At 35.5% G+C, this 140,045-nt stretch overlaps 10 protein-coding genes and 2 pseudogenes across 17 annotated transcripts; 6 read left to right on the forward strand and 6 right to left on the reverse strand.

Moving 5' to 3' along the window:
- Positions 1-3,581: 3,581 nt before the first annotated feature.
- LOC145600220 (uncharacterized) lies at positions 3,582-19,219 on the forward strand. The gene is made up of 10 exons (XM_081656123.1): positions 3,582-3,987; positions 4,112-4,191; positions 10,225-10,412; positions 11,018-11,933; positions 12,029-12,156; positions 12,563-12,622; positions 12,699-12,749; positions 13,562-13,632; positions 15,182-15,336; positions 15,444-19,219. The coding sequence occupies exons 1-10, from the start codon at positions 3,707-3,709 to the stop codon at positions 19,025-19,027; spliced, it is 5,514 nt and encodes a 1,837-aa protein (XP_081512249.1). The 5' UTR covers positions 3,582-3,706; the 3' UTR covers positions 19,028-19,219.
- Positions 19,220-19,540: 321 nt separating this feature from the next.
- On the forward strand, positions 19,541-25,421 carry LOC145601187 (transmembrane and coiled-coil domain-containing protein STS1-like). The gene is given in 16 exon segments (XM_081657140.1): positions 19,541-19,824; positions 19,900-19,981; positions 20,476-20,613; positions 20,615-20,980; positions 21,296-21,464; positions 21,576-21,728; positions 21,869-21,966; positions 22,091-22,182; positions 22,806-22,876; positions 22,985-23,120; positions 23,765-23,824; positions 23,926-24,008; positions 24,199-24,275; positions 24,438-24,508; positions 24,933-24,990; positions 25,074-25,421. Coding segments are annotated over 16 exon segments (2,022 nt in total). The 5' UTR covers positions 19,541-19,579; the 3' UTR covers positions 25,197-25,421.
- A 1,091-nt stretch (positions 25,422-26,512) lies between these two features.
- On the forward strand, positions 26,513-31,913 carry LOC145601563 (uncharacterized). Of its 3 annotated transcripts, none has more exons than XM_081657602.1 (6): positions 26,513-26,681; positions 26,815-27,076; positions 27,940-28,118; positions 28,405-28,489; positions 31,453-31,522; positions 31,598-31,913. In XM_081657602.1, exons 2-6 carry the CDS (start codon positions 26,845-26,847, stop codon positions 31,707-31,709), a joined length of 678 nt encoding a protein of 225 aa, XP_081513728.1. In that variant the 5' UTR covers positions 26,513-26,681; positions 26,815-26,844; the 3' UTR covers positions 31,710-31,913. The 3 variants fall into 3 exon arrangements, with proteins under 3 accessions (XP_081513728.1, XP_081513726.1, XP_081513727.1); XM_081657600.1 differs by having other exon boundaries at positions 26,514-26,681; positions 26,811-27,076; XM_081657601.1 differs by lacking the exon at positions 26,513-26,681 and having other exon boundaries at positions 26,714-27,076.
- Positions 31,914-38,448: 6,535 nt separating this feature from the next.
- On the forward strand, positions 38,449-43,807 carry LOC145601751 (protein FMP32, mitochondrial-like). The gene is made up of 7 exons (XM_081657819.1): positions 38,449-38,838; positions 38,915-39,046; positions 39,168-39,227; positions 42,117-42,193; positions 43,014-43,070; positions 43,165-43,231; positions 43,328-43,807. Exons 1-7 carry the CDS (start codon positions 38,644-38,646, stop codon positions 43,445-43,447), a joined length of 708 nt encoding a protein of 235 aa, XP_081513945.1. The 5' UTR covers positions 38,449-38,643; the 3' UTR covers positions 43,448-43,807.
- A 5,397-nt stretch (positions 43,808-49,204) lies between these two features.
- Positions 49,205-52,247, reverse strand: LOC145601388 (cytochrome P450 84A1-like). Its single transcript, XM_081657400.1, has 2 exons — positions 51,063-52,247; positions 49,205-50,103 (listed from the first exon to the last, which is right to left on the reverse strand). Exons 1-2 carry the CDS (start codon positions 52,008-52,010, stop codon positions 49,480-49,482), a joined length of 1,572 nt encoding a protein of 523 aa, XP_081513526.1. The 5' UTR covers positions 52,011-52,247; the 3' UTR covers positions 49,205-49,479.
- Positions 52,248-69,756: 17,509 nt separating this feature from the next.
- Positions 69,757-96,619, forward strand: LOC145600898 (aldehyde dehydrogenase family 3 member F1-like). Of its 5 annotated transcripts, XM_081656759.1 has the most exons (15): positions 69,832-69,934; positions 70,037-70,081; positions 75,080-75,207; positions 80,545-80,630; positions 84,629-84,680; positions 84,762-85,003; positions 94,310-94,378; positions 94,485-94,581; positions 94,693-94,899; positions 95,012-95,136; positions 95,252-95,356; positions 95,441-95,613; positions 95,741-95,831; positions 95,944-96,093; positions 96,234-96,619. In XM_081656759.1, the coding sequence occupies exons 3-15, from the start codon at positions 75,093-75,095 to the stop codon at positions 96,483-96,485; spliced, it is 1,764 nt and encodes a 587-aa protein (XP_081512885.1). In that variant the 5' UTR covers positions 69,832-69,934; positions 70,037-70,081; positions 75,080-75,092; the 3' UTR covers positions 96,486-96,619. The 5 variants fall into 5 exon arrangements, with proteins under 5 accessions (XP_081512886.1, XP_081512885.1, XP_081512889.1 ...); XM_081656760.1 differs by lacking the exon at positions 75,080-75,207 and having other exon boundaries at positions 69,757-69,934; positions 84,776-85,003; XM_081656763.1 differs by lacking the exon at positions 75,080-75,207 and having other exon boundaries at positions 69,845-69,934.
- LOC145601141 (uncharacterized) lies at positions 77,397-78,052 on the reverse strand (annotated as a pseudogene).
- Positions 77,952-79,761, reverse strand: LOC145600899 (uncharacterized; annotated as a pseudogene).
- Positions 81,247-83,447, reverse strand: LOC145602139 (MADS-box protein CMB2-like). Its single transcript, XM_081658305.1, has 7 exons — positions 83,199-83,447; positions 83,007-83,073; positions 82,842-82,903; positions 82,610-82,709; positions 82,015-82,056; positions 81,823-81,867; positions 81,247-81,714 (listed from the first exon to the last, which is right to left on the reverse strand). Exons 1-7 carry the CDS (start codon positions 83,390-83,392, stop codon positions 81,532-81,534), a joined length of 693 nt encoding a protein of 230 aa, XP_081514431.1. The 5' UTR covers positions 83,393-83,447; the 3' UTR covers positions 81,247-81,531.
- Positions 96,620-96,766: 147 nt separating the features above from the next.
- On the reverse strand, positions 96,767-102,974 carry LOC145600897 (ABC transporter C family member 8-like). Of its 2 annotated transcripts, none has more exons than XM_081656757.1 (12): positions 102,749-102,974; positions 100,330-102,290; positions 99,922-100,242; positions 99,723-99,809; positions 99,017-99,622; positions 98,772-98,936; positions 98,394-98,688; positions 98,068-98,282; positions 97,644-97,949; positions 97,481-97,544; positions 97,132-97,371; positions 96,767-96,958 (listed from the first exon to the last, which is right to left on the reverse strand). In XM_081656757.1, exons 1-12 carry the CDS (start codon positions 102,762-102,764, stop codon positions 96,816-96,818), a joined length of 4,419 nt encoding a protein of 1,472 aa, XP_081512883.1. In that variant the 5' UTR covers positions 102,765-102,974; the 3' UTR covers positions 96,767-96,815. The 2 variants fall into 2 exon arrangements, with proteins under 2 accessions (XP_081512883.1, XP_081512882.1); XM_081656756.1 differs by having other exon boundaries at positions 102,621-102,974.
- A 6,077-nt stretch (positions 102,975-109,051) lies between these two features.
- Positions 109,052-110,698, forward strand: LOC145602751 (glutaredoxin-C3-like). Its single transcript, XM_081658913.1, has 4 exons — positions 109,052-109,303; positions 109,965-110,038; positions 110,134-110,232; positions 110,326-110,698. Exons 1-4 carry the CDS (start codon positions 109,113-109,115, stop codon positions 110,379-110,381), a joined length of 420 nt encoding a protein of 139 aa, XP_081515039.1. The 5' UTR covers positions 109,052-109,112; the 3' UTR covers positions 110,382-110,698.
- Positions 110,699-111,268: 570 nt separating this feature from the next.
- LOC145601754 (putative methyltransferase PMT24) lies at positions 111,269-115,927 on the reverse strand. The gene is made up of 8 exons (XM_081657823.1): positions 114,503-115,927; positions 114,143-114,292; positions 113,091-113,361; positions 112,733-112,851; positions 112,474-112,646; positions 112,114-112,386; positions 111,826-112,020; positions 111,269-111,741 (listed from the first exon to the last, which is right to left on the reverse strand). Exons 1-8 carry the CDS (start codon positions 115,925-115,927, stop codon positions 111,534-111,536), a joined length of 2,814 nt encoding a protein of 937 aa, XP_081513949.1. The 3' UTR covers positions 111,269-111,533.
- Between the last annotated feature and the right edge of the window lie 24,118 nt (positions 115,928-140,045).

Here is a 140,045-nt window from a genome sequence, read left to right on the forward strand (position 1 = left end):
GAATTTTCAACTTAATTTCATTTTTAAAAGTATATTTAATGTTTATATCTAAGGCTATACATATTATTACCCTATCATTTGTTCTTTCGTACCCTTTTTTTTTTTTTAAGGGAATCTTCATTTGTACAGTTGTACTCCATACCTTTTATAGTTTAATGTTGCTTTAAAATCATGTGAGGTCATAACAATCATTATATTTTCAAATACGATCATTCTAACTCCATGTTAAAAATCTTCCTACTTAATGCAACATATTCCCACAACAGTACGTATGAGAGATACCTTATTGTGCAAGATAATTTACGCTTGTGATTTTGATGAGAATGAAACTTTACATGCTTATATTTATTACAATTAACTTCTCTTGACATTCCAAAAAGTGGATACATTATTCAAACAAACAAACAAAAAGGTTGAGAGACGATATATAAGTTGTTATTCAATTTGTCATAATTACTTGTTTTTCAAGATAATATTTACGATTTACCATTACTTTGAGTCAAAAGCTCTTCATATCAAACATTTGAATTACTAATTTAATAATAAAGTGGATTTATTTTATTTTGTCAAAGAAAAGGGTAATGTTTTATAATAATGTATTGAAAATAAATACTAATACTACATCAACGGCGTTACTTTTAAAGGAATGGTGCCACGTGACACTCTTTAATGTATACAACACCACAGGGCCGGCTATTAGGCTGTGCAAACAGCCCAATAGCACAGGGCCTAACAATTTTTGGGGCCCCAAAAGTATGACAAACAAGCATAGTATAATTATGAATCAACGCCTACAAAATCATGTTATTTTACTTGGCATAGTTAGTATAAGCTCGTTAGGAGATTGCTATGGACCACGGATCGATTCTCGCTGCCTATTGATTTTTTTTTTTTTTCTTTTTCTTCTAAGTATTACTGCGTATGAGTTTCATCAAAATTTTTAGGCTGTTTTTTCTTTTTTCTTTTTTTTTTTTTTCCAAAATTTGAATAGTTACCTCTACATAATTTAATGTAAAAGTGTCTTATATAATATTCGTATGAATTAGAGTACTTCAAATATTATTTGTGACTTAAGAAAATAGCATAGGGCCCCCAAAATGTTTAGGACGGCCCTGCAACACCATGTCACAATGTCATGTCACTATTCAAAGTACACGTGACACGTACGTAAGCTTGCAACTTCATTTAACAAAATAAATAAATTATAATTTGATATAGATTCGAACTCGCAACCTCTAACAAATAAAGATTATACACTTAACATCTCAACCACTATTATTAGTGTTTTAAATTTCACATGACATGATTAACATTGTGTATTCCTGTCAAATTAGAGGATATTTAATTTATTTATTCTTCACAAGATTAGAAAATAAATACATATGATGTTTATTTTGAGTACTCATAACAATGTTACTATTTTTATGAGTATTAATGAAAGAAAGTTGAGTTTCCGCTGCAAAGTATTGGTTTATTTTAGTAAGTTTGAGTAGTCTTGCGTAATCACGCAGCGGTAATACACCCAAGTCTATCTCTACGGTATAATTATACGTATTATACTGGTATTTCCGTAGAGGAAGATTTGGGGGTGTTACACAAACAGTCGAACATAATTATCAAATTAAAGAAGTAAAGTACAAATTAGTAATCTTAGGCATCGCCCGGGACACCCACTAGTTGTACATTAATCAAATCACAGTAATAACTTGTATAGTACTACTTCATTAATTCTTTCCCTCGTGATGTGAAGGTTTGTTGATGATTATTTTTTTTTATATCTTTAAATAAAAATTAACTCATAGTATAATGAATAAAGGGCTAATAAGTATTGGAATTCAAAGAGACAATAGTATTAAAGATGTATGGTTTTTTTTTTTTTGGATAAGTTATTTAGAAAACATAATGAAACTTGAATTGTATTGTTTGGGTTTTTTTTAATGACATATATGTAAATAAATTGCTTAGGGCTTGTTTGGCATCATTTTTGGTTTTCAGTTTCCTATTTTTTTGAAAACTAAAAACCAAAAACAGGAAACAAGAAAAAGGTGTTTCCACTTTTCTGTTGTCAGTTTTCGAAATTATCATGATTTTAATAAGTCTAAATAATTTTTGATTCATTATGTGACATATATAATATACTTTTAAAAAACAAAAAACCAAAAAACAGAAAACCACAACGATGCCAAACGAACCCTTAAATGTTTGTGTTTTGACAATTAAGATGTATTTTTTGTACTTTTTCTACGGCTAACAATTAGTTCATCTATTTTGATGTCGTGAAAATAAGAAAAGAAGTAGTTTATTGGAGCCAATAAGAAGAGAGAAAGCTTGGAAGCAGCTTCAATGAAGTCTCACAATTAGAAGCTCACGAGCAGATTTAATGGAGAAAGCAATGGAGGAGGGAAAGCTCGTTTATCTTTTGGGGTTAACCATACCCTTTATTTCTTATTCTTTTTTTTTGTGGGGCTTTCGTTTGTCGTAAACAATGGTGATTGGTGAAGCCTCCATTGAAGCAACTTGAAGAAGGAGAAGAAGATCAGTGAGAATCAAAAGAAGAAGCAGGAGGAGAAGATGACGATGGTCGAACAAGTTTACGGTCATCTAATGAGAGTACACCGTGAATTACAAAGATAACGTTCAGTATATAGGGAAATTACAAATTTACCCTTTAACAAAGGAAAACTTTTGTATACACCCGGTTTACACTAATATTATTGTACATCAAGCAGTACAAGGGTAACTTTTACCTAATTTTAGGGTAACTTTTTGCCTTTTTTGGGTAACTTTAAACATAATACAATTTTTATATAAATATACAACAAGAAAAGTTTTATAATGGTAATTTAATTACATTCATCACTAATAATTGATTTTTAGTCATTTAAAACGTTATTCCTTACTAATAAAGCGTAGATAATTTTTATTTGTATTGGGTTACTTTTATGCATATTAGGTAACTTCTATTCATTTCAAGGGTAACTCTGGATCACTTTAGCCTATCTTTACAATGGATGTACAATAATTATTGTACACCCGATTTTTTAAAAATTTGTGTTTAACAAACACCTAAATTTTCTCATGGAGAGCAACGAGACACCATCGTTTGAGATGAATGGTTAGAAAAAGTTGCCCTAAAAAAAATGGTTAGAAAAAGTTATTTCCTTTTTTTTTAAAAAAAGGGAAAAAAAAAGCAAGGTAAGAAAAAGAGGATGAGAAAGGACATCATTTGGAAGACGGAAAGAAAAAGGAAAGGGAGGTGCATAAGCAATTAAGCATAATACGGAATATTAGTATGCAGGAGTAATTCCACTAAAAAAAGTCCACGTACGCCAATTTGCATATGCAACAAAGCAAAAATGAAACACTGATCACGTGCCTTTAAAATCTCTGAAACCTCAAGCAGAACCCAAGCCAAAGCCCCAAACCATGGTCCATGCCTGTAGAGTTTGATTAAGTTTAATTGAAGATTAAATAAAAAAAAAAAAAAGGAAATTAAAGTTGAGTGATCCATCCTTTGGTCTGAAGTTCCTACCTTGAAAACGACCAAAAACAACGCGCACCATTGTGATTGACCTGATTGTGAATGCGAATGCGAATGTGATTGTGTTTGTGTGTTTCTCTCTCCCATGTGCCGACCACCTCTTGTTCCTTCCCATGGCGCCTAATCTAGGGTTTTTGGTCTGAGTTCGATCTCACTTATTTTTCTATGGCGGAGACTAGAATTACAGTCCAAGCTTTACCAAGCGTTGACAAAGTTGTTGATCGGAACCCGGACATCCTCCCACTTCCCGATTCTGCTCATCCTCCACCTCCACCTCCACCTCCAATGGCTGATGTTTCTGCTCGAAAGAAGCGCGGTCGACCTCCCAAGAACATCGGACTTGCTTCTCCACCGCCGATGCCGATTGCCAAAAAGACTAAGAAGGAAGATGAAGACGTCTGCTTCATCTGTTTTGATGGCGGCAACCTCGTGCTTTGTGACCACCGGTCTGCTAACTTGCTTTCTCACTCTTTTAGGGTTTTTTTTTTTTTTTTTTTTTTTTTTTTTTTTTTTTTTTTTTTTTTTTTTTTATATTTATAAATCTCTACTTACATTTTACTTCTTTCCCAGGGACTGCCCCAAGGCTTATCATCCTGCTTGTGTTAAACGAGACGAGTCCTTCTTTCGCCGAAGCATACGATGGAACTGTGGTATGTCTTTGCTTTCCAATTTCAGGATTCAGGATTTATGATTTTTCATTTTTGGATCACTTGACAAACTTGTTATGTTCATCACTTAGCACAATTACTATTTAATGTTTCTAAATGTTTACTTCAACAGTTACTTGTCTTCGAATGGTTTCCAATTATATGTTTATCCGGTAATTTTGTTATGAAACCAGTTTCCAATTAACGCGCAGTGCTTCAGAGATTCATTTCTCTGACATTTAATTTGTTTCCAGAGAACTATTTTGCCTCCATGTGGGTGGAGTTCCATTACATTTTTTCTTTTTTGAGCAATTGATGCAAAATGGGCTACTTAGTATATCGACTATCGAGTGATGTTTTATTTCATCCAGGCTAATTCTTAGAATTGTTTTCAGTAAAAAATAGTGCAGTCATATTCTACTCTCTGCAATTTGTTTATTTCAAAAGTTAGAATTTTGCTCAAGTTAAATCAACTTATAGCATCAATTTGTTTACCTCATCTCTTCTTCTCCTCCCCGTGCTCCCACATCCCAGTATCCATAATTCACTTGTCATTCACTCGCCCAATCCCACACATTGTGTTCATGATGTGGGTTCTCTGAAAAGTCTTTTGCAACCGTCTGGCAACTCCAGTTTTAATTTTTTTTTTTCTCTCTCTCTCTCTCAATTTTGACCACGGACTATTGGGGGATTTGTAAATCGCAGTCACATATCACTGGCTGTTACTATGAAGTTTCTAGCCATCTTAAATCTAAATATTTGTATGTGACTATTATATATGGATTTCTTGGTACTAGCCTCACTAGATTGGTTAAGATTTGAGCTTCCATTAAATGTGTACCTATGGATATAATTCCCCACCCCTTAAATACCCTGATTACATATTCAATTTGCTCTATCCTGAAACTGTATAGAGTGTGAAATTTGTTTTTTCACAAGGACTGTTTGAGTTGTTTCTGAATACATGGTAACAAATCTACCTCACTTACCAAGTTTTTACTGGCTTGGATATAACTCAAGAAGACCTTCTCCCTTGCCCTTGTAATTTGCAGTGTCTTCTGTGCTCATCCCTCAAACTAAATCCTTTTCAATATCTTATGGCAAACCGATTTAATAACTAGTCATAGGCTATATTTACTGTTTGTAGTTAATTTTTACAGAGTGATTTCTGTAAAAGTTTGTATGTTCCGTAGATATTTTAAACAATAAGCATTGCTGAGAAGATGATGGATGGAAAAATGCCTGCAAAATTTGATGGAAGAGTTTGACATGCAGAAGTAGTATCGCTGGTTAGGTGCATAGAATTTGAAATACCAAGCAAGATCAAATGACGTTGGAAGGATACCAGACAATGCTTTCCATGTAGAGAATCAGCAGAAGAACAAATGACGTCATTCCCTTGAACTAATGCATGTTTGTATATCTACATTGCAACATAGAAAGTATAGATGTTGTTAAGAATGGAGGACTTGTCTCTGAAAGCACTAGAGCTTTGTCTCATTTCACTTGACTGGTGAAGCTCTGCCTTCAGAAAGCTGTTAGTCTGTTTCCACAAGGCATGGGCACCACCAGATTGCAAAAAAATTTGACTTCCTCATTTGTTGCATCTGTCTTTTATCCATCCCATTCCTCCAGGCCAGAATTTTAGTTCTTATTTTTTTTTTAATCTTCTGGAAAGTACTCTCTTAAACATCGAAACATGTTGTGTGAACAAGGAAAACCCAAAATTTGTAAGCTTGATATGATTGAGAGAGACCCAAAAGATGTAACGAGATATAATTGAGAGAGAGAATACTCGAGTACTAGGAACAAAGAGTTGATCAATTGATTTTTTATGATTTTGATCAAAATTGAACAGTGTCTTATTTTGTATAAACTCTTTTTGAGATCTTCCCCACTGTTAAGATGTGCTTGGAAGGATCTCTAATTCTTCAAGTAGTCTCAAAAAGAAAAGATGGCTTGTCATTCACTTCTGCCAAATTATAGACTTGGCCACTTGGGATGCAGAAGAGTAATTTGTAATCTGCACCAGCCTTTTCAGACCATGTATTCATCTCCTTTTCATCACCTTCAAATTGGGTTAATGATGTGTAGCAGGCCTGTCAATCTACAAAAGTTTTTGTCCTTTCTAGATCTAGAGAAATTGAAGGTCCTAGTACTTACATAGTTACATTTTCCTCATCAGAAGTCTCCTTAGAGTGTCATTACTCATGATGTTCTGGTTGTGAGCCCTTTACTTTATTTGCACATCCAGGACATGTTATACAGAAATCTTCTTCTGCTTGAATTTTTGAATATTTAGAAGGGTAAGGTCTATTACTTCTAGTCCTCCTTAGACCTAATTTTAATGGGACTTGTATTGGGTTGTTGACGTTCTCATTAGCGTTCGGTCCAAAATATCCCAAAAAAGTAGAAGAAGCATTATATCTAGATAATTAGAGAATCTAATAGTATAAGGGAATATATCTTACAGGTTTATAGTATGATTAGCTAGTTTCATAATTTACTCTTCAATTCTCCATCAATTAAGGTGCTAAAATTTGTCTGTCATTGCTTAAAAGCACATGAGAGATGCTTAGCTGGGTGAATAACTAGTACGATGTAAGTGATCAACCGATCCAGGTTCTTTATATTGCTCTAAAGGTAGGGGTTAAAAAGTTACCTCCTTGATTTTTTCTTGTTTTGATTTTGCTCTGTTTACTGCCACTACTTTCTTGGCCCCTTTAATGAAACTCTGGATGTGTTTTAAGATAATTCTGAACATTTTTGCATCTTCAAATTCTTTCTTGGCTGAGTTGGCTTCTTTGAATTTTTAGGCATATGTTCACACTTTCTAAATTGTGATAATGTAGATAAAAAAAAACTGGTAAGCAAGGATCATATTGCGAATTATTAATTAAAGCACCCATATTTTTCTGTAAAAGCTAAATGTGTCATCAGTGGAAGTGCTGGCCAATTACCATGTGTATGACACCTTCGGTGTCTCCGTATATGGAATCAACACAAGACCAAGCAAAGATATATCGCGAGCATGCAATTAGAGGAGGATAATTAAGAGTTGTAAAAGTATCATAATATTGGCATAATGTGTTTTTAGCACACAGCAGATTTGTGATATTAGTCAAATCAATCAATATATGTAGGTTAAATGTCACTCTTCTGCCAAAGAATGAATATTCACTGAACCTAATAGTGGATGAAACATTGTAGTATATATCGTTATCTATGTGGATACTTAATGGATTTGGTGCATTAAGTTGTCAATGCTAGGACAAATTATAAATAAGATAACTGAGTTTCTCACTGTTTAGACTTTGTATGCATGGCTTTGTAGGCGTTTTATGGTTGGATACAAGCATAGATCATGTTTCAAGATTTAGGCAATTCAAAAATTACACTGGGCCTATATTGTGTGAAATACTTTGTTGTACGCTATTAAATAAAAACCATGCATTAAAAAATTGATCTTTAAAGTAAAGTGCTACAAGAATTTTCTTCTCTTTATTGTTTGTAGCCTGCTTGAGCTGTAAAAGGTAGAGGATGACTGCCTGGGGCAGTTTGAGGTGCAAGGAGTGTGCTCTTTGAAGTCTGAATCACTGGCTATACCTCTTGTTACTTCATTTAAAATCCCATGATCTCTAATTCTCTAAAACATCAATTAAAATAATCAATTCTATAATCAGCAATTGGGACCTCAATATGTAAAGCATTACCGCCATGCTACGAACAAGAAACCTATTTAACTAATAAGGACTTAGGTTGCCGCCTAAACCTTTTTACTCAACTTAAACTTAGCAATTGCTCTAGTATTTGCTAAACAATCATATTACACTAATCTGACTTACACTCTGCTGGAAATTGACATATGGTGATTTTTAAAATTGCCTAATACTATGAGTTGTATAATGTCTTGTGGCAATTTTTTGATTTATTTTTAATTTTTTTGGGGTGTGTGTGTGTGTGTGTGTGTGCGCGGGGGGGGGGGGGGGAAGTTGGTTGGTGAGTAGCCCATGGGGAAAATGATGGCGGGCAAATTCAAAGGTTAGCTAGGTGATGCCAAGGAGAGAGAGAGAGAGAGAGAGAGAAGGGAATGGCATAAGGGCAAAAGTTATGGTATTGTGTTTATAAAGGTAGATAGAAATTTGTTAATGAATAGTTGAAGACTACATTCATTTTGAAGCAAAAAACCATGGGCTTATAAATGACTTATGGTCTCAAATAATTTTGTTTTGGAGGACGACTTGGGGTATTAAATTAAGAACATTACTAAACTTAATATCATAAATCTATGATACATAATTTAGAATATGTTTTTGGATAACTGGAAATCAAGTTCGAAGTTAATTTTTTTTCTTAGCTCCTCAATATATAATCCAAAGATTCCTTTATCCATATTTTGATCTCTATATTGATCACTATTAACGCATTAGGACCTAATTTCTTATATTATACTTCCTCCATTCTAGATATGTAGCAACCGGGGGTGTGTAAACCAAAAAAAAATAAAAATAAAAAAATCAAGAAAATTACCTTAGAAACTTAGGAAATGATGCAATATTTGCGAATCTTCTTTAAAAGGTAATTGTTGCAATAGTGCAATATTTGAAGTAAGAAGTTTTTTTTTAGTAAAAATCATCTACATCTAGTAAAATAAAAAAAATCAATTTCTGTATTAAAAAATTGCAACAATTAATCAGTAATTTTGATCACTAAAACAAGCTATAACCAGTAAACTGCTGTAATCAGTGAAAATAAATTGAGTTTAACGACAAACAAATAAAAAGAACATGACCTAATGAGGGATTTTACACATATTCTCAATCACACTATTTGTCAAATTACTCCTTTGGATTTCTTATGTATGTAAAAAATTTTGAAGGTGCAAAACATATTATTTTCTCTTCTTGATGTCAATTTTAGTCATGTAATGTTTTGTACTAGGTCTTGTATCGCCAAGCCCCCTTGTTGGTTGATCTCTGTGCTCCTATATGCTCATAAATTCATCTTATTAATGATCAAACAATTGGATCCTCACCCTTGTTGGAATCGCATCAAGTAATATAGTATTTTATATATTACTATAAATTCATCTTATCAATGATTAAACAATTGGATCCTCACCCTTGTTGGAATCATATCAAGTAATAAAGTAGAAAAAGAGGAAAAACATTAATACTGATTGGGTAGAATTTTATTTATTTATTTTTTTATTATTTTTTTTTTTTTTAAAGATGTAATCCTAATTGATGTTAGTTTGTATTCCTTTCCTGACATATTGCTGACTTCACTGGACTGAGGAACTTTTAAGTCTTTAAGTCATGCTTTTGAGTGTTTTTTCTTGATTATGAGGTAATCAATATTCATGATGCTTTGTCATAACTAATTTATGCATAAGTTATTAAATATTTTTTATCAAATTATTATAGGTGATTCTCTTAGAAATTGATCCCTCTAATAGCCTCTTAACCGTTGGGGAATAAGGTTGCATACTTCTTTAGAGTCCAGACCTTGTTCTATTTAATACTAAGAGAGTGAGAGGTGTTGAAGAAATTCAACAAAAGGAAAAAAAAAGTGGAAGGTATTAATATTTATGTGCCTTTGTTTATATGTGTGTTTCCGTTAAATAGTGTTACATATGATTGGCTGTACGTATAATAAGAGGAATGTGCGACATGCTTCCCCCATGCAAAATCATTGCTCTTGCTTATACCTGGACTCTAGAACTCATATTGCCCGGGGGTAAAGCATGCCACTCGAAGATTGCAAATTGCATTGCATTATTAATGTGGCACAACTGTAAACCGATATTGATATTATATGAATCTGGTGTGACATACGTAACAATGATAAGGTTATCATTTTCCCAAATAAGTTCCTGTCCTTGACGTGTGGATAGTAGTTGCTTCCATTGTGTCATAGAAGCCTCATCAACGCTTCCTTATGCTGATTTAGGATTGCATTTACTTGTTTTGATATTATGAGATGGCCAATTTCCACATTCTAATGCCTGGCTATCCTGTTCTCCATGCATTTCAGGTTGGCATTTATGTAACTTCTGTCAAAGAAATGCTCTCTTTATGTGCTACACGTGCCCTTATTCCTTATGCAAGGGATGCGTCAAGCAGGCAGATATTTTGTGTGTCAGAAGGAATAAAGGATTTTGTAGAACATGCATGACAACTATTATGTTAATTGAAAAGATTCCCCAAGAATCCAAGGAGCAGGTATGGCTGATATATCTCTGGTATTGTGTTTCGTTTCAGTGCTTTCTCTATTGCAAATTGTTTAAGCATCTGTGATCAGTTTTGTTAAACAATCCAGTTCAATGGGAAGCTCTTTTTATCCACTTTCTGTCTGTCTGGCACTCTAATATGTTCAATAGGTCTTATTATAGTCAGCAGAGGTCATTAGTGCTATTTTTGAACTTAGAGATTGGAAAGATTTGATGAATTTGGAGGAAGCCATTAAAAATGAAGTATTTCTTTATTATTAATTTATTGGAGGGCTGGATTTATTGAAGTTGATATGCCTACATTGCACAACAGTATGGCACTTAAAGTTATATATTGAATTGCTCAGTAGTGTACAGCAAACAGGCTGTGCTTATGCATGGTTTTAATTCCTTGTAATGAAAGATGGAAAGGGATTACTCTGAGACTTGTGTAACCTAGAAGGTCTCCGCAGAAAATTTAGAGATTTTTATTTAATGAATTTATTGTGGGATGACCTATTTTTCTCCACTCTGTTATTTCTTATACAGCAGATTACTTTATTTATTAGTTTCCTTATTCTGTGCAACCTTGTAGTCATATGTGTGGTTGCCTTGCAGGTTCAGGTTCAAGTCGATTTTGATGACACTACTAGTTGGGAATACCTTTTTAAGGTGTACTGGATATATTTGAAAGAAAAGGAAGCTCTAACCTTAGATGAGCTGACTCAAGCTACTAATCCCTGGAAAGTATCTGGACTTGAAAACAATAACTTTCAGCAGAAAAGAGTTGACGCATGTCTCAATAATGTTTCTGAGCTAAGCAGCAGCAATGTTCAACAGGAAACAAATGCTTTAAAAAGAAGAAAGACAAGAAAACAGCCGCAGTTGTTGAATCTTAATTCACAGAGTATTGACAAACCAGATGGAAACAAGGAATCAGGTTTGCATGCAGTAGCTGATTGGGCATCTAAAGAACTTTTGGAATTTGTTGCGCATATGAAAAATGGTGAAACAACAGTTCTGTCTCAGTTTGATGTTCAGGCTCTTCTACTGGATTATATTAGGAAAAATAATCTCCGTGATCCTCGCCGAAAATGTCAAATTATTTGTGATAGAAGGTTAGAGAATTTATTCGGTAAGGAACGAGTTGGTCATTTTGAAATGCTCAAGTTGCTTGAATATCATTTCAAAGAAGAATCTCGTACCAATGGTGTGATTAGGGGTGCAGCTGTTGACCCTCTTGCTTCGCAGCTGGAGAATGAGGGTGTTAGTGGAGACATCCAGACTCCAAGTAGAGAAACTAGGCGGCAAAGCCGTAAAAAGGCTGAAGAAAAAGGCCGACAAATCAAACTTGATAGTTATGCTGCAATTGATGTTCACAACATCAATTTAATTTACCTGAAGCGGAATTTGTTGGAAAACCTAATGGTAGATGCTGAAAATTTTCATGACAAGGTTGTTGGTTCAGTTGTTCGAATTAAAATATCCAGTAATGATCAAAAGCAAGATATGCATCGGTTGGTCAGAATCATAGGTATGCAGTTGTTGATACTAACTTTTCTTAGTTTGCAATATCCACTGTTTGTTTTTTGCAAATTCGACATGTTAAAACATTGTTTTTTTGGACAGGTACAGACAAAGCAACTGAGCCCTATAAAACTGGTGATAAGACAGAGAGTTTTATGCTTAAAATATTAAATCTAAACAAGATAGAAGATGTTGCAATTAGTGCAATTTCAGACCAAGAGTTCTCTGAGGTATTTAAACTCGTCTTTGTTCCTTATGCATCTCGCTGTGTTTCTTGGTTACAGTTTTTAAGTTTTTGTTTTGCTTCATTTTTATCTTCTATGTTTGTATTTTTTCGTCAAAAGCTCTCATGTTTTCACTTTTTAAAAATCAATAGTCATTCCTTAGTCGCAACTGATGCATCATACTTATACTTTATCCATAAATCCTTAGTGAGCTTAAATGTAGTTGTAATTGTCTGAACAGCATTTCTGATTCAGTCTAACACATTTTCCAAAACTCTACCATGTTGCTTTTGTGCACTTGTGTTGTTTAAGGAACTTACTAGTTACAAGTCTGAAATCTTAAGCTAAATGTTAATTACTGTTGAAAATTTGATTGTTTATTTACTGACTTGGTGTTCAATTGAAATCCTAGGATGAGTGTAGACGTTTACGTCAAAGTATCAAGTTGGGACTTGTTGAGAGGATGACGGTGGTAAGTGTCAAAATGATGAATCTTCTTGTCTGATTTTGGCATTGTTGAATTTTTGAGATGAGTTTTCTGTTTCCAGGGAGAAATCCAGGAAAAAGCGGTTTCATTACAACCAATGAGGGTTAATGATGTAAGTACTTTACCTTTCCCAATCAAGAAAGATGACTGATGAGATTCTACTTATTTATAACTTGTGTACTGTTTATTTATTTATTTTTTTCATTTTGTTGAAAAAAAAAAATTATATACTGTTATTTGCAAGGCTGTGAAATAACGGAAAGGCTTTAAATGTTTTATTTAGGGGTGAATATTATTTGGATTGACTCCAAAGTCTAATCCTATCCAAACCAAATTACTTATTCGACTTGGATTGGACTATTATTTATTTATTCGATAAGGCAGATTTTCAGACTGGATCAGATCAAGGGTATTCGGATCCAAAAAATCGAACACACCAAAATTATGAGGATGTTTTTCCTCATTAAGAGTTGTATTTTGTTGCTATATATAGACTCCTAAGTTGTTTATGTGGATTTTTCAAACTTATTAATGCATTTAGGCTGTATGGGTTAAGACTTCTCTTAAATATTACTGTATTATCAGCATTTAAGGTCCATTGACATTTGACAATTAGATATTTAGTGATTTTTACTGATTAGGATTCTTGGATTAAATCCAAAGTTTGTATTCTTAATTGGATTGGTTCGGATCAGACTTGGCTGGAATGCAATTGGATTGGACATGAATTACAAAAACTAAATTAATTCAGATTGGGTTGGATTTGAGTCAATTCCAGACCAAAGTCTTAATCTTCACCCATAGTTTCAGTTGTTTTAATTCATTTTGTTTAGGTTGTTATTGCAATAACCCAAAGTTATTCATGCTCTGTATGTGGACATTAATTTTATTTGCTGCTAACATGGTGTTACTTGTTTGTTGTAGTGGCTTGAAACAGAGATAAGGAAGTTGAATCATCTTAGGGATCGAGCTAGTGAGATGGGGCACCGCAAGGAATATCCTTTTGTTTCTGTGAAATTTTATGTTGATGTTTTTCTAGTTTTCTGTGTGATTCGCTGCATGGGGTGGGTGTTGTTTCTGTGGCTGTGGTTTACAGATGGAAAATAAAAGATTTTTGGTGCAGATATTGTGTGCTTGTACAGGGCCGTCCCAATGACTATAGACGCCCTGTGCAATTAAAAATTCATTGGACCTTCCCTTCAATTTACCATATAAAATTAAATGCAATCTTCTGTAGTCTCAACAGCTAAGTAGCTAACAAATTGTTGATGTCATTCTACTTCTTTGCTCTTTAAAGTTCCTTATCTGTTAGATTTAAATTTATTTTACTACGTCTGTCATGACTTTTTAATAACAAATTAATTAATGTATGATAAGGTGCTTGTGGTAACTATATAGAGAGTACTAGGCCTTGTTTGGCAATTGGCTGTTGGCTGTTAGCTGTCGGCTGGTTTGATTGGCTGGTTTGACTGGCTGTTTGTATTGGCTTTTTTGTTGGCTGTTTGACTTTTTATTAGTCTGTAAACATGTTTGGTAAAATTAGCTGTTGAATGTTATTAGTAACTTAGAAAGCCAAAAGCCAAAAGCCAAAAGCTACTCCAAGTAGCATTTTCATTTTGGCTTAAAAGCCAGCTTTTCAGCTAGGTGAACAAGCCATTTACCAAACACGAATTTTGGATGTTTGACCAAATGAAAAAGCCAAAAGCCAATAAATTAGCCAATGAAAAGCCAATTACCAAACAAGGCCCTAATCTAGAGGTTTTAGAGTGTTGCTCTAAATTATTGAGGTTGAGAAAAACGGATGAAGTTATGGAGAAAAACTGATGGAGTCTTTGAGAAAATGTAAAGCTTATACGAGAGTAAAAAATGTAGGCATTAACTACTCATGTAATTGTATAATTAAGTTTTATCATCAAAAAGAAGGGACAAAATTAAGCATTGTTTAAGTATCTTGGAAATACAATCATCAGTTGGTAAAAGTTTGAAAATGTAGTTTAATAAAGGGAATTTCAGTTATTGGGTATTAAAAAGGGGGATAAAATTAATCAAAAACAATAATTCATAAGGTTTGAACCACGTACTGGTGGCAATGGACAATATGTGCCTGACCACTGAGCAAGACTTTAACATGTGTTCTATAAGTGCAACAAAATGCTATTATAAGCAATTTGAGGCCCTAGTAGTGTTTCGGCCCTGTGCAGTTGCTCACCTGCACCGGTTAAGGGCCGGCTCTGTGCTTGTACTACCTACCACTTATCTCTGGTTTCTTTGGTTGATTTTGTTGTCAGGCTTTACTAGTAGGCTGCTATGCAGTGACACTTCATTAATTGCCTCCATTATTTCTTGCAGGAATTTGTATTTGGTCGTTTTGATCTTTTTTTGCAAAAAATTTTATTTTATTAATACATTGAGCTGATAAATGTTAATTATCAGGGTGTTATTATGCTTATAATATCATCCGTGTATTACTGAGTTATCTGCATAGTTATGCATGATGATTCTAGGGAACTTTCTTGAACTTGTATTTTTCTTGACCATATGAACGCTTAGGGAATGTGTGGAGAAAATAGAGCTGCTGAAGGCACCTGAAGAACGTCTACGTAGGATTCATGAAATTCCAGATGTGCATGCTGATCCTAAAATGGATCCTAGTTATGGTTCCGATGATGATTCTGGCGAGTCAGACGTTAAGAAGCAAGGTATGCTTCATATTTGTGCTAATGTATGTTAAATTATATCTTTAATAATATGGTTTTCAATTTTTCATATCTGACAGTTCATTTTTGATGATGTTAAATGTGAATAGATGGGTCAGTGACACCAAAATACTCCAATTCCAATGCAATAGGTGTGAAGTTGATTTCTCCTGTAAGAGCAGGGGATATGTTGAAAGATGACAGGACCAAGGCAATAAAAATCTCTGTTAATAATGGAGAACGGAAGAGGAAAAACCCTGCTAAATTTCATGTTGGGAAAGCTGAAAGTGTCACAAGACCCCATGAGTCCTCCCACAATTCTGAAAGAATTGATTCTGCATCAAGGGTCCTGGAAGAATTCAACCATCGAGCAGATTTGGGTGTTGTTTCTGGTGATCGTGGAGTATCTATTTCTCAAGCAGCTTCTGATTCAGCAATAACAGCTCTTTCCTCTCGGATGCTCCTTGTATCAGATATGACTGAACTAGAGAAGGTTTGGCATTATCGAGACCCTTCAGGCAAAGTTCAAGGACCATTCTGCATGTTGCAGCTGCGCAAGTGGGATTCAAATGGTTTTTTCCCTACTGATCTAAGAGTTTGGAAGATTAATGAAACTCTAGATCAGTCCATACTTTTGACTGATGCGTTAAGAAAGCAGCAATCTAATGAGCCTGAGTGTCATGTCGAGCAGCTTTCATGCTCACAGTCATATTGTGAAGTTGAATCCGTTGACAGAAAAGTTAATCCTGCTGAGGAGTTTAGCAGTAATTCTGATGTTCCTTTTGTGGGCCACAATCCGAATGAAGAAGTCAGCAATAAGAACTCAACTGACATAAATGCTACTTCAGAGGCTTATGAGCTCCCAATGAGTGGTTCCTGTAGTTCATTAGTGTCTGAAAATCAAGGTGGCATAGATCAATCTTCTGGGCTTGATATGAAAGCACGACTAATAAAGAGTTTATTTGACACTGAAGAACCCAGTTCAATTGCTACCCCCACCGGGTCTTCTGAAACAATGCAAGTTACCCTTACTGTTGAATCCTCTCATCCATCCACTTCCACATCGAAGTCTGTTAACCCAGACTTGGAAAATCAGGCAGTGAAAAGCCAACCTTCCAGCCCAAATGCTGGCCAACCAGATTCTGAAGTTGGCTGGGGCTTGACTTCTAATGGAGCTGAGACTTCGAAATTTCTAACTTCCACACCAAAACCCAATCCTGAGGACTTGAAAGGCCTTGATTTGGAGAATCATGTCGCATCAAATGTGTCTAAAGACTTTGATGCTTGTGGAACTGGATCTAGTGCAACCAAGTTTTCTCATCTGCCAAATCTTATGCCAAAGACAGAAAATAAGGATGTCAATGATCATGATACAGAAAATAAAAGGTTGGCTGCTTCTGCTGGCTTTGAGAAAGACTCAGGTGCAGGCAGTACAGTTTCTGGTGGAATTGATATCTCTATGCTGCCAAGTGCTGCTCCAAAAGTGGAGAATGAGGGTCTAAAGCTTCATACTGAAGAAGTTGGGCAATCCGTTTCGTCAAATGTCCCTGGACGAGATTGGAGTAACATTTCTGGTGAAACTGGCATCTCTATTCGGTCAAGCAATAATTTAAACACGGAGGGCACAAATACACATGTTCTTGAAGATAAACATGACAATTCTTCTAATGTTCCCAATCTAGATTCGGGGACCAGTTGGAATACAATTTCTGACGGAATCGTATTTTCTGATCTACCTAGTGCTGCCCCAAAGCTGGAGAGCAACAGCTTGGAGACTCCTGCTGTAGAAAATAACGTTTGTGTTGGTCCAAATGTTCCTGAGCAAGATTCAGGAACTAGCTGGACTTCGATGTCCCTAGGAATTAGATTTCCTGATCTTCCTACTACCTCACTGAAGCTGGATGAGGCTTCGGGAGGTCAAGCAGTGGGAAATAAAGATTCAGCGATTTCGGTCCCTGGACAAAATTCATGTATTAGTTGGAGCACTTCTAGCCTAGTAGGTGAGGAAGTACATCTCCCTGATGTTGCTAGTGAATGGGGTGCGTATTCCACAGTGCATGCCAAACCTGTTGAAGAATTTAACTGTGGCCTAGTTTCTGGCTCGTCAGTCAAGCTGGTTGAAGTTGGCGATGACCATGGCACCCCATCTTCTCATAGTTGCCAGCTGACTAATCCACATTGTGATACATCAAGCTGGCAGCCCATTGAGCTTAGCACTTTAGGTGATGAATCTGTTTCTGATTTGTTGTCAGAAGTTGAGGCAATGGAGTCTCTAAGAGGCATGTCATCCCCAACTTCTAGGATGAACTGTGGAGACGACTCAATTGACTCTCCGGGAGATGATTGTTTTAGTCCTCTTGGAGGGCTGAGCCCAAATCTTGATCCTGGAAAAAATGATGCTTTGAGTTCCATGGCTGATATGCAATTCCATCTCCAGCCTAATATCACTGATCACCCACATGGTCCTTTTTCTGTTATACGCAATCTTCCGAGAACCTCTTGTATTCTTTCTACCGGAAGCCTTCAAGTAGAAGACATCAAGCCGGCTACCGCTTTGATCCCTCACCAGGATTTCGTTTCTAAAACTTTATTGTCTGCAGTGCTGCCGCCACCACCACCAGCATCCTTACCACCACTACTGCCACCACCGCCTCCACCATCACTCTCCTTGTCACTTCCACCACCGCCACCATCTTTGCCACCATCGTCCTTATCATCGCCACCAGCAACCTTACCATCACCACCAGCATCCCTACCTTCACCACCAGCATCCCTACCGTCACCACCAGCATCCTTACCGTCGCCACCAGCATCCCTTCCATCGCCACCAGCATCCATACCATCGCCACCAACATCCCTACCATCGCCACCATCATCCTTACCATTACCACCCGCATCTATACCATTACCACCATCATCCTTACCATCACCACCAACCTTGCCGCCAGCATCCTTACCATCGCCGCCAACCTTGCCGCCAGCATCCTTACCATCGCCGCCAACCTTGCCGCCAGCATCCTTACCATCACCACCACCACCACCACCTCCTCCCCCTCCACCACCACCACCACCACCAGCAGAAGAAGAAAAACCACCTTCACCACCTTCCACCTTGAGCCTCAATCGCCCATCAAGCCCCCGTGAGGAGGGAGAGGTAGACCCTGCTTCTCTTTCACTAAACCATCCAGAAGTGCGTCTGCACCGTCAACCTTCTCCACAGACCCCAAGCATTAAAGTAGCAGCTGTAGACACTTGGAAACAGGGATCTGAACATACTAGTACTGGTTGGGAACCACCTGGGCATCCAAGTGGTAAGCTTTCAGGTACAGGTTCCATTTTAGGAAATCCTAACATGCATTGGAATGCTTCTGGTCCTGGCATGGCTGCTGTAAGTGTGAACAGTCATTGGAGTACTTCAGTGGTAAGCCAGGGAGGCAGAGGTTCTAGTCTTCAGACATCCCCAAGATATAATCATAGCATGGGGAGACATTCTGGTACCAAGGACAGGAGCCATCATCACCATGGCGTAGATTCAGGTTTTAGTAAGAGTAGGCAGACTTCATGGAGCAGACAGTCTTCTTTTGGTGGAGGAGGCTCTTCAAGGCCACCTCCTCCTAGAGGGCAGCGTGTTTGTAAATTTTATGAGAGTGGGTATTGCAAGAAGGGTGCATCCTGTAAGTATTTGCACCCTTAGTTTGATAATGCCCTCTTCGATTTGTATCAATTAAAATCTCTGTAGATTGTAATTGTTGTATAACGATATTTGTTTCATAAATTAAAGATCTTTAGAGGCGGAGGAAATTCAAAAATTTAGCAATTCCCATGATTGCCATATTATGTTGTATACATAAACTTGTAAAGGAACTTATTTCTTAGCTGGAGCAACTGAGGCTATGTTTAGTCTTTAGAACCGATTAGATCTCAGGTCTTGTCTTAGTACTTTGAGCGACTAAGCTAGTTTACTTATATGTTTTAATGAGGGAATCAACTAAGCTAGTTGACATCCATATATCTAATCAGATTCTATTTCAAAGAAGTCAAAAATAAAAGTTTTTGAATAGAAGTTAATATACAATATAATATAAATAAATATAGGATTATTAAATAGCAGTAATAAGAGTAATAATCTAAAAATGACCAATGTTGTTGAGGTGGGGAGATCTAAAAGAAATCCTAAGAATTAAGTATATAAGACGACAACGAAATGCAAAAAAATTAGTCGAAAAAAAAAAAAAAACGATCAAGAATGGCGTCTGCGCTTCTATCTCCGACGCAGAGGTACGCGGCAGGAACGTTATTCGGGTTAGCAATTCATGAGGCGCAGATTCATCAGTCTCGGCCTCTTCGTGTTGGGTTATCTCACAAAGACGATGAAAATGGTGATCAGCGTATTAGCAACGGAAGCAGCACCAGCAGTAGTGCTGATTCCGTCTCCGAAGATCCTCATCTTTGGGTTCATCCCGATTCCTCTCTCCTTCGCCCAATTCTCCAGTTAATTTCTTTCTCTCTCTTTCTCTTTTTATTTATTTTGTTATTACATTTGTTAATTTGTTTTGCTTCCTCAAGGTTTCTGGAGATTGATTCTGGAGTATGGTCTGGGATTGAAGAGACTGCTGGCGCTTCACATTCTGCTCATCATGTTGGACCGGTCATTCTCTTTCTCTCTTTCTTCTTTTTTATATTATTGTTCATATTCATATATGGATTACTTAATATTCTGTTTTTATTCATGGAATCTTCTACATTGGAATTCAATGCATGCTTATTACATTACTTAATAACATGTTATTCATTGTTTGTGATTCTTTGTAAGCCTAATTTAGGGTTTCTACAAATTATTTTTCATGAATGCTTCCGACTCTAATTCAATCCACACATCTAATACTATTTCGCCTATCACTTAGCTACTTACTAGTCCTATTTATAACTACCTTCATTAAGGTTTTTAGGTAGTATAATTTGAGGAGGCCCCAACCCATTTTTAATAACAACTTGATATTCATATTTTATAATATATTTTTGTATTATAGTTATCTGTGTTTCTTAGTTTTGATTGAAGATTACAGCTTCATTAATTATTAATACATGCCTTTTACTTTATAATCTCATATAGTTCTTGTTACTACTTATGACTCATGGCAGTATCTGAGATTGCTTTCAGAAGAAAGCGAGGAAAGTTCCTCCGAGAAAAAGGATCAAGAGCTTGCTTTGGCAAAAGGTGTTGATTGTATGAAGGCTAGCATGGAAGCTTCTACCGATTTTGAAAATAAGAGAGAGAAAGTAGAAACAACGTGAGTATGCACAGGAACGCCGAGAAAAGTGCTCTGTCCCTGAGGTGCCTGAGACACCATCAACCTCTGATGAGATTGAAGTGATCCAGTCTATACAGGAAAGAACTGTTGCAACTATTCCTGAAGAAATTCCCACTCAAGGATCTGAATATAAATTTAATGAGGAGCCCGTGGAGGAGGAGAGAATACTTGGCTATGAGAGGAAAATAACAGTTCTCTATGAACTTCTTTCAGCAAGCCTCGCTACCATGTCAGAAGATAGCAAAAAATCTAAGCAAAGAAAGGGCTATGACGCTCGACATCGTGTCGCATTACGATTACTTGCAACTTGGCTTGATGTCAAATGGGCAAAAGTGGTAGGTTTAATCTAGATGCATTAGACAACCTTTATTCGAAACAAATTTTACTCTATTAGTCTATTTCTTGATTGTGAATGATTTATATGATATCAGCCTCTTCATAATTAGCAGAGCTTACTAGTCTCTTTGTTTTCATCATTTTATCCTTCCCTCCCGCAATATAATATATAGGCTGCTATCTTTCTTAACATGGATAAACAGTTAGATAATGCAGGATGAGGTCTTGTTCTTTAACTTACATATCCTAATCTCCATATGTTCTTGGTTCTCATAATATATAATTTATTAATATTCATCTATTTTAATTCGCAGGAGGCAATGGAGACTATGATTGCTTGCTCTGTTATGGCTTTAGTAAAGGAGGAAGAATTAAAAAGAGGAGAAACTGGTTCAGAAAAGAGTACATGGGCCAAATGGAAGCGTGGGGGCATCATTGGAGCTGCTGCTGTTACTGGGGGAGCCTTACTGGCCATTACAGGAGGTATGCATTGTTTTTCAATGACACAAAGCTTAATATTTTCCTTAATTTCGTTTATATGTGGTAATGTTTTCTTTTAATAATGTGTGTGTGTGATTATACTGTATTTAACAGGGCTAGCTGCCCCTGCAATTGCTGCTGGATTTAGTGCTCTGGCCCCTACTCTGGGGACCATTATCCCTGTGATTGGAGCGGGTGGTTTTGCAGCTGCCGCTAGTGTTGCCGGTTCTGTTGCTGGCTCTGTTGCCATTGCTGCCTCATTTGGAGGTAAAGTTCATTCAGCTTAATTTTGATTTCTGTTCACTATAACTACCTTTTCTCGAGATGATGCTACTTCTCATGCAATTTCTGATGTCAACCCCAGATAGTTATCTTTATATAACTTGCTTATGCTGAAATCTTTGCAGCGGCTGGGGCTGGCCTCAGTGGTACCAAGATGGCTAGGAGGATTGGGAATATTGATGAGTTTGAGTTCAAAACTGTAGGAGAAAACCATGGGCAAGGAGTGAGTATTTTGGTTTTGATTTATTGATCCTGTTTTATCTTCTTGTACTTTTGTACCCACTTTCCTTTCATATATTGATATCCTTACACACGATTTTTAATTCTTGTAATAATCTTATTTTCAGCGATTAGCAGTTGGGATTATGGTGTCAGGATTTGTCTTCGATGAGGAAGACTTTATAATGCCTTGGGAAGGACTAACTAATAACCTAGAAAGGTACTTTGCAGCTGGTGTTTGTGGCATGACCAACTTTTGTCATTGGATGCATATTTTGTTATGCTAAACTGAGAAAGCAACAAACTTTTCCATTTTGATGTAATGATTGTAATTGAACCAATAGTGTTGGCAACAGTTAATAGGCCAAACTACATTGCAGTTTTCTTGCCGTAATCATCGAACAGTGCTGTTTTCTAGCTCTATCGAACAGTGCTGTTTTCTAGCTCTACAATTATCTGTTATTTGCTTCATCCATCTAACATGAGCTCCAAAGTTATGTACTTCCCTCGTTCTTGAGCAAAGTTAACATTGCTTTAGGGCAAGACATTAAGGTGGGAAAGAAAATGAGAGAAAAGTGGTTGGATGGGTGTTGTTCTGAACTGTAGAGAAATTTTGACATAATGAAAATTTACCAAAATTAGAATGTTAACTTAGCTTTTAGAGCTGGGACATACCAAAAGTGGTACAAAGTATATACTGCTTCTCATTTTCAGTGGTAGACTACTTAGACCCTACTTGACTTTCTGCGACTTTTTATTTTACATTTTTTTTATAATGTATATGTAAGAATTCTAAATACTAGTTTTATTCTCCCTCTATATTATGACACTGAAAATGTCTAGGTATGTGCTGGTGTGGGAGTCAAAGCATCTAATTGCTGTCAGTACTGCAATACAAGATTGGCTCACATCAAGTAATGTTTCTATTGAACTCCAAAGACCTTGCTTATAGTGCTTCACTGCTTCCAGTGTATAAAGGACATTGGTTTGAATATATGACATGACGTTGTTAATTTGCATAGGTATTGCTTTGGGGTTGATGAAGCAAGGGGCCATGTTGACAGTACTAAGCACACTTCTTACTGCGTTAGCTTGGCCAGCCACCTTACTTGCACTTACCGATTTTATAGACAGCAAGTGGACAATTGCTGTGGACAGGTATTCTTTTGACTGCAAAATTTGAAAGTGTTGACTGCAAAATTAGAAGTGTTATGTATATGAAAGAAGGATGGCCTGTTTCCATCTAGTGCCACTATGGCAAATATGTATACTGCATTCTCAATATCTTTTGGTAGGGCCTCTAATCCTATAATTGCAGCAACTGCCTAACAGCTCTTGTTTATTAGTCCAATAATTCAGTTTATGGGGGCTAAATCTTTTAAGTTCTCATGGTTTTTTGTTTTTGGATTGGGAATCTAACCGCTATTCTCCTGATTGGCCATTGCTACAGATTATGTTTTTTTTTTAAAAAAAATAAAAATTACTCATTTTCTTTGTACCTGGCTCTTACGTCTCAAGTCTGATTTTATTACAACTTTACAATCGAAATGAATACTCAGGCCCAAGCTTTGACCCTCTTCTTGAGCACTATTAAACACCTATCTTGATTTAGTAATATGAATTGCTTTCTTTCTAACAGGGTTACTGGTGGTGGAAAACCTGATCTCTCTTCTTATCTTTCTTTTTAAATGACTTCATCTTCTTATTTATAGATTAAGGAATATGATCTATTCATTTCTTATAGCTTTACAACCAGTAAAAGATTTATTGCCATAGCCTCCTAAGTTTTTATGACATTTTAGATCTGACAAAGCTGGAAAGCTACTTGCTGAAGTTCTATTGCAAGGATTGCAAGGGAACAGGTATTTCATATAACAAATCCATGGATAAGAATTCCTTAATGGTTATAGTTTTTGGGCAATTACTTTCTGCATTACTTATTTGGTTGCTAAATCTTCTTCAGGCCTGTGACACTTGTAGGTTACTCATTAGGAGCCAGGGTAATTTTCAGGTGCCTTCAACATTTGTCTAAACCTGAACATCAAGGTGAGTCCCCTGCTCCCCCAATCCACCCCTTATAACGACCCAAAAAATAAATAAAAAAAGAAGAGATTTCATAAGTGAAGAATGGTTTTGCCAAAATGCTAAAGTTTGAGATGCACTTTCCAGTTGATGGATGCTTATATGATTATTCTGAGATTGCATCCCTTTTTTCTTTTTCTTTTTTTTTTGGCAGCTAATCTTGTTGAAAGAGTTGTTCTTCTTGGAGCACCCATTCCAATCAAAGATGAAAACTGGGAAGCTGTTCGAAAGGTAATCCAAAAGTTATCAATCATTGTACTTTTGCATTGTTTATCCGAAATTTCTATGCATTGGTAACAGTTACAGAGTATTTCACTTACCTCTGAATACAGGTGATTCTCCTTGACTTTTCTGTCATGGTACTTCTTTGATTTTTAAAAAATCATTATGCAGGTTGTTGCTGGAAGATTTATCAATGTTTATTCCCAGAATGACTGGATGCTTGGTGTTGCCTTCCGTGCCAGGTATGTAAATATGTATTGCAATGGAATGCTTTAAGAGCTCAAGCATTGGATGATGACTGAATTCCTGATAGCAAGAACATTTTCCAAAAGTATATAGATATCTTAAAGTGGTTGCCACACCACATATATCCTCTAATTTTGATTTTTTGCTTACTGCATAATTTACTTGTGGTTATCTGGTTTATTGGTATAATACATTTATGAATACTGGTTAGAGCCTTGAAAGTATAACATCATTTCCCTTTGCAACTATGGCTGGTGTACGTTGCATTCATTCATGACAGGACTTTTCTAGTCTTTTTGAATATCATTTAGCAAATACATGTTGAGGTTGGAGTTGTGTGATTTACATCCAAACATAAATTTCATGAATGGACAACTTTGTTTATACTTATGTTGAAGCTGATAATCTTCCATGGATCAGCCTTCTCTCAAAGGGTTTAGCTGGAATCCAAGCAGTTGATATTCCGGGTATTGAGAATGTATGTTATCCGCTTTTTGGTTTGTTCCACTTGAAGGGAGTTGTTGCCTTATAATTTTGACTTTAAAAATCCTGATCTTTTAGGTGGATGCGACTGATACCATTGAAGGCCATTCATCCTATTTGTGGGCGACACAAGAGATTTTGGACCAACTTGAGCTAGATACATATTTTCCAGTTTTCAGAAGCTCGGCTACTAAAACTTAGAGCATCATACTTCAAGCTAATGCTTAATATTAACTTTCTTGCCCTTGGTCTATTTTTGTAGAGAATTTCAATTAGCAGCACCAGACTGTTTCCTATTGAACACTGATGGTCAAGTTTGGCTTCCTCTAGTGGTGTATATAGTATCATAGATGCAAAGAAGAATGTTGTTGTAACAAATGAACATCCAATACAATTAAAATAAAGGAAGACTCTTGTTATAAAAGATATCTTGGGTCCCACTTGTTTCACAATCATAGATTATTGATAATTGAATATTAACACTAATTTGCTATCAATACAATTAGTTAAGATTCTACTTAGACACATCTTTAAATTAAAATTTTGTTTTTACTGTGAATAATGTTTAATGACTTTATACATAAAAATAAAAAATATTTGTTTAAAAATTCAAACGGGCTTCATTTAGTTATTACTAGTTTAGTGTCCGTGCGATGCACGGTAGTTTAATCTTTTCCCTTAATCAAGTGAAATATAATATTCCCGTCAAAAAAAGTGAAATATAATATAAAAAATAAGACAACTCATGAGGAAGAAACAAATACAATGTATATGGAATAATAAAATAATAAGGCAAAAATTATTAAACTACAATTAAGAAAAAAAAAATTATTGTTGATTAAATTAGTTGTGTGAAAAATTTTAAAAGTACTATACATTATATTACATTAATGATGCGTATTATTCCCAATAAGACTAAACAATATAGTGATTACATGACTGAAGATTTAATTATAATTTATAAATGTCATTTTATAAACATCAAATATTAATCAAACAACAAATTAAAATCTACAGTAACTATTAGCACAACATAAATATATAAATTACAAATAATATGTCACCACTATATCTGATAAAATAATTTCAATGGAAATAAATAATACTCGATCATTAAAGGTAATAATAATCCATGATTAGGCAACACTAACCTATATTATTAGTTATCATAATTAAGTTGCATATGACATCCTCTTGTGTATGTCCTTTTAATTGGATAAATAGTTATCATCTACAAATAATTTTTAAGTCAATAAACAAACAATGATCAAATTTCAATTATTGGATAGCTTCAAACACAGTTTTATTTAATACTCTGATCCGTTCTAGAAGATGTCCACGCGGTAATGATAATATCTTGGCTCACTTTTTCTATGATTAATAAAGGGTTGAAATAATACAGGTAAAAGTGTAATGAATATATTTTAGGTAAAAGTGTAATGAAGAATTGAGAATACGAAATAAAAAGGAATACGTTATATATAAATACTGTATACTGTATGGAATTGTAAAATGAGAATGATGTGATAAAATTAATAGAAATTAGTGTGAACTAATGAGGTGAAGAGATAGAATCTTAGAAATTATAAAAAGTCCCTCTGAATGAATGTTGATGCTCTTTTAAGTAGGGGTTGCGAAGAAGGCGTTTCAATTAAAAACCGAGCGGAGAAGTAAAAAAATTGAGTTGTAAGTTTTTTTATTTTTTATTTTTTATTTTTTATTTTTTATTTTTTTAACAAGAAATTGTAAGTTGTGTATATGTATTATGTATATGATGAGCTGCTGATCGGAAATCTGGTTCCCCGGTTTCGTAAGAAAGCGGTGCATAAAACAGAATCTGAGACGAGACATGTCCAGCGGAAATGAAGAAGATAAACAGAGAGAAGCATCAATGGAGGTGAAGAGACGAGATTATGATTATGATGATGATGAAGAAGAAAGGGTTAGGGAGATTCCTTCTAAACTCCCACAAACAGGTCGTCAGGGCAAATCTTGCAAAGGCACTCTCTATTTTTCTTCCCACCTCAAATCTAAAGGCCGTAACCCTCGTTGCGTCGGCTTCACTCGCTCCCTTCAACAAGGTTGTATGTCCCTCTTTTTATTATTTTAATTTAATTAGGGTTTCTTTTGCCATTTTTATGGGTTTTTTTTTTTTAATCGGCTTTCTTGTTCAACTAATTGTATTCAAGCTTCTCGATTCTAATTGGGTTGTTTGGTGTCCTCAAATTACTTTGAAGTTTCTAACTTTATGCCTGAGAATTGTTTGATTTAAGAGGAAACTGGATAATCCCTTTATGTACTACAGTGTTTGATTTTTAAATTTGTGGTTTTTGCTTTGAAATTTTGCTTTAAGCTCTCTCATTTCATCGAAGAATTGATTCGAATAGGAGTTTCTTGATAGCCATTTGTTTGATGATAAGAAGCGGGCTATAAGAATGAATCTTAATTTCTAAATGTTAGCAAATTACTAAGCCAATGTCCATGGTAATTCTAGCTCACCCCTTAGGATCTCTTTTTTCTTTATAGATCTTCATTGCCATCCATTACAACTTGTGGGGTGTTGTAAAGTGGTATTGTAAATTTATGTAAACACGAGCTTGGAGATGGTATTGCATTACTCTGGACATTCGGAAGATACTCTTTCCTTGCAGAATTACACTTACATTCCATCCCATTATTACCGATTTTTACCACCTACCAAATGGGCCATTAGAGTTTTCTATACATTGTGTGCCTTGACAGTATCCCTGGATCTTATAGTCGGTGCTTGAGCTGAGTAATGGCAAATTTGTATTTGTGGTATCATTGGTGTATTGATTATTCAATAACAGTGGAATTTGGCTGCTCTAGCACTCTCTCTCTCTCTCTTTTTTCTTTCTAAATCTGAAATGCTTTTAAAGGAAATTAATTTGATTTTTCTGTGACTATTGCTTGTGTTGATCAGTGCCTAGCTATATTGTAAGCGAATCTGAAGTTGAAGCCTCTAAAGAAGGGCGCAGTCTAACAGAGTTCAAGTATGCTTGTGTTGGTTACTCCATTTATTTAAATAATAAAAATGAAGAAGCAACTCTGAATGGCGAACAAAAGCCTCGAGCAGAGCTTCCTGTTTGTGTTGGTGTTGAGGTGCGGTTCTTTCCTGCAATCTGTTTCTTGTGGATTGTCCACTTCTTATTAGTAAATGGGAACTGTCTGGATTGTATCCAATGACAATATTTTCTACAGTAATGTATAGGCATCATCATGATTTAGTGCATACAAGTATATGACAATTGTGCACAAAAAAAGTATATGACAATTGTCATGTCAAAACTGGAATCCCAAATAGGCTTTGTGGCTGTACTTTAATTTTGGTTTTCTTTCGAGACATTTGTTAATATTAACTTACTTGTGATGTTTATTGTTATGGCAGCTTTTGGTGGACAAAAGGCCGGTTGATCATAATGCCTCTGCTCCGGCCCCGGCCTCTGCCCCTGTCCATGCTCAAAATAAGGAAGGTAAGATGATTACATAACACATTGCCACTGCCTCACTTTCTTATTATTGGAGTATTCAATTATTCTGGCTGACAGGCCAGCTTTTCAGTTTTTCTGGTATGTTTATTTCCAGTTTTTCTTTGAGTGGATATGTTGGCTTGAGATAAATTTACTTAATATGAAGAATGGTAAATGAGAGCTGTGTTGGAAGTTCCCCTTCTGTTGCTTGGTATCAAACAGTTTTGGATATAGTATTGTATCATTCTAAAGACAAGTTAGACAGTGGTTAGGTAGTGGCTCTGTGTTGGATTAAAAGTCATTGGGTGTTAAGTTTGTACATCTGTTTACCGAGGTAAGCCCCATAATTATATATATACATACTCCCAATATTCCTGAAAGTTCGACTCACATTGCATTTGCACGTTCTCCAATGAACATCTATCTTCGGCTATGTATAAGTAAAAATTATAAAAAGTTGATATTTGGAAAATTTATAATGAGGAGAATCTAATAAGATCCCATAAGCTAATTTATTTATATTGTATAAGTAATAGAATGTGGTCAAAGTTATTCTATTTTGACCCCATAAATGAGTCGAACTTTCAGAAACGGAGGTAGTTTATATATTTGGTGGTTGTAATGAAATGTACTGTAATCAATTGTCATTTTTTTGCCACCATCTTTACTTTTGGGGTCTTATTAGATGTCTACTTTCAAATATCTAGTTTTCATAATATATACATGTGCGCATTTAAAGATATTTTGCAGTAAAATAATTTAAATAGAATCTTCTCTTCACCTTATATAATGTTCTTTTTTAATTGAGTGGCATGAATTTTTCTGGTTTGGTCTGATTTGAGTGAATGTTGACCATGTTTGTTAGAGTCATTTCAATGTGTAAAAATCACTTTGGTCTTGTTAGATAGTAGGGTCTTGTTAGATTCATTTCAATGTGAAAATTTCAGATATCTATTTTTTCAATAAGGTGAAGAGAGCATAGCTTTGGTCCATGCACTTGATCCAATTGTAATCCATTTCCTGTGTAATTTTTTTCCTTTTTTTTTCGTGGTTGTTCACTACTGTGTTGGAACTAATTACCTGCAATAAGTTTTTTTTTTTTTTTTTTTTTTTTGGATTTGCATGTTGATTGCTTAGATGACCTTAGCTATATACGGTGTGGTTTGATAGCATCAAAATACCCTGAAATTATGCAGCATAAGTGCAATGGGGTTTCAGCTCTCTGTTTACATTGTTTATTGTTCAGGCCTTATTATATAATTTAACTCAGGTGCTTTAGTGTCCACCGTTTATTCAAGCTTCTCTTATCATACTTCCTTCGTTTTTGTGACTCGCAACATTTTCTGTTTAGGGAAATGTCTTATTACTTGCAATATTACTATATACATGGTAATATTAAATTGAAAAAAATATCATTGTTTCCCTTATGTTATATGTCAAATTAGTCATGGAACCATGCAGTTCTGTTTTGGTGTTGGTATTTTCAATTTCCAAGGGTTGTTGATTGGCAGATAGGATAATGAGCTCTTTCATACACACATTAGCGGAACACTCTTTTGATGGACATAGGCTTCTATTTTTTCTAAGAACTTTTAGGGAGGGAAGGAAGTTAAGAAATGTATGGATTATGGAAGCTGGAGAAAGGGAGAGGGAACTTCAGCTGCCGCTTTGTAGAACTAATTGCTTTTGCCCTCAATTAATTGAAACTGGTAGTCTGCTTGATATATAGTTGAATCTCTGTCTATCATCTTCCATTCCAATTTTTTTTTTATTTTTTATTTTTTATTTTAATAGGTATCTGTTTCATTCAGTACTGAGGAACAACCTCAAATTTCTGAGTTTGATCCCAAGATTCGCATTTTGATCCTGATTAGCCCTCATGTAATTTGAGAACTCATCCTTTGCTGATGCTGTAGTGACGAATTCCAGAGTGCGCATCTTGGGTCCTTGGGAAACCTATTTATGATAATTATAACTTATGGAGATTTATGAGATTGTTGCATGTCACTGTAAATGCTTCCATCATTGGCTCTTCCTTGCTGCTCTTCAACTTTTCTTTATGCACCTCACTAGCTTAGTTGCTTCCGTTGAGTTTGTGCTCCTTGGCCTCCTCATGTATTTAGGGCTGAGTTCCTTTGAGTGATTATGATGTTGATTTAGACACCAAGGCTGTGTATGGTTTTTGTTCATTCTAGAGGTTGATTTCTATTTTGAAGATGTTTAGTGTTCAATTCACAAGAGTAGTCAGTTGTGAATGGGATAGGACTATGATATGGCAACGGCTTTTTTGCAGCTGCCAAGCTTGGTGTAAATTTTAACCATGCTTCTTTATATCTAAGGGTAAATTTTATACTAAGGGTATGATCATGCTTGTTAAGCTAAGACAACGGGCTTTTCCTTCCCACACTTTTTTTTTTTCAATCAAAACAATGGTGAAGTTAGGGTTGCTGTGTTGGGTGGGAGAAGGGTTGAGAGGATCAAAAAGCTGTCTGATAGAGAGAGAAAGCAGACTTGTTTTCTGCATCGCCTGCATGTGCTGGTGAATTTTTCCTTTCAATGTGGAAATTTGTGGCTGTGTTGTTTGACAGCCATTGGGTTCTGTTATATGATAATCAGATGATCAATTGTTTACTACTTCGTATCAAGTATCAACTATAATCCAAAGGTGATTGGTGAATTGGTGGTGTCTTGTTACGTGAATTGGTTTGTAGTTTATTAGGCTTATATTTTGTTGCCAATTACAGCGTCATCATCTTCTGTTGCAAATAAATAAAATTGCATAGATCGTATGAGATGAATTTTGGTAAATTGATTGTTGAATGTTGCAAATAGCTTTTGAGATGAATATTGCATATATTGTATGAATAATGTTTGCTATGTGAATTGGATTGCAAAATGATGCGCAATATCATATACAAATCATGCATGATCTTGGAATAACTTGTCTATTGTTCCTTATCTCACAGATGATCGTGGCCTTCCTCAGCACCGACCACCTAAAACACCTCATCTCATGGGGGAAGAGTTCCTAGTGAGGCAAGTTGCAATTCCGCGGACATATAGTTTGCCAATTTGATATTAGCTCTAACACTATAAAACTGTTGATGGCAGATTTTCAAGAAATGCAGGCCTTGTCGCATCTGGGGTAGCTAGAAACATGCGGAAAGTGGGGAACTACGTGAAAGAAAGTGTTGATGATATACTTTATAGACGTCCAAAGTGACATGGCATTTGTAATTTACAGGAATGAAGAAACAAGTTGTATTAACAATTGTTATATGTTAGTTTTGTGTCCTTTCTTCAAAATTTAATTTTTCAAGTTAGGAGAGTGTATATGGCTTTGTTCCTAGGCTCTTCTCAGCCCTGTATCATAATGATTTAACATTGTACCGTACTAAGTTATCCAATGTATAAATTCTGCAAACCAGACTCAAATTGTAATGAGCTCCCTAATAACTTGAGCTAATATTGCATGTCTTGGCCTTCCAAATTTTGGTTTTCTTCTGTATTACTACCTCCGTTACATATTATTTGCAACGACTAGACATTTTTCTTCTCTACTTTATGTCAAATCGTTGCAAATAATATGTAATGGAGGTAGTATCAATTTTTCGCTGGTTCTTTCAAAAAAAATTTTGGCTGGTCACAGTTGGTAGGCCCTTTATCTAAGATATCTTGTAATCTTAACTAGAGTTGTCAATTCGGGTATTCAAGTCGGGTTTGGGTCGGGTCAAATTAGGTCTCGGGTTAAATTAGGATCAAGTTATGTCGGGTCAATCTAGCTTCAGATCAGGTTCAGGTTTAAGTTGGGTCAATTTCAGTTCAAGTTACAACGAGTTGTTCACCTTTACAGATAAGGTCGAGTTCAATTCGAGTTAAAATCAGATCGGGTTCAATTTTAGGTTTAGGTTCTGTTGAGTCGGGTTTGGATGGGTTAGCAAAATGGTACATTCGGGTTCGGATTAGTGTTGAGTCGGGTTTGGTTCAAGTTCAATTCTAATAAATATCGATGTGGCCAAGTTGAAGTATATAATTACGCCTTCCATAATTTGATCAAGCATCATCAAGATTTTATTAAACCTATATACGAGTAATAGAGAACAAAAGTTATATAAGCTGAACAAAAGATTTTATTACATCGGATTGATGGTTTACAGAATTATACCAGTATATAAGCTGAATAAAAGGTATGTAAAATAGTATTAAACCTTCCAGGATTCGGTTTCATGTTTTAATTGGGTCAGGTACTAGTTCAGGTTCGGATTGTTTTCGGGTTGAATTAAATCGGTTGACGGTTACTATCAGGTCGGGGGCAGGTTCGGATTCAGGTCGTAAAGTATTGGATCAAATGGGTTTTCAGTTAAGATCAAGTCAGGATACAGGTCACTAGTTTCACCCCATTGTTCGAGTACAGGCTGGGATAAGATCTTCGTCCGTTAAGGTCGGGTTCTTGGGTCGGGTCAGTTTTTGATAGCTCTAGCTATAATCCACACTTTTTGAGGAAATTTTGAGGTTCGGGGCCTGGTGGCAAAAAGTGTTGAGACCATAAGGGATATATCTCAGAGTCGTATAACGCCGTTTGAAACCATATATGATCATTATATGTTGTCATAAACGTACGTGGTAGGCTTGAGTTTACGAAATCAATGCAAGTTGTGAACGGGTAAAATGACCATTTAAGAACATATTGTATGGTCCACCGACCCAATTGGACACCCGGAGGGTATTAGGGACCATGGTAAACAACTCAAAAAAATTTATTTCCGGGTGAAAAAAGGTCAAAAAATTACAAAATTAGAGGCCACAATCCAAGCTTTTTGAGGAAATTTTGAGGTTTAGGGGTCTGGTAGCGAAAAACCTTGAGACCCTAAGGGATACATCTCGGGGTCATATAATGCCGTTTGAAACCATATATGATCATTTTATGTTGTCATAAACGTCCGTGGTAGACTTGAGTTTACGAAACCGATGCAAGTTGCAAACGGGTAAAATGACAATTTCAGGACATATTGGATGGTTCCACCGACCCAATTGGACTCCCGGAAGGTATTAGGGACCATAGTAAACATCTCGGCAATTTTTATTACTAGGCGAAAAAGGTCAAAAAATTACAAAACCGAAGGCTATAATCCACGCTTTTTGAGGAAATTTTGAGGTTTCAGGGCCCCGTGGCGAAACGTGTTGAGACCCTAAGGGATATATCTCGGTGTCATATAATGCCGTTTGAAACCATATATGATCATTATATGTTATCATAAACGTCCGTGGTAGGATTGAGTTTACGAAATCACGGCAAATTGTGAACGGGTAAAATAACCATTTAAGGGCATATTGGACTGTTCCACCGACCCAATTTGACTCCCGGAAGATACAAGGGACCATGGTAAACATCTCGGCAATTTTTATTACCGGGTGAAATAAGGTAAAAAAATACAAAATTGAAGGCTATAACACACGCTTTTTGAGGAATTTTGAGGTTTCGGGCCCGGTGGTGAAAGACCTTAAACCTTATGGGATACATCTCGGGGTCATATAATGCCGTTTGAAACCATATATGATCATTTTATGTTGTCATAAACGTCTGTGGTAGGCTTGAGTCTATGAAATCACTGCAGGTTATGAACGGGTAAAATGACCGTTTAAGAGCATATTGGACGATTCCACCGACTCAATTTGACTCCCGGAGGATATTAGGGACCATGGTAACATCTCGGAAATTTTTATTTCTGAGCGAAAAAAAGTAAAAAAATTAATAATTTGAAGGCTAAAATCCATGCTTTTTTAGGAATTTTGAGGTTTCGGTGGCTGGTAGCGAAAAGCCTAGAAACCCTAAGGGATACATCTCGGGGTCATATAATGCCGTTTGAAATCATATATGATCATTATATGTTGCCATAAACATCCGTGGTAGGCTTGAGTTTACGAAATAACTACAAATTGTGAACGGGTAAAATGACCGTTTAAGGGCATATTGGATGGTTCCACCAACCCAATTTGACTCCTAAAGAATATTAGGGCTCATGGTAAACATCTCGGCAATTTTTATTTACGGGGGAAATAATGTCAAAAAATACAAAATTGAAGGCTATAATCCACGTTTTTTGAGGAATTTTGAGGTTTTAGGGCCCGATGGTGAAAAGCCTTAAAACCCTTAGGGATACATCTCGGGGTCATATAATGTCGTTTGAAACCATATATGATCATTATATGTTGTCATAAACGTTCATGGTAGGTTTGAGTTTACGAAATCACAAGCAAGTTGTGAACGGGTAAAATGACCGTTTAAGGGCATGTTGGACGGTTCCACCGACCCAATTTGACCCTCGGAGGATATTAGGGACCATGGTAAACATCTCGGCAATTTTTATTTCCGGGCGAAAAAGGTCAAAAAATACAAAGTTGAAGGCTATAATCCACGCTTTTTAAGGAATTTTGAGGTTTCGGAGCCCGATGGCGAAAAGCCTTGAAACCTTATGGGATATATCCCGAGGTCATATAATGTCGTTTAAACCATATATGATCATTTTTTGTTGTCATAAACGTCTGTGGTAGGCTTGAGTTGACGAAATCACTTCAAGTTGTGAACGGGTTAAATAACCGTTTAAGGGAAAATTGGACGGTTCCACCGACGCAATTTGACACCCAGAGGATATTAGGGACCATGGTAAACATCTCGTCAATTTTTTATTTCTGAGCGGAAAAAAAGTCAAAAAATTACAAAATTGAAGGCTATAATCCACGATTTTTGATGAATTTTGAGGTTTCGGGAGCTTGTGGCGTAAAACCTTGAAACCCTAACGGGTATATCTCGGGGTTATATAATGTCTTTTGAAATCATAAATGATCATTATATGTTGTCATAAACGTAACGTCCGTGGTAGGCTTGAGTTTACGAAATCCCTACTAGTTGTGAACAGGTAAAATGACTGTTTAAGGGCATATTGGACGGTTCAACCGACCCAATTGGACTTTCGGAGGCCATTAGGGACCATGGTAAACATCTTGGTAATTTTTATTTTCGGGCGAAAAAAGGTAAAAAAAAATACATAATTGAAGGCTATAATCCACGTTTTTTTAGGAAATTTTGAAGTTTTGGGGCTTGTGGCGAAAAGCCTTGAAACCCTAGGGGATATATTTCGGGGTTGTATAATGACGTTTGAAACCATATATGATTATTATATGTTGTCTTAAACGTCCGTGGTAGGCTTGAGTTTACAACATCAGTGCAAGTTGCGAACGCGTCAAATGACAGTTTAAGGGTCCACCGACCCAATTGGACTCTTGGAGGTTATTAGGTACCATGGTTAACATATCAGCAATTTTTTTTCTGTGCGAAAAAGGTCGGAAAATTACAATATTGAAGGTTATAATCCATGCTTTTTTAGGAAATTTTAAGGTTTTGGGGTCCTGTGGCGAAAAGTATTGAGACCCTAGGGAATACATCTCAATGTCATGTAATGACGTTTGAAACCATATATGATCATTATATGTTGTCATAAACATATGTAATACGCTTGAGTTTACAAAATCACTGTAAGTTGTGAATAGGTAAAATGACCGTTTAAGAGCATATTGAACGGTTCCACAGACTCCATTTGATTCCCGGAGGATATTTGGGACCATGGTAAACGTCTCGACAATTTTATTTCCGAGCGAAAAAAGGTCAAAAAATTACAAAATTGAAGGCTATAATATATGCTTTTTGAGGAAATTTTGAGGTTTCGGGTCACAGTGGTGAAAAGCCTTGAAACCCTAAGGGATACCTCTCGGGGTCATATAATGCCGTTTGAAACCAAATATGATCATTATATGTTGTCAGAAACGTCTGTGGTAGGCTTGAGTTTACGAAATCACTACAAGTTGTGAACGGGTAAATGACTGTTTAAGGGCATATTGGACGGTTCCACCGACTCAATTTGACTCCCGGAGGATATTAGGGACCATGGTAAATATCTCGGCAATTTTTATTTGCGAGCGAAAAAAGGTCAAAAAATTACAAAATTGAAGGCTATAATCCACGCTTTTTAAGGACATTTTGAGCTTTTGGGGCCCGGTGGCGAAAAGTGGCAAAATTGAAGGCTATAATCCACCCCATTGTTCGAGTACAGGCTGGGTTCAGATCATTATCGGTTAAGGTCGGGTCTTCGGGTCGGGTAAGTTTTTGACAGCTTTAGGGTCTCAATACTTTTCTCCACTGGGCCCCGAAACTTCAAAAATTCCTCAAAAACTGTGGATTATATAGCCTTCAAATTTTTTTAATTTTTTACCTTTTTTCGCCTGGAAATAAAAATTGCCGAGATGTTTAGCATGGTCCCTAATACCCTCTGAGACTTTAATAGGGTGGGTGGAACCTTTCAATTTGCTTTTAAATGGTCATTTTACTGGTTTTCGTACATGTCTCTTGTATTGGCTATAAGCTCTCACGGGGCCTTTATGTTGCCGGATAATGGTCATATATGGGTCCACACAATATTATATGATCCCGAAATTCAACCTGTAGTTTTCCGTGAAATTCCAACACCAGCTCCCGACACCTCTCAAATAGCTCCAGTTTCGTGTATTATAGTAGAGTTGTCGATTTGGGTATTCAAGTCGAATTTGGGTTGGGTCAAATCGTGTCTCAGGTTAGATTAGGATCTGGTTATGTCGGGTCAATCTAGCCTCATATTAGGTTCAAGTCCGGGTCGAGTCAATTTTAGTTGAGTTAATTCTGGGTCGTTCACCTTTTCGGATATATGTCGGGTTCAATTCGAGCCAAATTTAGATCAGATTCAATTTCAGGTTCGGGTTGTATGTGAGTCAGGTTTGAGTGGGTTAATAGATGATACATTCGGGTTCGAGTTAGTGTTGAGTTGGGTTTTGGTTCAAGTTCAATTCCAATAAATATCGATGTGCTCAAGTTAAACCTATATAATTACGCCTTCATAATTTGATCAGCTTTATCTAGATTTTATTAAACCTATATATGAGTAATAGAGAACAAAAGGTATACAAGCTGTATCGGATTGTGGGTTTACAGATTTGTAGCAGTATATAAGTTGAACAAAAGACATATAAATTTTATTAAACCTTCCATGACTCGGGTACAGGTTCTAATTAGGTCAAGTACTAGTTTGGGTACAGATTGATGTTGGGTCGGATAAATCGGTTGACGGTTACTCTCAGGTTGGGAGTAGGTTTGGGTTCAGGTCAAAAGTATTGGATTAAATCGGTTGTCGGTTAACATATGGTTTCACATGAGTTATAATAAGGGTATATTGGTAAATGTATAAGGCAAAAGTTTCATAAAAGAGAAATGGTGCAAAAAATATGACATGAACGAAAATTTTCTAATAACCCATTGCCCGGGTACTGGTTGGGTTCAGATCATTGCCGGTTCAGGTCGAGTTCTCGGGTTTAGTCAGTTTTTGACAGCTCTAACCTTAACATATATGTAGGCCAAAATCACACAATATTGTTTGTTGGGTTAAATTTGTTAAATGAAAGATTTAACAAGCTTTGCATTTTTTGATAGCACCATAGCATATTCTTAAAAGCATTTAGATGGATAGGGTAACTATTAATCAAATTATTGTTATTTTTTTTTTAAGAAAATAACTTCCAAATAACTCCAATAACCCTCAATAATTAACTTTAAAAAGAATTTTTTTTTTTTTAAAAAAAAAAATCTATAACTTTCACTTATGTAACTTCCACTTATACAGTTATACTAATATGTTTCCTACACATACATACTAGTATAACCCACATTCTAGTGTAATACGGAGTAGAATATGAAAGTGTGTACTTCATATTAAATGAAATGTAAAATGCTACTTGTACTATATTCGAGTATAAACAAAAAAAAAAAAAAAAATAATACCAGTAATAAAATATGAAAACTGATTAGTGAAGCATAATTAGGAATATCCAGGTGTGCCAACAAAGACGAAGCGTTTCATTAGCAACTTGCACGTTGGAAATGAAGTGTATTTGTTTGCAGTTTTTTCTTATCCAAAAAATATTTAAGAAGAATGAGTAAGAAGTGAAATTAGCGTCGTCAAGTCCCAAAATCTCCAAATTTCAACACCATTATAATAATTTCAGATCTTATTTTTCCATCTTTTTCTTAGAGAGACAAATTAGGGTTTCATTGATTTGATTATATTCGAATTTGAATGGCAGCTGCTACGATTTGCAGGCGAGTTCATCAATTTGGTAGCAATTCATTTACGAAATTTAGGGATTTGAACGGTGGAGCTTATGATCGATTATATTCGTCGCATGGAAGTAGGTATATCGACGCTAAGTATATTTCTCAGCTGGTGACTTCTAATGGTAGACGCTTGTTTCTGGTGGATACTTTAGCACTTGTGAGTTCTCTATTTCTATCTCTAATTCTGTATCTTTTTCTCTCTCTTTTGGAGTTAATCGATTTAATTTGATCAGGTTAGGAAATTAGAAGCTCAAGGTATTCCATCCAAGCAAGCTGAGGTCATTACAGCTGCAATTACCGAGGTTTTGAATGATAGTCTGGAAAATGTGGCTCAATCTTTTATGTCCAAGCCTGAGATGCAACGAGTATGTCTTTGTTTCATATGTTTATGTGTTTAGCCTTATTATACTCGATGCATTGCAACTGTAACTATCAAACTCATATACTTTACTCACATCTAATAGATATTGTGTGTTTTCTTTCTAGTTTGAGATGATGCAAGAGGCTAACTTAGCTAAGTTCAAATCTGAAGTACAGAGCTCACAGGTACATGCTCTTTTTTATTACAATTTCGGCTGAAGCTCTTATTTAACAACACTTTGTTCCTTAAGCTGAATTGCATGCTGTAACATGTTTCCAGATTATAGAAATTCTATTAGGAAATCTATGTTCAAATTAAGATGTATTTGGGAATATAGAGCTGATAATAAACACTTAACATTGCCAGTAACAATGACAACTTCAGTGGCTTTCAAGTCTCTCAACTCTTTTTACTTTGACTGAAGAATATACTCAATTTTAATATAGCATCTGATACTCCTGTTATCTGATTCTCTTTAATGATTGATCGTTCCATGAATTAATATTCATTTGTATTAGTTAGAGGACAATTGGTAACAGATCACACCAAGGGAAACTAACAATAGAAACTAAGTCTTCGTAATGTAGTTGATACTTAATTGTTCGTGGAAAGGAAATCTTGCTTTGACCATCAACAAAGTGTTTGGTGACTGCTTGAAGCGACACGTGACGCACTGAGGCACAAGGATTTGAGCGAGTGTTAATTTGAAAAATAAAGACACCAACCTTGATGAAATTATTGGAGTAAGAATTGTAGAAAGAATGTAACAAAAAGTTGGCTGTTATGGAAATCAAGTTGCATTTGGAATGGATGATTGTCATTTTTGGCTTTTATATTTTAGTTAACTGTTCATTAGTCACTTCTGCATCATGTCTTGGTAGTGGTTTTTGTGGGGGTATATTTGAAACTTTTTTCTATTCTACAAAATCTCTAGTTTATATAACTATTTGCTACTAGTCTGAGAAACTAAGAACATCGGTGCTTGTTATTGCTATGTGATGCAAATGGATTTTATAGTGAAGTACTTGACTTTGTATTTTGCAGCTAGTCTTTTGGCTCACCTACTAGTGGATGTTTCCAGGTTTTTTCTTTTGGCTGATAGGGATATGAACAGAAATAAAAGGATTATCTGCATGTGTTATGTTTTCCTCTCAAATCATAAGTATAAGAGTGCAAATGTTCTCTTTGTTCTTTTCCTTGTGGCTAGATAAAGTAATTGGAGTAGAAATTAATCTGTTTCATAGTCTTGTCAAGAAACTCATTACTGCTCATATTTACTTGGAAAATCCCCTTTTTAGCTTTGAGCATGCTAAGTTTTACATAGAAAATATTTAAAACTTCTCACCAACTCTATTGAATCAAGTCTATGGACTTGTGGGAACCGCACTAGCATGGACTCATGCCATCTTATTTTAACTATACTAGCCATACTTTGATGGTAGCGCCATTTTTAATAGCAGTCGTTACATCCTCATTTCTTGGTGTGATAGAGGATGTTGCATTGTTGCTGTATCGGTAACAGGGAGTTGTGCTAAGAATCTAAGCAATTTCTAGGCTTCCAGCTATCCTCTATTTTATCATGGCACAATAGCAGGGAAGTAATTAACACAAAAGGAGATCTAGGAATTAAGGGCCAAGGATTAAATTAGTATTGATAAGTCATAACAAATTTACCATATCCGTTAGGTATTTTCTCTCCCACACTATCCAATAGTTTCCACAATTTTCTGAATGAATTCACCAGTGACATATCTCCCCTTTTATTGCATTCATCTCCTCTTAATTTTTCTCTTGCTCTATTAAAATTCAACAACCTCTCTGACTATTAGGTCAATTACCTGGGGGTTTCAATTATTAGGTTTTCTTAATGGTGATTAGTGATTGTTGAATAAGAGTTGGTTTTGTTAAGTATTAAGGTGGAGTAATGCATTGAAGAGAACTAATGAGTTGGAGAATTGAAAAGTCAACTGTATTATATCAAGAAGAATATCATCTGCATGATAATTGCAATAGAAATTATCTCTAGTTTGTGCTTGTCACCCTCCAGCATTGCTGGCAATGCAGTGGATGGCTATCAAAATGAGGACAGTGAATTCTCGGTGGATGGGTGATGTGATGCCGTGAGGGGATGTGAAAAAAGGAGTTGCCGAATTGGATTGAATGTGTAACTAAGTGGGAGGGGGTAGGGAAAACATTTTGCAATTTTATAAAGGGACATGAAACTTGGAGAACTGATAAGGTTTTTCTGGAATTTTTTTTTATTATTTTTTTAATTAAAAGGTGCGTTTTGGCTGCAGCAATATATGAACAATAGAGAGATGGAGTATATTCAGTGGAACAAGATCTTCTAAGGCTATTATTTGTGAAATTCATATTTAAGTTTTAACTTTTAAGCATTCATTCCTAGAGTTGGTGATCAGTATCCATTAGCCTCCTTGCTATTATAGGGTATGTGTTTATTTTTTGTTAGTTCTGAGTGATGCCCTCTTGGAGGCTTGGGTGTTTGTTACTTCTTTGTAATTTTTGTGTTTCCAAGGGTGGTGATGGTTATCCCATGGACGACGTTAATATAGTGATATAGTGTTACACTGTATATAATAACATAAACCAAGGATTTAACAGCCATACCATTGTTGTTGCTTTAAGGTATGTGATTTCTGTTTAATATCATAGACCTTTTGGTTCTCATGCTCCTTGCCCTTGCTTGTTGCTTCTATCTCTCTCCTATTCACGCATATGATTCTGTTGGTCTTGTTCTGCTGTTCACTTTTAAGTGTTTGCATCTTGAGGTTTCAGTTATGGACAACTTTAGTAAATCCAGTCAAGATCACATGAAATTAAGATGTTTGTTTTTAGTAATGCTAGGAAGCCTTTGACAATATGTGCCCTAACAAAAATCAAATTGACTTTCCTATTGTCTAATAATAATAGAAGAACTCTATAGGGGATACGGTTTATATATGACTGAAACAAGCAACAATTGTATTCAACATATATGTTTACTGCTCTTTCTTTATGGTATTTATGTGAATGATCAACAATCGTAAAGCTTGTATGGGTGTTTTGAATTGCAGGAACATCATTTTTCCCTGTTGCAGAGGGAGGCCGAGAAACTCCAGAGTGACATAGAGAAGATGCGTAGTGAATTGAGGTCAGCTTAAGTTTACAAAAAGTCTTGTAAATTGTATTATCAAGGTTAATTTGTCCTCCATATCTGTGTTGTGCTGAAAAGTAGTGATTTGTAGAGGATAAGGTAGTTTTCTTGTTTGCCTTGGAATTTGAGGGATTTACCTCCTAGCTTCTGAGGATACTGGGATACTATCTTATCTTTATAATCCTTGTCTCTAGATTGGAATGAACTTGTTCAAGGGAATAATGTGGGGTTGATTAGCCAATTAATATTTCTGTAAAACTTATCTTATACTTCATATACGAAGTTTATGTTAACAATCAATCAAAGCCTTAATCCCATAAGTGGGGTCGGCTACATGAACCAAATGTGATTATTCCACATGGTCATCCACAAAAATCTTCCTCTTCCATCCCTCACGATCAAAGACCACATTCTCATGCAAATCCATATGCTTCATATCCTTCCTAACTCCTTTCAACCAAGTCATTATAGATCTAATCTATGAAATATACTTGTTTTGGATATTCTTGCATCTATAAAATTGAATGAGTTCTGATATTCCTGTTTTTAGTTCTAGATTTGCAGCAGGATGGTCTATGGTTCCTTGTCTGTGTTTCATTGAAAATTTTTTTGACGGTCTATTATAAATGATGATTTGTTTTATGGTAAAGAAACATCTTGTAAAAGGAACTTGTCCTGATATTACAGCTACCATCTAAACAAGAAATGGGTGTTTTTGGGCTGCTTCTTTGCTTGTCTTGCTGTATGCAATTCATTTTTCTGTTTCTTGTCACCATCCATTCTTTTCCATAGTCTCCATGATCTAAATCTGATGCAGGTATGAGATTGACAAAGTTACTGCTGGGCAGCGATTGGATTTGAATCTTGAAAAGGGGTACATTATGAATTATGACATTCTTGCATCTATAAAATTGAAAGAGTTTCTGTAGTTTACACTCTTATTGCCTTATTGGTGTCATAATCTGCAGGAGGATTCGGGATGAATTGGCAAATCAAACTGCAGAAACAAATAATCTTACCAATAAGCTTGATAGGGTGAGTATTACTGGATGACTAAGTGGTTCATGACTTATTACAGATTGAGCTGGTGGTTCCACATTATTTTGCTCATGCTTAACTTGTCATTTTCAGGAAATTCATGCATTAAGGGCACAAGTGGAGGCTGCTAAATATGATGTCATCAAATACTGCATAGGTACCCTTGTTTCAATCTCTGCTGTTGGCCTTGCTGTGGTGCGTATCTTGTTATGATCATGCTATTGTCACCCTTATAAACCGCATAGCCCTAATTAAAGTCTACAAAAGATTAGCATAACAGGTCGACAGCAACAGTTGTGGATGCTTTTTTTTCCACTCCTGTTGGGCTGAAGAAATGGAAGAAATAAATTGTAAAATTATTTTAGTACAATCCAATTCTTAGTGTTGGATCATTTGTAATAGTGATATTTGTCCTTTCGTCAATGCACCACCTCTTGTTCTACCTTTGTACGAGTTGTAACTGTTTACTTAAGTTGGTGTGGTGACTTAATACTTTGGCGACCACTGCATTTTATATAAAATTTGATATTCCCTGGTGTGTAAACATAAGATTTTTTATGGTTAGTAATGAAGAAAATTTGCCAGCTTTTTTGGACTGATTCCTAGGAAAACAGCTTACCACAAATCCCTTTCCCATTACTTTGATAATTTGATTCCCGCTTAAACTTGTCTACGCCACTAGAGCATTTAACCAACCTTGACCACCTTTCTGCACGCCACCAACTGCCGTATTCAACCCTCATGAGTCACGAGCTGACCTTACCACCACCCTACCTAACCTGCCCCAAGTACTACAACTCCAAACAACTCAACCATACATCATACCTAAAATTGCCATAATGCCACTCAAAATGGAAACCCTTACTGCTTGATTTGAAGTAGTGCAATTAAATTTGTTATTTTAATTCATTTTTAATGCGCTACTTCAAATTAAGTCGAACCCAACATGAAAAAAAAAATGAGTATAAATGTGGACTGCTATTTTATTTTAAGCCTTAACTATCATTTATTCATTTGTATTTATTCTCTTTGACTCACTCCTATGTCCACTCCTCTTTTCAGTTTTCACGTGCAACATTGTCAATTGTTTCTACTCCTCTTCTCAATCTCTTTCTCTCTCTCTTTTTTGTTGTCCCATGTTTAGAAGTATTAATCAGGGCCTGTTTAGTTCAGTTTAATATCAGTTCAAATCAGTTCAGTTCTAATAAGTTCAACTCAATTTAGTTTAGCTCCAATAAGTTTAGTTTAGTTCAACTCTAATAGTACAGTTCAACTCCAATCAATTCAGTTCAGTTTGGCTCCTAATTTCCTTCTATCATAAAAAATTCATTTTAGCTCTATCTAGTTTAGTTCAGCTCTAATCAGCTCAGCTCAGCTCAACTCAACTCAGCTTAGTAAATGTGAACAGACCCTCGACAGTTAGATATATCAATAAGTGACCTACTTTCTTATGTAAGGAGTATAAAAAAAATATATAAAATAGTGATTTACTTTGTACTCAGTATTATACTAAACCTTATAATGGTACCCAAAAAAAATTAAAAAAATTAAAAAAAAGTTAGTATCTTAGAATACTATTCACAACAAATCGAGTTGTTAAGTAGTGGCCCCCGTTTATGTTCTAAGAGCAACTCCAATGGTCGTAGCTAGAGACTTGCTTGCAATTTTAAATAGTGCCTAGCTACTAGCTTGACCATTGGAGCAAAAATATGTGATTAGCTTAGTCAAGCAAATTAGCTTTGCAAAGCTAATTTGCTTAAAAAAAACTTGCCAAAAAAAAATGTTAAAAGTTAAGTAGTAATTAAGATAAAAATATTAAATTGATAAATTATATAGTAAGCTAATAGCTAGCCATCGGAGCTCAAACTAGCTACAAAGATAATTAGCTTGAAAGCTTACGTGGCATGACAAGCTAATTTGACAATTAGCTTGCCATTGGAATTGCTCTAAACTTCTAATGTATCAGCTTCTAATAAGATAGCTTTGGTTTATTTATTTTGCTTTGAGGAGTATTACTTTCCTTTTAAAAGTAAAAACATTACTTACAAGTTTGCATCAAATCACTGAAAAAATAATGATAAAAGTTTGTATCAAATCCGCACTCCATAATTGAAGGAGTAAGTTTGTATTGTATTGGATGAAACACAGAGTAAAGTATTTGAGCAAAGTTCAATCCTCGGCCGCCATATTTAATTAATTAATTAATCATAATCACAATTATAAAAAAAAAATAAAGTCATAAATAAAATACAAAATGAATAAGGTTCAAAGTTAATGTTGTGGTAGTTGGGTGAAGTGATTGAGGTAAATGAGAGAAACAGCCGTTGACGAGAGAAGCAAGAAGGAGATTACGATTACATCAAAAGTTGGCAAATTGTTTTTGATTTGGAATTGAAAGATCAAAAAATGTTATTGTCATAAGGATGGAGCATCAAAGTCGTATTTTCTACGCACATATTTCTCCATTGGTTTCCCACAGCCCACCTAACTTCGTCTGCTTCAATTATGTTCAACCCCTATTTAATTTTCGGTGACAACAACTAAAATACATTCTCCGGCTTATGCAAGTCAAAATCACTTTCACAATTTATATTTTTCGCACCTCGTTTATTCATTAACCTTTTATTAAGAAAATTTGAATGGATTGCAACACATATATACATGATTACTCTAGTCTCCCTATGTGTCTTTTAAGGTTACACACAAACTCGAATATTTAAGAGTTGCACCATTCATCTGCTTAATACAATCCATGATGAGGAAGTTTTGAATGGGTGAGCATTTTCACAATTCGGTGTACTATTGTTCTATTTATTAAAAAAAAGTCTGTAGTCTTATATTTAGTAACAAATACTTTCCTAATGAATACCATTATAGATTGGAGAAGATAACTAGTAACTGTAAGAGGAAAAAAAAAAATAATAATAATAAGTGTTTGTAAAACTTGTACACATGAATTGGTGGGATATCATCTAGAAAATGGAGGAATATTATGATCTTATTAGGTGAGTCTTAAAACACACAATATATATACTTCATAATTTATGTGCCAAATAAGAAAATAAAAGTAAGAAATTAGCCAATAGAAACTGCAATACTAGTCCTTTATGTGTAAATTAGGTACAAATGTTGTATATGTGCGATCATAAACACTTATTGACAATACAGCAAATAACATCAACAACTATCACTTTTTTTTTTAAACATATTTGAATCGATTTCTACGATTTGTCAACTTTTGAATAAATACTTGTTAGTACATACTGTACTAAATTGTAAAGGAATAAGAAATTTACTCAATTTATTCAAGTCAAGCTTCTTAACAAAGTAAGTATGTTTAAAGTAGTACTATGTTGTCAAAAAAAAAAAAAAAAAAAAAAAAAAAAAAAGTACTATGTTTTTTTTTTTTTTTGGTGAAGAAATAGTACTATGTTGTCTATGCATCAAAATCAATATCAACATCGCACCTCGCAACAAGGTGAGATGATGAATACCCCTCTCATAAGGCTTAACATGCTGACAAATGCATCAAAGGGATCAAAATATTTTACATCCTAATTCATCCATTTTCATCATAAGCACCAGAAATATTACAGAAATGAATGACACGTCCATATATATACTCGTCAAATTGGATGGGTTACCTACCTTATAGATGAAGGAATCTAGCAATTAAGGTTTTTTCCCCTTAGATATTAATAATTGTGCTTTTATTTTTTATTTTTTTTTTGACAAGAAGAGAAAGGATTTCATTAATGAAAGATAGCCAAACGGCACTTACAAACAATTCCGAGGAAATCTAAAATTCCAATACAAATACAATTCACCTTAGAACTAGTTACATCGCAGATTCGATCAACGATCGCCATTATAAAAATCTTCATCTGAAGCAATACAATCTATGAGTGAGTTAAGCACTAATTCGGCTTGAGATCCACATATAAATAGTTGTTTGGGTGAAAAAACTCATATGGTCTTTTAGACACTTTTGGAGATTGTGAAACCCTGAATATTCAAACTTTGACAGACGAATAAACAAATAAATTAAACCTAATAGATCAAACTCCATTATAAAGATATGATCTTTTATTGAAAGCATTTAAAAAGTATTTTTGGGGCTTACCACCGGTAAAAATACCGATGGAAGCCCCTACAAAAATTTACAATTGAGATCAGAAGAAAAGAGATGGAAGAAAAAGAGAGAGAAGCAGAATATTGAAGGAAAACCTTCAAAAAAGAAGAAAAATCTAGCAATGGAGGCTAGAAAAACCCTCCCAAGAGAGAAACCCTAGAGGGAACTAAAAAACCCTCCCAAGGAAAAAACCTAGAGGGAACCTTGAAAGTGTTAGTTTGACATAAAGAGTTTTGAAAGTGTTAGTTTATTGTGCTTAAATGGTTTGACTGCTTGAGTGCTTAAAGAAAGATTATTATTGGTCATGTAATTTTTTGGTTTCAATTTGGTTGCTAAAAAGATGGACCATTTATTAATTAATACCAAATTTGGTTTGAAATTATGATGACAATCATGCTATATACTCCATATCGCAAATATAACTTAGGCCCTGTTCTCTTTACCTTACAAAAATAATATTAAATAAAAATAATTTCAGTTCTGTATAATTAATTTTAGTTCAGTATAATTAATTTCAGTTAAGTAAAAATAATTTCAGTTCAGTAAAATTCAGTTTTCTTAAAGAAGAATTATAATAGAAAATCAGTAAAATTAATTTAAGTTCAGTAAAAATAATTTAAGTTCAGCAAAAATAATTTCATTTCAGTAAAAATAATGTAAGTTCAGCAAAATTAAGGTGAAGAGAACGGGGTCTTAGTATGACTACTATTATTTCCAAAATCTATGAACGAGAATTAATGTATTAAATTAAACTATAATATGCATAAAGAATGTTGATGGTGATTCGCTCCTACTCTGATCTTACACAGATCCGCTTAAGTCTTTCATGGGACATCTACTTTGAAAATTGAATATAAGAGTAATAAACTAATTATAATTTAATGTTTATACCTTTTTCTTTTTTAATTAAATTAGTTCCTAACAAATAAAAAGTATAGTGTTATTGACCAACATAATTAAAGTAATAAAATAGCAAATGGAATTATGGATTCAATTTGGTATGAAGTGAAGAAAACAGATGAGAAAGAGGAGACGCTGAAAAAGTTGAAACGTGAAAACAGTGCAAGTGGAGACAAAAGACAAGATATGTTTAGGCAAACTAAATTGGACAATATCTCAAGTAATGACCTTCATTTGTTGGCGGAAAGTCATATTTTGATTAATGGTCCTTCCATCCCACTTAAGTCTTTTATCCTTTATTTTCTGTACTGTGATTCACTTAATATGTGTGTGAAGATCAATATTCTATGGTGGAAAATCAAGTAATTGTCATCTTTAACATCAACTAGCAAACCTAATTATGGTTACTTGTATTTATTTATTTATTTTATTTTATTATTTTTTGGTTATGTTACACACTTTCTCATCTATTTACTGTATATGTTGTACCTTTTTTTTTTTTTTGAAACCCACTGTATATGTAACCTAAAATATCAATATATGTACTCATATCTTCCGGTTAACTTTCTGCATTTATACCACACATATAACTTTTATATAAATTTTTAATATGATGAAAATTCCAATCATAGAAACTATCAATTGGCTGCTTTTACAACTAACAAATATTAATGAAAAATTTATGAGCAAAAATATCCCATCTTTTTTCATCTAAGCTTTAGTCGCCAAATAATCTAATAAGAAATTGAGTTGTGATCGTCAAATAATCTAAAAGAAATTGATTTGTGAATGTTTTTCCAAGATAATATTGTAATTGGTAAGAGTACCCCACTCTTCTAATTCGTCATTAATAAAAATAAGTACTTTGGAAACTTTTTTATAAAAGTAAGCTAGCTTAAGAGACTATAGACTCAAATTAATAAAATTGAAATTTCAAGTGAAAATGAAAATGTTTATATTACTTGAATCAAATAAAATTTGAGGGGAACATATGTGTGTATATATATATATCCACAAATAAGAAATTAGAGAGCAGCCTTCGCCTTTGTTTAATAAAATACCGGTGATACTCCCACGCACTCTGGCGGGCAAAAATAAACTAGTGTAGTAAAGACAATCTAACATACAAATTAATTTGGCAACATTGGCTTCCTTATTGCAATCCTGGCCTGGGATTTGTATTATGATTATGATTATGTTTATGATTATGAGATCAGTTGAGTGTGCACAACAGCCTCGGACTCGGCACCGCCACCAGTCGAGTCGCTCTGGGAGCTGTGAGTCCAAATATATCATCCGTACTCACCTCACTTGGCTTCATTCCATCTGGTAACTCCCACCTAAAACAATGGAGCAAGTTTGCCACGCACATCTCTAGCGCGTATAGTCCAAGCACCATTCCCGGGCATGACCTTCTACCCGACCCGAATGGTATAAATTCAAAATTACTTCCCTTAAAATCGGGTACCCCTTCTTTTAGGAACCTTCCCGGTTTAAACGTGTCAGCATCCGACCATGACTTGGGGTCTCGCCCAATAGCCCATGCATTGATCATTATTCGCGACTGCTTAGGAATTGAGTATCCACCTATAACAGCGTCTTCAGCAGTCTCGTGGAGTAGAAGCGGGATTGGAGGGTGCATACGTAGCGTTTCTTTGATGCAACACCTAAAGAATGGCAGTTTGTCAAGATCCGATTCTTCAACCCGTCTTGTTAACCCAACTACATCAGCAAGTTCCTCTTGCACCCGTTTCATGTCTTCGGGGCTCCGCATTAATTCAGTCATAGCCCATTCTATTGCCGATGCAACCGTCTCGGTCCCACCAAACATCACATCCTGCGCATTTTTTTTATTTGATTATTACTTGTAGTGCTCCAAGGCCTCCAACTCATCAATAAAATTGGTCAACATCAAATTTTATTTTCTTACTCTACATCAACACAAGTCAAAATCGTACTTCTTCACCATTTTATTTTTGATTGTTTTATTTGTGGCAATAAATATAACCCCGTTGCAAAAATATACAACATAAATTTTGATTTTTTTTTTTTCTTTTTGGTTGTATGTGTTACTTACTTACTTGCATGGTAAAGTTTTGACAATAACTTCAAAGCTGTTAATTAGATGACCCACAAATCTCAACATATCTGATATCTCTGACTATCTTTCCTTTACTACTTCAAACTAGTAGATTCAAGACTTTAATTTGATATTATAGGAAATGAAGCACGTACTAAGCTAGATAACACAAGTTTTGTTTCATACGCAATATATTAATCACGGAGATTATACCAAGTAATAGATAACGCAATCATCAATCAACCATGAAGCTATTCTTTTCTAGTCTGTCACTAGTTTATTGATTGGACACAAGCCCACACCAAAAAAATTAAACTTTAATTGTAGATTTTGAATCAACAATGTTGATCACACTAAATTTTAGATATTATATGCTATAAATGGCCTTTTCGTGTCCATAGTTTTCATATTTTACTTAATTTCCTATCTATTACCCTAATATCAAAATATTCCATTAATTATTTTGCTTTTAATATGAGATATCACTTAAGAGATAATGGACATGTTAAAACAAATTATAAAAATTAAATTGAATAAAATAAATGCTCTTCATAAAATTTTAAGAAGAAATGTAGTGATGTCAGAAATCCCAATTCAATGAATAGTAGAGATATAATATATATAAGTAGTGAAAAAGTAGCATACGCATAGTTATCAAATATTTGCACGGGATGATTGTAATAAAAGAAAATAGTAAAAGATGAAGAGTGTATTACCATGATGATGGCTTTGATGTTATCCCTAGTAAGTCTGATAGCATTCTGCAAATCTTCGGACTCGTTAACTTTGGTTTCGTCACTGTAGAAGTTCAACAAATCATCCACCATATCGTCTTCGGCTTTATCTTCTTGCTTAACATGTCCATTCATAGCTTTCTTCTTGCTAATATGATCATCTATAATCCGATCGATGAACCTATCTAATGCGCTCCGTGCCTTAGCTAGCCTATCGTTGAGGCCATTCGGATCCATCCAACTGAACAAGGGGATAAAATCCGCAATATTAAACGCCCCAAAAAGCTTTGAAAACTCCTGGAGGATGGCTATGAACTCATCCTGCCCTTCTGAGGAGCTGGATCCGAAGGCGGCCCGATATATTATATTCTTAGTAAGGTTAAACACATGCTCCCCAACGTTAACAGGAGTGCCAGCATGGTCTTTAAGAGCATGGACAATGTAGTCCACCTCGTCCCGGACTGACTGCCACGACTCGGCCCGTTTACGGCTAAAGAGGCGCATGACACAAAGCTTGCGCATCTGGCGCCAGAAGGGGCCATAGTGGGCGAAAGCCATGTCAGCCCGGTCGTAGGTGAGGTAGCTGATAGCGATGGTAGCTGGACGGTTGGAGAAGATGTTGTCTTGGACTTGGAGGACTTGGCGAGCCTCCTCAGGACTAGAGACGACCATCATATGGACGAAGCCCATCTTAAGATGGAAGAGACCACCGTAGCGTTGAGCCAGCTTGGCTAAGCCACGGTGGGTTAGCTGGTCCATCATCATCATGTTGCCTATGATAGGAAGGCCTTTTGGGCCTGGAGGGTACGGTTTTCGCCTAAGTCTTGAGATGATGCCTAGTAAAAACATGGGTGCTATGAACAACAGAGCAATCATAGCTATTGGATAAGTTTGAGACGATTTGAACACGGAAACGAGGATATTATCCATGCTATGCTTAATTTATTTATCGCCAAATTTGTATTGTTATTGTGTTTATTGTGTTATAGTACAAGTGTGTTTGGCAACTTGAAATGGGTTGCTGAAGAGAAAGGGGGATAAGAAAGGGGTTTATATACAACTTAATTAGTACTCCGTACTTCTCTAGTTGCCGAGGTCGGTAAGGAAACTACTACAACTATTGTTCCGGATACATAAATATTACATACTCTCACGTTTTTGTCTTCCGAGTTGGTGACTGCTTTTTTCTTTAATTCTCTATATACGAGTATCTCTTTACTTAATCAAGCCCCACATTCAATTCCAAGATTTCATACTTAAACACCCACTTTTGTAGACTACTGCTTTCCACTTTATTAACATTGTCAACAATCTTTTTTTTTTTTTTTTTGTTTTTTTTTTTAAAAAAAAATATGATGTATCATAATAAACTTTGTAATACAGAAAAATTATGAGATTAAATTATATTTTTTGTAAGAAAGAATTTCAATAATGAATGCAACATCATATGCATTATTTGCATGTAATCAAATCGTTATTGAATAATTAAGTCCATACTAGGTATAAATGTCTTACTTCAGGGGTTGGATTTAATTATCAAGTATCAATATTTTTATATTAATTCAAATTATCAAGTATCAATATGATATAAGTATACAAAAACACGACTCAACACTAAGGTACATGAGTGTTAATAAAAAGTCTTTTGATATCAATTAAAATCATCAACTTTAGACACCTCTTGCAATATAAATGTTACTTAAACCTTTAACAATGACGTAATTATAGATCTATATCATCTTCTTTTATAACAAATAATTTAATACAATACTAAATTACTACACAATATATGCTCCGTATTATATTTGGGATAGGAATCGACTCCGGCCTTAAACCACCCAATTACGACGAAAATGGCGAGCTGATCTCTCGATTTCCTGATTACTAGCTTATGAATGACAGCCTCACATAAAGATATATAGAAGAAGAATTCACTTAGCTAGATAACATATGGTTGGTCCCCCCTGTGATACCGCCTAAGAGCGAGGCTAATTCGTTACACCTTACAAACACGACAATTCGTAGCATTATTCCACGAGTTTTTTTTTTTTGAAAACAACATGGAAATGATAGGACGATGAATTGAAGTAAACATGCACATCTACAACCACCTTTCGCATTAACGTACTCCTAACTCATCAGACATCATCCTTCACCTTCCTTTTGTACTACTCAAATTTATAGAACCTTTTATTCAATTATTCATACAAAATGTACTCTGAAATCTAAATATGTGTTTTCATCTTAATTTTTAATTTGTTTTCATAGGTATTGTATATGCCTTAGCGCCTGTTCATATTTACTGAATTGAGCTGAACTGAACTGAACTGAACTGATTGGAGCTGAACTGAACTGAACTGAACTGATTGGAACTGAACTGAACTGAACTGAACTGATTGGAACTGAACTGAACTGAATTAAGCTGAAATGAATATTTTATGTGAGAGGGAAATTAAGAGCTGAACTGAACTGAACTGAACTGAACTGATTGGAACTGAACTGAACTGAACTGAACTGATTGGAACTGAACTGAACTGAACTGAACTGATTGGAACTGAACTGAACTGAACTGAACTGATTGGAGCTGAACTGAACTGAACTGAACTGAAATTAAGTAAATATGAACAGGCCCTTAGTTTTCCCTGCTTTTGATGACACTTAATTGGCACACAAGGGAGTTGAGAACTAGACTATGTGTATAATTGAGGCTAAACAATTAAATGTAATAGAGTATACAAACAGATAAATTATGGATTTCAACCATAAACTTAAACAATCGGTTGATTTAGTCCTCTAACAGGGCATCAAATCCAGCGTGACAAAAAGTCACAAGTTCAAAATCTCATCCGCCACTCTTTCGAAGTGGAAATTATTTCACGTTTCAACTTAAGTTTTTGGTTGAGTTGATTCTTTAAAAAAAAAAAAAAAAAAAAAAAAAAAAAAAAAAAAAAAACATATGCTTTTACACATTTTTGCTAAACCCGACAAAGAGAAGCTAAGTAACACACTTATTTTACCATATTTATCAGCTTCATTCAAACCTTATTTTTTTTTTAATCTACTATATGCTCTCATATCTCTTCATTGTTAAGATTTATGCTTCAAAGTACAGTGGTTCGATGGCTCCTAAGTTTTAGTAGCTTCACTAAGTAATAGCCTATAATATAGGTTACCCCATATAGCTCGAACTGAGTTAGTGACTGGTATTATATTCATTGTTTACATGGTTGAATTAAGTAGCTAAGCAGTGTAAGCAAGTTTTATATGTAATACTTTTACTAAACTACTACCTATATATATGTTAATTAAGAAATTAAATGGAGTAATGAGACATATAATGTCCGCAATCTCTACTACTTCTTGATCTTCACTTTCCCTACCTACTGTATTTCTAGTTTTCTACCTATTGCATGAGTGCATGGCAATTGTATTCCTGTAATTAGATCTTTCTTTTTCGTGAGCTTTAATTTGATGACAATGAATTTCTTCCTATTTACCTACTTATATTTGTTTTATTCCCCAACATGCATCTATAATTATTGTACAGTGTATAATACATCCATTCTAGCTACGATGCTAAGTATCATACTATCATGAATCAACTCAAACGTTGTATAACTTGTATTTGCTACACTATACATCCCGTTTCAAAACTACATATATAGTAAATTGATTACTCATTATTAAAATTTGAGAATTCAAGAAAAAAAAAATCATACGACAATGAATAGTTTTTAAACACCATTTACTAATTCCACTTTATGTAGTATTAATTTAAATGTTGCCCTAATGGGAATATAGTTTGCAAACTTAAAGAAAAAGACTCGAAATAATTTAATTATAAAGTGCTTTTACTTGAACAAAAATGTTTTAAAATGCCCATATTAATGGTTTTTAAACACTATACACCTTCATTTATTTACATGATTATGTTTTTCTCATACTCCTCCTCACTCAATAATACCACACCTCAATATGTGGTACAAGAAATTTATAAAGCAAAGCCGTATTTGAGAAACACTACTCCATGCTACAAACTTAGTCGAGGATGCCCCACTTTCTTATGGTGAGAAACAAATTTTGTTTCTCACTTAGCATTTTCATAAATAAATCAACAACTTTTTTTTTTTTTTTTTGACAGGATAAATCATCAACTTTATTCAACTGTAGCCCACAATAATGAAAAAGTTGTTGATTTATTCACGAAAATGCCCCCATGAGAAACAAATTCCGTTTCTCACCATGAGAAACAGGGAATTTCCCAAACTTAGTCTGTAGATAGATTATCAATTACAATCGTACAGACAAATAGAATAGTAGTATGATTTAATATTCATTTACACTTAATTTTGTACTCAAGACATGCATGTAGAAGTACGATGATAATCGTATTTAATTTAGGAGTAATAATTGACAGCATGATTTAAAATAATGGTGTTGTCACTCTAATTAAGAGGTCAAACTCATAAGTTAATGATAAATAAAAGGAGGTGTGATTTCTGTTTCCATTAGAAGATAGACGGTCACGGATTGGATAGACAAATATAATCAGTCGGTAGTCATTCATATCAACTCCATCTTAGCTTTTGCAACTGGATTATTCATAGATTAGTGATTCTAAGTAATTTTTCAATGCTCTATCTATGATATCAAATAAACCTTTCGTTCATTCTTCAAGTTACTTCCTGCATATTGCATGTGTTTTTCGAGAAAATTGAGTTTCGTGATTTGGAGTTACATTATTCATTTAGTCAACCTATTTAATTACATTATTAATTACACATACACGCTTTTTTTGGAGATTATGTGTCTTGTGAAGAGAGTTATGAAAACTTCAATCAAATAAGTTATTCTGTTTGTTGGTCTCTTTGTAAATTGTCTCACAAAAAAGTCAAAACAAGAAAAACATTTAGAAACGAAGTGAGTATTATATCGTGTTTTATCTTATAATTGTTTTGGATAATTATAGGTATAGTTTATAAATAATCGAATGTACCATAGCTCTATGTAAAAACATCACTTGAAAATGCAATATCAAATACAAGTAGTATAGTGATCATGCATTTAGAATCGAATGTACCATAGTCTTTACTACTTTCTTTGTTTCTTACCAAGTGATCATACATTTTTCTTTTTAGTTAGTTTTGAGATCATATGCATTTTTCTTTGTTTCTTACTAAGTGATCATGCATTTTTCTTTTTACTCCTTTCTTACTAAGTTAGTTTTAAGTTGTGATGTTTTGAGGGTTGGTAAAATAAAAAAAAAAATCTAAATTTACAAAAAAAAAAAGTAAAAAAAAATACTCAAGTAAATAAAATTGTGCATTGAAAAGTACAAACACAAACTTTTAAATAAATCGGATGTAGAATAAATATTGTACATCCGTTATAAAGTTACCCCTAAAATAAGCAAAAGTTACCCTAATATGGATAAATGTTACCCTAACATAAATAAATGTTACAAAGTATTTATACTTTATTGATAAAAGTTGCCCAAAAAATTGTAAAAGTGATCCTAAATTTGATAAAAAGTGACCCCCGATGTACAGTAAATTACTGTACACCGGATGTATACAAAAGCTATTCAAGTACAAAATGTCTAATATTGCAATTAGAGATAACAACAGAACGGATTTGGACTAGATCCTACAAGATCCAGATCCGTTTTCAATACATAGATCCAGATTCGAATCCGGATCTATATAAAATCATATCCAGATTCACATATCCAGAACCGGATCCATATGTAACTTTTATCTCTTTAAAAATTTCATGTAATTAATTAAATTGTCTTGACATTACGATAATACGATCTGATTGACAATAGATTTTGGTTCATAAAATCAACCTACGTCATAGTTGGAGACAATTTAGAATGGCTAGGCTTTTTTTCTCTAATTTTTACTACTAATAGAGTAGTAGTATGGCTTTTTTTCACAAAAATAATTATTACTCCTTCCATCCACTAATACTTGGGACGTTGGGGTAGACCTATAGTTTAAGAAAACTACAAGTATGTCTATTTAAAATATTTGGTTATTGTATAAAAGATTCTCTTTCTTTTGTAGTTTTATATTACAAGAAAACAAGAAGTGGGGTGGGAGTAGGATAGGTGAGAAGAGATTAAAAAAAAATTATTAGCAGTGGTCTCATTCCATATTTAATAACGTGTTATGTATTGTCGGACGAACGAAAATGCGAACTGTGTCAAGTATTATGGGACGGAGGGAGTAATTCAATAAAAACGAACACGGGTCAGATCTGGGTTGAATCCGGATCTCATAATCAATATCCAGATCAAGATCCAATCCGTCAAACACCAATTTAGGTTCAATCTAGATCCGTCGGGTCCAAAATCAAAGATCTAGATCCTATAAAACGGATCCAGATCCACTGAACGAATCCGTTTGGATCTAAGATCCACTGCCATCTCTAATTGCAATTAACGGACAACTAACAAATGTAATATGATAGCATTCCTAAATAATCCTAATAAGAATGAACAAGAAAAAACTGAAGTTGTTAGCTTTTTGGGTTAAATTTTATCTGAAAATAATGATTACTCTTGGTATCTACGGTAAGTATAGATGATAGCAGTAATATGCAAACCAGCGATTGCGTACGTAGGAAATAGATCAGAGCAACGTCATTAACAAGTCGATAAGCTTTAGATATATATATAGCATTATAAATTATTTATCATTATCTTAAACTTGCATTTTTATACTAATATATATATATATATATATAAAATCAAGGGATGGACGCCAATAATGTGGAATTGTAACTGTTTTTATCAACAGCAATTTTCATTTCTGTTTCCTAATCTATTTGATACTTTTGTAAGGAAATTAATCAATCGGTACCAAATATTCCGTCACCTTATCATTATTATCGTGCCACTTTTGAGAGGTCAAAACCATTAAGGAAGTAGCATGTGGCACATCACATAGTATGCTACGAGCATATTTTAAATTCCTGATTAAGCAAGTTAATCGCTATCAGTTGATCGATGGATTAAGCTTAAGCTAGAATATTACTGATAGTTACCCTCAACTTTCCTACTTCCAATTATGGTAATGCCTCTTCTCACAAATCAATACTCACATCCACTGTATGTCCTTGTAGAGCTGGCAATCCTGACCCGACCCGATTGACCCGATCCGTGATCCAAAATTGATCCGAAAAAGTTAATCCGAAATTGACCCGAACACAAAGCTGACCCGATCCGAAGTGGAGTTGACCCGAACTTGACCCGATACCCGAATTGACCAACCCGAACTAGACTCGATACTCGAATTGACCCGACCCGAAATTAACCCGATACCCGAAGTGACCCGACCCGATTTTGACCTGAAATGATTGACCTGAATGAACTGGAAACTCGAAGTGACCCAAACTATACCCGAAATGACCCAACCCAAAATTAACAAATACTCAAAATGACCTCATTAATTTAGGGCTTAATTACTTTACCCGAATAAACACTTATCGAAGATAACCTAAATTAAATAGTACAAGTATAGTATATTGTGTATAATACTGTTGAAATGTGCGTGTAATTTATTACTCGCAATTCATAAAGAGTTCCATTTGGTTAGGAACAATGAAAATTTCACATTTACTACCAGCGAAAGCACCACGTATCAGATTTACTACCTGTTTAAAAAAATATTTTATATTACTACCACCCAAATTCCCTAACGGTATATATTGCTACCACTTAACAGAATCCGTTAAGGTTCCGTTAAGTGGGCCCCATATTTCATTAAAAAATAATTTAAATAATATAAAAAAAACTTTAAAAAAAAAAAAAAAATCTCAAACACCTCCCCTCCCCTTCCCGGCGTCAGCCACCTTCCCCCCTGCTGGCGGCCATCTGTTTCCCCGAAACCGGCGAACCCCACCTCCTCCATTTCCCCTCCTGCCAACCACCCCTAACCTCATGGTCGGTGCACACCCGCCTGCGGCTCCGTCACCTCCGCCGCGAAATTCCACCACGTTCTTCATCGGCGGCGCCCCGACCTTTCCCCCACCCCTTCGCAGCCAACGAACCCCTTTCCCCTTCTTGTTCCCGACCACCAGCCCCAAACCACCAGCCAATTGAACCCTAAAATTCGAGATCGAAATTGAAATCGAAATCATAAACCACCAGCCCCAAACCACCGAAATCGAAACCCTCGTTTAGGGTGGTTTGGGGATGATGGTTTAGAATTAGGGATGGCCGAAAGGGTAAGGGAAGGGGAGGGGGTCGATTTCGGTGTGGGGAATAGGGAGGGGGGCAATTTTCGGTGGGGGAAAGGGAGAGGGAGTGGTTTCCGGTACGGGGTGGGGGTCGGGGCAGCAACAACGGGAAAGGAGAGGGGTGGTTGTCTGCGTAGGTGGGGGAAAGGGAGGGAGTGGGGTCGCGCCGGCGCCGGCAAGGGGGAGGGGGTGGCAGTTGAGGGGACGGGTGGGCTGCAAGGTGGTTGAACGGTGGCTACACCCAACCAGCCGTTCTTGTGGGCCCCTCAAACAGAAACATTAACGGGGTTAGTCAATGGTAGCAATATATACAGTTAGGGAATTTGGGTGGTAGTTATATAAAATATTTTTTTAAACAGGTAGTAAATCTGATACGTGGTGCTTTCGCTGGTAGTAAATGTGAAATTTTCCTAGTTTTTGTTATTGTTAATATTATTACTACTACTCTTAGCTTCTTCTTTTAAGTGTTATATTGAATTTTCTTCCACTATTCACTATTTCACTTTATCTAATTTGAATTTTTGACCAATTAATCAATGATATTGATCATACATATGAAACAATACACTCTTGTGTATATAGTATGTACTGTTGGAACTTGGAATTGTCTAATGAATACTCCCTCTGTTTTTATTTATTTGCATAACTTTCCTTTTGTGGATGTTTTTTTTAATTGCATCACTTCTACTACCTCCATTACATATTATTTACAACGATATGACATAAAGTAGTGAGGAGAAATGTCTAATCTATCGTTGCAAATAATATGTAATGGATGTCGTAGTGTATATAGTAATTTTATACTATATTGTATTTTTTTCTCTCTCTTACTTTAAACCCCACTCAAATATTTTTCAGTTCTCTCTCTCATGGTCCTCACTACTCTATCTCACATACTTTCAATTTCATGGTCCCCACATTACTTTTACCATAAAAAATTATTCATCCACTCACATTATTATATTATACCTAATTCATTCTCCTAAAACTCCTAAACACAAGTGATACAAATTAAAAAAAAAAAAAAAAAAAAGAAAGGGAGGGAGTATATATTATTAATAGTCAAATGTTATACTATATAATTATTGATAATTATAATGTATTATTGGTCAAATTTATACATCAACATAAACAAAAATAGACCTGACTCGAATAGACTCGACCCGAACTTGACTCGATAACTGGACCGGAAGACTGACCCTAACCGAATTGACTTGGCTCGAAATTGACCCGATACCCGACCCGACCCAAATCACCATTGGTCCGAAACCCAAATTGACCCGACCCGAACCCAACCCAAAATTGACCCGACCCGAACGACCCGTTTGCCAGGTTTATGTCCTTGCAACTTAAGTGGTATGGCATATGAAACCTGGCCTTAAGAGCTACATATAAGGACATAAAGTATAATTCATACTCCGTAAATAAAATATAACATTAATTATATAATCAATGTGTGATTTTATTAATAAGTATCTATTTAACACTTTAACATCTAACCCTGAAGCTACATTAATCATTAATTTTTTTTTTATTAGTGAATCTAATAGCGCAGTGCATTCTAGCAAAGTAGCCGTCAAAGTAAGACATCTATACTTATCTATTAAAAAGTGTTCCTAAAAACGTTTATGTGTCACATAAATATGCACCACTTTGCGCCACGTCATCTTTTAACTATCATTATGCCATGTCACGTAACTAGCATTGCAACATTTATTCCATGTCATTATTAATAAGAAAAAAAACATCTTTCAAGGTTTGAACATTGTATCTCATGGTTACAAGATCACACACCTTACCATCTTAGCCACGGCCAATTTATGCTCTCTATATACACATAAATAAATATATGTATAAGTAAGCACAAAAAAAATAAATATGTAGCTAGCTTGGAAATATAAAATATGTAGCCTGAAAAAAATAAATAAAGAGGAATAGCCTCAACAATTCCTAAACAATGAAAATATAATATCTTCAACAATGGGATTTTGGGTAACATTTTATTTGAAATTAGTCATCCGGTGCAACGCCCGGGGTACACACTAGTTATTATTAAAAAAGGAAATATCAATCACTCAATTGTTATTAAAAGCAAAGTGGGAAAGGCATTTAGCATTTTGATTTCTTAGATTTTTTTTTTATTTTTATATATTTTTTTATTTATTTATTTGCAGCACTTTCCATTTATGGTTATTTTTTTTTATTTGCATCATTTCTATATATAGTAACTTTAAACTATATTTTATTATTTCTCTCATTGACTTTAAACCCCACTTAAATTAATTTATCATTTCTCTCTTATGGTCCCTACTACTCTCTCTCACATACTTTTACTTTCATATCCCTACATTACTTTTACCATAATAATTTATTTACCTACTCATAATATTATATTACTCTTCTAAAACTGTGTGAAATCCCAAGTGATGCAAATAAAAAAAAAAAAAACGGAGGGAGTATTATTAACAGTTTGTTTGGATAGCAAAGTAGAAGAGAACGGGAGGGGGGAGGAATGGAATGGGAGGGAGAATATAAGGTTACTAATACGATCCCTTCAAAATTTCATAACATTGAAAGAATTTGGTTAATAAAAGAGGGTTTCATTTCCCTTCTTTTTCCTACTATCAAAAAATATTCAAAGTAGAGAGATGAATCCCTTATTTTTCTCTTCTCTTCCTTTCCTTTCATTTCTCACAATTAAAACAATGTGTTGTAATTGTATTTCATTATTTGGGGTAAAGAAAAGGGGGTAATTCACTAATTTGTGAGGATCCACAAAAATAAACATATGTATCAATCAAAAATAAAATCTCCAACTACCACGGATTTTTGACAGGGCGGGTGTTGGTGGTTCATGCCTACTAATGAAATAATGTTGATCTTAAATGTAGTTAGTTTATTACGACTAATCTTTTGGGTCTTTATTTTATTAATTTTATTGTATACAATGGAGACATGGAGTAATATTCAGTTTTGTGGTGAATTTTAACTTGTTTAAATCATCTAACTTTTGTACAAATATGTGCTTTTGAAAAAACATTCGAAGGGTGTTATACTGTTATAGTTACTTTTTTACATTAATTTTTAATACTTCAATATCAGAGTACGTGATATGTGAGTAAATTTTTGAAAAGAAATAACTTTATTATACCATAGTAGTAGTACGATAGAGTATTTTTAAGAAATTAGTGGTTTATCATGAAAGGTGAGTTTACTTCAAAAAAAAAAAAAAAAAAAAAAACTTATACCCTTTAAAATGTGTACGAAGTATAGTGTACACCTAACTTATTTGAGAGTTTGTGATGTTATTAAATTTAAAGTTGACTGACTAATTAAAATTAGTCATGGACTTTATTGGCTGAGATTCAAAATAATACTTCCTCCGTTCTTTTATTATTGCACCATAAGAGTTCGGCATAAATTTTTTAGTAGTGGAAAAAAGGATGAGAGAGTTTGGTAGAAATACAAAGTTGTCCACGTGATTGTATACACAAAAAAATTAAGTGTAGAAAAGCAAGCTAAGGGTATATTAAGTATTTGTAGTGTGAACACAACTATTTCTTTTCCTAAAATAGATATGTTGCAATATTTGTGAAACTTTTTTAAAAAGCAAGTGGTGCAAATAAAAAAACGGAGGAAGTAAATGCGTAGTATGTATCTTTGTTATAAATCAGAAAACTAAAGTGGGTATGATAATAGCTGAACATTGATTTCGGACTTAAGTTTAGAGCTGAAATTGACCAGAATGGTAGCTCTCACTGAAGTAATCAAGTGGCAACTCAATTCATTATTCCATCATCATATATACAAATTGATGCAAAAGTAGTGTTAATAGTAAGGCAGGTTGGTTGTATAATAAGATTGATCGAAAGTCTTAGTTCTTATTATTGTGTAATCCATATTCATATATTAACCTTATATTCCCTCTGTCCCCAAATGATAGTTCCTTATGGGCAAAAATCACGGAAATTAAGAAACTTAAATAAAAGTAGTAAAATTACATTGAAAAGATAAATTTACATTGGGTATGTAAAATAGTAGAGAGAAAAAGTAATAAAAATACATTGAAAAACAAAATTTACATGAAAAAATTAAATTTGCACAAATATTGTTGCAATTGAAGGGAATTTTAATAGTTTTTGAAAAAAGCAAATACGACTATCAATTTGGGACTAAAAGTAGGCCATAAAAGCAACTCCAATGGCAAGCTAATTGTCAAATTAGCTTGCCATGCCACCTAAGATTGCAAAGCTATTATTCCTTCTAGCTAATTCATACCACAATGGTTACGCTAATTAACATTTAGATTTTTTAGCTTTATATTTTAAATAATTAGTATTTGGGCCTGTTCATATATATTTAACTTCAGTTCAGTTCAGCTCCAATCAGTTCAGTTCATTTCAATTTAATTCAGTTCAGCTCCAATCAGTTCAGTTCAGCTCCTAATTTCCCTTTCTCATAAAATATTCATTTCAGCTTAATTCGGTTCAGTTTAGTTCAGCTCCAATCGGTTCAGTTCAGTTCAGCTCCAATCAGTTCAGTTTAGCTCAATTCAGTAAATGTGAATAGGCCCTTATATTAGACACAATTAATTTCTAAGCTAATTAGCTTAGTTAAGCTAATTTGTTTGGGATTAGCTTGACCAAGCTAATTATTAAAGACCTGTTCACATTTACTGAACTGAGCTGAACTGAACTGAATTGATTGGAGCTGAACTGAACTGAACTGAATTGATTGGAGCTGAACTGAACTGAACTGAGCTGAAATGAATATTTTATGAGAGAAGACAATTAGGAGCTAAACTGAACTGAACTTATTAGAGCTGAACTGAACTGAACTGAACTGAACTGATTGGAGCTGAACTGAACTGAATGAAATTAAGTAAATATGAACAGACCCTAAATATACTCCAATGGTTGGGCTATTAGCTTAATTAAAAATTATTAAAATTACAAGCTAGTCCCTAAAAGCAATCATTGAAGTTGCTAAGAAACTATCATTTGGAGACAGAGAGAGTATTAAATTATTAATTGTCATACAATAATTGTATGAGGTGCGCGGAGTCATAGTTTATAAAAAGTTGAATTGATTAGGTGAGTCGTATACTCGTATGTAAGAGAGTCGTGATGTGAGTAGCCGAAAAGAATTAACAGATCGAGCAGCTTCAAAGTTGACACATTATATGAATGAATTGGAATATACATTCCATTAATTAATTAGTCGAGGTTATCAAAAAAAAAATTAATTAGTCGATGCGGACAATTATTGGACTAACACTAGATTGGTGCCAAATAACAACAAACCACCAACCCCGCCCCCAAATCTCCACGGAGTACTCCTATTAAATTAATGCAACTTTATCAGCCTCTTTTTTTGACTATTAATTTTGTTCATCAATCTTGACTCTATTTATTTCGATCATTTGCTAAGTCGCCTTCGCTTTAATTTGCTGTATAACTCGTTTTTATCTTTTTATAAGGGATCCATTTATGCTCGTTTCAGATGAAAAGTAATTCATAATTAAATAATAACAGTAAACTCTCATGCATCTTTTGCAATTGGACCTTTTACATTAATTTATTTGATTTATTTAGGGCCTGTTCATATTTACTGAGCTGAACTGAAGTGAACAGAAGCTGAACTGAACTGAACTGAACTGAATTGAGCTGAAATGAATATTTTATGAGAGAGGGAAATCAGAAGCTTAATTGAACTGAACTGATTGGAACTGAACTGAACTGAACTGAAATTAAGTAAATGTGAATAGACCCTTAGTTTATACTTTTCTACATTGGTTTGATTTATTTTTTTTCCTTAAATTTGGCCTCATGTAGTCTAGTTTACTTTAAATTTGTATCTTTCTTCTGTAATTTGGTTTTGATATAGTCTAATTTGGCCCCATGATCTAATTTTTTCTTACATAATGTATGATCTGATTTGATTTTAACAAGAATTGATTTTACGAAACAAGTCTCTTCCACTTATCTTAGAAAACTCATTAACTATTCCCAGAATGGAATATAGTAAGAAAGAAGATAAGAGATGGATAGCAATTGTAGTGAAATAGTAGGCAGACAAATGATAGTAGGGCATTAAATATAAAGTTCAAATTAAGCATGAAACATGAGCGTGAATTGCTATAGCTAGGGTTCAACAGTGAAGAAATGGATCATCTAATCACATGGAAGATGGACTTGAAATGATGGAGGTTTATATGGGCAACAAACTTATTAGGAGTCTTTGAGAGGGAACATCGTTCCTCCCTCTTTAAGTTATATGCCCAACTACCATGCATTATATTATCTATCTGGACCGGAACTACCTAACTCTAACCTTTTTCTTTGTGGGTTTGGATTGACATCATTTTATTAGGGCCTCTTTATTTGTAAACCAGCTTTCACACATAAACCCACATTTACTAAGATATTAGCCCCATAAATTATTACATTATGGACTTAATAACACTTTTATAAGCCTCATATACCATATTCCACAGTATACCAACATCTTATGATTTGTGTTAAATTAGCCCCATTAATCCTATCTATAATACCTTAGTGGAGAGGTGCGTGGGGACTGGGGAGTGTTATTATGGAGTGCATAGTTAGTAAAGTGGGGACTAACTAATTTAGCTGAGAGCCATACGCATCTCATTTCTTTGCCTTTCAGCTTGCAGCCTTTTAGAAAACCCAAGGATTGGGTTTGTTAGTAGTGTTGGATTTTGGCATCAATTGCAACCAACTGTTTGGTTACAAAGGTATATAAATATATTTCCAACCCTTGATATGTTAAGCTATGTAAACAAAATCAATTATAATGTATTCAATTCCAAGAAATTTCAAGCTCATATTAATTTTGGTTTGTATTTTTTTCCCATGTTTGGTTTTTGGGTTTCATTATTCAACAAACGAAACCAAAGTTCAACTCAATTTCGCCAAGAATCATGAGCTTACAAGAGATGTAACTTCATCTAAAGATAATATGTCAAGTAATAATAACAGTGACATGATAAAACAAAATATCACTGGGAGTTATGGAGGCGCCGATGGAGGTAATAACAACAACGTGTTAGGAGATATAAAACATGGTGGTGGTGGTGGTGGCGGCGGTGGCGGCGGCGGCGAGGGAGGTGGCGGCGGCGGAGGTGGTGGAGGAGGTGGTGGAGGCGAAAGTTATGGACCAGGAGGGCACGGTGGCAATAGAGAGCAGGGAGGAGGTGGAGGATCAGGAAGAGGAAGTGGGTCAGGAAGAGGTCAGGGAAGATGCAAATGCACATGCAAAGGTGGAGGTGGAGGGGGAGGTGGGGGTGGGGGTGGTGGGAGTGGGAGTGGTGGTAGGGAAGGCCATGAATCAGGATACCACAGTGGTGGTAAAGGACAAGGAGGATCTGGACAAGGTCAAGGAGGGGGCGGTGGATCAGGACGAGGTCAAGGAGGATGCAAAGGTAAAGGTAGAGGTGGAGGAGGAGGAGGAGGAGGTGGTGGTGGAGGAGGAGGAGGAGGAAGTGGGGGTGGTGGGGGAGGTGGTGATGAAAACTATGGACAAAGAGGTCATAATAGTGGTAGAGGACAGGGAGGAGGTGGAGGTGGTAGATCAGGACAAGGTCAAGGAGGAGGTAGTGGATCAAGAGGAGGTCAGGGTACATGCAGATGTAGAGGTGGAGGTGGTGGCGGTGGTAGTGGTGGTGGAGGAGGAGGTGGTGGTGGTGGTGGGAGTGGTGGTAAGGGAAGCTACGGACCAAGAGGCCACAGTAGTGGTGATGGGCAAGGAGGAGAAGGTGGATCAAGACAGGGCCATGGAGGATGCAAAGGTAAAGGGGGAAGAGGTGGTGGCAGTGGTGATGGTGGGGGAGGAGGTGGTCGTGGTGGGGGATCGGGATGGGGTTGGGGAGGACGTAGATTTGGTAAAGATGACAATGGGCATGGATGAGGGTAAGACAAGAATGGTAAAACATTGGAGCTTAAAGTCATTCAACAATTAAACACATAATGATTAATATTGGAAGTATTGGTTCATGCTTATTCCAAGTAGTGTATATTATAGGAGCTTATTAGCCCCCCTTTTATAACCTACGAGAATAGCATTTTTTTTCATGATTTGAAGCACAATATTATTTTAGAAGATGTGCCCTATTTCACACTCTGAAAAATTGCATTAGTTACAATGCGTATCCATTTTATTTGTAACTTGTTTCAAAATGAGAGGATTAATGATCCATATCATCGAATTCCTATTCTTTTCTTTTTTAAAATTGAAAATATACTCGTTTTAATAATCGCATAGAGACAACTTTAATATCACCAAATTATTATTGAGTTATTATGTTATTACCATATACAAAGAGACTAAATTTGTTAGTACATACAATTCAAATAAAATAAGGTTGAAAGTCTAATCTCATAAATACCATAAAGCATAGAATAGAATTTATCAAGGCTTGGTGGTCTTACCAAAAAATATATAAAGTACTAATTTGGTTTTTATTTAAGTGTCATACTTTAATTTTAGCACTACTTACATGTACCATTTTAACCAAAATTTTTGCTTTATAAATAAGATTTAATATAGTCATGTGAGTATTTACTAGAATCGTCTCAATGCATACTTCTCAAAAATCAACCTTTTATAATTTAGACTCATCGATAATTAAATATATTATTAGTCAAAGGTATGCATTGGAAATGTGCTGGTCAAACTGAGACACCTAAATAAAAACAGAGAAAGCAAAAAATAGAAATCACTCTACATGTCATATAATCCTCTCTTTATTTTTATGCCGTAAAATATTGTGTAACTCATGTGTCCAACATACTGTTACTCCATTAAATATTACTGGTGTGGGTCGACACTCGGCAATAAAACAGTATGATGGTTGTCCAGGACTCCAGGTTTAAGAGTTGCTCCACGAACAAGTCTTGACCGGAACTATTTCTTTCCATTTTTGTGCTCTCTCCCTTTTCTCTTCAAATACAAGTATAAACAAACTATTCTTTTACTTTACTTTTTTTTTTTTCCCTCCTCTGCTTTTTATCTTCTACTACAGATGAGAGTGAGACTTTTTATTCACCCACTTACCTTTGTCATGTTGCGACCAAATTTCCAAATAAATATATTCAATTTACCTCTTCTAAAGCATTTTTCTTAATACCCATGAAAAAACACAGGCGTAACCCTAGATTAGAAAAAGAACAAAAGGAGTAGTAATGAATACGAAGTATAATAATTGAATACGACTATATTGTGTTTTATATACTAGGGTGGTCAACGCGCGTGCCATATCTAGTCATATTTTGGGAGTTCTTTCAATTGTTGTAAAGGGACAAGATGTAAACACTATTCTTAAGAGTTAAAAAAGACAATTAATATTAGAGAGTAAGTTATCCAAAAACTATTCTTAATAGTCAAATCATTATATCACACAACAAAAAGCTTAGAGACAATTAACATCATATCAATAGGTAGGGGCATATAAGCAAACATGTATTTCAAGGATAAAATTGTCCTCACACTATTCATAAGTGTTTTTTCATTCTTTTTATAAGGTAGGGATTATGAGTAATCTAGAAGTTTATCTCATTTATATTTTTAAGATTTTAAATAGGAAAGACATTTAGGAACAGAGAGAGTAATTATTATGTCCTATAACAAGCTATTTTATACCGTGTACGAGTATTAGTTTTATAAAAAAGACACTAAATCCATTTTTAATTTTTATTTATTTTATTGTAGCATGTTATTATAAAAAAATAAAAATATAGAGAAAAATTCTTGAACTGGTCTATAGTAGTCCGATTCGAGTTTTGGACGATTTGATTAGTTTGGTCCTGGTTTGATCCTGGCGAAACCAATTGCCGTGGTACAACCAATCTAGAATAATTATTTAAATTTTTTGGTGTTTGAACCGCTTGAGTCCGGTAATACCGGTCCGGTATTGGACCATTGCTTTGCTATACCGTGGCTAACACGCACTTTGCATGTGCCATTGCTAGCTATGTTCGGGAGTTTTTTCGGTTATTGGTTATATTAATGGGGGAATATATGTAAACAAATAATTAAAGGCTATAAATGTCTGCACACTATTCTAAATAGTAAAATAAAACATTAATAAAGGAAAAAAAAAGGTAATTAACATTCAAGAAGGCAAAATATAAATTTATGCATATTAATGAGGGTAAATATATAAATGCACATTTTAAAATGTATAATTAATTGGAATGACACTATTCATAAGCATAATCTTATATGGAGTACTTTTTATAAGGTAGGGATAGGAAATAGGAATTTGTTACATTACTAGTTTTAAACTATCGCACATACAGGCTATAGGTGATAACTAATTAACTACTTAATGAGAAACAATAAAACATTACAAAATGAGTGCACTAATTACAGAACTTCCCTTATTTATTCTCCACTAGTCTTCTAGTTTTCATCTGACCAACTAAAGTATTTCACATAAGAAAACAAAATTACTGGTATCATTCTCCGGAAGTAGCAATGTTTTGAAAGCAGAGAGGTTCTCTCAGTCTTTGCTTCTCCGCTTTCTGTTGGTCTCGTGGATGGCAAAATTATCCGGAAAAGAAAGAATTGGAAACTTCCAACAAATATTGGTATTTGATGAAATTTAATTCGATTACATTGTTGATTTTATTTAAGTTACACTATTTGGGTGGTGTCTTGAGAATTAATTTATTTTTATTTTCCATTTTCAGAGATTGAAGATAGATGCGATGGCGCGCTGCAATTCTTCTTTTTCAGTATGTGCATCCCTAATTTTATTATTAATTTTGGTTGCTGTAAACTCTAACTATAGTACTCCGTAATTTGTTTGATGGTTATTTGTGAATTCCAAAATTTGAATTCTAAGGATTTAGAACCCTAGCTAACTCAAGTGAACTGGTATGATGATTATTACAATTGAATTAGGATTAAAGATATCAAATTAGGATATTTTACATTTTGGTATCTTAGTTGGAGACCCAGATCATTTAGCCCGAATCACATGAAAACTTAGTTTCTTCAAATTCAACTCATTGTTTGGATTATTGCTATTCATAGACTCCATTATTGCTATCGATTCCTTACTTGTTCAGGTGATACCTCTTGATAGCTCATTACGGTAGCACTTGTATTCTGGTCCACACTTTGTTACGGATCCTCCCATTCGATTTTTGAGAATTGATTGAGTCCATGACTTGCTTGCTACCTATGTTTTCATCTAGTGGATCCGTCAACTTGTTGCTATACTTGTCATATTGTCAATGGATTCGTCAACATTCTCATTCAAAAGTATTATCCAGGGGCCAGAGAACTTTTTCAGTCAAGGTCAAGCCCAGAAACATTTATAAATTCTTTCTGATTGCATAAATAGAATCCAATTGTTAGATGTGTTAATGGACCATAACTTACTTATGTTACCTTTCTATCATTGCAAATTCCTTTAGAGTTCATTACTCGATTGAGTTATTGATGACATATACTGCCATTTCGAAAGCTAACCTTTGACCCTGTTTCACCTAATCTTAGCATTAAGAGGTTTAACTTAGAAACCCAACTGGTTGTAGGATGAGGAAAATGTCTATAACAACTGTAATTCAGCATTTTAAGCAAGGAGTGACACAATAAGCCGAATTTTAGAAAAATTCATAGACATGAGCTTCTTGAGAGTTAGGATTGCTAACTTTATTGAATTGGCTTTTGCCAACAAACCATTTATTTTAGAAGAACAAGTATATTAATGTAGATAGATGTCCCAAACTTGATTGCAATTTTCCTATGATCATATTGTTTGCTAAGCTCATTCTTTAGATTTTGGGAAGATTTTCATTTGGATTTGGTAAATACACTCCTTTACGTATTTTTAGATGGCTAGAGAAATTGCATTTAAAGAAGCCAACCTATGGACGGATGAGGGAATGGGTCCGGTAAGCGTTTTTTTTTTTAATCATTGAAAGCTTGAATGGGAAAGTCCACAGTCCACCTGTGGACTTTGGTAAAACTCCTAATATCATTCATGGACACATCCATGCATGTGTAGTTTTTTAGCTTTATAATATGAGCTGGAATCATCCGAGATATTGTTGGTATGAAAATTGAGCTTGGTAAGTGCAATTGAACGCACAATTGGTGCTGGAATTGGTGCAAACATTTAATTATAGAATAAACCCAATTCCAATAGAGGTGTCATTGAATTAAACAAAGAGCTGGGTATGGTGTCGAAGAGGGGCATTGTCAGTCAGGTATAACCTTTTAATGTCATGGAGCTGACTTAGAGCTGTGGGTACTCAAGGAAAAGATGGATTTAAATTGATAATTTGCCTAATTCAGGCGGAAGAAGACCACTTAGCTTCTTGTTTTTGCTAAGATCGAGGGAGTTATAGATAGGTAAGGTTGATAAGGAAAGGAATGAGTCTACTCCCCTTAGTAATAAATAAATAAATAGGATCTAGAGTTGTCCTAAATGAAGCCAACCTGAAGTGTAAGAAAAGCTGAGAGAATACAGTAATCACTAAAACATTAGTCAATTGCAATTGAGTCATGCGGATTAAGTCAATTTGGACCATATATATGGTAAGGTCTATTTGAGTTGAATAATGGTCTATAACATGTCAGATCAAGACAGTATAAGGTTAACATTTGGAATATAAGGAATTCAAGTCTGAGCCATGGATTAATATTATCTGTAATATTACAAGTTGCTTGTGGACAGTTTTTGATTTCATATTTGGGTTAGTGCACACATGATGAATTATTGGCATTTAGCTACAAGAAAGACGTTTTGATGTGCAAATAAATGTCCAACAGTGAGTTTTGATTTTGAGTTCTCGATCCCCTTTTAAATTCACATTTAAAATATTGCTAAAAGTAGTACTAATAGCTCCTAAGTCCTAACTTCATTAGCCCTACAGTTCTTACTTCTACAAGGATAATAACCGTGTATTGTGGTAGGAAAATCGGAAAAATTAAAAGATACATTTGACAATTACATCTACATAAACTTGATTATAACAAATTAAAAAAAACTATTGTAATGTTAATACTTGATTGACAAAGGGACCTCAATCAAGTATCAATGCTTACAAGACTGAAGCGGAGCACCACAAAGCCCTGCATTATCCGAAAATGCAGAGGCAGGAATGTTAGCCTTGTGCGGAGGAATCGCCCCACTTAGTTTATTCATCGACACATCAAATACTTGCAGGCTCCCTAGATTCAATAAGTTGCTTGGAATACTTCCACTTAAGCTATTCCTTGACAGCATAATTGTAGTCAACTCCTTGGCATTCTCAAGTTCTTTGGGTATTCCTCCTGATAGATGGTTATCCACCATTTTTAGCATTTGTAGTCGAGTTAATTTCCCTATCGACTTTGGTATGGATCCTCCTAACGGGTTATTCGACAAGATTAAGGAAGTGATAGAGTTCATGGAAGGCTTATTACCTATGTTTTTATCAAGTGGGCCTGTGAACATGTTGCTAGACACATCGATATCAGTGTAAGACCCTTGTGTGAAAATTATTTCCAATGGCCCAGAGAACTTGTTTGAGTGAAGATCAAGGTTCTGGAGGCTCGAGAGCTTCTTAATTTCTACTGGAATGGCAGAGTAGAATCCATTGTTGGATATATTGAAGAACCATAAGCCACTCATATTACCTATCCATGAAGGCAACTTCCCTGTGAGCTTGTTACTAGATAAATCTAGATAAGTAATCTGTGTGGAGGATAGCCACTGGGGAAGCTGCCCTTTGAGCCCTGTCCCGGCTAAATTTAGCTGAAACAGGTTTAACTTGGAGATCCAACTGGGTATTGTCACCAGCCTTAGTGGATTGAAGGACAAGGTGAGTGTCTGTAACAGCTGTAGTTGAGCAAGTTGCGGTGGCAGGGGGCCAACAAGCTGATTTCCAGATAAATCCAGTAATGTGAGGTTCTTGAGGTTGCCAAAAGTAGCTGGAATATGGCCTACGAAGTGATTGTTTGCGAAGGACATGTCGGTTAACATACTAAGATGTCCTAAACTTGATGGCAACTTTCCTGTAATCATATTGTTATCTAAGTACATTCTCTGGATTTGGGGAAGATTCCCGATGGAATTTGGTAAAACACCACTCAACTTATTATTCAAAAGCCTGAGAAATTGCAACGAAGTAAGTCGGCCTATGGATGAAGGAATGGGTCCTGTAAGTTTGTTATCATTTAGATATAAAAGGTTTAGCCGAGAAAGTTTACCAATAGAATCTGGTATACTCCCTCTGATATCATTCGAGGACATATCTATGTATGCAAGGGTTTTTAGCTTGCCAATTCCTATTGGAATCATACCAGAAATATTGTTGGTATTAAGGTCAAGGTTAGTAAGTTCAAGCAAATTCTCAATCGATGCTGGAATTGGTCCGGATAACTGATTACCGGATAAACTCAACTCTAATAAGGATGGCATTGATTGAAACATAGAGTTGGGTATGGAGCCAAAAAGTTTATTGTCACTCAGGTACAGCTTTTGTAGGCTATGAAGGTTTGCAAGTGAAGTGGGTATGGAGCCGTTGAGCTTATTTGTGTTTAGAAAAAGAAGGGTCAGATGTGACAACTTGCCTAGTTCAGGTGGGATGGGACCAACTAGCTCCTTATTGTTGCTAAGATCAAGGAGTTGGAGCAAGGTAAGGTTGCCAAGAAATGGAGAGAGTGTACCTGTCATAGAGGTATCCAAAATGAAGTCGTCACCGGATTGGAGACCAGACATTGAGACGTTAACTACCCTTCCCGTGGCATGATCACAGTCCACGCCTGCCCAAGAAGTGCAGCAGTCTGTTTTGGCGACCCAAGTTTTGAGTAGCCCTGATGGGTCATTGGTGATGCGATGCTTGAAATCAAGCAATGCTTCTTTGTCTATGTTATTGCAGGACTCTACGAATGTTGAGTAGAGTATATTAGTGAAGATGAGAATGGAAATGAGGGGGAAAGAAATTGTAAATGTTTGCATGATTGCTAAAAATGCGGTTGATTTTGGCAAAGAGCAATGAATGGATAATGATGAAAGAAGACTAAGCATGGGTTCCTTTTTATATGCAAACTAGGATGGAAAAGTATGACTTTGTTTGCATACAAGGTGCTGTAATCAATGATGGTGGTGGATTCCGTTGAAATAGCCGGTCAATAAAAGGATATTATTATTATTATTATTATTATTATTATTATTATTATTATTATTATTATTTTGACGAATAAAAGGACATAAAATTAAGTTTTAAAGGATGAATTTTATTTTAAATTGAAGTGTAGGATTCTAGTAGTAACTGGTAGTGTTAGTACTATACTGAAGTATCCTTATTTTATTTTTCTGCAGACGGTGGTAGTATATTATATACGGGTTTATGGGATTAACTCATACAGTAGCTAATTGAGTAATTGTACTTGTATGTAGTTTGATGGACAAGATAATAAATGGAATAACGGCTAAAATCCTTGCTTTCTGTGTAAAACTTAAGCTTGAATAATATAGGGATTGATGAATCTTGTAGTAATACAAAATGAATAAAATGATACTGAGTATTGAATAATACGGAGTACTGTAATTACTTGTACATATATCTACACGCAATCTAAACATAATACTCCCTAGTTGTTTAATTGTTGGCTATTTTGTTGTATAGATAGGCATGAAAGTATTTGGTGTAGATTGATACAATTCAAAGTCTAAAGACTTAACCCAAATAAGTTAGTTGTCATGTAATTATTGTGATGCTTGTTTTACAAAACAGGTAGTAATATGATATGGGTCAAAGAAGGAATGCTCCTTGGACCTCCATTCCCACATCAGCATGTCATTGTATAAGAGTGGAAGTTTTGAATCATAGCAATGAAGCAAGTGGTAAATTTGGTGTTCCATGTAATTGACTTTGACTTACAGCTCATTTTTTGACATATGCTCCATTATTAAGCTTATTATCCATATCTTATTGGTACTCCATATTATCATGTCTGTATATGACATCATTATCTGCGTAGTTATATCCTTTTAACTAACAGCTTAGAGCAAGTTTAGCCCCAAGCCTTAGGCTAAACTTGCTCTTATAATAATTGATTAGATTCATATCGAGGTTGGGTTTGGGGCCATAGTTTCTTAACATGACTGACTGAGTAGGCTAAGGTTGAGCTTCCACCGTAATGGGTATCCATATCTAGACCTGGCAATCCTGACCCGACCCGAATAACCTGACCCGTAACCTGAAGTTGACCCGAAATCATTGACCCGAAAATGACCCGAACTCGAACTAACCCGACCCGACCTGAACCCGACCCGAAATGGAGTTGACCCGAACATGACCCGATGACCCGAAGTGACCCGACTCGAATGACCTGACCCGAAATTGACCCGAAACCCGAACTTGACCCGACCCAAAATGACCCGAAACCCAAAGTGGCCCGACCCAATTTTAACCCGAATTGATTGACCCCAATCAATCCGACCCGAATTGACCCGAATAATAAGAGAATAGGATGAAATGGTTAATTACTTGTTTTAAGGCTTCTTTATTTTCTAAGTAATAGGTACTCACGATTTTTTTTATTTTTTTTTTTTTTAACGATTTTACTTTATTTTCCAACTATTTTTTTTAAGTGAATTTATATTGGGGACCCAACACAAACTTGACCCGAATAGACCCAACCCGAGTTGACTCGACCGAAATTGACCCGACTCGAAATTGGCCCGAAAATTGATCCTAAATATTGACCCGACCCGAAGTGACCCGACCCGAACTTAACCCGACCCGAACTTGACCTGACCCGAACTTGACCCGAAACCCGAGTCGACCCGACTCGACCTGAATATTTGTTGACCCGAACTTGACCCGACCTGAATTGACCCGACCCGAATGACCTGTTTGCCAGGTCTATCCCTATCACGTGCCCAACTCCAACTAACACGTGGGATGAATTACAACTATTATTGGGATTTGGGAAAAGTTACCCACCTTTTTTTTTGGGGTTGTCAGAATCTTAAAAGACCTTCACACACCTGCATCACTGAAGCAGAAGGTATGATAAGATTAATCAACTTTTACTCTTTTCTTCACTTCATTTATACACTACGGAGTACTTTGTAGTCTGTACTCGTATGGGACTCTAAGTTTCAATAAACTTAATACTAACATAACTTGGTTGTTCATCAAAACCTGTAATCATCTAAAGTTATTTGATGTCAATTAAATAAATGATCACTTCACTTACTATGTTGGGGAAGAAATAGAATGATGAATGCTCCGTATTATATTACCATGATAATATGGGTTTCTATTTGTAAATTGGGCATGGATTAAGCTAACATTGGCTGAAATTGGGCCTGACTATAAATGAGCCCACATGCCATTGTATGTGTTGATGGATAGTCTATTGTGCATGGCCATCATTTTTTAATTTTAATTTTAACATAACAATTTGTTCACTCTCCATTTTTCAATCTACTCACTAAATTATTTTTTAAAGGGGTATGTTGACAGAATGTGGGCTGCGCCGTGCGTGCATATACCATTGGACTGCCTCTACGGCATTGCCTAACTTATCAAGTACTCTTTCTTTTGTTTTTAAACATTGCAACCATTATATTTTTACACAAAATTGCATCTTTTATGAAATCTAACATTTTCTTTCACATTTAAAATATCCAACATACCTTGCTATGTTTATCTAAAAAATTTCTAAGTATTTGTTCTTTTATCCACATGGTTTTATGGGAATTTTACATGGTCTATGTGGCTCTTCACAAATGTTTATATTTTGATTAAATAATTATTCATACAAAAAAAAAAAAAAAAAAAAAAAATCAGGAGAGTAATTAATGATAATCCTCTGCAAGAATGAAGTGAGTGTTGTTTTCAAGTTTGTGGGAAAAAATCCAGAAACATTTTTTTGATAGAAAAAAGAAAATCCTAACCCATACATTCTCTTCAATTCCTCAAAATACAAAATCCTTTATACTCCGTACTAACACTATACTCTTATCTTTTTTTTCTACAGAATGTGTCGAATTAAACTACAGTTCATTTGTCAATAATTCTTAATTTTGACCTTAATTAATAACCGATTAATGTTTTCAAAAAAAAAAAAAACCGATTAATTGAAAAGAAAAAGACATTAGAAAAGAGTCTACACTAGAAGAATATTAGGAAAATTAATTAATTAATTTAGATGATATTCAAGGAATAACAGGGCCAATGTTGTTTCTACACTCCACTAAAGACTTTTGATTGGCACCTTGACAAAAGAAGAGGGTGTTCGGACACACCAACAAACAATTATTGACCAAACTAATAAGGGTGGAACCTGGGTGGAGCTTGATGAGCGGGTCGGGTATCGGGCCGAATATGAAATTACCAGCCAATAGTAGCCTCTGAAATGGGGCGATTCCAGGCTGCGGCCAAACCGCTTTGAAAGCATATTGGGTTGGTATCATTCCCATGAATGTGGTTCTCCAGCGATAATGCCGAGAGCTTAGGCATGAGGCCCATGAAACCCGGCAGCAGCCCACTCAAGTGGTTGTTACTGAGGTCTATCGCTATCAATCCCGAGTGAGTTCCGAGTCCAGTGGCAGTGGCAGTTGGTACCTCAACTGATGTGAGGTTGTTGTATGAGAGAGATAGCTGCTGGAGACTCGGGTGAGTAAACAAACTCGCTGGGACTGACCCACTCAGTTGATTGTAACTAGAGCTGTCAAAAACCGACCCGAACTGGTGAATCCGAACCGTTTCGAACTGTTCTGTAAAGGAACCGAACCGCTATGAACCTGTTATTTAAAAACTGTAAACCGACCCGACCCGATTTTTTAAAACCTGAAACTGAACCGATCCGAATGTTTGAGAACCGTTAATGAACCGTACCCGTTATCAAGCCGAACTGATACAACCCGAAACCGAGAACAACCTGAACCGAGTACTTCCGAACCCGATAGCAACCCGACCCATTGTAAACCGAAACCGATTAAACCCGACAAAAACCTAATAAACCCAAATCGTTTACAACCTGTAACTTAAAGCCGAACACTATATTGTATTAAAAAAATCTGAATCAAAAGCTAACTCTAGATTTGTTATTATTATTTGATCCTGAAAATCTTTATACAGAAAAAGGACTTAATTAAAGCTAAACAACTAATTAATACTCCGTATGATCTATTGAATAACTAATTATAGAATGTTGAGGATATACTAGGATATATACGTTAACGTAACCCGTTTAAAACTGGCAAAATCAGTTGTCAAACCGACTATGTTCAACTCGAGCCAATTATGACCTGAACCGATTACAACCCGACCCGATTAGGACCCGATATGTTTTGACCCAAAACCCGCTTTAAACTGACAAACACCGTTTTTAAACCGACCGACTTTCACTCGAACCGATTTTGACCCGAACCAATTATAACCCAACCTAATTAGAATCTGACCCGAAAAGAAACTGTAATAAAAACAAACCTAACCGAACCGACCCGAAATTATTTAAAACCGATCCGAACTGACCCGATAATAATTCCAACCCGTTAAAAACCGATCCGTTGTAAACCGAAAACCGATAAACTGAACCAAAAACCGAACCGCAAAACCGATTGACACCCCTAATTGTAACTAAGGTCTAATACTTGTAAATATGGAAGCTTTCCTATTTGTATTTGTAAAGCTCCTCCTAGGTTGTTGTTCCTCATTGATATCTCCACCAGTGAAGGCGGGAGATTCGTTGGAACTTGACCTGAGATTGAATTGTGGCTGCAATCAAGGGTGTTGAGGGAACTCAGCCGACTCAGGTCAGGGAACTCGCCAGTGAGTTGGTTCCCTGAATTTGCAACCTGTTCAAATTGACCAACTCGGAAAAGGTGGATGGGATGGGACCCGTGAGAGCATTGGTGTCGAGAAGGAGGTCTTGGAGGTGGGTGAGTTGGGCCAGAGAGTCGGGAATAGGACCGGAGAGTGAGTTGGTAGAGAGGATGAGTCGGGTGAGGCGAGTGAGGTTAGAGAGAGAAGCAGGGATAGGGCCAGAGAAGTTGTTGGCGGAGAGGTCAAGGGATCGCAAAAGCGGGAGGTTCCAAGAAATGGAGGAGAGAGAAGCGGAGTAAGCTGCCTTGTCAAGAGCGATTTCAGTGACTCGGCTGATGTTAGTAGCGGGTTGGGTGTCGCAGGTGAAGCCGCAAGTGAAGTAATCAGAGAAGAGGGTGTCGCAAGGGTCATGGGAGAAGTCCCAGGAGCTAATGCATGAACCAGGAGTGAGGGAGTGTGGGTTGATTCCGAGTTTGATTTGTTTTAAAACAAGAATGTCTCTCCAGTAAGTTGTGGAGGCAGCATTGTAGAACAAGCTTGAAAGGGTGAACAAACCTAATAAGATACTATCAACAGGAATAGGATTCCCCATTGAAAGAGAAACAAGTTATTCTATCTAAGTATTCAGTTTTGACTTTTGAGAGAGATTATGAATTTGGAAGTAGTTTAATGAGTAAAAAGAATAATAATAATACTCGTAAAAGCAAAGAGACAAAAGTGGGGATTGGATTCTGAGCAGCATCACGGGTGGTGTCAGAGATGGATAAATACGATCACTCCGTAGATATATAGGAGGGAGCGTATGCAATTATGCATAATGTAACGTAACTATGTAAGAGAGAGAAACCATTTGAATGTGAATGAATGCCTCCTCTGCTTTCCTCATTCTTCAATCCAAAATACTATTATTATTGGATTCATTTGCGTAACGCACTTCCACGCCTCCCTTCTCTTACTTTCACTCAATACTCACTGTCATCTATATTTTGTTATGTACTTATGTTTAATATACCCGAAGTTTAGATCTTTGTATTAAAAAGAGTAGATGTATCATCCAACGGCATCATGTTTCAAATCTGTAATTAATTAACAACAATATTAAGTGGCCATACATAATGACTCTACACTGGTGGTTATCTCACTTATAGTATACCACTAGGCCACTCAGTAAAAGTGTTTAATATATACTACAGCACTTGTCTACTGGACTACCTCCTGCCTACAAATATTATAACAAAATATAATTAATGAAAAACCTACCAATAAGAAGCAAATTACTTGGAATTATTTGAACACAATCATTTAATGCATATTTTGACAAGCATACATTCAATTACCTGAAATTTGGAACACTTATAGTCAGTACCTCTCATGTTGTTGTTTAGGATTTTTTGATTTATAATTAAATTCATTTGCAGATCAATCATTTGGAACTATGGAGGTTTCTCATCTCCAATTACCATTACTTGGCAAGTTTCAAAGCCAACAACATTTGGACCTCAAGGTAACAACTCCATACTTCGTGTATTTTGGTATATATTGTCTGCAGAGTATATATTATTATGTATTAGTAGTATTGCACTAAAATATATAATTAATGAAAAATAATAAAAGGTACTCTGTATTATTAAAATTCTTCTACTTGTTTGATCAATACTGGGGCGTCATATGCGTTCATAAAATGTATTGTACTTCGTAATACTCTTGTCATAATATTTATTTATTTATTTATTTTTTTTTTTTTGCACGGTAAACTACGGGGTGGGGGCTCCCTTCCTATCACAGGAAAGGGGGCTATGAGGAATCGAACCCCCATCACATGGGGGGGAGATGGAGGGATTCACCACCCTTCCATCTCCTCATTCCTCAATACTCTTGTCATAATATGGTAAAGTACGAATAAACAAAATGGAGTATATAAATAATAATACTCCGTAGTAGATTACAAAGTACTATAGTTTGGATATCAAGAAAACAGACATACCTTCAACTTGAAATTTGTAATTGTAGTTATTACCAAGGTATGTACCTACTGCAACTCTTAAGCAATGCTTTGAGCTTTCTCGGGGCAACCACTAAACTCTTGTATGAAATTTAATTACTGCCTCCTAATTTAACCTATTACCCTTGTCTTGTCAGTAGCCGACGACTAAATGCGGCTATTTGACCCAGACCTTGTCATATTAATAATGGCCTTGGAATCATTATTAACATATCAGTGCTTAATTAAATACTAACATAATTAAAAGGACTATGCCATAATTCAAAATCTCTTAAACTACTATACGTACAATATTGAGCTTGTTATCATTGAAAAATTAACATTGATTAGTGCTAATCGAGTACAATATGGAATTGTTGAACCATGCATGCATGCACATTGAGGATCTACCGAAATAATGATCCTAAGCAAGACGCAAGTCATGGACATTGCTATAGCCTAACCTTCCTCCCTGCTGAAGATTATGATGTCGACTCATAGCAAATAAGTTGGCTGCTGCTCCATTCTCTGAATACACAGCAGCAGCTTCATAGTTACCCTGATCATCATCTGCTATACCAAATCCTGGGGCCCTAAATCTCGTTTCCTTTCATTTCAATTATCAAATCAAAATAGAACCATTAGTTATAATTGATAATTACTAATACATGCATTATTTATCTTTTTTTAAAATAAAAATCGAAGATATGCTTACAAGATCCATGACGAGGTTTCCATGAACTTCCTCAAGGCTTTTAACCTGAATAAAATAATGTAAGGATGTAAATGAGTATTAGATAATTTAGATTACTAGGTACTATATAATGAAGTAAATAACAAATAATTTCCAGAATGGCAACAACTTAGCTAATTTTATTCCACAGCTAAGCAGTAGATAATAGCTTACCTTCTTCTTGCTAGTCCCAGTTTGATTTTTGATGACATGATACTGCATTATTTGTAAATTTTGTTAGTATAAAAATAATTATGAAGCAGGCAACATATTTACTTTTAAAAGCTTTTATCAAAGTTGGAGACCTGATTTTATTTATGACACAGATCACAAGTAATATATGTACTCCGTAGTGACTATAGAGTGTCAAATAATTGTTGTATAAATAAGATAAGAGATCACAATCAGGCAGGTTAAAGCAGATCGGCTATATGTCGATTTCAAATTAAGTGTAATAAATAATTGGGATGTAAACATAATATCTTTGGAAATTCCACTAGATAACTACCTATTCAAACATCTTCCAAAGAATACGCCTTAAGTTACATCTTTTGCTCCACAAAAGTCATCTTCACCTCATAAATTATATCATGTAGCACATAGGTTTTTTTTTAAGGTTTCGGTTCGATTTTTGTTAACCTGTATCACTAGGTGTCTATGACTACTCTCCTAAGTTACTTAATAAGTAAAACTGAGACATTTAATTAACTGAAATGCAAACAAAAAAAAAAAAAAAAAAAAAAAAAAAAAATTGAGAGAAGAAAATTACCTTTCGATTACGAATAAGATCCAAAGCTTGATCCATCTGTTGATGAAGACCGCGCAACTCTCCTATAGTGAGGTCCTGTAGATCTCCTCCCATCCTTCGGCTATTAATTCAATATCAATTACTGAGTTTTTAGTAGTTGTTTTAGGAAATTTTATCATTAAATATATCAATAACATAAAATTAAACCAGCTAGGTAGCTATTACAGACGATTGCGTGTGATAAGTGGTATACCTAATCTCTGTTTGCAGCATATTATTGACCTCTACTAGCTTTCTCTCTCGCTCTTTCATTTGCTGCATCATATTCAAACCCCATTAATTAACTACTACTGTGGCTATATATAGCAAATGCATTACGGTCATTAATAAAGTGTATTTTGGTCGAAAAACTAACAACCTCATAGTGTTTACGCCAGAGATCTACACCTTCAACCTTCTGATACTCGTCATACATCTTCTTAAGACTTTATTAATCAATTGGAAACAAGCCAAAAAAAAAAAAAAAAAAAAAAAGATCAAGCTTAATTAGTAGATACAAACATAATAGACAAAATAGATAAAAGAAAAAAGAAAGCATGTAGAGGAATACTCGACACCGGGGGTTATATAATGGTAAAGTCTGTTGGTGGAGGAGGAGGAGATGATGACTAAGGAAACTTTGGCGTCGCATAAAACACTAAGCTCTTCAGCTTTCTTGATTATACCATTCCTTCTCTTTGAAAATGTCACCTGTCTGTTGGTTGGGTTTTCTATCCTTTTTATTTCTAGCTTTCCTCTTCCCATGGTTTTTTTTTTTTTTTTTTTAATTGATCAAATCTCTTATGTTATGCTCTTGTTTAACCTCCTACCTTATACGGAGTGATAAAATAAAAGTCATATATAGAAAGAAAGAAAGAAAGAAAGAAAGAAAGAAAGAAGAGGTGAATAAAGGTGGAATAGTACTAGAGTACTAGTACAATGGGTGTGTTTGGATGTGTAATGCAATTAAAGCATCGTCCTTTAAAATAAAGGATAGATACGAGTAGTTGATGGAACATGCATGTAAATAAAAGGAGGTACTCATTTTGCCAAAATAAGAACAACAAGGGAAAAGTAAGGAATAGTGGTATCTATATGTGTAGTACTCATAATGAAGAAGCTTGGTAATTGAATGGACGAATAGGGGTTGTACGTGCATACGTGATTGGAATTATAGGAAATAAACCCTCTCATGCTTTTAACTTCCACACCACCTTTATTTCTTTTTGGCTGCTTGCTTTTCAGATCTAACATCCAACCATATTCATTTGCCCTTTTTTTTTTTTTTTTTTTTTTTTTGATTTATAAATTTTCTTAAATATCTATAAGGAGACTGTAATAAGTCACAACTTTAATTTGGCTACAATTTGAGGAATGAGGAGATGGAAGGGTGGTGAATCCCTCCATCTCCCCCCCATGTGATGGGGGTTCAATTCCTCATTGCCCCCTTTCCTGTGATAGGAAGGGGGCCCCCTCCCAATTATTTACCGTGCAAAAAAAAAAAAAAATGGCTACAATTTGGCAATCTTAAAGGAGCATGGATATATATTCTAGATAAACTAAAAAACATTTATGCATAGAAAATTACATTACTTTATTATTTTCTTCTCAAAATAAAACAAGAGAAAATTAGATCAGAGCTATTCTACAAAATGTTACTACCTCCGTTACATATTATTTACGACGATTTGACATAAAGTAGAGAGGGAAAATGTCTAATTGTTGCAAATAATATGTGACGGAGGTAATATAATGAAAGATTATGACGAGGAAATATAAAAATTACAAAAACCATTTAATTAAAAAATCTACAGTAGGTAGTCAAGGGTGCATGCCAAACAGTCATGGTCATAAATATGGACCTACAGGCTACATACAACATACTGCTACTCTACTGACTATTGGCAGTAATGTAGTGTAGTTTATACAGCTTAAATCATCAGGGATAATTTAATTGACGTTAAGTTTAGCCCCCACTTATTAAATGTGCTCATTTATTAGGTTAGTTGGAAATTCACGGCGTTTCAGCGGCAACTCTCGTTTATCTTTACAAGTAAAGCAACCTTTCTTTCTTTCTTTCACATAAGAATAAGTTAGTGTATGTACTATATATATAATATGATATCATCGTAAGATCGAAGGCAACAGGTTATAAACACTAACCAACATTTAAAGAAAATGGATCAAAGATCTACAAAGAGCTTTTTATTGGATGAGCTAAGGGAGACCTTCAAAAGTGGAAAAACAAAGACTTTTGAATGGAGGAAAGCACAGCTTCAATCTCTCTTAAAAATGGTTAAAGACCAAGAAAACAACTGTTTTCAAGCACTTTATGATGATGTTGGCAAGGGCAAAATTGAAGCTTTCAAGGATGAGGTATTCTTATCCTTAAATCTTTTCTTTTTTTTTTTTTTTAAAAATCTTATTTTTAAAAATCTTAGGTCTCTTTTATATACAGAGTATATATGTATATATTTTTAATCAATACATATATAATCAAGTTTGCTAAAGTTAAGACGACTAGTATTCTTTCAAAAAAAACAAAAAAAGTTAAGATGACTAGTTAAAGTTTAATTTAAGCATGTTACTGTAAAGTTTTGGTAAAATTTTGTTTTAACCATTTGAGTTAGCTCATGATTTCAACAAAAAAAAAAAAAAAAAAAAGCTAGATCATATTAATGTGTATTTGTCTTCATCCCCATTTTTTGTCAAATAGGGTGTGTCTCTTTGTTGAAGGGAGGGGAAAGGTAAAGGGAATTTTCTATAATGAGATTATTATATCAGTGGATTTCCACAAATTGTCGTTGCTAAATTAGAGATGCATTTATTATAGGGAAATTTCACAAGAATAATCCAACCTTTAGCTTGTTCTCCCAAAATAATCCAACCTTTCGATTAACCTTGAATAATCCTAAGTTTACTACTTATCTTCTCTTACCGAGCCTTTTTGACCAGTTACCTGAACTTTTTTGTTTTTATTTTATTTTTTATTTTCCTTAATTTCCCCTGCCTTCTTCCTTCCCCCCTCTTCCACTATTTCAAGCTTCCAACCATTAATAATGGCTCCTTCACCTCTCTCAACCTTGCCGCCACCGTGCATAACCTCACCTCACCTCACTATCAGCCTAACCCATTTTCCCATCAGCCAGCCCGCCCCACTAACATCTCCTCCCCTGTAAACCAGCCCTCCACGTGCCACAACCTCGCAGTTAGCCCGTAACTTAGCCGCCGCCACAACCCCACCCAAATGCAAACCCACTCCCACCAGACTCAAAACCACCAACTCCACCTAGTCGAAACCACCCATACTCGAGTTCACCAACCCACCCCAATCCATACCCGAAACCCCAATTCTACCTACCCAGAACACGAAACCCCAACTCCCACCAATTTCCTACTCTTTTCTCCCTCTCAATTGAATTTTGGGCTGAATTGGGGCGGCCGTAAGCCGTTAATGTTGTGGGTGTTGTTTTTGGTTGTGGGTGGGTCATGGATGTTGTGGTGAGTGGTAATGTCGGTGGTTGTTTGTGGTGATTCTAGGCGGTGGTGTTTGTAGTGTTGTGATGGTGTGTTGAGTGGTGTTGGTGGGTGATAATGGAGAGGAGAGGAAAACAAACAGAGGGGAAGGAGATAGAAGGGTTTTTTTTAAAATTTATTTTATTTTTTATTTTTTTAATTTCAGAATTTAAATTAAAAAAAAAATTAGACCAATCAGAAATTGCCACGTGGATGGTAACCGGTTGAAACGGATAAGGTGACCTGCTGGGGTTGCTAGGAGAAAATATATAGTAAACTTAGGATTATTCAAGGTTAATCCAAAGGTTGGATTATTTTGGGAGAATGAGACAAAGGTTGAATTATTCTTGTGAAATTTTCCTTTATTATATCCCTGTGTATGGACAAAGTGGTCTTTTTATATTCAGGGTATTTTGGCAATATTATGCATAATCATAACTTGTTATTAAACCAAAATCATGCATATATTGGTAATAATTTAATGGAAAATTTGCCAATTACTACCGCGTATTAATGCGTATTTGAAAATTACTACCGCGAAATAAAAAAACTTGTGACTTACTATCGTAAAAACTTAAAAAAAATTTGCGATTACTACCAATCTCTATTTTAAGTCGTTTATGACGTCACTAACCCAACTTAAACCCATGGTTAACCTATTTAACCACCTAAAAATAAAAGAAAAATAAAAAAAATGCCTAACCCATGGTTAACCCCCCCCCCCCAACTAAAATAACTAATTAAACCTCACTCTTTCACTGTTTTCCCCCAATTCAGAAAACTGAGGAACTTCATAATTGAAGTGTTCAACCCACATTTGCATTTCCAACCCTTCGACCTTGCCCCCCTAAACATCTCCCTGTTGAGTCAACAACAAAAACATAAACTTTTATCACTTATTATCTTTAGGAAAAATTGTCAGGAACTACATGCTTAATAGGGGTATTTGGAAACAACTACCCACTAAAAAAATTTATTAAAAAAACTACCCCCTAAATTTAAAAACTTAGAGTAGCACTACCCGTTTGCATTTTCCGGCGAGAAAGTTCGGTGTGTAGGGCCTACTTTTTCAATTTTTCTTCTGAAAATCCCTAATTGAAGAAGTGAAAACAAGTAGGGTATGCAATTCATAGTTAATTCTTCTCTTTTAATCCCATTAATTATGAATTTTGATGTTAGGGTGTCACGATTAGAAAAATTAGGGTTCTTAGAAATTGGGGATAATTTGAAATTAGTTGAATTTGTTGCTTTTAATTCAAATTGGTTATCCTAGGGTTACGAATTAAGGTCCAATTTGTCATTGCATCGTGTTTTTTCAGAGAAAAATTGAAAAAGTGGGCCCACGCGCCGGACATTCTCGCCGGAAAATGCAAATGGGTAATGCTACTCTAACTTTTTAAATTAAGGGGGTAGTTGTTTTGATAAAATTTTTTAGTGGGTAGTTGTTTCCAAATACCCCTATTAAGCGTGTAGTTCATGACAATTTTTCCTTATCTTTAAATCTTAGTTTAATTCAAAGAAGTATACAATACCCCTAAATTTGTCAATCAAAATCGCACTCCAAAACCCTCAATTGCGAATTCTAGAAATTTCGTTAAACCCTAGAATTCTAACACAATTAAACAACACGTTTGGGAGCGAAATTAAACAAATTGAGAATTTACCTGAATCGATTTGAGGATACCTTCGAGGTATTAGTCTTCAATTTTGAGAAAGAGCAACAATTTGGAGAAATTTCTAAGTTCCTCAGTTTTCTGAATTGGGGGAAAAGAGTGAAAGAGTGAGGTTTAGTTATTTTAGTTGGGGGGTTAACCATGGGTTAGGCCTATTTTTATTTTTCTTTTATTTTTAGGTGGTTAAATAGGTTAACCATGGGTTTAAGTTGGGTTAGTGACGTCATAAACGTCTTAAAATGGAGATTGGTAGTAATCGCAAATTTTTTTAAGTTTTTACGGTAGTAAGTCACAAGTTTTTTATTTCGCGGTAGTAATTTTCAAATACGCATTAATACGCGGTAGTAATTGACAAATTTTCCTAATTTAATACACCGCATTTTAGGGACGAAGAAGACGGTATGAAGTACTCTATTACAAGTCTTACAACTCCATATATACCCCAAATAATCATAGCTAAAACAAAATCCATTAGTTTAATTATCAGTCTCCTTTAATTACCATTAATAATAAGTCACGACTTCTATCGTAATGCTATCAAGAAATTTAGTTCCTTTAATTTGGGTTTGTTTGTAGTCTTAGCAGAGTGTTGTAAAAAAAGGGGAAAAAAAAAACTTATTTTCATACTCATATATGGTTCCAAACGGCATTATATGACCATGAGATTTATTCCCAAGGGTCTCAACACTTTTCGCCACCGGACCCCGTAACTTCCAAAATTTCTCAAAAAGCGTGGATAATAGCCTTCAACTTTGAACTTTTTTGTCATTTTTTCGCCTAGAAATAATAATTGCTAAAATGTTTACCATGGTCCCTAATACCCTCCGAAAGTCCAACTGGGGGTGGGTGGAACCATTCAATTTGCCTTTAAACGGTCAATTAATTAGTTCACAACTTGCAACGATTTCGTGAACTCAAACCTACCACGGACATTTATGACAACATATAATGGTCATATATGATTCCAAATGGCATTATATGACCTTGAGATATATCCTCTAAGGTCTCAACACTTTTTGCCTCCGGGCCCCCATAACCTCCAACATTCCTAAAAAAATGTGGATAATAGCCTTCAATTTTGAAATTTTTTAACTTTTTTTTTTTGCCAGAAATAAAAATTGCTGAGATGTTCACCATGATCCCTAATACCCTCTGGTAGTCCAATTGGATGGGTCAAACCATCCAATTTGTCTTAAAACGGTCAATTTACCAGTTCGCAACTTGCGCCGATTTTGTGAACTCAAGTCTACCACGGACATTTATGACAACATATAATGGTCATATATGGTTCCAAACGACATTATATGACCCTGAGATGTATCCTCAGGGTCTCAACACATTTCGCCTTCAAACCCCGAAACCTCCGAAATTCCTTAAAAAGTATATTAGCTTTCAATTTTGTAATTTTTAACCTTTTTTTGCCCGAAAATAAAAACTGCTAAGATGTTCACCATGATCCCTAATACCATCTGGGAGTCCAATTGGGTGCGTAAAACCATCCAATTTGCCTTAAAACAGTAAATTTAACAGTTCGCAACTTGCGTCGATTTCGTGAACTCAAACCTACCACAGACATTTATGACAACATGTAACGGTCATATATGGTTCCAACAACATTATATGATCCAGATGTATCCCTTAGGGTCTCAAAACTTTTTGCCTCCTGGCCTCATAACTTCCAAAATTCCTTAAAAAGCGTGGATAATAGCCTTCAATTTTGGAATTTTTTGACCTTTTTTTGCCCAGAAATAAAAATTGCTAAGATGTTCATAATGATCCCTAATACCCTATGTGACTTCAATTGGGTGGGTGGAACTATCCAAGTTACAACTTCCACCGATTTCTTGAACTCAAGCCTGCCACGGACATTTATGACAACATATAATGGTCATATACTCATATATGGTTCCAAACGGTATTTAACCCTGAGAAATATCCCCCAAGGTCTCAACAGTTTTCAGCTCCAGACCCTGTAACCTCCAAAATTTTTCAAAAATCGTGGATAATAATTAATAACAATTCTGGAATTTTTTTGGCCTTTTTTCGCTTGGAAATAAATTTTTTTGAAATATTTACCATGGTCCCTAATACCATTCAGGAGTCCAATAGAGTGGGTAAAACCATCCAATTTGCCTTTAAACGGTCAATTTACCAGTTCGTAACTTGCATCAATTTCGTGAACTCAAGCCTATCACGGACATTTATGACAACATATAATGGTCATGTATGGTTAATAACGACATTATATGACCCTAAGATGTATCTCCTAAGGTCTTAATACTTTTTGCCTCCGGGCCCGTAACCTCCAAATTACTCAAAAAGCGTGGATAATAACCTTCAATTTTAGAATTTTTTGACCTTTTTTTGCCTGAAAATAAAAATTGCTGAGATGTTCACCATGATCCCTATTACCCTCTAGGAGTCCAATTGGGTACATGGAACCATCCAATTTGCTTTTAAACGGTCAATTTACCCATTCGCAATTTGTACCAATTTTGTGAACTCAAGCCTATTACGGACATTTATGACAACATATAATGGACATATATTGTTCCAAACGGCATTATATAACCATGTGATGTATCCCTTAGAGTCTCAACACTTTTCGCCACCGGGCCTCGTAACCTTCAATATTTCTAAAAAACCATGGTTTATAGCCTTTAACTTTGGAATTTTTGACATATTTTCGCCTGGAAATAAAAATTGCTAAGATGATTACCATGGTCTCTAATACCCTCCAGGAATCCAACTGGGTGGGTAGAACCATCCAATTTGCCTTTAAACGGTCAATTTACCTATTCGTAACTAGCACCGATTTCGTGAACTCAAGCCTACCACAGACATTTATGACAACATATAATGGTCATATATGGTTCCAAACGATATTATATGACCATGAGATTTATCACCTAAGGTCTCACCACTTCTCGCCTTCGCGCCCCGTAACCTCCAAAATTCCTCAAAAAGCTGGATAATAGCCTTCAATTTTGGAATTTTTTGGCCTTTTTTTGCCCGAAAATAAAAATTGCTGAGATGTTCATCATGATCCCTAATACCTTCTGGGAGTCCAATTGGGTGGGTGGAACCATCCTATTTCCCTTAAAACGGTAAATTTAACAATTCGCAACTTGCTTCGATTTCGTGAACTCAAGCCTCGCCACGGACATTTATGGCAACATAAAATGGTCATATATGGTTCCAAACGGCATTATATGACCCTGAGATGTATCTCCTAGGGTCTCACCACTTTTCGCCTCAGGGCCCCGTAACCTCTTAAATTTCTCAAAAAGCGTGGATAATAGCCTTCAATTTTGGAAATTTTTGACTTTTTTCACCTGGAAATAAAAATTTGTAAAGATGTTTACCATGGTCCCTAATATCCTCCGGGAGTCCAACTGGGTGGAAGCATCTAATTTGCCTTTAAACGGTCAATTTACCGGTACGCAACTTGCATCGATTTCGTAAACTCAACCCTATCATAGACATTTATGACAACATATAACGATCATATATGGAACGACATTATATGACCCTGGTCTCAACACTTTTAGCCTCCAAGCCGCGTGGCTTCTTAAATTCCTCAAAAAGCGTGGATAATAGCCTTCAATTTTGGAATTTTTTGACATTTTTTCGCCCGAAAATAAAAATTGCTAAGAGGTTTACCATGGTCCCTAATATTTTACGGGAGTCCAACTGGGTTGGTGAAACCATCCAATTTGCCTTGGTACGGTCAATTTAACAGTTCGCAACTTGCGTCGATTTCGTAAATTCAAGCCTACCAGGGACATATATGATAACATATAATGGTCATATATGGTTCCCAACGGCATTATATGAGCCTGATATGTGTCTCGTAAGGTTTCAACACTTTTCGCCACCGGGCCTTGTAACTTCAAAAATTTCTCAAAAAGCGTGGATAATAAACCTTCAATTTTGGAATTTTTTGACCTTTTTTCGCTCGCAAATGAAATTTGCTTAAATGTTTTCTATGGTCCGTAATACCATTCGGGAGTCGAATTGGGTGGGTGGAACCATACAATTTGCCTTAAAACAGTCAATTTAACGGTTCGCAACTTGCGCCGATTTCGTAAACTCAAGCCTACCACAGACATTTATGACAACATGTAATGACAACATGTAATGGTCATATATAGTTGCAAACGACATTATATGACCCTGAGATGTATCCCCTAGGGTCTCAACAGTTTTCGCCTCCAGGCCTCGTAATCTCCAAAATTCCTCAAAAAGCGTGGATAATAACTTTTAATTTTGGAATTTTTTAAGCCTTTTTTTGCCTAGAAATAAAAATTGCTGAGATGTTCACCATGATCCGTAATACTCTCTAGGAGTCCAATTGGGAGGGTGGAACCATCCAATTTGCCTTTAAACGGTTAATTTACCAGTACGCAACTTGCACCGATTTCGTGAACTCAAGCCTACCACAGACATTTATGACAACATATAATGGTCATATATGGGTCCAAACGATATTATATGACCCTGAGATATATCCCCTAGGGTCTCAACACTTTTCGCTACCGGGCCCCGTAACTTCCAAAATTTCTCAAAAAGCGTGGATAATAACCTTTAACTTTAAAATTTTTTCGCCTGGAAATAAAAATTGCTGAGATGTTTACCATGGTCCCTAATACCCTCTGGGTGGGTAGATCTATCCAATTTGCCTTTAAACGGTCAATTTACTGGCTCACAACTTGCACTGATTTCGTGAACTCAAGTCTACCACGGACATTTATAACAACATATAATTAGTCATATATGGTTCCAAACGCCATTATATGACTCTGAGATGTATCCCCTAGGGTCTTAACACTTTTCGCCTCCGGACACCGTAACTTTTAAAATTCCTTGTAAAGCGTGGATAATAGCCTTCAATTTTGGAAACTTTTGACCTTTTTTTGTCCGGAAATAAAAATTGCTGAGATGTTCACCATGATCCCTAATACTCTCTGTGAGTCCAATTGGGTGGGTGGAACTATCCAATTTGCATTTAAACGATCAATTTACCGGTTCGCAACTTGCACTGATTTCGTGAACTATTGTCTACCACGGACATTTATGACAACATATAATGGTCATATATGGTTCCAAACGGCATTATATGACCCTGAGATATATCCCCTTGGGTCTCACCACTTTTCGCCTCCGGGCCCCGTAATCTACAAATTTACTCAAAAAGCGTGGATAATAGTCTTCAATTTTGAAATTTTTTTACATTTTTTTGCCTAAAAATGAAAATTGTTGAGATAATCACCATGATTCTTAATAGCTTCTGAGAGTCCAATTGGGTGGGTGGGTGGGTGGGTGGAACCATCCAATTTGCCATTAAACGGTCAATTTACCAGTTTGCAACTTGCATCGATTTCTTGAACTCAAGCCTACATGGACATTTATGACAACATATAATGATCATATTTGGTTCCAAACGGTATTATATGACCCTGAAATGTATCCCTTAGGGTCTCAACACTTTTCGCCACCGGGCTTCGTAACCTCCAATATTCTTACAAAAACGTGGATAATAGTCTTCAATTTTGGAATTTCTTGACCTTTTTACGACCGGAAAAAAAAATTGCTCAGATGTTTCCCATGTCATCTAATATCCTTCGGGAGTCTAATTGGGTGGGTGAAATCATCCAATTTGCCTTAAAATAGTCAATTTTGAAGTTCGCAACTTGCACAGATTTCGTGAACTTAAACCTATCACCGACATTTATGAAAACATATAATGGTCATATATGGTTTCAAACGGTATTATATGACCATGAGAGGTATTCCCTAGGGTCTCAACACTTTTCACCACTAGGCCCCGAAACCTCCAAAATTCTTAAATAGCGTGGATAATATGCAATTTTTAAATTTTTTTGACCTTTTTTTGCCTAGAAAGAAATTTTTTTGAGATGTTTACCATGGTTCCTAATACCCTCCGTGAGTTTAATTGGGTGGGTGAAACCATCCGATTTGCCTTAAAACGGTCAATTTAGCATTTCGCAACTTGCACCGATTTCGTGAACTCAAACCTATCACGGACATTTATGACAACATAATGGTTATATTACTTGCATGTGAGGTGATGTAGTGCACCCTTGATGCATGTGCCTTTGACGCACCCACAAGTCCACAACACAGCAACACGTGAAACACACATACAAGCTGCCCAACTACTATACCATAACATATTACTATATTAGGCATACACATTGGTATCATATTACAGACATCTACATATATACTTTCATCAATATAGACACAAGAAATCTACTTGTGTAATTTGTATTAAATCTAAAATTCCAGGGTTTATTTTTGTAGATGAAAAATAGAGTTTATTAGTACAATTGACTAATTGTGACAATATCACACGTTGTCTTTAAATATTAGTCCATAAATATTCATAAGAATTATCCTAACTCACTACTCTTGATCTGTTTGACAAATATTTGATTTGTTATATTCTAATTCTAATAAACCTTGATAGGTTGGACCTTCAAAGAAAGCTATCGTCCATGCTTTGAGTTGCTTGAAGAACTGGGTGGCTCCCAAAAAGGTGGATTATTTTAATGATTTGTTATACGACATGAACGAAAGTATATGATACTGTACGTAAAATTGTTATGAATGATATAATCTAAATACAATTTATTATTATGCAGGCTGGGATTAGGTTGCTATTTTTCCCTGCCAAGGGAGAAGTAGTACCAGAACCATATGGCCTTGTTCTCATTATGACATCTTGGAACTACCCTTTAGGTCCGGCATTACATTTTATTCTCAACTAAATACCTTAGTTTTTTTTTTTTAATACTAGTATAACAATTAACTGACTAGATTCTATAATGATGTTTGAATTTTTATGATTAGACTTGGCATTGGAACCATTGATTGGAGCTATAGCTGCAGGAAATGTGGTTGTCATAAAGCCCTCAGAGATGGCACCGGCAACCTCTTCGTTTCTTGCTAACACCATTCCTCAGTATTTGGATAACACCGCAATTAAGGTCATTGAAGGAGGACCTGATGTTAGCCAGCAGCTCTTGCAACAGAAATGGGACAAGATTTTCTACACTGGTGTGTTCCCAATAATTAGCTAGCATTATTATTTGTCTAACTAATTTTAATGAAGAAATAACTCTAGTTACTGTAATTTGGTTAAACAAAGTATGTCACTTAATCTGATCAGGAAGTCCAAGGGTTGGTCGAATAGTGATGACTGAAGCTGCTAAGCATTTAACGCCTGTGACTTTAGAGCTTGGGGGTAAATGCCCCATCATCTTTGATTACTCTTCAATCTCCTCTAATCTCAAGGTATATCACGACTTCAACCATAATTGCAGTCACAAAAGAAAATGAAATTCGTGTTAAGCTTTATCCTCTTGTGATGTCTGATTTAATCTTGTTGAACTCAACAAATTTGTGTAAGGTGGCTATTCGGAGGCTTACATCTGCTAAGTGGGGCGTTTGCTGTGGACAAGCTTGCATTGCTATAGATTATGTGCTTGTGGAGGAGAAGTTTGCGTCCGCATTGGTATTACATACATTCCATCCATGTACTTTGTACAGACAAATCTTCATCATGTTTCTTGTCATTTAATCAGTATAATTGTTTTAGGTTGACATGCTCAAAACGTTGGTGAGAAGACTTTATGGGGAGAACATAGAGACCTTGGGAAATATCAGTAGGATTGTGAATAAGCGTCATTTTGACAGAGTGTGTAATTATCTTAAGGATCCAGCAGTGGCAGCTTCAATTGTGCATGGAGGCTCATATGACGAAAAAAAATTGTAAATTTCTTCCCTTACAAAAATCCATCATTAGAAAAGCTTCCCAAAGTAAAGCTCATCTGATTTTATTATTAAAAATGAGAGATTTTTAATTCTTTTGATGAGATGAGGAGTTCTTCACTTTCAGGCTTATTGAGCCAACTATCTTACTAGATCCTCCACTTGATTCTGTGGTCATGAACGAGGAGATTTTCGGCCCAATTTTGCCAATTATAACTGTAAGAACATATATATACTCCTTTTGTTCCCTTTCAGTATGAAGTTAGTGTTTTGTTTCTCTACTTTGGTATCCTGTACAAAGTTTTTCTGATAAAAGATTTTGTGAGACAGTTGAAGAACATTCAAGAAAGTATTGAATTCATCAATATGAGACCAAAGCCACTTGCTCTTTATGCATTTACACACAACAATAAGTTCAAAAAGCGGATAGTCTCGGAAACTTCCTCTGGAAGTTTGCTTTTCAATGATGTTTTAATTCAGGTAATGCTCATGGTCTTAAGTCCATGTTAAAATGATGATACCATTTTTTATTGTTGTTTATTTCTAATTATGATACCATTTTTTTTATTATTGCTTATTTCTAATTACATATGGTGATTGTTTGGTTTATGTTCTTGCAGTTTATTTGTGATGAGCTGCCATTCGGAGGAGTAGGACAGAGTGGGATGGGAAAATATCATGGAAAGTACTCTTTTGATGCGTTTAGCCATGAGAAATCCGTGCTGTACCGAGGCTACTTTCCTGATTTGTCTGCAAGGTATCCTCCATGGAACGCGTTTAAGTTGGAGTTTTGTAGGGTGGGTTACCAAGTCGACTACATTAATCTTTTGCTTCTCTTGCTTGGCTTCAGAGGATATCCCAAAGAAGACTAATACAAGTTGAAATGATCCCACAATTAAAACATTATATTGATGAAAGATTAAATTAGTTCATTGCTTATACAGATGAATTTGGTTTTGTTGTATGCTTTTCGCGTTTGTTTATATAGTTGGTAACTTGGTATGTTCGTGCTCTGGAATAAATATCTCCGGAAATAAGTTTACACTTGCTAAATACGAAGTACTCTGTAGGTGTTTATTGGAACCACTAGCTCTAGTTTAGGATTTCTTTTTATTTTTTCTTAAAAAATACTTTAAGCTTGAAGACCCTTGAAACACAACATTCTATTACCTGTCTATGAACATAAAAGATGATTTAACATCTTAAAAGGTATGTTGTTGCGAGGCATTCTCGATTTTCTGGAAGGAGCTGCCCCTGCAGCTGGACCAATATTCAGCTACAAGGTTAGCAAATGATGAGCTGCTCTGCATGAGTTTAGAGGGTTCATCATACTCCACCATCTCACCTGCACAAATTAGATCAGCCATATTTCCTCATAATCAGCCTATGTCAGTAATTAGAACTCTGAAGTTCAAAATATTCTGAAAGCTTTAAGTAGGCTAAATATCAATGGTTGGTGTCCAGTATTCAGCATAATGCTATTCGTGGTAAACAAAGGATGAGGACCATGAAGCATACCATTAGAAAGAACCATAACCATGTCACTGTCTATTACAGTTGGAACCCTGTGAGCTACTGTTATTACTGTACACTCAGAAAACTCTTCTCTAATAATTTTCTGAAGGATAGCATCAGTTGCAGAGTCTATGGAAGCTGTGGCCTCATCTAACACAAGAATTTTGTTTCTCCTCAAGAGTACTCTTCCAAGACAAAATAATTGGCGCTGCCCCATGCTCCAATTTTCACCTTCATCACCGACTATGAAGATATATGGTTTTATCAAACACGCAATATTCAATCTGATGTAGAAGGAAAGGAGGGAACTAAAAATGCAGTTCTTAGATTGAGGATACTTGATTGAACTAACCTGATGAGTCCAGCTGATTCAGAAGGTTACCAACTGTAATCTTAAGTTGACACTTCTCTAGTGCCTGCCAAAATGATGAATAGGTTGACAAGAGTGCTTAATTTATCTATTCAATAGGAATAAATTAACAATGTTGAAGTATGTCTTAAGATATAGAAATTACCTCCCATATTTCAGCATCAGAGTATAAACCAAGAGGGTCCATGTTAGATCGAATGTTACCTCGAAAGAGAGTTGGTTCTTGGGGAATTACACTGAGTTTAGTTCGTAAATCCTTGAGTCCAATAGAGCAAATGTTTATGTCATCAATACAAATGCTTCCGCTATGAGGCTCTACTAATCGGAACAATGCACTTATCAGTGTTGTTTTCCCACTTCCAGTTCTCCCCACAATCCCTACTCGTGTACCCTCTTTAAAAGTACAAGTGATTCCCTTGAGAACTAGTGGAGCACTTTGCTGGTACTTTATCTGAGATTGTGCAACAGAAGAACTTAATAAGCACTTTGGCATCTCTAAAAAGATTAGAGTTCCATAAGCTAAGACTTAAGGATTGTAAAATTTTCCAGTGTCTACATTTAGTTCATACCTTGAGATCTTGTAGCTCGATCCTACCCTTCGAGGGCCAAGATAATAGAGCTCTATTATCTTCAATGTTAGTTTGAGGTTCAGGTTCTATGTGCATAAACTGTTTAATTCTTTCAACTGAAATGATGTAGTTAGACGTGTTACAGTACCATTGTGTCATGAAGACATAGGTGGCCTTCAATGTTAGAGCATAGGAAAGAGAAAGCCCTACAAGTCCTGCAGAACAAGAAGAAAAACAGGAAAAATAGAGGTTAAACTCTGCTGCAGATTTTGTAGGTACAAAATGGTGAAATGCAATCTTAATGAAGTGAATAAACATCATACTACCTGGCGGTACAGAACCCTTAGGAAGTATAACAAAGAGAAAAGCAGCAGTAAAGAGTGTCATATTCTGAAGAGCCTCAATTCTTATAATCAACCACTCTATGGCCGTGTTTGAGTAGAAAAATAGTTTAGCATCAGTATCGACAAGCTTTAGGTACTTGTTGAAAAATTGATCTACCTCTTTAAATGCCCTGATGGTTATCACTCCTTGAGATGCCTCAGCTGCATAATTCATGATTGGTGCCTTGGTGGTTCCATTTATACGTATTATCTCCCTTGCGGAAGCTAGATACTTATTCTGAAGTATTTGAAGGAAAGGTCAATTATAAATGATGTAAGTTAAGGAAGTTTATTAGGCACAGATAGTTCAGGAAGAAGTACCTGAAATAATTTTGATGCTACCAAGGTAAGAATTCCCACAATGAGTACCTGCCAAGTCACCAAGGCCATGACTAAAATAATTCCTGCAACCTCAATTGCAACAGACAACACGTAGGAAATTCCAAAAGGTATTTCGAAATCCAAAATGCTAAAATCTGATGATGCCTGCAGAGGTAAGAAAGATCATTAACTCTAGAAAGATAACATCAACAATCAGAAGACCAATAGATTAGATATCATCTTACTCTAGTCAAAATTCTGCCAACTGGAGTTGAATCAAAGAAAAGCATTGGAGCTCTGAATATTGAATTCATGAAACTCTCAAAAAAAGCTCTGGAAGCTTTAAGGCCTAGCTGAACAGTAAACAAAGACCTGAGGTGTACAAATATTATACTAAGGAAGGAAAGTCCTGCATAAACCCCTATTAGTGTGCTCATGCTTAATTCAGGAATCTGAATGGCAAAAGCTAACCAATATCTTGAAGCAGCTTGGAAAGCTACAAAACCAATTTGTGATATTACACTTAAAAACAGGACAGTTAGACCCTTTGAGGCCGATATGTAATCCAAGTATGGCTTGTATCCTACATCTCCGACTCCTTTTTCCTCCTCTTCTGTTGGTTGTACTGGTGAACTCTTCTCAAGAATGTCACTATTGTCATCACAAGTGTCAGAAAACAATATTGGTCTTTCAAATGTAGCCTGGTGAAGTTCTCTTTCTGGTGCAATACTTGAACGACCTAACTGTGTAACTGCGGTCTTATGTGCATTGACAAGCTGCTCAAATGTTGTTCCAATCATCAAAAGATCCTCATAGCTTCCATATTGTGTGATTTGACCGCTTTTCATAACCTGCATAGGCCCCCACAACAAGATAAGCTGTCTTTCTTTGCTTTTGAAGGAAGAATTACCAAAATTTATTGTGAAAAAAAAGAGATTATTCAATCTATACCAAAACTTTATCAGCTTGTGACAAAAACTCCACTTGATGGGTGACCAGAATTACAGTCTTGTTCCTTAAAGCACCCATGACACAGTTCTGTAACATCATCACCAGTTAGTCTTTGCAGTAACTACTTACAAATATCATTTTTTTTTATTATTATTTTTTAATTTTACTGAAATATTGAAACTTGAGTCACTTTGCTCACGTTAAATAGGGCTGCTGCAGTATGTGCGTCAACTGCACTGAAAGGGTCATCAAGGAGGTAAATATCAGCATCACTATAAACTGCTCTAGCCAACTGAAGCCGCTGCTTCTGACCTCCGCTCAAATTTATACCTCTTTGACCAATTTCTGTCTGATCACCGTGGCTAAAGTTCATGATGTCCTTACCCAGAGCACAAGCATTGATGGCCTTCTGATATAGTCTGCTGTCCATTGGCTTGCCGTAGCATATATTATCACGAACTGTCCCACTTTGTATCCAAGCACATTGAGAAACATATGCTATGGATCCAAACACATCAACCTAAATCCAGGAAGTGTTAGATGAAAAGCAATTTTTTGAGAATAAATTATACTTACAATCAAGAACAAAAGAATGCCTTAGGCTTACCCTGCCTGATATTTTGGGCATTTCACCGAGTAAAGCATAAAGAAGTGAAGATTTCCCAGCTCCAACAGGCCCACAAATTGCAAATTTCTCACCTGGTCTCACCTCTAAAGATAAATCTCTCAAGGTTAATGTTGGAGATTCTGGATCCCAGCTAAAATTTCCATCTTGTAATTCAATATTATTCTCTGGATTTACCATTGTACTACTTCCAATTGCATCAGTAATATGTACTTCATCATCTAGCAGAAATGTATTGATCCTATCAAATGACACCATTGCTTGGATTATTGAAGAGAAAACTGCAGGCAATTGTACAACTGGCTCCCCCATAACTCCTAAAGTTGCAATGATGGTGAACATAGTGACAGCATCTAAGGGAGCACTCCTGAAAATAGAGCAACCCCAAAAGGCCATTGAAGAGATTATTGTGGGGGATAGCCAAAATAAGGCAGTGCCATTGGCAACGTTATGCTGTGCGTCCCTCAACCATTTGAACTCATTATCTCGGAGTGAATAGATCAGCTTCAGGAAATGTTCTTCCCATGATTGCAACTTAATGATCTTCATGCTGGAGAGGATCTCTGAAGTTGCTCTCAATCTCTTGTCCTGAGCTGTCATGGACTCAGCTTTGCACTCTTGGAGTCGTTTGGCAAACGGAATATTGAAGATCCCGCAGATAACAAGAGGAACCAAGGCTGGTAAAGCTCCAAGGCCCACAATTCCAATAAGGATTCCTAGTGATAGAAGGAGCTGTAATAGACAATTCCAGGCTGAATGGAAATACCAGGAGATTTCACCCATACGATAAGCATCCACCATTATGTAGTTAACAATCTCACCAGTTGAGTGCATCTTTCTTGCCATGGCAGAAAGTTTTAGCTGCTTGTTGAAAATAGCCACCATCAAAGCAGACCTTATTTTCATTCCTGACCTTTTTGCATAAAAACTCCATTGCCTTTGGGACAAAGATTCAACCACCTTAACAACTACCAGACAAACTAACCACAAAAGACCTTGATATAAAATTTGTTCCGTACTGTCATTTGAATATCTAATGAAGGCATACAGTAGCAAGGGTGAGACTACTACAGTTATTGTTCTAGCTAAAGCAAATGCCCCATCAAACAACATTTCTTTCAAGTAAACTTTGGCCAAGGTTCTAATAACCAGGTTTTGCTTGCTCTTTGAACTTTTGTCCTTGTTCAAGTTGTCCCATACATCACTAAATTTCTTGTATGCTAAACTGGCTTCATCTTCAGGATATAGACAGGGGATGTCCCCAAGAATTAAGGGTTTTGAATAGCCCAAATCAAGTAACGGATTTAGCCAACTGAAAGTTAAACTACTCAAGAAACCGAGCTTAACATGGTGAGGTTGAGATTTCCGAGTTTCTTCAGATAATAAAGATTCGGATAAAGAATCAGCAGTTACAGTCAAATCAACAGAATCATGGCTTAGCATCATCACTTTGACAACACAAACAAACAGCAAAGCAGTTATAGGCCATTGCACTACATCTAAGATTTGAATTTCTTTTCTTATGATTAACTCTACATTTATAACTGAGGCTAGTACAAAGTAAGATGTCCACCATGTGCATAAAAAAATCTTGACCCATCCTGCCCTTTGAACATTTAAAGACACTGCTAATGAGAACCAAACTACTCCCCTAAGAACATAAATTTGCCAAATTAGTATCTCTAGTTGCTCAGAACTAGATAAAAGGTCCCATGATCCTATACTGAGATATGCAATACTTACAAGAGCGCTGCATATTGAAACGACTAGAAAGAACCAGTTCCTATTGTAACTCCTTTGCTTGTGGTCTCTGCTACAAATTGCAAACCCGGCAACCAAATAAAAGAAGACCAGGAAAATAAGGTTCACGGCATCTATTACAGTTCTGTGAAATGAGGAAGAACTCAAATCAAAACATCTTCCTCTGACCTCATGGAAAAGCCCTGCATACGGTTCAAAGGTGGAGTAATAAGAATTTTTTGCAGACATTATAATTAGTACTTATACATAGAAAGTGACACTTCATACATCTAAGCAAAAAAAAGTGGAGCGAGTATTAATTAATTAACATTCGTTCTGTGGAACGGAGCAAGTATGATGAGTACAACAAATGATTGCAAGTAATGGTTACTTAATTCAAACATCATGCCAAATACATTATTGCTAATCACATAATATGAAGAAGCAAAATAAAGTATGAATATGTAAGCTGATCACACAAGCAAAGTTGGTAGCAGGAAAGAAGCATGTATAAGTATAACTAATGAAGTTACCTATTAAAGTGCTCAAGGAAGACATGGTTTTGAATTGCGGCAAAGATTATGAGCACAGAGAATGAAATAAATAAGATACCTACTGCAATTGTTTTTATGCTTCAACACTTATGGGAATGATGACGTACATAACGCAAGAGCCATAATCAGACAAATGGGATATTATTCATATACTCAAACCATAACTTTTCATCAGCTTTTTAAATATTCTATCACACTCCCACAGATCGCATATCAATTGCCTAACTTTTTTCTTCTTCTTCCTTTTTTTTTTTTTTATAGTGATAAGTCTACTTAATTAAAGCCACTTGCATGCATGGTTGCATTCTTGTCTTTTATAAAACTTATTCTTTCAATATTTTCCATACATCTAAGTGTTTTAGACTATTGTGAGATGGAGAAGCATCTTATACTAATAGACAATTTTTTAAAAAAAATAATGGTTAGAATTGAGTGATAACAATCATTTAAAAAAAGTGAAACAATATTTGTGAACCAAAAAAAAGGAGTACTTATAAACTCTTACAGACATGAGCTTACAGGCATGAGAAAGTGTTACTGTTTTATGTGATGTGACATCAATTTCATTCATTTTGTAAGTTGTTTAAAAGCGTAGATTCTCTTATATTATCAAACAATTTTATTTTGATGTAATTCTTAATATATAATGATGTCAACCAAACAAATACGGAGTTATATAGTTGATGACAAGATTAAATTTCAAATCCTTAAAAAATGGGAATTAAGCTTCCATATTAACATACATCGTATCAGGGCTGGCTCTTCTGAGCCCAAGAGGATAGAGGGCTTTTTGAGAAGCAAATAAAACAGCGCCAAGTGTCCAAAGAATAGTCCTGACGCAACAAGTGGGTCAAAATAAAAAAAAAAACATAGAAAAAAATGGAGACAATATTGAAATCCAATCTCACCTCCTATCAAAACGGGGTGTTGCAATTGCGCATGTTGAGGCTGAGAGGATTCAATCTAGGTCAGTATCATCATCATCATCATCATCGAGGTCAAATCCAAGTGAATCAAAGCACAAGTAATTTACAAATCAGAAAGCCGCCCATCTTTGCACGAACAGCAACTTTGATGGCCGAGAACAAGCCGACGACGCCGGAGGAAAACATTGAGAAAGAGAAAGTTCCTCCGCCGGCTAAGAAGAAGGAACTGCCAACGCCGCCGGAGAAGCCGGAAGCAGGGGACTGCTGTGGAAGTGGATGCGTCCGATGTGTGTGGGATGTTTATTACGAGGAGCTCGAAGCTTACGATCAGATTTTGAAGGATTTTAACAACTCTCCCGACTAACTCATTCTGTCAACAGATTGTAATCACATCTATCAATTATTCCTGATTGTTGTATTACCAATTCATAATTGTTCTATTCGCATATTCGTAATTGCCAACCTTGCTATGGGTTTCATCATGCTCAATTCACAATACTAATACAGTATTATTCGCAATAAGAAATTAAGAATCCTTATATACTAAAAATAAAAAATGGGCGTTTGTTTGATGTTTTTTGAGGAAGGTTATTTTACTAGCGAATATCAAAAGTCTATTCATCTCTTTCTAAGAAGGTAATTCCCTAATTGCATCTTAGAAATTCGACAAATATAATCTTACACACAAATTCGAGTATACTTATTTCGTATTTAATTTTAAGTTAACGAGAGATATTGATAGTTTGGCAAGAGTTTATCAAAATATGTAATGAGCTAACTTTCACTAGTCTTGTTTAGTGGTGAAGTATTCAACCTCCTAATTTTAAAACTTGGGGAAGCAAATAAGCTTTTAGGTTAGTTAATTGTAAATTTTAAGGCAAATGACAACTTTAGTCTTTAGGAGAAACATTGTATAATACCCTAGACTATCTTGGTGAATCACTACAAACATCTAACTTTATCACAAATTTTCTTATTATCCATATAATCTCAAAATTTTATCCTATTAGAGTAATTATTTGTCATCTTACATGTTCAAGTAACAATACAAACATAATTTATCAACTAAGATTACTGAACAGTTTGATACAAACAACTAATAAATTGCTAATGCAATCAAGATAATCAAGACAACCATCTCTTAGCAACTAAATATCCATTAATTACCAAACAAGACCATGGTGTACGACATGTAGAGTTGTCAATTCGTGTATTCAGGTCGGGTCAAATTAGGTCTCGGGTTAAATCAGGATCGGGTTATGTCGGGTCAATCTAGCTTCTAATCAGGTTCAGATTGGGTCAATTTCAGTTCAAGTTATAACGGGTCGTTCACCTTTTCGGATATAGGTCGGGTTCAATTCGAGTTAAAATCAGATCGGGTTCAATTTCAGGTTCGGGGTGTGTTGAGTCGGGTTTGGATGAGTTAACAAGATGGTACATTCGGGTTCGGGTTAGTGTTGAGTCGGGTTCTGGTTCAAGCATCATCAAGATTTTATTAAACCTATATACGAGTAATAGAGAACAAAAGTTTTATAAGCTGAACAAAAGATTTTATTAAATCGAATTAAGGGTTTACAGAATTATACCAGTATATAAGCTGAATAAAAGGTATATGAAATTTTATTAAACCTTCCATGACTCGGGTTAATGTTTTAATTGGGTCGGGTACTAATTCAGGTTCAGATTGTTTTCGGGTCGGATTAAATCGGTTTACCGTTATTATCAGGTCGAGGGCAGGTTCGGGTTCAGGTCATAAAGTATTGGATAAAATGGGTTTTCGGTTAAGATTAGGTCAAGTTCAAGTCAGGTTATAGGTCACTAGTTTCACCCCATTCTTCGAGTATAGGCTAGGTTTAGATCTTTGTCCGTTAAGGTCGGGTCGGTTTTTTACAGCTCTAGCTATAATCCACACTTTTTGAGGAAATTTTGAGGTTTCGGGGCCCGGTGGCAAAAAGTGTTGAGACCCTAAGGGATATATCTCGCGGTCATATAATGTCGTTTGAAAAAATATATGATCATTATATGTTGTCATAAATGTACGTGGTAGGCTTGATTTTACGAAAATCAATGCAAGTTGTGAACGGGTAAAAGACCGTTTAAGGGCATATTGGATGGTTCCACCAACGCAATTGGACACCTAGAGGGTATTAGGGACCATAATAAACATCTCGGCAATTTTTATTTCCAGGCGAAAAAAGGTCAAAAATTACAAAATAGAAGACTACAATCTTAGCTTTTTGGGGAAATTTTGAGGTTTAGGGGCCCAGTGGCGAAAAGCCTTGAGACCCTAAGGGATACATCTCGAGTTCATATAATGTCGTTTGAAACCATATATGATCATTATATGTTGTTATAAACATCCGTGGTAAGCTTGAGTTTACGAAATCGATGCAAGTTGCGAACGGATAAATTGACCGTTTCAGGACATATTGGATGGTTCCAACGACCCAATTGGACTCTCGGAGGGTTTTAGGGACCATGATAAACATCTCGACAATTTTTATTTCCGGGCGAAATAAGGTCAAAAAATTACAAAATCGAAGGCTATAATCCACGCTTTTTGAGGAAATTTTGAGATTTCGGGGGGGCGGTGGCGAAACGTAGTCTTGAGGCCCTAGGGGATATATCTCGGTGTCATATAATGTCGTTTGTATTCATGTATGAACATTATATGTTGTCATAAACGTTCATGGTAGGCTTAAGTTTACGAAATCACTACAAGTTGTGAACGGGTAAAATGACCGTTTAATGGCATATGGGATGGTTCCACCGACCCAAATGGACTCCAAGAGGCTATTAGGGACCATGTTAAACATCTTGGTAATTTTTATTACTGAGCAATAAAAGGTCAAAAAATTACAAAATTGAAGGTTATCATCCACACTTTTTAAGGAAATTTTGAGGTTTCAAGGCCCGGTGGCGAAAAACCTTGAAATCCTCAGGGATACTTCTCGGGGCTATATAATGCAGTTTGAAACCATATATGATCATTGTATGTTGTCATAAACGTCCATGGTAGGCTTGAGTTTACGAAATCATTGCAAATTGCGAAGGGGTAAAATGACCGTTTAAGGGCATATTGGATGGTTCCACCGACCCAATTTGACTCCCGAAGGATATTAGGGACCATGGTAAACATCTCGGCAATTTTTATTTCTGGGCGAAAAAAGGTCAAAAAAATTACAAAATTGAAGGCTATAATCCACGCTTTTTGAGAAATTTTGAGGTTTCGAGGTTCGGTGGCGAAAAGCCATGAGACCCTAAGGAGTACATCTCGGGGCCATATAATTCTGTTTGAAATCACATATGATCATTATATGTTGTCAGAAACGTTCGTGGTAGGCTTGAGTTTACAAAATCACTTCAAGTTGTGAACGGGTAAAATGACTTTTTAAGGGCATATTGGATGGTTCCACCGACCCAATTGGATTCTTGGAAGGGTATTAGGGACCATGGTTAACATCTCGACAATTTTTATTTACGGGCGAAAAAAGGTCAAAAAATTACATAATTGAAGGCTATAATCCACGCTTTTTGAGGAATTTTTGAGGTTTCAGGGCCTGGTGGTGAAAATTCTTGAGACCATAATTAGGGATACATCTTGGGGTCACATAATTCCGTTTGAAACTACATATGATTATTATATGTTGTCATAAACATCCATGGTAGGCTTGAGTTTACGAAATTACTTCAAGTTGTGAACGGGTAAATTGACCGTTTAAGGGCATATTGGATGGTTCCATCGACCCAATAGGACTCTTGGAGGGTATTAGGGACCATGGTTAACATCTCGGCAATTTTTATTTACGAGCGAAAAAAAAGTCAAAAAATTACACAATTGAAGGCTATCATCTACGCTTTTTAAGGAAATTTTGAAGTTCCGGGGTACGGTGGCAAAAAGCCTTGAAACCCTGAGGGAGACATCTCAAGGTCATATAATGCTGTTTGAAACCATATATGATCATTATATGCTGTCATAAACGTCCGTGGTAGGCTTGAGTTTATGAAATCACTATAAATTGTGAATAGGTAAACTGACCGTTTAAGGGCATATTGGACGGTTCCACCAACCCAATTTGACTCCCGGAGGGTACTAGGGACCATGGTAAATATCTTGGCAATTTTTAGTTCCGAGCGAAAGAAAGTCAAAAATTACAAAATTGAAGGCTATAATCCACGCTTTTTGAGGAAATTTTGAGGTTCCGGGGCCCGGTGGCGAAAAGCCTTGAGACCCTAAAGGGTACATCTCGGGGTCATATGATTCTGTTTGAAACCAAATATGATCATTATATGTTGTCATAAATGTTCGTGGTAGGCTTGATTTTACGAAATCACTTCAAGTTGTGAACGGGTAAAATGACTATTTAATGACATATTGGATGGTTCCACCGACCCAATTGGACTCTAGGAGGGTATTAGGGACAATGGTAAACATCTCGGCAATTTTTATTTTCGGGCGAAAAAATGTCAAAAAATTACAAAATTGAATCCACGCTTTTTTAGGAAATTTTGAGGTTTTGGGGCCCGGTGGCGAAAAGTGGCAGAATCGAAGGCTATAATCAACCTCATTGTTCGAGTATAGGCTAGGTTAATTCAAATCATTGTAGGTTAAGGTCGGGTCCTCAGATCGGGTCAGTGTTTGATAGCTTAAGGGTCTCAATACTTTTCGCTACCAGGCCCCGAAACCTCAAAAATTTGTGGATTATATAATTTTGTAATTTTTTTGACCTTTTTCCGTCCGGAAATAAAAGTTGCCGAGATATTTACCATGATCCCTAATACCCTCTGAGAGTTTAATTAGGTGGGTGGAACCATCCAATTTGCCTTTAAATGGTCTGTTTACTCGTTTTCGTACATGCCTCTTGTATTGGATATTAGCTCTCATGGGGCCTTTACGTTTCCAGATAATGGTCATATATAGGTCCACACAATATTATATGATCCCGGGATTCATCCCGTAATATTCCGTGAAATTCCAACACGAGCTCCTAACACCTCTTAAATCGCTCCGATTTCGTGTATTATAGTCAACATGTACATAAAGTAAAATTATAAATGGTTAATGAGGAAAACTTAAGTAAAAAATCTAGGAAATTGGGAAGATTTAAAAGAGTTAAGGGAGTAGTAAGGGCCTGTTCACATTTACTGAACTGAACTGAACTGAACTGATTGGAGCTGAACTGAACTGATTGGAACTGAACTGAACTGAACTGAACTGAATTGAGCTGAAATGAATATTTTATGAGAGAGGGAAATTAAGAGCTGAACTGAACTGAACTGATTAGAGCTGAACTGAACTGAACTGATTGGAGTTGAACTGAACTGAACTGAACTGAAAGTAAGTAAATGTGAACAGGCCCTAATTGTGATTTTGGGCTTACTAGAAAGGGTTAAATTTGAGATTGGGCCTAATTGAATGGGTTGAACATTTTATTATAATAAGTAAATAAACACAAGTACACAACAAAGTTATTACCAGAATGAGGCGTTGACATTGTTGACATAGAAGGAAGGAGAAATTAGTGAAGAAGAAAGAGAGAGAAAGATGAAGCGGTGTGATCGAATTGGGGTGAATTTATGTGAGTTGAGATTTACCCTTTTTGTGATCATGGTCTTGGTTGTGATCGGTGACAATGCCGGAATCAAAGCAGCCATGGCCAGCAATTCAGCTTCTGCATTCGTCAACAATGTCATTTACTCCAATCGAATTGCTGTTTTCTCCAAATCATACTGCCCGTAATTCTCTCTCTTCTCATATCTTTCTTTCAAACCCTAACGCAGATGATTATATGTTGTTCTGCTTCAAACAAGTTTTTTGCGCTTTTCATTGTAATTACTAATTACTAATTAGGGTTTTGGTTCACAATTATACTAAGATTAAACTTCCATTTTGGGATTAAAAATTCCTGAGGCTTGATTTTTTTTTTTAATTTGGGTGTTATTCACTGTTATTAATATTCCTTGCTAATTGACAAATTTGGAACACGAAATTAGTACTGTACTCTATTTATTATTGGGAAGTTTCATGTTTATTGATTGAGTGCCACTGCCCACAGTTATAATTATGCGAGTATTGTTTTGAATCATAATCATACTCTGTAGTATTATGCAAGCCCTAATTCTTACTACCATGACAGATTGAGCTACTTGTTTAACTGTGCTGTTTCATATGACCTTCTGCTTGGGCTTGGGCTACTCAAGTGGTCAATGTTCTTAACTTGATCAACTCTGTACAAACTTACTCATGGTTTTAAATCAGATATTGTGGACATTTGTGCTTTCATGGTCTTTGTTGTTGGTTATTGTTTTGTGTTACATCCATGCTCTTTGTGCTTTTCAAAGTGGACATTTCGACTTTGCATCCTACACTAGCATCTAAATTACGACACTGATGCAGATACTCTTTACGTGCCAAGCGTATATTTAATGAACTGCAGGAAAAGCCATTTGTTGTGGAGCTAGATCTTCGAGGTATTTTTTGAGTCTATTGTCTGTCCAGGCCATATTGTTTGTTACTCCTAATAAATCTGGTTGAACATGTTTCTGCTGTTGATCACCATTTTCAGATGATGGTTCTCATATTCAGGATATCCTGCTTGAACTGGTTGGTCAACGTACTGTTCCACAAGTTTTTGTAAATGGCAAGCATATTGGAGGCTCAGATGGTATGCTATCTAAGATTCGGATTCAAAACTTGAAAGTAACATGAGTTTGTCTCTTCTTAACTGTCATCTTGCATGATGTTTTCTTTAATTCAGATCTTCAGAGTGCTGTCTTGAGCGGGCAGTTGCAGAAGTACCTCTCAAGTAGTTGATCATGTTCACTCTACAATGAAGTTCTTGAAGAAAAATCATCCCCAATTGGTTGTCAAAACTATAATGTTCTAGATATGAGGATAGTTCATGGGTTTTTCCTAATGTACTCATGAAGTCATGAGGAATGTGATAGATTGATAGGGTTTATAATCAAAGTCTCACACCATGTCTTGCTAAAGTACTTTTTGTTCCATTTTATGCTTAAATCAGAATAGGAAAAGGATAAGAAAAACAAAACTGTGTATGCTTTTTTTAATTGTACAAGTAATATGTATACCTTAAGGCTTTGTTTGTTTTGGTGGATTGAAAATAATTTTCCTGCATTGCTCCGTTTTCCTTTGTTGTTTTGTTAGAGGGTGGAAAACAATTTTCCCTTAGGTGGAAAGTTATTTTTTAGATGAGGTAAACCATTTTCCTTTTGTAGCCTGTCACTTTTTTCTCTTTACTCCTTTTACTCCTATACTATTATTCTTTTCTCCATATGTTTTCATAGAATTAAACAAAGAAAGGAAAACCGAAAACCCTGTTCAATATCATGTTTTCCAATAATAAATATTTTCTTTTGAAAATGATTTTCTATGAAGATATGTTTTCCATCAAAACAGAGTGTAAGCCCCTTCCCATCTTTCTTTTTTCTGCCTCAGAAATGAAATTAATGCAATTCTCAATTTGTTGTTTTGCGAAATGTTCTAAACTTGTGTAAACTTACTGACTAATCCGTATTATATCTATCATTGAAGGTGCTTATTGGCATTGTAGCTGCTCAGCCAACTATCAATTTAATGTTACAGAACTTTAACCAACAAGCAGCTTCTCATACACATGAGTTTCTGGCTGTGGTCATATTGACCCACAAGCCATAGTTTTTCAAAGTACTACGATCATTCTAACTTTTATGCTAACAACCTTGTACTGTCAGTAATCTTTAAGTTCACATTTCAATATCATTAAATCTCACACCTTTGCATTTCATCCCTGGAGTTTTCCTTCTCATGGTCTATGTTTGAGAATGGTAGAACAGCAACAGAGCTGCTTTTTGAAATGCTATTTCTTCTACAAAATCCCTTGGGATGCAAATCCAGCAAATTGCTATGTGCCAAATCTTGAGCTACATGGAGCTGTTTCCCACCTGCAAGCTACAAGGTAAGATATCACAAAGCATATGTTGGTCGCCAATTAGATTTTGTAGCACTGAGTATTCCTTCTTCATCCTTGGAGAAAGCCAAATGAACCTCCCAGTGTAGTGATTTTAACAAGTTTTCAACTTCTCCAATTGCACCGGACTCATCACGAACAATCAACTTGCCTCCAGGTCTAACTATTCTATCTATTTCTGCCATCACAGGCATAAGTTTGCACCTACCAAGAAAACAATACGGAAATTATGATCTGCTAGAATTCTAATGTCATGAACTTTTCTTTATGGGCGAGATAGATTCTCACCTTTCCTTCAGTTTTGAGAAAAGATGATCAGCATGCAGAAGATCATATGTTCGAGGGTATGCGCTGAAAGATTCACACCAGTCATGATATATTCCGAAGAGTCCTCTTTCGAATATTATGGGAAGTGTGTCTGGAGAATTTACATTGACAACATTCAGGACCCAGATCTTAAGGTCTTTTAATGCTGCTGCAAATCTAGAAAGGTAAAGTTTAGCATGTAATTAGTTTAAGTCCTTTCCAAATACAATTAATATATAATATGAGCAGACTAAAAAGGATTTATTTTACCCTCCATAAACTGCTCTCATGTCCATTACATTCCTCACATTTGACCAACTGATGCCAAGTCCGTTAAGATATGACTTGTTCATCACGTCTAGCCAATGCTCGTAATCTTTTTCAAAATCATCAGGAGCTGGTTTTCCATAGATTCCCATCTGAGTTCTGTTCAACCAGTATGGAGGTGCTTGCAACCTTTTAGCCCACCTAATTGGCCATTTGCTTCCCCTTGCAGACTCTTCAGTAGGCACCCGATGCATGCATGCTTGCAGCGGCACATACCTTTCAAAAAAAAAAAAAAAAAATCAACGGTTATTAGATGCCTTATGTTCCCTATATGCAGCTGCTGAGGGTGATTGAGAAAATTACCATGCAGCATCCGGATCATCATCAGTCTTACACATTGGAAGTGTATTTTCCTTTCTCTTGTCATAACATTCGTTGTTTGTTGGTTTGCGAAATATGGCAGCTCCAATTTTATTTATAGGATCTTTCTCTTTCTTCTCAAGCTTCCAGCACATTGATGCAGTTAGTGCAGACAGCTGATAACATAAAACTATATTAATCAGTTTCTTCGAATATGCATGTGTTAATTGTTAAAATTTATTTCCTAGTTCATATATGAAACGAAAATACCTTCCCATATATCCACGTCTTCTTTAAGCTTTTGGTACACAGGTGTAGCTGACCAAATAAAATGCCCTCCAGGTCGCAGTACTCGGTTCAGCTCAAGTAAAAGTCTACCACCTTCATAGAAATTCCAAGAACATTAAACCTTTTTCATTAGAATAAAAAACAGGATATTCCATCTTAAAAGTCAATCAATCCTCTTATTCGAGTAAAGTCTGCCACAAAGTACATACTCAAGATAATTATTTATTTGATATAACCTTATTTTCCCCTTTTATATTTGATGTTGAATGGTAGAGTAACAAACTAACAATGTACATGAACCATTTAAATGAACTGAAGTTTAGACTATTAACCTTCTGCATGCCAGGGAACCCTACAACGAGCACAATGCACTGCATCAAAAACTCTGCTAGGGAATGGGAGCCTCTGAGAACCCATTACTGCAGATATTGCAGGTATGCCTCTCTCAAGGGCAAACTGGACCTGAGCCTCGTGTTCATCTTTGGGCGCAAATGACATTGTAAGTACATCTCTATCAAAAAGAAAACCTCCAAAGCTTGCAACACCACATCCAACATCCAATACTACTCTTGTGTGCTTGCCCCATTTTATTCCTGGGACAGTCTGTAGACAAATAATAGTCAGTATCAGTTATTCTGTCTTTATCTGCAGCATTAATATATGACTATGTTGTGTGTTCACTGTGCAGTGTGTGTGTATATGTACTCTTTTCTTTTTTTTATCTCATACTTCCTCTGTTTTCTATTAGATGCATTAGTTTCTTAAATGCTCTTCCTTATATTTCTCAAATGCTATTTCGTTTTCCCACTTTACTCACCTTTTTCAAACTCTTTTAAATAATGGTTTTGTTATGTCAGTTTCTTTATATTGTACTATTCCTTATGACGATTCACGTTAGCCGACCCCAAATCATTTGTTGTTGTTGGTGGTGTTGTTTATCAGTTTCTATATATGGAAGTTTCAATTTAGATGCATCAGTTTCCCTTTTAGTCAATAAATTCTCTGTATCTCTCTCATATCACATGGGTCCTATTTATTTTTCCTCTCTATCTCTCTCTACTCTAAAAATTGCCTAAGAGTCCGCAATTTCAAAAGTGATGCATCTAATGAAAAATGGAGGTTGTAGTTAAAGATGAGCGTGTGAATTCTTTTGTTTTAAATTTCTTATTTTTTTTATCTTATAGTTAAAGATGAGCATGTGAATTCTTTTGTTCTATATGTTTTAACAGCTCAAATATAATAATTTTGTGATTCGGATTGCAGGATAAGACCCGTTCTCACAATTGAAAATTTTTGTAAGTAAAACTTTGCTGATGTCTTTTTTCTCACCTTATGCATTCCTCATCGACTTTGTAGACATGGCAGAGATGCAAAGATAACTCACCTTTTCAATGAAATCAATGTAATGAAGAGCACCATGTATAAACTGTGTTCCACCGCCTGGAAAAGTCAAGAACTCCCCTGAAACTTTAACCCAGTTTTGATGGCCTTTAACCTTTGCTAATTCTGTGTGGGGTACATTATGAAACCAAATCTGCCAAATTCCACACAGGTAAATCTTAATTACTCTCAAACTAGTATAAAGCTGATATACAATCTGACAAAATAATTAAGCATCAGATTGTAGTGCATAAGTTATATATAAACATATATCTCATGTTAAATTTTGATACTTTAATCAAAACAAACATGTATATCTTACTGACTTTAGGAACAGGTGAAATTTGTTGTAACATAATCTCACCTTATCTCTGCTTTGTGGCCACTGGACAGGTTTCTTGTAGCCTTGAGGAATGGGCACTAGGCAAGTTGGGGGATCCTCTGGGCAATGCCTCTCACGATGCTCAAAATGTTTTGTACTGTGCAGTCTTTTTAATGCTTTCACATTGTCCAAACAAGGTATATAGTCATAACTTGCTGTCACATTACAGAGATTCCATGTGTACCCATATAGACTCTCCTCAACTTGTCCTTTAACATTCTCCTTCTGCCTTTGTTTCTCATCATTGGAATGAGCTGCCTGAGTCGACCAAGACCTTTTCGATTCATTGGATTCCTTTGGAATCCCCGAGTTTGGGAGTGAGTTTGACTCCTTAGATATTTCATCAGTTGATCTCGTTGAGTCCTTTGTCTGAGTTTGTCCCTCAGTCTCTTGCTCAGGGTCTCCCTGTTTGGCAGCTTCGTTATCTTGCTGTTGGTCCTTCGGTTTATCTTGGTTTCTTGTATCTTCTTTTTCCTGTTTAGCATCTGAATCTTCACTGCTATCCTGTTTAGATGGATCGCTCTTTGTCTCATCGCTAAATGTGATGGGTTTCTCATCCTGCTGTTGATGTTCCTCGACTGTCTGTTGTTGGCTAATGGACTTTTGTTGTTCCTGATCCTGTTGGTTCTCCACTGTCTGTTGGTTGTTAGCTTTCTGTTGTTCTCCTTCATGTTGTTGATCATCTTCCAAAGCCTGTTGATTGTCATACTTCTGTGTAGCCTCTTCATTACTTTGATCGCTTGCATTTTGCTGATCACCATCTTTGTTCTCAACATTTTGTTCTTGCTGTTTAGGTTTGTCGCCGTCCTGATCAAGTACAGCACTTTGTTGAATGTCCTGCTTCTCAGTGAGCGTGCTTTCTTCTGAAACTTGTACCTGGCGTTCATTTTTCTTTTCACGTTCTGACTCTTTGCCACCCAGACTCTGAGCATTTTCATCATCAGGTTCTTTCTCTTTCGCCTTGCTACCAGTGCCATCAATTTTAGGTTCATTTTCCTGCGTTGAATCCTTTCTTTCCGCAATATGTTGGTAGGAAACTCCCACATTAGACTCTCTAGAGTAGTCCTTAGTACTCAATTGATCTGAAATTTTCTGCTCTTCCTGAGATTTCTGAGACTCGCCTGTTTTTAAGGCATCTTCGGGGAGATCTCCGGGATTATCTTCAAATGTCCCTGAATTAATCTTCTCATTAGGTTTGTTAAGGGTGGTAAGATAATTGGATTCATCATGTGTAACAATGGTAGAAGCATGAGTAGTGGCTTTAGGAGGGACTAGATTATTATCAGAGGTGAGCATCCATACACCCAAAACACAGAGGGCAATGAAGACTACAGTAGTGATGGTTGAGAGGTATGAATTTGAGGAAGATGAGGGTCTTTTGTTACTTCGAATCCTTCCAAAAGCCATTTGTGAAAATGATTTAGGAAGGATTTGATTAGTTTTGTGATCTAGAATTACTCAGGTGCAAAACCCAAAAATGAATCAAGTGGGAGAGGCGGAAAGGAAAAATGAGATGTGTTTAGTTTGTGGAGCTTCCAAGCTTGATGCATGCACAATCGAAGGTAGGGGAGCAAAATGTTTCAAAGATCCAAGAGAGTAGGAAGAGGGAAGTAGTTACAACATTTCCTTACATCAAGCTAACTATAAATAGAATGCATAAGATGACATATTTTTCGGCTAGTTCTTCTTAATTTAGCCTAGACACAAGGAAATTTTGATGTCTGAAAAGGCCATGCTCGCAATTTAAGGGACTGAGAATGAGAATCATAATGGTCTCACAATAGAAAATTGAAAAAGAAGAAAAAGAGCACAAAATTCTCATCCCAACATTGAACTAACTAGATTAAGTTGAAAATATCATCAGAAAAGTGATCCAACAAAATACACTTGAAATTCTAAGCACAGAATATTGGAGTAAAGGGAAGATTGTTCACCTCCTTGACATGGATTTATGATATTCCTACAATGCTCTGACAATTTTATATGTTAAGAAACAGTCATTGCTATGTTTGTAAACAAAAGCGGCAAATTGAACTCTTATGTAACATTGAAAAAATTTAAAGATCGAGGTGGGGCAATTCACTAGCTACAATATCTTAATATGTTGCTAACAGTTGATAAAACATTGTTGCTATCCAAAATTCTAGCCTTGATCATAGACATTGTATGAAAAAAACAATGTATTCAGTGATAGTCAATGAGTGATTGTGATATTAAGCACCAGATTCAGAAATGCAGTTGTGCCTATTCCTGAACTCAATAGGCAACAATAGCAATACATAATCACACACAAGTTAAGTGAAACCTATGTAGGATTCGAACCTACATCATTGTGCAGAAATAATGATAACAGCACAATGCTCTGCCAAATTTGAGCTAATAGGTTTGACTGATTCTTGTTGCTATGCACTCAAGACCTCAGCTTTTGCTTCATTGTAGCATCTCCCATAGTTAGGTGAAGGCTTAGGGAACACACCAATCACCATAATCAACATTCAATCTGCAATCACATAATCCACTTCTAAACAGCTCTACCTTTACTTTTCCATGTACAGAATAATGAAATAAAAACACACTGTACTAGCTAAAAAATCATATAATTTCAAGAAATACTGATAGTAAAATCTTGAGAACATTCAGTAATTTGCGGTGCATGCATGTTCATAGTAAAATCTTGAGAACATTCAATTTGAACAAAACAAATAAAAAAAAAACACATAAAAAAAGTTAAAGAGAAGAGGAAAAAAAAAAGGAACCTTGAGAAAGAATCATCATAAGGTTCTGGAGGGGGAAGCGACGAGAGGTGGGTGTTGTCATAAAAGAAGAAAGAGAAACAAAGAAAGAAAGAAAGCGTATTATATTGGTTTTCAAATCAGGCTAACATCACCTTACTAATCAATATTCATAATCTTTGGTATATAAGAGTCATCAATCGTACACAAAATGGATGCTTGTAAATGATTGGTTTGTGAAATGCGTAAGTGTATATAGAAATTTAAAAGACAGCATTGATATATTGACAAGGGAATGGAAATGGAAATAAGACCATAGAGGCAAGCTGATTTGATCGGGTTTAGTAACATAAATTAAGATGGGGGATGAAATGGTGAATATAGATATCAACTTCAAGTAAAAAGTGAATTCACAAACACAAATTAGATAACAACAGGTTCCGTATTACTAATAGGGGTTTATATCTTGGACTTGCTTTGTTTGTAGTGGATGGGTGGAGAATAATTATATTGTATTATATATATAAAAATAAAAGAGGGTAATCAGAAATGAATGGGATAGTGATGATCTAATTAATACTCCACCGTGGTGGAGTGCATTTCCCTTTCAAGTTAATGTTAATGTTAATATCAGTGATGATAGGATAGAACATAAGGACATAGGAGTAGTACAACAAAACTAGCCTAGAGTCTACTCATCCATATAGATCCTCCAGTTGAGATTAGGGACTTTGAGAGACATTCTGTTTCAGTGTTGTGTAACTCGATCCGATTGTGACTTGACAAATGACAATAATCCTTATTTGTAAACTGAACCATGTTCAAATCATCCCATTCTTGTGCTTCCTATTTCTAAAGCTATCAATTCGGGTATTCAAGTCGGATTTGGGTCAAGTCAAATTAGGTCTCGAGTTAAATCAGGATCAAGTTATTTCGGGTCAATATAGCTTCAGATCAGGTTCAGGTTTCGGTTGGGTCAATTTCAGTTTAAATTATAACGGGTCGTTTACCTTTTCGGATATAAGTCGGGCTCAATTTGAGTTAAAATCAAATCGGGTTCAATTTCAGGTTCGGGTTGTGTTGAGTCAGGTTTGGATGGGTTAACAAGATGGTACATTCGGGTTCGGTTTAGTGTTGAGTCGGGTTTTGGTTCAAATTCAATTCTAATAAATATCGATGTGGCCAAGTTGAACTATATAATTACGCCTTCCATAATTTGATCAACCATCATCAAGATTTTATTAAACCTATATACGAGTAACAAAGAACAAAAGTTATATAAGCTGAGCAAATATTATATTCAATCGGATTGAGGGTTTACAGAATAATACCATTATATAAACTGAATAAAAGGTATATAAAATTTTATAAAACCTTCCATGACTCGGGTTCATGTTTTAATTGGGTTGGGTACTAGTTCAACTTCGGATATTTGGGACCATGGTAAACATCTCAGCAACTTTATTTCCAGGTGAACAAAGGTCAAAAAATACAAAAATAAAGCCTATAATCCACGCTTTTTGAGGAATTTTGAGGTTTTGGGGCCTAGTGGCGAAAAGCCTTGAAATCCTAAGGGACATCTCGGGGTCATATAATGTCGTTTGAAACCACATATGATCATTATATGTTGTCATAAACGTCCGTGGAAGACTTGAGTTTACGAAATCACATCAAGTTGTGAACGGGTAAAATGACCGTGTAAATTGACCCATTGAATGTTTACGAAATCGGTGCAAGTTTGGAACGGGTAAATTGACCGTTTTAAGGCATATTGGATGGTTCCACCTATTGAATTGGACTCCCGGAGGGTATTAGGTATTATGGTAAAAATCTCGGCAATATTTCCGGACAAAAAAATGTCAAAAAATTCCAAAATTGAAGGCTATTATCCACGCTTTTTGAGAAATTTTTGATGTTACGGAGTCCGGCGGCGAAAAGTCTTGAGACCTTAGGGAATACATATTAGGCTCATATAATAACGTTGGGAACCATATATAACCATTACATGTTGTAAAAGAATGGTCGTGGTAGGCTTCAGTTTACGAAATTAGTGCAAGTTTGGAACGGGTAAATTGACCGTTTTAAGGCATATTAGATGGTTCCACCTAATGAATTGGACTCCCGGAGGGTATTAGGTACTATGGTAAACATCTCGGCAATTTTTATTTCCGAGCGAAAAAATGTCAAAAAATTCCAAAATTGAAGACAAGTATCCACGCTTTTTGAGGAATTTTGATGTTACAGGGTCCGGTGGCGAAACATCTTGAGACCTTAGGGGATACATCTAAGGTTCATATAATGACGTTTGGAACCATATATGACCATAACTTGTGGTAAAAAATGGTTGTGGTAGGCTTCAGTTTACGAAATCGGTGCAAGTTTGTAACGGGTAAATTGACCGTTTTAAGGCATATTAGATGGTTCCACCCATTGAATTTGACTCCCGGAGGATATTAGGTACTATGGTGAACATCTCGGCAATTTTTATTTCCGGGCGAAAACATGTCAAAAAATTCCAAAATTGAAGGCTATTATCTTCGCTTTTTGAGGAATTTTTGATGTTACGTGGTACGGTGGCGAAAAGTCTTGAAAACTTTAGGGGACACATCTTAGGGTCATATAATGACGTTTGGAACCATATATGACCATAACATGTTGTAAAAAATGGTCGCGGTAGGCTTCAGTTTACGAAATCGGTGCAAGTTTGGAACGGGTAAATTGACCGTTTTAAGGCATATTGGATGGTTCCACCCATTGAATTGGACTCCCGGAGGTTATTATGTACTATGGTAAACATCTCGGCAATTTTTATTTTCGGGCGAAAAAATGTCAAAAAATTCCAAAATTGAAGGCTAATTATCCACGTTTATTGAGGAATTTTTGATATTACGGCGTCCGGTGCCGAAAAGTGTTGAGAACATAGGGGATACATCTTAGGGTCATGTAATGACGTTTGGAACCATATATGACCATTACATGTTGTAAAAAATTGTCGTGGTAGGCTTCAGTTTACGAAATCGGTGAAAGTTTGAAACGGGTAAATTGACCGTATTAAGGCATATTGGATGGTTCCACCCATTGAATTGGAATCCCGGAGGATATTAGGTACTATAGTGAACATCTCGGCAATTTTTATTTCCGGACGAAAAAATGTCAAAAAATTCCAAAATAGAAGGCTATTATCAACGCTTTTTGAGAAATTTTTTATGTTACAGGGTACGGTGGCAAAAAGTCTTGAGATCTTAGGGGACACATCTTAGGGTCATGTAATGACGTTTGGAACCATATATGACCATTACATATTGTAAAAAATGGTCTTGGTAGGCTTCATTTTACGAAAACGGTGCAAGTTTGGAACGGGTAAATTGACCGTTTTAAGGCATATTGGATGGTTCCACCCATTGAATTGGACTCCCGGATGGTGTTAGGTACTATGGTAATCATCTCGGCAATTTTTATTTTCGGACGAAAAAATGTCAAAAAATTCCAAAATTGAAGGTTATTATCAACGCTTTTTGAGAAATTTTTTATGTTACAAGGTACGGTGGCGAAAAGTCTTGAGACCTTAGGGGACACATCTTAGGGTCATGTAATGACGTTTGGAACCATATATGACCATTACATATTGTAAAAAATGGTCGTGGCAGGCTTCATTTTACGAAAACGGTGCAAGTTTAGAACGGGTAAATTGACGGTTTTAAGGCTATTGGATGGTTCCACCCATTCAATTGGACTCGGGGAGGGTGTTAGGTACTATGGTAATCATCTCGGAAATTTTTATTTTCGGACGAAAAAATGTCAAAAAATTCCAAAATTGAAGGCTATTATCAACGCTTTTTGAGGAATTTTTTATGTTACAGAGTACGGTGGCGAAAAGTCTTGAGACCTTAGGGGACACATCTTAGGGTCATATAATGACGTTTGAAACCATATATGACCATTACATATTGTAAAAAATGGTCGTGTTAGGCTTCAGTTTACGAAAACGGTGCAAGTTTGGAACGGGTAAATTGACCGTTTTAAGGCATATTGGATGGTTCCACCCATTGAATTGGACTCCCGGAGGGTGTTAGATACTATGGTAATCATCTCGGCAATTTTTATTTCTGGACGAAAAAATGTCAAATTATTCCAAAATTGAAGGCTATTATCCACGCTTTTTGAGGAATTTTTGATACTACAGGGTTCGGTGGCGAAAAGTCTTTAGACCTTAGGGGATACATTTAAGGGTCATATAATGACGTTTGGAACCATATATGACCATTACATGTTGTAAAAAATTGTCGTGGTAGACTTCATTTTACGAAAACGGTGCAAGTTTGGAACGGGTAAATTGACCGTTTTAAGGCATATTGGATAGTTCCACCCATTGAATTGGACTCCGGAGGGAATTAGGTACTATGGTAAACATGTCGGAAATTTTTATTTCCTGGAGAAAAAATGTCAAAAAATTCCAAAATTGAAGGCTATTATCCACGCTTTTTGAGGAATTTTGGATGTTACAGGGTCTGGTGGCGAAAAGTCTTGAGACCTTAGGGGACACATCTTAGGGTCATATAATGACGTTTGGAACCATATATAACCATTATATGTTGTAAAATATGGTCGTGGTAGGCTTCAGTTTACGGAAATCGGTGCAAGTTTGGAACGGGTAAATTGACCGTTTTAAGGTATATTGGATGGTTCCACCCATTGAATTGGACTCCCGGAGGGTGTTAGGTACTATGGTAATCATCTTGGCAATTTTTATTTCCGGACGAAAATATGTCAAAATATTCCAAAATTGAAGGCTATTATCCACGCTTTTTAAGGAATTTTTGATACTACAGGGTCCGGTGGCGAAAAGTCTTGAGACCTTAGGGGATACATCTAAGGGTCATATAATGACGTTTGGAACCATATATGACCATTACATGTTGTAAAAAATGGTCGTGTTAGGCTTCAGTTTACGAAATCGGTGCAAGTTTGGAACGGGTAAATTGACCGTTTTAAGGCATATTGGATAGTTCCACCCATTGAATTGGACTCCCGGAGGGTATTAGGTACTATGGTAAACATCTCGTCAATTTTTATTTCCGGACGAAAAAATGTCAAAAAATTCCAAAATTGAAGGCTATTATCCACGCTTTTTGAGAAATTTTTTATGTTACGGGGTCCGGTGGCGAAAAGTCTTGAGACCCTTAGGGGATACATCTCAGGGTCATATAATCATGTTAGGAACTATATATGACCATTACATGTTGTAAAAAATGGTTGTGGTAGGCTTCAGTTTACGAAGTCGGTGCAAGTTTGGAACGGGTAAATTGACCGTTTTAAGGCATATTGGATGGTTCCACCCATTGAAGTGGACACCCGAAAGGGTATCAGGTACTATGGTAAACATCTTGGCAATTTTTATTTCTGGGTGTAAAAATGTCAAAAAATTCCAAAATTGATGGCTATTATCAACGCTTTTTGAGGAATTTTTGATGTTACGGGTCCGGTGGCGAAAATTCTTGAGACCTCAGTGGATACATCTTAGGGTCATATAATGACGTTTGGAACCATATATGACCATTACATGTTGTAAAAAATGGTCATGGTAGGCTTCAGTTTACGAAATCGGTGCAAGTTTAAAACGGGTAAATTGACCGTTTTAAGGTATATTGGATGGTTCCACCCATTGAATTGGACTCTCGGAGGGTATTAGGTACTATGGTAATCATCTCGTCAATTTTTATTTCCGGGCGAAAAAATGTCAAAAAATTCTAAAATTGAAGGCTATTATCCACGCTTTTTTAGGAATTTTTTATGTTACGGGGTCCGGTGGCGAAAAGTCTTGAGACCTTAGGGGATACATCTCAGGGTCATATAATCATGTTTGGGACTATATATGACCATTACATGTTGTAAAAAATGGTTGTGGTAGGCATTAGTTTACGAAGTCGGTGCAAGTTTGGAACGAGTAAATTGAACGTTTTAAGGCATATTGGATGGTTCTACCCATTGTATTGGACTCCCGGAGGGTATTAGATACTATGGTAAACATTTCGGAAATTTTTATTTTCGGGCGAAAAAATGTCAACAAATTCCAAAGTTGAAGGCTATTATCCACGCTTTTTGAGGAATTTTTTATGTTACGAGTTCCGGTGGTGAAAATTCTTGAGACCTTAGGGGATACATCTCAGGGTCATACAATGACGTTTGGAACCATATATGACTATTATATGTTGTAAAAAATGGTCGTGGTAGGCTTCAATTTACGAAATCGGTGCAAGTTTGGAACGGGTAAATTGACCGTTTTAAGGCATATTGGATGGTTCCACCAATTGAATTGGACTATCGGAAGGTATTAGGTACTATTAAACAGTCAAGCTTTGACCGAGTCGATCTCAAGTAGCTTGCAATTTGATTTGTCTTAGTAAAATTCTCGATTTGGTGTAACATCTTTTCATTTTCTTTAATTTTGTCATTTAATACTACCTCCGTTTTTATTTAGTTGACACGTTTTGACTTTAGCACTATTCACACACCTCCCTTTGACTGTGTTTTGTGCTTTATATGTAATGAAAAATATAGTCATGTGGGATCTTGTTAGATTCGTCAAGTTATATACTTTCAAAATATCAACTTTTCATAATTTTTGCTTATCGATAATTAAAGATATTAATGATTGAATAAGTGCATTGGCAAATGTGACTAAAGAAATGTGTCAACTAAAAAGAAACGGAGGAAGTAGTACATAAATAATTTTTATTATTAATGTATAATCTAAAATAAAAGTTTTTTTTATCAAAATATATTTTTATTTTTGTATATATAATATTTTATGAAAGATTTCGAGCTTCTTACGAGCTTTCGAGTCGAGTAATGATCAACTCAACTCGACTCGTTAACAATTCGAGTCTATCTCGAGTTCAAGTCGAGCTCACTCGAGTCAAGTTTTGACCGAGTCGAACTCGAGTTACTCGCGAGTTGTCTCGTCTCATAAGCACTCCTAGTTCCACCGACACAATTTGACTTCCAGAGGATATTAAAAACCATGTTAAACATCTCGGTAATTTTTATTTCTAGGCGAAAAAAGATCAAAAATACAAAATTGAAGGTTATAATCCATGCTTTTTGAGGAATTTTGAGGTTTCGGGGCCCATTGGCGAAAAACCTTGAAACTCTAAGGGATATTTCTCAGGGTCATATAATGACGTTTGAAACCACATATAATCATTATATGTTATCATAAACGTCCGTGATAGGCTTGAGTTTACGAAATCACTACAAGTTGTGGACAGGTAAAATGACAGTTTAATGGTATATTATATGGTTCCACCAACCCAATTAGACTCCCGAAGGGGCCCGAAGGGTATTCGGGACAATGATAAACATTTTTGTAATTTTTATTTTCGGGCGTAAAAAGGTCAAAAAAAAATCACAAAATTGAAGTTTATAGTCAACGCTTTTTGAGGAATTTTGAGGTTTCGGGGTCCGGTGGCGAAAAGCCTGAACACCCTAAGGGATACATCTCAGGTTCATATAATGCCATTTAAAATCATATGTGAACATTATATGTTGTCATAAACGTCTATGGTAGCTTGAGTTTAGGAGATCATTGCAAGTTGTGACGGGTAAAATGACCGTTAAAGGGCAAATTGGACGGTTCCATTGAAACAATTTGACTAGCAAAGGATATTAGGGATCATGGTAAACATCTTTGGAATTTTTGTTTCCGGGAGAAAAGAGGTCAAAAAAAAAATACAAAATTGTAAGCCTTGTAACCCTAAGGGATATATCTCGCGTTCATATAATGTTGTTTGAAACCACATATGATCATTATATATTGACGTAAACGTTCATGATAGGCTTGAGTTTCCAAAATCACTGCAAACTGTGAACAGATAAGATGGTCGTTTGAGAGCACATTAGACGGTTCAACCGACCCAATTGGACACCCGGAGGATATTAGGGAGCTTGGTAAGCATCGCATCAATTTTTATTTGCGGGCGAAAAAAGGTTTAAAAAATTACAAAATTGAAGGCTATCCACGCTTTTTGAGGAAAATTTGAGGTTTCGAGGCCTGTGGCGAAAAATTTTAAAACCCTAAGGGATACATCTCGGGGTTATATAATGCCGTTTGAAACCATATATGATCATTATATGATCTCATAAAACCCTGGTAGGCTTGAGTTAACGGAATCACAACAAGTTGTGAACGGGGAAAATGACTGTTTAAGGGCATATAGGACGGTTTCACCGACCCAATTTGACCACCGAAAGATATATTAGGGACCATGGTAAACAATTCGGCAATTTTTATTTCCGAACGAAAAAAGGTCAAAAAAATTATAAAATAGAAGGCTATAATCAACGCTTTTTGAGAAAAATTTGAGGTTTCGGTGCCCGGTGGCGAAGAATCTTGAAACTCTAAGGGATACATTTAGGGGTCATATAATGTCATCTGAAACCATAATTGATCATTATATGTTGTCATAAACGTCCGTGGTAGGCTTGAGTTTACGAAAACACTTCAAGTTAAGAACGGGTAAAATGACCGTTCAATGGCATATTGTATGGTTCCACCGACCCAATTGGACTCCCAGAGGGTATTAGGGACAATAGTAAACATTTCGGGAATTTTTATTTTCTAGCGAAAAAAGTCAAAAAAATAACAAAATTAAATGCTATAATCTACGCTTTTTGAGGAGAAAATGCTTGAGACCCAAAGGGATACATTTCGGTGTCATATAATGTCGTTCGAAACCATATATGATCATTATATGTTGTCATAAACGTCCATGGTAGGCTTGAGTTTACGAAATCACTACAAATTGTGAACGGGTAAAATGACCTTTCAAGGGCATATTGGATGGTTCCACCGACCCAATGCGACTCTTGGAAGGTATTCGGGACCATGGTTAATATCTCAACAATTTTTATTTACGGGCAAAAAAATGACAAAAATATTACAAAATTGAAGTCTATAATTCACGCTTTTTGAGAAAATTTGAGGTTTCAAGACCCGGTGGCGAAAAGGCTTGAGACCCTAAGAGATAAATGTCGGGGTTATATAATGCTGTTTAAAACCATATATGGTTATTTTATGTTCTGAAAAACGTCCGTAGTAGGCTTGAGTTTACGGAATCACTTAAGTTGTGGACGGGGAAAATGAGTGTTTAAGGGCATATTGGACGGTTCCACCGACCCAATTTGACTACAGAAAGATATTAGGGACCATGGTAAACAATTCGGCAATTTTTATTTACAGGCGAGAAAAGGTCAAAAAAATTACAAAACTGAAGGATATATATTTACAGGCAAAAAAGGGTCAAAAAAATTACAAAACTGAAGGATATAATCAACGCTTTTTGAGGAAAATTTGAGGTTTCGGGGCCCGATGGCGAAAAATCTTGAAACCCTGAGGGATAAATCTCGGGGTTATATAATGCCATTTGAAACCATATATGATCATTATATGTTGTCATAAACGTCCGTGGTAGGCTTGAGTTTACGAAATCACTTCAAATTGTTAATGGTTAAAATGATCGTTTAAGGGCAAATTGGATTGTTCCACCGACTCAATTTGACTCCTGGAGGATATTAAGGGCCGTGGTAAACATCTCGTCGATTTTTATTTCCAGGCGAAAAAGATCCAAAAAATTACAAAATTAAAGGCTATAATCTACGCTTTTTGAGATACTTTGTGATTTTGGGGCTCGGAGACGAAAAGCCTTGAGACCCTAAGGGATACATTTTGGGGTCATATAATTCCGTTTGAAACCATATATGATCATTATATGTTGTCATAAACGTCCGTGGTAGGCTTGAGTTTACGAAATCACTTCAAGTTGTAAACGGAGAAAGTGACCGTTTAATGGCATATTGTATGATCCCACCGACCCAATTGGACTCTTGGAGGGTATTAGGGTCAATAATAGTAAACATTTCGGAAGTTTTTATTTTCTGTCGAAAAAAAGTCAAAAAATTACAAAATTAAAGGCTATAATCCACGCTTTTTAAAAAATTTTGAGGTTTTGGGGCCCCGTGGCGAAAAGTCTTGAGACCCTAAGGGATACATCTTGGGGTCATATAATTCCATTTGAAACCACTTATGATCATTGAATGTTGTCATAAACATCCGTGGTAGGCTTGAGTTTACGAAATCACTAAAAGTTTTGAACGGGTAAAATGACCTTTTTAGAGCATATTGGATGGCTTCACCGACCCTATTGGACTCTTGGAGGGTATTAGGGACCATGGTTAACATCTCGACAATTTTTATTTACGGGCATAAAAAGGTGAAAATAATATCAAAATTGAAGGCAATAAGCCATGTTTTTTGAGGAAATTTTGAGGTTTCGGGCCACAGTGGTGAAAAGTCTTGAAACCCAAAGGGATACATCTCGGGGTCATATAACGCCGTTTAAAACCATATATGATCATTATATATTGTCATAAATGTCCGTGGTAGGCTTGAGTTTACGGAATCACTACAAGTTGTGATCGAACGGGTAAAATGATTGTTCAAGGGTATATTGGACGGTTCCACCAACCCAATTTGACTCCCGGAGGATATAAGGGACCTTGGTAAGCATCTCGGAAATATTTATTTCCGGGCGAAAAAAGGTCAAAAAAATTACAAAATTGAAGGCTATAATCCACGCTTTTTGTGGAAAATTTGAGGTTTCGAGGCCCGGTGGTGAAAAATCTTGAAACCCTAAGGAATACATCTCGGGGTTATATAATGCCATTTGAAACCATATATGATTATTATATGTTGTCATAAACGTCCGTGGTAGGCTTGAGTTTACAATTTCACTTCAAATTGTGAATGGGTAAAATGACCGTTTAAGGGCAAATTGGATGGTTCCACCGACCCAATTTGATTCTCGGAGGATATTAAGGGCAATGGTAAATATCTCGTCAATTTTTATTTTCGGGCGAAAAAAGGTCCAAAAAATTACAAAATTAAAGACTATAATCTACGCTTTTTAAGAAATTTTGATATTTTGGGGGCTCGAAGACGAAAAGCCTCGAGACCCTAAAGGATACATTTCGGGGTCACATAATTCCGTATGAATCCATATATGATCATGATATGTTGTCATAAACGTCTGTGGTAGGCTTGAGTTTACGAAATCACTTCAAGTTGTGAACGAGCAAAAATGACTGTTTGATGGCATATTGTATGGTTCCAGCGACCCAATTGGATTCTCGGAGGGTATTAGGGACAATAGTTAACATTTCGGCAATATTTATTTTCTGGTGAAAAAAAAGTCAAAAAATAACAAAATTAAAGGCTATAATCCACGCTTTTTAAGAAAATTTTGAGGTTTTGGGGCCCCGTGGCGAAAAGTCTTGAGACACTAAGGGATACATCTCGGGGTCATATATAATGCCGTTTGAAACCACATATGATCATTGTATGTTGTCATAAACGTCTGTGGTAGGCTTGAGTTTACGAAATCACTAAAAGTTATGAACGGGTAAAATGGCCTTTTAAGGGCATATTTGATATATAGTTCCACCGACCATATTGGACCCTTGGAGGGTATTAGGGACCATAGTTAACACCTCGACAATTTTTATTTACGGGCAAAAAATGGTTATAAAAATATCAAAATTGAAGGCAATAAGCCATGCTTTTTGAGGAAATTTTGAGGTTTCGAGGCACGTTGGCGAAATGTCTGTAAACCCTAAGTGATACATCTCGGGGTCATATAACGCCGTTTAAAACCATATATGATCATTATATGTTGTCATAAATGTCCGTGGTAGGTTTGAGTTTACGGAATAACTACAAGTTGTGAACGGGTAAAATGATTGTTCAAGGGCATATTGGACGGTTCCACAATCCCAATTTGACTCCTGAAGGATATAAGGGATCTTAGTAAGCATCTCGGCAATATTTATTTCCGGGCGAAAAAAGGTCAAAAAAATTACAATATTGAAGGCTATAATCCATGCTTGTTGAGGAAAATCAAAGGCTTTGGGGCCCGATGGCGAAAAATCTTGAAACCCTAAAGGATTCATCTCGGGGTTATATAATGCCATTTGAAACCATATATAATCATTAAATGTTATCATAAACTGTAATCCCCCATATTTATAAAAATATTATAAATGAATTTTAATTTTATTTATAAAATTTATATGTGTTTTTCCGGGATTTAAGTTTTAAAGTTCCAAATTATTTTTGGGTTGATGATTGATTTTGTTCTAAAAGGATTTTTAATTGTCCATTTAACAATTTATGCCATACATATTAAACAAAGCTAGCCCATTTCATTTATCTAATTGGCCCATTAATTTTATGAGGCCCAATCTTAAAACTAACCCTACACCACTCTCTCTCCTATAAATACCCCATTCATCCCCAAAATTTTTCCCACACTAAAGGTTAGTCTTATTTTCTCTCCTCTTTATTTTATTTTCTTATTTTCCTTTTATTTTTCTTTTTCCTTTTATTTTTCTTTTTTCCTTTTATTTTTTCTTTTTCCTTTCCTTTTATTTTCTTTTCTTTCTTCTTTCTCCTTTCCTACGTGAGTTACTACTCACTATTGCTGCTGAGTCCGCCGCCCCTACCTGCCGGAAACCGGCGCCGACCACCGGCGGTTTGCCCAGCCACCGCCGGCCACCTGCCGTGGCCATCTTTCCCCTTATTCCTCCTTTGTTTTTACTACTTGTTTAATTATAAATGTATTAGTTTTGGGTTTTGTTTTTGTAGTATAAAGTTTATGTTTTTAGTATCAAAATCATGTTTTTGATGTTGTAAGCTAATAATTTCATATTTTAATTATGCTATAAATTTTCAGATTTTATAATTTTAAAACCTAGGGTTTCAATTTATTTAAATTGGGATTTTAGGGTTCTTATGACTAATTAATTTGGGGCTTTTGTTCCTAGTTAATTTCTAATGATTAATTAAGCATAAAAACATATTTTTAATGAAGTTTTAAGGACTTTTAATCTAGATTATATTGCTGGAAATTTTTGTAAGTATTAATTTGTGATTATTGGTTGTTTTCTAGGAAGTGATTTTTCTCTAGGAGACTTTTAATCAATTAAAAGTGGCGCAAAGGATTGTTTACACAAGGTACGTACATGTCTACTTCGTTATAAGTAGTATCATGTTTAGCTACCAAAAGGAAAAAACTTAGTTTCATGATTAGGGAACACTTGGATGGAAATTGTTTGGTTACACATTGATTTAATTCATGTGCTTATGTTTATGAAACATGTTTTGGTGAATTGATTATGTTTGTATGGAATTATGGATGCAAACATGTTGAATTATATTGGATAAAATGTTTGTATGGAATGTTGATACAAGCATAATTTTATTGGATTGGTTTGTTAACCACATTTTGGATTATTAGAGGATTGGAATTGAATGGTTTAAGTGGAATGAATTTATTAATTATTCCACAAGGTTATTATTATTTATTTATTACTCAATCATAACTTGTTAGTATGTTGAGTAAAGGTGGATTAAGCCGAAATGGCTAAATGAGTTGACTATGTTCAACAATTTTGGATAATTTGGAAGTTTAATGGAATTAAAGGTCAATTTGTGATGTGATCACCATTGTCCTAAATAATATTAAAAGTGAATTGATGTATGATTGTTATGTATGGTATACTTGAATGATTCGGATATTAATTAAAATTGTAATCACGTAAAGTGAAACATGGATGAGCAATAAAACTCTGGAAATCGTGCACTTCTAGAGTATTGACAATTATGGGTTGGGGTACACGGTGGTAGCCCGTGGCTTTTCGAGGCTTGTTTGATCAACATGTCCTCTTCTCTTTTGGTATTTACATTTTATTTTATAATGAAAGTTAGATGGGATCCTAGACTAACTTTGTGAGAATGGAGTCGCACCCATTCTTGCATCACGCTAAACTTTTATTTCAAATGGTCATTTGGGACCAAAATGATTTGGTGGTTTGGACAACCTCGTCTATTGCTTACTCCAAACTAAATTAATTAAACTAAATATAGAGTCAAGTGTTTGGAATTAATTAGTAAGTATGTTGAGTCAATTGAATTGTCTAAGTGTGGAGTCTTGATTAATGAATTCGTGTTGTATGTTTATTTATTATAATTAATTGAGCATGCTTGGTTTTGTACGTTGTAGCTTGTATGTACTCAGCTTTGTTGATTGTGTGCTTTTGTGTGTGTCTTTCTTTTGGTCATGGCCTTCGCCTTTCAATGAACCTGTGATGATCCAATTATTACACTCGTATTATTGGGGAGCAGTATTGCACAGGTTAGCTTGATGATGTGAAGTTCGGGGATTTGACATACGCATTGTCAAGGGATTGGTGTGATTGAGAGTATTCGATTCTTGTGTTGAACTTATTTATGCTTTGCAATTTCATTTATGTTTTGGATTTTTAATATTGGTTTGGTTTTAAATAAGGGCCTTATATGGTTCCAATTTGTAAGCTTTTTGACTTATTTGTTTTCTAAACTATGTTATTTTAAGACTTAAGTTTGATTTTCCGCTGCGATACTTTGATAAAGCCTTAACGTTTTAACACGTGGCGGTAACATGTCAATAGTTCTCCACTATTTTATTTAAAGTAAGTGGTTTGAAAAAGGGAGAATTATTGGGGTGTTACATAAACGTCCGTGGTAGACTTGAGTTTACGAAATCACTTCAAATTGTGAATGGGTAAAATGAGCGTTTAAAGGCAAATTGGATGGTTCCACCGACACAATTTATCTCTCGGAGTATATTAAGGGTCATGCTAAACATCTCGGCAATTTTTATTTCCGGGCGAAAACGGGTCCAAAAATTACAAAATTAAAGGCTATAATCCACGCTTTTTGAGGAATTTTGAGGTTTCAGGATCCAGTGGCGAAAAGCTTTGAGACCCTAAGAGATGCATTTCGGGGTCATAATTCCGTTTGAAACCATATATGATCATTATATGTTGTCATAACCGTCCTTAATAGGCTTGAATTTACGAAATCACTTCTAGTTGTAAACGGATAAAATGACCGTTTAATGGCATATTGTATGGTTTCACCGACCCAATTGGACCCCCGGAAGGTATTTGGGACAGTAGTAAACATTTCGGCAATTTTTATTTTCTGGCGAAAAAAGTCAAAAAATTACAAAATTAAAGGCTATAATCCACGCTTTTTGAGGAATTTTTAGTTTCGGACCCGGTGGCAAAAACCTTGAGACCCTAAGGGATACATTTCGGGGTCATATAATGCCGTTTGAAACCACATATGATCATTGTATGTTTTCATAAACGTCCGTGGTAGGCTTGAGTTTACGAAATCACTTGAAGTTGTGAACAGGTAAAATGACCTTTTAAGGGCATATTAGATGGTTCCACCTGACCCAATTGGACTCTTGGAGGGTATTAAGGACCATAGTTAGCATCTCGAAAATTTTTATTTACTGCAAAAAAAGGTCAAAAAAAATAACAAAAAATGCTATAATCCACGCTTTTTAAGGAAATTTTTAGGTTTCAAAGTACGGTGGCGAAAAGTCTGTTTACCCTAAGGGATACATCTCGGGGTCATATAAGCCGTTTTAAAACATTATATGATCATTAAATGTTGTCATAAATGTCCGTGGTAGGCTTGAGTTTACGAAATTACTACAAGTTGTGAACGGGTAAAATGACTGTTTAAGGGCATATTGGACGGTTCCACCGACCAATTTGACTCCCGGAAGATATAAGGGACCTTGGTAAGCTTCTCGGCAATATTTATTTCCAGGCAAAAAAAGGTCAAAAAAAATTACAAAATTGAAGGCTATAATCCACGCTTTTTGAGGAAAATTTGTAATTTTGGGACCTGGTGGCGAAAAATCTTGAAACCCTAAGGGATACATCTCGGGGTTATATAATGCCATTTGAAACCATATATGATCATTATATGTTGTCATAAACGTCCGTGGTAGGCTTGAGTTTACGAATTCACTTCAAATTGTGAATGGGTAAAATGACCGTTTAAAAGCAAATTGCATGGTTCTACCGACCCAATTTGACTCTCGGAGTATATTAAGGGTCATGGTAAAGATCTCGACAATTTTTATTTGCGGACGAAAAAGGTCCAAAAGTTACAAAATTAAAGGCTATAATCCACGCTTTTTGAGGAATTTTGAGGTTTCGGGGCCCGGAGGCGAAAAGCCTTGAGACCCTAATGGATACATTTCGGGGTCATATAATTTGATTTGAAACCACATATGATTATTTTATATTGTCATAAACGTCCCTAGTAGGCTTGATTTTATGATATCACTTCAAGTTGTGAACGGGTAAAATGACCGTTTAAGGGAATATTGAATGGTTCCACCGACCGAATTGGACTGTTGGAGGGTATTAGGGACTATGGTAATCATCTCGGCAATTTTTTTTTCGGGCGAAATAAGGTCAAAAAATTATAAAATTGAAGGTTATAATCCACGTTTTTTTAGGTAAGGTGGATGGGCTGGTGTTTGGTGGTTGCTGGAAGGTGGCTGGGCTGGTGTTAGAGGTGGTTTCTTTTTAAAAAAAAAAGAAAAAAAATTTAATTAATTAAATAAATATATAATAACCTATCAAATGTTGTCACGTGGCAAATTTAGCCTTAATGACTAACGGAGTTAACCGCCGTTAGGCATTAAGGGCATTTCGTGACATTTGTGTGAAACTTAAGTGTATATGGTGAACTTGAAAATGTTTATGACTATTTGGTGAATAAAAATAAAAAAAATTATTCAAGGGCATTTGGTGAAATAATCATTGAACATATATATATATATATATATATACTCATAATCTAACTTTATTTCAAATTCATTCATATATATATATATATATATATATATATATATATATATATATATATATATCAAATTATAAATGAATTCCTAACTTAACTTTTATTTCAGGTCATACTCGTATTAGAAAATTTTACAACATAATGTAGGAAAAAAACAAGGTGGGTATATTGAAGGCTATAATCCACGCTTTTTGAGGAAAATTTGAAATTTCGGGGCCCGGTGGCGAAAAATATTGAAACCCTAAGGGATACATCTCGGGGTTATATAATGCCATTTGAAACCATATATGATCATTATATGTTGTCATAAACGTCCGTGGTAGGTTTGAGTTTACGAATTCAATACATAATGTGAACGGGTAAAATGACCGTCTAAGGGCATATTGGATGATTCCATCGGCCCAATTTGACTCCCGGAGGATATTAAGGACCATGGTAAACATCTTGGCAATTTTTTGTTCCGGACGAAAGAAGGTCAAAAAATTACAAAATTGAAGGCTATAGTGTCCACGCTTTTTGAGGAAATTTTGAGGCTCGGGGCCTAGTGGCGAAAAACCTTGTGACCCTAAAGGATAAATCTCGGGGTCATATAATTTGATTTGAAACCACATATGATTATTTTATATTGTCATAAACGTTCGTAGTAGGCTTGATTTTACGAAATCACTTCAAGTTGTGAAGGGTTAAAATGATTGTTTAAGAGAATATTGGTTGGTTCCACCGAACCAATTGGACCGTTGGAGGGTATTAGGGACTATGGCAAGTATCTCGGTAATTTTTATTTTCGAGCGAAAAAAGGTCAAAAAATTGTAAAATTAAAGGCTAAAATCCACGTTTTTTAGGGGCGGTGGATGGGCTGGTGTTTGGTGGTTACTGGAAGGTGGCTGGGCTGGTGTGAGAGGTGGTTTTTTTTTTAATATAAAAATGTAACTAATTAAATAATTAAAATATAACCTATCAAATGTCGCCACATGACAAATTTAGCCTTAATGATTAACGGAGTTAATCGTCGTTAGGCATTAAGGGCATTTCATGACATTTGTGTGAAACTTAACTGTATATGGTGAATTTGAAAATGTTTAGAGGTATTTGGTGAATAAAAAAATTATTCAAGGACATTTGGTGAAATAGTCGTAGAACATACGTAGTATATATATACTCATAACTTAAATTTTATTTTAAATTCATTCATAGATACGTAGTATATCAAATTGTAAATGAATTCCTAACTTAACTTTTATTTCAAGTCATACTCGTATTAGACAATTTTACAACATAATGTAGGAAAAAAACAAGGTGGGTAGATTTGATGAAATAGGGGCGGGGGTGGAGATCGAGGGGGGAGGAGAGAGAAGGGGGTGGGGGGAGACAAGGAGGTAGCTGGAGCCTGGAGAGAGTCAACCCCGGGAACCAACGCTGGGCTCGAGAATATACTGACACCAGACCACTATTAATCTCTATTTATGTAAATACCACTCCTCAGTTGCATTGTCTTGTTGGGACTTGGGACTCCCAACTCCCACCCAATAATTCCTACGAATCAATTATCCCATGTAATATTGCATTGCATATTTGCATGGTAACACTTTTAAAAATAAATATGCACATAGATACTGCGGAGTACGTACTAGTGTATGAGTATATTGTATACTTACAACAATAAACTGAGCTTGTAGTTGTAAGGTCAGAAAGAATATGTACGAGTACAGTGTAATCTTGCTTATTGTCTATAAAATCAAACAAAGAATAAATACTTATTGTCTATAAAATCAAACAAAGATAAATCACTATCGCATTGTATCGTATTGTCTCGTCTCTCAAATCTGATTATCGCAATAAGTTTGAATTGAAGGTGGGGGATCACAGCCATTACATCCAGCTTAGATCCCAGCAGAAAGAAACAAACAACAATTTGAACTGTATTAATACACACCGTACGGACTATAATCTCTATCTTCCGTTTAAGCCCATATGCGCCGTGATCGGGGGCCAACCGCTCATCTTGTCATTTTCTCTCCTGTCAATTGTCAACCCTTCATTTTCTTCTCTTTTTTCATACGGAGTACCATTTTCTTCTTTACAATCATATTCAATGTACATTTTTATTTACCACATTTATATTATGCTCAACTTAGATGGAAATAACCTAATTTTTGTTTCGCTAAAGTTATGATGATATGATATGATATTATTTGTAAAGTTGTAAGATATGATGCAATTATTTGGCATATAAGGCCCGATAAGGGTGTGGTGTAGGAAATTATTACTACCTCCGTTACATATTAGTTGCAACTTTGGACAATATTTGTGAGAGATAAAATATTCTAAAGTTGCAACTAATATGTAACGGAGGTAGTATAAAAGATATAAAGTATCTTGTTACATCTGATAAACAATATAGACTTTTACATTAACCACAACTAGAGAGATTAATTTTTCTAGTACTACTCGTAACTCATAATTGAAATAGTTGGAATTCATACTTTTTCTAAAACAAGACCTTAATTTGAACAATAGACACATTAATTACATCTACTCTTCACGGACTACCTACCTCTTCTTCCAACAACTTAGCATTTGGCAATAAACATTGGTTTCAAACTAACTAGTCTGGTACGAGTTTGGTTATTTTTGACATATAACAAATTAATTGACTAACAGAAGTTAGGCAAAATTAGGAAATTTTGAAGAATGTGTTTCTTCTTTATTTTGTTAACTTGCAAAATTATTAATTTTTTTTTATGGAAGTAGTACGTATTACAATCACAAGTCACATGTGATTGACTAATATATATAAGAGGTGGACCAATTTGATCCTCTTAGATAAAATTACTCGTATCATATAACTTGTGACTTTGTGAGCAAGTACTTGTGATGTTGGGAGTACTCGAGCGAGTTCTAATTTTGGCATTCCCACTCACTCATAATTTTTCTTAAATAATTTATATAGAGGGTAAAATTTAAATTTAAAGGGCTTAATTTCATAGAAATTTTGTGAATTTTTCAAAAGATAATTAATATCGCAATATACATAGACCATGGTATACACTTAGGTGACACCGAAGTATAGTTTCAATAATAGGTGTAAGTGCAAGTGTCTCATGCACCACCAAATACAAGTTGTAAGCACGCCATTGATGCAATATAGATTCAGGGTTTTACAATTAGCTGGTATTTGTTTAAGAAAAAACCAACTTCATCCAAACCTCAAACCCACACCTCTAGGAAATAAAAAAGAGAAAATCATTCCCGAACATCAAACAAACACAATATATAAATAATCAAGTTCCAATCTTGCATACCACTTTGGTTTCATTTTTAATTCCAAACTCATACCACATTGTAAACTAAATGCCCCTAAGTCTCATATGACGCAAAATATTTGATGATTTACTCCGTATTTAATATATTAAAAACTTGTACTCCGTATAACAATATTGTGGAAAATCAACCAAATACTGGAGTATTATTTTCATATTATAATTAAAGATATTCATTTTTTTTCCATTCTTAAAGAAAAAGTAAAAAATTAAAGGTTAAGATCAAATTCCTAAGAATTATAATTAATAACGCTTAAATTTACATTAATTAGCGTCCCCAACAAATAAAAAAGTAGCAGAGCATAATGTTGAGACCTGAATATAAGAGCTAGCCTACGACCACTACTCCATGATTGTGTCGCTATTAACCTATTATCATGTGTTCTTATGACTACTTATTACTAATTAAGCTATTAATCACTCTACGACGCAGAATTATTGCTATGTATATATTCTATTGATTTTCGAAAATTATTAAATCCCAAATTTGATGATTTATATGTCTGTAAACTTGACGTGCGTTGCCATAAGAGTCATAGAGTTAGAGAACACTACTACATAATACATTTCAAATAAAAGTTTACGAGCATTTTGTGGTACATAAATACTAATCGAGTGATGAAGAGATAAATTAAGAAAACGTACGTATATATAGTTGGGAAACTGATTTTGGCACACCCTAAATTGATTTTGGCACACCCCTATGTGAGAGCACAATTTTCTATGCTCTTCTCACATAAGGGTGTGCCAAAATCAATTTAGGGTGTGCCAAAATCATTTCCCATATAGTTGATAGGAGTATTATTAGTACTGTGTTACTGGGAAATGCCAAGAGAAAGCTGCTATTTCACAGTGTCCAGTAGCTTTTAACTATTAATAACCATTTTAAGTCAATACATTTTTGTGTGATGAATTTTCAGTTAGTTTAAAAGTAAGATCAGAATTTGTAGCAGCTCAAATGACGAAGCTAATTACTGATCAAACTTTTCACATTGATAATTGCCAAAAGTGGTCCATTTTGGATATGAACGTAAATTTACTACTCCCTCCGTCCCAAAAAGAACGACCCATTTGGCCAAAACTTTGTCCTAAAAAGAATGACCCATTTGCATTAAAACACCCACCAATTTGTGCAAAATTAGCTTCCCCATATAAAAATTTGATTTTCCATGTTATTTTATTACTTTCTCTTTCTATTTTTTTACAAACCCCATGTAAATTTATCTTTCCAATATACTTTTACTTCTTTTTACTTAACTTCCTTAATACCCGCGTAATCAACCCAAATGGGTCGTTCTTTTTGGGACGGAGGGAGTATCTATATATACAATTTAATTTGAAAGGGTTACAGTGTAAAATATTCCACAGCTTCTAATAATTGAGTTTCAATTAAAATGGTGAATATAATTATAAATAAATTACTTGTAATGATTAGATAAATTACGTATCTGTAATTTTACTGGAGGGTACCTGCAAGCAGGACATAGAGTGATAGAGGCAGCAGTAAATGTAAATAAAAAGATTTGTATTACTCCGTATTACTGTGGCGTAAATGGTCCCGTTTAGCAGAAGCACGCACTAATAATGGAAGATTGAAGTAAATGGAATTGATGGATTATTCTTTTTAATGGATCGGATCGTCTACTCTCTCATCATCTATATTATTGTAGGTGCACTGTTAAGTTGGCCAGCCTTAGTGCTGGACGGTGAGTGAATTCCAGAATAAAGTTATTATCAAGGAGGTAGTTATCACTTGGATATCATGCTCATTCTCATGGTCAAGGACGTGATATAAAGCCTTGATCCAAGGAGATACCAACATTTGATTGATTAGGTCAATTACACTAATCACCATCCTATCCATTTTATTACTTATATCAACTTATTCAAACTTTTTTCCAACTAATCTCAATACAACTTGTCTAAGATAACCCACTATTGTAAAACATTACAGTTTTGTTGTGCAAGACACTTCCTAGTTTCATTTACTTAATTGAGGAAAACTAAGTTCAAATAATTACATTCGAAAATAAGTTTAAGGCTAATATGTTTAAGGCTATATTAAGTTCAAGGTCAATAAGACTTAACCATGCAAGTTGTTCAATTCAATAAGAGTTTCATTTTGTTGAATGCCTGATGCTTTTATATACCAGTAAGCATGTAGTACAACTATAGAAGCACTTAGCTTCGCTACACAGTCATATATAATAATGTTTCAAACTTACAGCTTCATAATAAGTTTCATTCTTAAATCAATTTGTTATACGAGTACTGTCACACGAGCCCATCTACAAAGGTTAAAATATATATATATGAAGCTGTAAGTTTGAAACATTATTATATATGACTGTGTAGCGAAGCTAAGTGCTTCTATAGTTGTACTACATGCTTACTGGTATATAAAAGAATCAGAAATGAGGTTATTCGCAAGAAAGTAGGTGTGGCAGACATTGCAGATAAATTAAGGGAAAATCGTCTGCGTTGGTTTGGACATGTAAGACGGAGACCCGTGGGTGCACCGGTGCGAAGAGTGGAAGAGTGGGATCATGGAGGGATTAAACGAGGAAGAGGGAGACCAAAAATGACTTGGTTGGAAGGAGTGAGGAAGGATATGAAGTGCATGGATTTACGTGAGGATGAAGTTTTGGATCGTAAGGGATGGAGGAGAAAGATTTATGTTGATGACTACACGGAATAATCATATTTGG

The sequence above is a fragment of the Chenopodium album genome, chromosome 21 (assembly GCF_948465745.1).
Source record: "Chenopodium album chromosome 21, dcCheAlbu1.1, whole genome shotgun sequence".
NCBI lineage: Eukaryota > Viridiplantae > Streptophyta > Magnoliopsida > Caryophyllales > Amaranthaceae > Chenopodium > Chenopodium album.

Bases quoted from the DNA above. Each gene is read 5' to 3' on its own strand.
- LOC145600220 (XM_081656123.1), top strand. From the start codon at position 3,707: ATGGCGGAGACTAGAATTACAGTCCAAGCTTTACCAAGCGTTGACAAA. The intron at 4,192-10,224 runs GTATGTCTTTGC...CATGCATTTCAG, and splicing joins AAGCATACGATGGAACTGTG to GTTGGCATTTATGTAACTTC. The intron at 11,934-12,028 runs GTATGCAGTTGT...TTTTTTGGACAG, and splicing joins TCGGTTGGTCAGAATCATAG to GTACAGACAAAGCAACTGAG.
- LOC145601563 (XM_081657602.1), top strand. From the start codon at position 26,845: ATGTCCAGCGGAAATGAAGAAGATAAACAGAGAGAAGCATCAATGGAG. The intron at 27,077-27,939 runs GTTGTATGTCCC...TGTGTTGATCAG, and splicing joins CACTCGCTCCCTTCAACAAG to TGCCTAGCTATATTGTAAGC. The intron at 28,490-31,452 runs GTAAGATGATTA...CTTATCTCACAG, and splicing joins CCATGCTCAAAATAAGGAAG to ATGATCGTGGCCTTCCTCAG.
- LOC145601751 (XM_081657819.1), top strand. From the start codon at position 38,644: ATGGCAGCTGCTACGATTTGCAGGCGAGTTCATCAATTTGGTAGCAAT. The intron at 39,047-39,167 runs GTATGTCTTTGT...TTTTCTTTCTAG, and splicing joins CCAAGCCTGAGATGCAACGA to TTTGAGATGATGCAAGAGGC. The intron at 43,232-43,327 runs GTGAGTATTACT...TGTCATTTTCAG, and splicing joins TTACCAATAAGCTTGATAGG to GAAATTCATGCATTAAGGGC.
- LOC145601388 (XM_081657400.1), bottom strand. From the start codon at position 52,010: ATGGATAATATCCTCGTTTCCGTGTTCAAATCGTCTCAAACTTATCCA. The intron at 50,104-51,062 runs GTAATACACTCT...AAAAATGCGCAG, and splicing joins ACATCAAAGCCATCATCATG to GATGTGATGTTTGGTGGGAC.
- LOC145600898 (XM_081656759.1), top strand. From the start codon at position 75,093: ATGGGTCAAAGAAGGAATGCTCCTTGGACCTCCATTCCCACATCAGCA. The intron at 75,208-80,544 runs GTAATTGACTTT...ATTCATTTGCAG, and splicing joins TGGTAAATTTGGTGTTCCAT to ATCAATCATTTGGAACTATG. The intron at 84,681-84,761 runs GTAAAGCAACCT...TATCATCGTAAG, and splicing joins ACTCTCGTTTATCTTTACAA to ATCGAAGGCAACAGGTTATA.
- LOC145602139 (XM_081658305.1), bottom strand. From the start codon at position 83,392: ATGGGAAGAGGAAAGCTAGAAATAAAAAGGATAGAAAACCCAACCAAC. The intron at 82,904-83,006 runs GTTGTTAGTTTT...AATATGATGCAG, and splicing joins TCTGGCGTAAACACTATGAG to CAAATGAAAGAGCGAGAGAG. The intron at 81,715-81,822 runs GTAAGCATATCT...TTGAAATGAAAG, and splicing joins GAAACCTCGTCATGGATCTT to GAAACGAGATTTAGGGCCCC.
- LOC145600897 (XM_081656756.1), bottom strand. From the start codon at position 102,645: ATGTCTTCCTTGAGCACTTTAATAG. The intron at 102,291-102,620 runs GTAACTTCATTA...AACCGTATGCAG, and splicing joins TTCCTTGAGCACTTTAATAG to GGCTTTTCCATGAGGTCAGA. The intron at 98,283-98,393 runs GTAGTATGATGT...CTTGTTCTGCAG, and splicing joins TAAGGGTTCTGTACCGCCAG to GACTTGTAGGGCTTTCTCTT.
- LOC145602751 (XM_081658913.1), top strand. From the start codon at position 109,113: ATGAAGCGGTGTGATCGAATTGGGGTGAATTTATGTGAGTTGAGATTT. The intron at 109,304-109,964 runs GTAATTCTCTCT...ACACTGATGCAG, and splicing joins TTCTCCAAATCATACTGCCC to ATACTCTTTACGTGCCAAGC. The intron at 110,233-110,325 runs GTATGCTATCTA...TCTTTAATTCAG, and splicing joins GCATATTGGAGGCTCAGATG to ATCTTCAGAGTGCTGTCTTG.
- LOC145601754 (XM_081657823.1), bottom strand. From the start codon at position 115,927: ATGGCTTTTGGAAGGATTCGAAGTAACAAAAGACCCTCATCTTCCTCA. The intron at 113,362-114,142 runs GTGAGTTATCTT...ATTTGTCTACAG, and splicing joins ACATTGATTTCATTGAAAAG to ACTGTCCCAGGAATAAAATG. The intron at 112,387-112,473 runs GTAATTTTCTCA...TTTTTTTGAAAG, and splicing joins GATGATCCGGATGCTGCATG to GTATGTGCCGCTGCAAGCAT.